At 43.2% G+C, this 144,179-nt stretch overlaps 2 protein-coding genes across 4 annotated transcripts; both read left to right on the top strand.

Annotated features, from left to right (window-relative positions):
* Positions 1–4,927: 4,927 nt before the first annotated feature.
* On the top strand, positions 4,928–81,189 carry LCK (LCK proto-oncogene, Src family tyrosine kinase). 3 transcript variants are annotated; one of them, XM_077482001.1, is made up of 13 exons: positions 4,928–5,015; positions 19,127–19,237; positions 29,382–29,457; positions 45,074–45,164; positions 57,209–57,307; positions 59,012–59,115; positions 61,436–61,585; positions 65,907–66,059; positions 70,502–70,681; positions 75,424–75,500; positions 75,682–75,835; positions 79,170–79,301; positions 79,780–81,189. In XM_077482001.1, the coding sequence occupies exons 1-13, from the start codon at positions 5,004–5,006 to the stop codon at positions 79,980–79,982; spliced, it is 1,542 nt and encodes a 513-aa protein (XP_077338127.1). In that variant the 5' UTR covers positions 4,928–5,003; the 3' UTR covers positions 79,983–81,189. The 3 variants fall into 3 exon arrangements, with proteins under 3 accessions (XP_077338127.1, XP_077338129.1, XP_077338128.1); XM_077482003.1 differs by lacking the exon at positions 4,928–5,015 and adding an exon at positions 5,495–5,793 and having other exon boundaries at positions 19,096–19,237; XM_077482002.1 differs by lacking the exon at positions 4,928–5,015 and adding an exon at positions 5,495–5,793.
* Positions 81,190–94,063: 12,874 nt separating this feature from the next.
* Positions 94,064–137,278, top strand: HDAC1 (histone deacetylase 1). The gene is made up of 14 exons (XM_077482004.1): positions 94,064–94,205; positions 103,483–103,595; positions 107,246–107,363; positions 110,836–110,910; positions 111,045–111,183; positions 111,269–111,410; positions 114,522–114,614; positions 114,745–114,853; positions 118,586–118,726; positions 125,061–125,169; positions 125,246–125,376; positions 129,969–130,115; positions 134,682–134,730; positions 136,460–137,278. The coding sequence occupies exons 1-14, from the start codon at positions 94,157–94,159 to the stop codon at positions 136,485–136,487; spliced, it is 1,443 nt and encodes a 480-aa protein (XP_077338130.1). The 5' UTR covers positions 94,064–94,156; the 3' UTR covers positions 136,488–137,278.
* Positions 137,279–144,179: the final 6,901 nt, after the last annotated feature.

The raw sequence follows: 144,179 nt of genomic DNA on the forward strand, positions 1-144,179 counted from the left end.
CTGCCACAGACTTGGTTGTAGAACTTTAGAATGAGAAAAGTCCTTGGAGGACTTAATTCAACTAGCCACAAAGCTAGATAGACAAATGCGCGAGCAGCATTCTGAGCGTCTCCAGGTCCCTCGACCCAGCTGGATTCTCGCTAAGGCCACTGCTCCCTATCCGCCAATCAGGTCCCAGAAGGGGAATCAATGCAGTGGGGGCTAGTTCATGCTCGTCTTACCCCTGAGGAGCGACAACGAAGACGCCAGGCCAACCTGTGCTTATACTGCGGTGGGCTCGGACATTATCTTCGCAACTTCCCAGTGAGACCCTGTAAGTTGCCCCCACGGTGTGTTATGAACTATCAAGCCACAGGTCTTGCCCAGTCTTAAGTGACCCTTTCTGTTTCCCTACAGCTGGCGGAAGAGACGATCCAACTACCGGCTGTGATTGATTCAGGACATGCAGCTGCTTCTTGGACATCTCTATTTCTCAAAGACTGCATATTACATGCCTGAATAAAAGACAACATCTTCTCGTTCACTTAGCTGATGGGTCTCTTCCATACTCTGGACCAGTGACACAAGAAACCCAACTAATCCTTACCACCACGGACTCTGGCCACCAAGAGTTTCTGCGCTTTGATCTGATATCCTCCCCTATGTTTCCTATTATCTTAGGGCTCTCCGTCCTCTTACTGTACCCAGCATTGCCTTGTTCCAGCTCCAGCTCCCTACATGGCAGTGGTTCCAGCATCGGATAACCTCCAGCACATCCCTCCAGTCTACCTAGAATTTAAAGATGTGTTTGATAAAAAGAAGGGCGATCGTTTACCACCTCCCCGGTCTTACGTCTGCCCTATTGAACTGCTACCTGGCTCTGTGATCCCTTTTGGGCGAATATTTTCATTATGCAAGACTGAACTAAAGGCTCTCAAAGCCTATATTGACGAGAACCTAGAAAAAGGCTTTATTCGCCCATCTTCATCTCCAGCAGGGGCGGGAATTTTCTTGTAGGGAAAAAAGATGGCTCTCTCAGACCTTGCATTGATTATAGAGAACCCAACAAGATAACCATCAAGAACCGTTACCCGCTTCCACTTACCCCCGAGTTATTCCAGCGCTTCCGGACTGCAAAAATATTTTCCAAATTAGACTATAACCTCATCCGAATCTTGATGATTTTGTAGTTGTTTACTTGGATGATATCCTTATTTTTTCTGCCACTATTGAACTTCATCGGGTCCATGTAAAAAAGGTTCTCACCATCCTTAGACAACAATGACTATACCTCAAGGCAGAAAAATGTGAATTTGAAAAAACTACGGTTCAATATCTAGGTTTTGCCATCTCTACTGAAGGAATTTCCATGGACCCTCAAAAGGTCAAAGCAATTCTAGAATGGCCTGTCCCAGGGGACAAAAAAGCTGTACAATGGTTAATAAGCTTCGCTAATTTTTATCGAAGATTTATTGTTGGGTTCTCATCCATCGTCATCCCCATCACTTAGCTAACCCGTCAACACGGCCGATTCCAATGGTCCCAAGAATCCAGGAAGCCTTTACTAAATTAAAGACTTTGTTTACTTCCGCACCCATTCTGCAGCATCCAGATCCACTGCTATCCTTTGTGTTGGAAGTTGATACCTCCAAAACTGCTACAGGAGCCATCCTCTCGCAACGACAAGGGCCTAAAGCCCTTCTGCATCTGGTGGCCTTTGCATCTCATAAATTAAGCCCTCTAGAGAGAAACTATGACATGGGCAACTGAGAGTTACTGGCCATTAAGTTCGCTCTGGAGGAGTATCTTTTAGCCCTTGTACACACTATCGGAGATTCCGACGGAATGTGTCCTATCGGACCGTTTTGTCGGATAATCCGACTGTGTGTGGTATGCATCGTACTGTTTCCGTCGGAATATCCGTCGGACCCAATTTTCCAACTTGTTGGAAATATTTTCCGACAAACTGGTCCGATCGGACATACTCCGATCATGTGTAGAGAATTTTGATCGGACCAAGTGCCACGCATGCTCAGATCAATTTCCTACATCAAAGCTATTGGCTACTAGCGTGAACGTAGTCCCGTTGTAACGAAATAACGTCATCATGTTCTGAACGATCGGATTTTCCGACAACTTGGTCCGACTGTGTGTATGCAACAGTTTCGGACACAATCCGTCGGACAAAATCCGTCGGACAAAATACAACGGATTTGGTTGGCAGAATGTCCGACCGTGTGTACAAGGGCTTAGAGGGCGCAACCCATCCTATCACAATTTTTACTGACAAAAACCTAGAATATCTCAGGACTGCCAGATGTTTAAGACCTCGCCAAGCCCGTTGGGCACTCTTCTTTTTGAGGTTCCACTTCCATATTTCATACCGGCCCGGGTCCAAGAATAGCAAGGCAGATGCGATTTCCCGAATGTTCCCTGAGTCTTCCCAAGTAACGTAACCCAGCACCATCCTATCCCCCCAGAACTTCCTCTTGCTCACGTAAACTGACTTAACAACCGCCATCAGAGCAGCCCCTGCCCGTTGTAATGACTCAGTACTGTCCACTTTGGAGAAACGTGATAATCTGTTTTGGGCCCAGAACAAGGTCTTTGTTCCTCATGAAACAAGGTCACTGATCTTAAGGATTTTCCATGATCACAAGTTGGCTGGCCATTTTGGAACGCAAAAAACATCAGAGCTAATCTCTTGTTCCTTCTGGTGGCCTGGTTGGAGACGGGACTGCCAAACCTATGTCTCCTCTTGTGTACCATGCCAAAGCAGCAAAGGCTTTAAAACGAAACCCTGGGGATTATTGAGGTCTTTACCCATTCCCGAGCGGCCAAGGGCAGAAGTCTCGATGGATCACCCTCAGAAGGCTTCACCACTATTCTGGTGGTGGTTGACCGCCTTTCAAAAATGGCTCACTTCCTGCCCATGGTTGGTACCGTCTCGGATAGAGGTTCCCAGTTTACCTCCAAATTCTGGAAGGAACTCTGTAAGGCACTAGAAATTAAGGTTTGTCTCTCATCCGCATACCATCCACAGAGTAATGGACAGACGGAGCGAACAAATCAAACCCTAGAACAGTATCTCCGTTGTTTTTGTTCAGGATCCCAGGATGATTGGTCTTCTCTTTTGCCATATGCAGAGTTCGCTTATAATAATTCTGTACACACAGCTACTAAGCAAACACCCTTTTGGTCAAACTTCGGGTTTCACCCTTCCTTCCTCCCCAACTCCATTCCAGAGTCTACAGTCCCTGCCATCCAAGATCGGATAACCACCATCCAATCCAACTTCCAGAAGATCCAGGAAACAATACAAAAGGCCCAGGATGACTACAGGAGGTACCACGATAGAGGAAAGAAAGAGAACCCTGCCTTCAGAATTGGAGAGAAGGTTTGGCTATCCACTACCTATCTTAGGCTTCCTTGCCCCTCGCGCAAGTTGGGCCCCCAAATTCATAGGCCCATTCAAGATTAAAAGAATGGTAAATCCTGTAGCTTTCAAGCTAGCCCTTCCCGGATCATACAAGATACATCCTGTATTTCATGCCTGCCTCCTGAAACTGCTGGTCCCTAGTCCATTTCCTAGGAGAGAGGAGCCTCCTCCTCCACCCGTCATAGTTGATGGAGAAGATGAATTTGAAGTGGAAGCCTTAGGCTCGGTTCACACAGGGGGCGATGCGAGGCGACACGACTTGCCGCGCCACGACCTGCCACGACCTCAGCGGCGACTTGCAAATGACTTCTGTATAGAAGTCAATGCAAGTCGCCCGAGGTCGCCCAAAAGTAGTACAGGAACATTTTTTCTAAGTCGGAGGGACTCGAGTCGCTCCTCTTAGAACGGTTCCGTAGTACAGAACGGGGGCGACTTGTCAGGTCGCGGCACGGCAAGTCGTGTCGCCTCGCATCGCCCCCTGTGTGAACCGAGCCTTACTTGGTTGCAGGAAAGTGGGCAGGCAATTACAGTACCTGGTAAAGTGGAAGGGGTATCCCTCAGAAGATAACTCTTGGGAACCCTCCAAAAACCTTCATGCCCCAAGATTAATCAGGACCTTCCATCAGGAACATCCGGAGCTGATGGCCAGCCTGGACGTCCGGAGGCCACCCCTCGCGGGGGCACTGTCCGGGAAACAGGCTGCGCCAGTCGCGCATTTCTACGCAACTGGCGCACACTTGTACGTAATAGAACTGGGCTACGGCGCCCGCATGTTCGCAGCCCTACTGAGCCGCGCGCATGTGCGCACAAGTGCATGCATGGTGTGACCCTTTGCTGACCTATAAAATCGCTGGTTCATCTTCATCTCACCTGTGATTCCTGCTCTTTGTTCCTTTTATCTGCTTACCTGTTGTGACCCGGATTGCCTCTAGACTACGCTGAATCTCTCCTGGACCCGACCCCTGGCTTGTTTCTTGGACTTCTGCTCTCTGTGGTGTTTGACCCTCGGCCTGTACCTGGACTTTGCCTTCTGTCTCCTGTGATGGACCCTCAGCCTGCTCTCGGATTGCCTTTTGTCTCAACGCTTCTGATTTCAAGCAAGTAAGCTGTCCTGCTGGTAGCTTGTGCCTCTTGGTGCCAACCACTCTCTGTGCCATCTTCAGGGGTGGTGTGCGCCGAGTCGCAACAGCGACCGCTGTCTGCATTTTGGCCTCGGTAAGTACTCCTTTTATGATACTAGATGACCATGATCATCACGAAAGGTAGTCAACACAGTTTTTCCATGTTTCTCTTGCAAGAACAGTTGCCACTTGTGTTCAGGGGCCCTTTCAGTAGAGCACCTTATTAGCCATAACCAATCCCATTCTTTATGGATCAAGCATGCTTCTTTTGGAGAGTCCACTAGCACCAGATCTGGACATCTACCTTACACTGATTTTAAGGTCAGACTGCAGAGAGGGCCATGCATCTGATCCTTCCTCAAGTCTTTCTTTGACAGCAAGGGCAGGCAAAAAATGACACCCATCACGACAGAAGAAACATGAATACAGTACGCAGAGGAGAATGATTCAACCTAGAACCATTGATGAGAATTTCGGTATGAATGTTCATACAAGCGTTTGTTGGAAAATCTACTGGTGTATGGCCAGCTTTAAAACAAATATGATTTTGTTTTTACACTGACTTTCCTGACCTGCATGTTTGGTCACAGTCAGTCAGCTAGCATTTTCAGGAGGTTAAAAAAGCAACCCTTTTCATTTCTATCAGCACAGATTTTATTTACCATTCTTACTGAAACACATTTATTTATTATTTCTTTATTTAAGGTACTTATATAGCACCGTCAATTTACACAGTTCTTTACATATACATTGTACATTCATATTAGTTGGTGGTTGCTTTGGCATGCAATATACAATATACTATTTGTCTGGATTATGGACAAATGTCAGTGTTTTTTCTTTAAATAATGGCATAAGTACATCTTTTAGCTCTGTGCTGCGGATATGACTTCTGAGGCACAACTATAAGCTAGTTTTTTTGTGGTTGCACTATGTTCAGAGTTCTACTTGGGCAGGAAGTCAGGTAACAATGAGAGAGAGAGAGATACAGATGCAATGTGAAGAAGAGAAAGCAATGTAGTGAAGAGAAGCCTAAAAAACAAGTGGCTGACTGACGACAGGGCTAAAAAGAATAGTGAGTAAGGTAAAATGGCTCAAGAGAAAAATTGACCCACGTTGGCTGGACCTTACAGAAAGATCAAGTATATCAAGAAAGAAAGCTGAAGAAAGGCAAAGCAAATATATGAAAGGTGCTGTAGGGGAAACAATGATCGCAACTTAACTGGAGTATTATTCACATCTTCCTACTTACAGGTAAACGCCCTGGTTCCAAAGAGGGGCCATTAGGGATGGCTATATATTTTTCATGCTTTGGACTAACAATGCAAAAGTTCTGTCTGCTAATTGAAATATATGGTAAATGTAAAAACTAATTTATAACTCAGAATTATTAAATCTATATTACTGGAATAATTTATAAAGAGTGTAAGTATCAGTGCAGTGCAATAGTACATATACATCAGATTCAGCATTCTGAAATTGACTAATTATAGCTGGTTTATAATTGGCCACTGTGTGTTATTGCACTGTTCTCTTCTTATTTTACCTTACTTAGCAAACCACCTTCTTACCGTCCATATGAAAAGCTTTCATTTCATGTTGACAGACTTAATTTTTCCTTTCTGCAAAATGCCATCTATTTTGTATGTATCCATTGGCTCCTGTGCTGACTCCTGAAAGCATGTTAATACAATATATTCTTTGTTCTGTATACAATTTTGTGCTTTATGTTATTGTGAGGTTTGTAGATGAGAAAATAAAAAATGTGGTTTAGAGTAATCTGTATTTGAGGGTAGTCATAGCAGTGTGTATTCATCATGTTAATACAACAAAGCACTTATTTTTATAATACATTTGTTTTCCCAATGCTCTCGTGAAATTTTGTGACAGTCTTGCTTGATACATGACCTATATACCATATAAAATGGCGTCTAGCTCTGTCACAGTTTCCTTTTGGTATTTTCATAAAATGGCTGAGCCACAAAAAAACTCACAGAACATATATGTCTGCAACTTCAGAACTCTCATTTATGTGCACTGATGTTTGTACAGTATATAATGTTCTAGCGTACAGTGCCAATGCATACTCTATGATATCTTTCCAGTTCATGAATTTCTGGTATTTTTGGAGTTTATCAGCTCAACTCTCAAATGTGTTTTGTATTGCTAACATGTCTGTGGAACAGTGATTCTCAACCAGGGTTCCTCCAGAGGTTGCTAAGGGTTCCTTCAGCATTGGGCAATTTCTGCCTCTCAAATAAGTTCCCACTGACGCCATTGATCTTTTTAGCTATCTGTAAGGAGATAATTCTTCCCAATGACCACAAGTGTAAGGACCATTTTCCCACTGACCATCACACTAATGTATCATGAGTTGTAGATTTCAAATTTTTCAGCAGGGATTCCCTGAGACCGGATAACTATGTCAAGGGTTCCTCTGTGTTGAAAAGGTTGAGAAAGGCTGCTGTAGAAGATATTTTTAAATTTCTTACACAAATAATGTTTCTGGTCTATAAACTTTTTGAGAATGAGTGACTTTACTTTTAGAAATTCTGTTTGCTTGGAGCCATAAGGACTTGGGTTACATTTACCTAAGCTGGACCCTGAAATGACTTTATACACAGCAGACAAAAATTTGGATAATTATTTGATCTGTTAGGTATAAGGAATACCAATCATTCAGTGTAATACTCAACCAGCAAAACAATATTTTGGATGGGTCCAAAATTGATGCTGACATAGCACTGCCATTGGGTTGTTTAGGTTTGTTAATCATGCTCCTTTCTGGGCTGAAGACAACTACATGAGTCTGCACACCTTTTAGTATTTACAGTAGCCTGTAAACCTTGGTTTCTGGGCTTCTGGGACACTCTGCAGAGAATCCCAAAACAAATGCAATCAGTGAAAGGGCCAGATTACTATACTGAAAGCACTTGAAAAGGAAGGAATATTTGGTCACTATATTACAGATAAAAAAAGAACACTGGCTATTGTAAGTGTACCATTGGTCAATATATTTTAAGGTCTCTTAGACCCCTTTCACATGAGATAGTTTTCAGGCATTTTAGTGTAAGAAATAGCCTCTAAATAGCATCTGAATACCGCTTCCCATTCATTTCATTGTGTCTTTTCACACTGGGGCAATGCGCTTGTGGGACATTAGGAAAAGTACTGCAAGCAGCATCTTTGGGGTGGTTTGAGAGCGCTGTATAGAGCGCTCACAAATGTCCTGCCCATTGAAATGAATAGGCAGCGCTTCCAAAGCATCTAAAAAGTTTTTTTTTATATATTTGTAAAGTAAATGTGGCCCTTGTATTGAAATTACACTATGCATATAACTTAAGACTATGGATATGAATGCAAGGTTTCCCATAAATAAAAAGGGAAAGCAGTTTTCTGCTGCTAGCTTTAGTAATAAACATTTACCAAACCTGAAGTTTCCGAAAGTATAATAATTAATGAAGCGCTTGTTAAGATAGTTTAAACAGAACTTGTACAGATATTCAGAGATCATGGGCAAGGAGCCTATTAAGCAGTATTAAATCTAAAAACAACATGGTAAATGTTCTATATTGCAACTCTGCAGTCCTTAACCACTTTTCGACCACGATATACCCGAATGACGGTTACAGTGTGACGGGCTAGTTCTGGGAGGCCTCCCGTTATCGTGTTAGTAGCATGCCCGCTGCAGGGCGCTGGTTGCACGATCTGTGATCACAGTGTCCAGAGGACACTGTGATCACAGATTGAGGTAAAGAGCCAATCAGCAGCTCTTTATAAGATGATCAGCTGTGTCCAATCACAGCTGACCATAGAATCACAGCTAATCATGGATAGAAGCCAGTTATCGACACTCCTTTTCTCATGCTGACAGCATGAGAAGAGGAGAAGGGAGGCGATAACCGGACATGTACACTGATAATCAGGGCACTGATTATTGGTGTCCTTATTATGAGTGCAGTCCCAACAGTGCCTACCAGTGCTGCCAATCTGTGCCCACCAGTGCTTCATCATCATTGTCACTTATCTGTGCCGCCTACCAGTGCCCATCAGTGCCACCTACCAGTGCCCATCAGTGCTGCCTATCAGTGCAGCCTCATTAGTACCCACCAGTGCCTCCTCATCAGTGCCGCCTCATCAGTGCCCAGCAGTGCAGCCCATCAATTCACAATCAGTGGTAGGCAGCCCAAACAGTGGATGAAACGGGATATCTAAAGTCACAACATTGGTAATTTTCCACAACGGGGGAAGGGGGGGACATACATATTCAGCAATAAATAGCAATTAAAAGGCTGCTACCAGGAGATGAAGGAATCTCTGCACAAACACAGAACGCCACTATAAGTGCACTATTAATATAAAAGCATAGGTTTATTCAGGCAATTGTCAACTTACAATGGTCATGAGGTAAAAACAATTGTGGGACTCACTGGTGGTCAGGAGGACCGCTGCATGAGGACCAGAGAGGAAACGCAGAGGCATCCGGGTTGTAAGGTGGAGGATGGCATGCAGAGTGCTGGGATGCTCAGAGTACCAGTGTCCGTAGAACGCTGAACACTGGGGCAAGGACTGATGTCAGCGCTGGGGGAGGGAAGGCCAGGTGTGGCTGACACATTTCAGAGCCACCCACGGCTCCTTTGTCAAAGCCCATCAATTCCCATCAGTGCAGCCTATAAGTGCCTATCAGTGCAGCCTCTTCTGCGCACATCAGTGAAGGAGGAAAATTACCTGTTTGCAAAATTTTATAACAAATTATGAAAACGTTTTTTTTTTTCAAAATTTTCGGTCTTTACTTGTTTATTTAGCAAAAAAACAACAACCCAGTAGTAATTAAATACAACCAAAAGAAAGCTCTTATTGTGTGCACAAAATGATAAAAATTTTGTTTGGGTACAGTGTTGCATGACTGCGCAATTGTCATTTAAAATGCGACAGCGCTGAAAGCTGAAAATTGGTCTGGGCAGGAAAGGAGTAAAGTGCCCAATAGGCAAGTTGTAAATGTGGTGTCTGTATTCCTTTCCTTTTTTTTAAAAAAAACCTTTTGTTACCTTTATTTTCACCTGGTGATCTATTCAGTAACATACTTCCTGTCTTAGGCCCAGTTCACACTGCTGCAACTTGGGATATGACTTGTAAATTAGCACTCCTGAAGTCGCTCCAACTTTAGAAAAGGTTCCTGCACTACTTCAAGGCGACTTCTATCCGACTTGTGCCCATAGACTTTAATAGAACTCGCCTACAAGTCGAATCCTGAATCTATATTGATGTGATTTGGATCTGACATTACATGAAAATTATGCAGGCATTCCCTGCAGTGTAGACCCTCCCTCACTTCAAAGTTGCATCAAGTTATATCAAAGTAGTACTCAAGCATGCAAACTGATGTGAACAGATGTAACATGAATCAGTAATCATCAGTTTTTCCTTAGCAAAAACATGACTGAACTGATGATGCCGTGTGAAAGGGCCCTAAGGTTTTACATAAGGCTGTGTTCACACATGATCGAGGATGGAATTGCCACACTTTCACCCCGCGATTTCATAAGGCTTTTACCCAAATTAAATTTATATAGTTTTTTTTCACACAAATAAGCTGTCTTTTGGTGGTAATTGATGACCACTGTTTTTTTTTTTTATTATATAAACTAAAAATTTTAAAAATGTAAAAAAATATTTTCTACTTTCTGTAATAAAACATATCCAATAAAAAAATATATAATTTCTTCATAAATTGAGGCCCAAATGTATTCTACTCTTTGGTAAAAAAAAATCCCAATAAGTGTATATTACCTTATTTATCAGTGTATAACATGCTCCTTCATTTTAAGGGGGAAGTTTCAGGAAAAAACTTACATTTTAAATAAAGAATTTTGAAGCAAAATAAGGGTCAGTACCCATCAATTCAGCACTATCAGTGCCCATCAATGCAGCCTTATCAGTGCCCATCTGTAACCTCGCCATTGCCCATCACTGAAGTGTGATCAGTGCCCTTCTGCAGCCTTGCCCATCATTGCAGCCTAATCAGGGCCCATCTGCAGCCTTGCCCATCATTACAGCCTAATCAGTGCCCATCTGCAGCCTTGTCCATCACTGCAACCTGATCAGTGCCCATCTGCAGCCTTGCCCATCATTACAGTTTAATCCGTGCCCATCTGCAGCCTTGTCCATAATTGCAGGCTAATCCATGTCCATCTGCAGATAGCCGGATTTCCCGCATACTCGGCTTGGCTCGCAGTCACGCCCAGTCCCGCCCCTTGGCTCGGCTCCTATGATGGACATAACACCAGTCCAATGTCGGGACACCAATGCCAAGAGCTGTCCAGGGGCATGACTCTGAGCCAAGTATACAGGAGATTCGGCTGTGTCTGTTTCGGCGGCGCTCGTTCCCTCCTTCCCTGTGAGTCAGCCCTATATCGGCGTATAACATGCGCACACATGTTGTACGCTGATAAAAACGCTAATTGTTTTGTGCAAATGTGATAGGGTCTACAAACTATGGTATATAGAGTATCTCACAAAAGTAAGTACACCCCTCACATTTTTGTAAATGTTTTATTATACAGTATCTTTTCATGTGACATCATTGAAGAAATTACACTTTACTACAATGTAAAGTAGTGAGTGTACAGCCTGTATAACAGTGTTGCTGCCCCCTCAAAATAACTCACACAGCCATTAATGTCTAAACCGCTGGCAACAAAAGTGAGTATACCCCTAAGTGAAAATGTCCAAATTGGGTTCAAATTTTGTGTGGCTACCATTATTTCCAGCACTGCCTTAACCCTCATGGGCATGGAGTTCACCAGAGCTTCACAGGTTGCCACTGGAGTCCTCTTTCACTTCTCCATGATGACATCACGGAGCTGGTGGATGTTAGAGATCTTGAGCTCCTATACCTTCTGTTTGAGGATGCCCCACAGATGCTCAATATGGTTTAGGTCTGGAGACATGCTTTACCCTCAGCTTCTTTAGCAAGGCAGTGGTCGTCTTGGAGGTGTGTTTGGAGTCGTATTGTTGGAGTACTGCCCTGAGGCCCAGTCTCCAATGGGAGGGGATCATGCTCTGCTTCAGTATGTCACAGTATAAGTTGCCATTCTTGGTTCCCTCAATGAACTGTAGCTCCCCAGTGTCGTCAGCACTCATGCAGACCCAGACCATGACACTCCCATCACCATGCTTGACTGTAGGCAAGACACACTTGTCTTTATACTCCTCACACACACTTGACACCATCTGAACCAAGTAATTATATCTTGGTCTCATCAGACCACAGGACCTGGTTCCAGTAATGTCCTTAGTCTGCTTGTCTTCAGCAAACTGCTCTCCTTTCATACCTGAGACCTTGTAACACTAACGAATCATATGACACCGGCGAGGGAAAATGGGTAATTGGGGCCAATTAGGACATTTTCACTTAGGTGTGTACTCACTTTTGTTGCCAGTGGTTTAGACATCAATGGCTGTGTGTTGATTTATTTTAAGAGGACAGAAAATTGACACTATTATACAAGCTGTACACTCTGTGACTGTGATGGGGTGGCCAGCAATCTGGTTCGAACAAACATTGTCTTACTTACTGACACTGATGTCACTAGTGACACTAATACAGTGATCAGTCATAACACTGTACACTGACACTGTACTAATGGTACTGGCTAAGAAGGGGTTAACATCAAGGGGCATCAAGGAGTTAACTGTGTGTCTAACAATGTGCAATGTGTATAGTGTGCTGCTTTTACTTTACTATGTGACTATTTTTTCACCCAGCTTTTCAGGGAGAAGAAGCAGCCAGATCGCTGTTTACAGTACTTTTTTGTGTTTTTGTAAACACAGAACTCTGTGTGTGTGATTGCACACAGCTGATCAGCCAATTTGAGCTGAAATCATTGGTTAAAATCAGCTGGCAAACTCGTGCTGTGTCCAATCACAGCATGGGTTGGCAGGGGACACGTGCAATCGCCCCCCAAACCTGGAATAAGGCCGACCACGTACATGTATGTGATTGTGCCTATACTGCTCGCAGTATATTTCCAGTGAGAATTCAGCAGGTGGTTAATACAGGCATACCACTTTGAATATTCTTTCTGTATTTAAATTATGTTTTGGACTAACAATAACAATACTTTTATATTTCTGTTGGTCTCAAAACCATATGTTGAGATGCGGGTATTTTGACACTGTGGAGGTAAATTTGGCAGTTTTGCTTTGGGATACATATACTCTATGAAAATAAAAATAATAATAATTTATCTGTAATCTATCTATAGAATAGATAAACTACAGAGAGGAATAGTCTAGTAGTGACTCAGTGGTCTCCAGACTGCAGCCCACCATATGGATGCTTGCCTTTATTTGGCCCTTGGGAAACTAAACTATTCCGTGCACTTATATGATTCCTCCTATGGACACCAATGATGAGGTACCATTCCTTCCATTGACACCAACAGTGGGGCACTCTTCCTCCTACTGATAAAAAAAAAGATTCCTTCTACTGATACCAACAGTGGGCCTTTATTCCTCCTACTGACACCAACAGTGGAGCACTATTACTCTTGCTCACACCAACAGTGAGTACTATTCCTCCAACTGGCATCAACCAGGGGGCACTATTCCTCCCACTAATACCAATGATGGAGGCATTATTCCTTCCATTGACACCAATGATGGGGCACTGTTCCTCAAACAAATACAATAATGGGGCAATATTCCTCCTCCTACTGACCACAGGAGCAAGATAATCTGTGTATTCCCTCTGACCACTGTGCCTCCTTTATGCTCCCTCTGGCCACAGTCTGACTCCCCAAAAGTCTAAAGGAGAGTAAACTGGCTCTTTGTTTAGAGACCTCTGATCTAATACATACAATACAAAACTTAGACATGGGGAGAGTTGCAATTTATTGTAGTATTATTGACAAAGGTAATGTAGGGTCCAACAGGATATTGTCAGGCTGCCAGTCAGGGTTTTCCCTTGTCTTTGGACACTGGTGATGAAGCAGGTATGTTTCACTGAGTCACCTTTACTTGCTGAGATGTGTGTCTCAGAAAAGAAGCTTCTCATCATACCCAAGTCATACTTTAAAAGGGTGAGGTAAGTTGTATTTTTGATGTCAGAGAGACCTTACAGGTTTTAATGATCTCTAAAACTGGGCATACATGGGCCTAATGTCGGGAGACATTTGCCAGTTTAAAAAAATGTTGATCTGTCCGACAGAAGCTGGCTGGCTTCTGTTCTGATGAGCATGCTTGAAAACCAGCAGCCGATTGACTCCCGATCAGAGTTCTCAGCCAATGGCAGAGAGCGCTGATCGGATTGTTCTGGCGGCGGGGGGGGGGGGGGGGTGGTTGTGCAACCTGCTGAACAGGCATTCAGTGGTTAGCCTTCGTTGTTTTATTTTTCTGGTCCGGCGGTGTGAACCGGGCGTTGTGATTGACGGCGGCTCTACATTGCGGGACATTGTTTTTTATTTTTTTAATAAAGGAATTTAGGGGTGTAGGTGTACAATGTACCCCATACTCATTCACATAGGGGCTTGCAGATTCCCATAAGCCCCCTGTCCACAGACCCCCACAACCACCACCCAGGGATGTCAGGAAAAGGCCCTTGTCCCCATCAACAAGGTGCTTTGGGGCGGGGGCAGAGCCCCCCTTCCCTAAAGCACCCCTTCATGTTGAGGTCATGTGGCCTGGTATGGTTCAGGGGGGGGGGGCGCTTGCTTGTTTCCCTCTTTCCTGTCCTGCCAGGCTGCATGCTCGGATAAGGATCTGGTATGGATTTTGGGTTGGGACGCCAGGGCGCCCTTTTTAAAAACAAAAAATTGGCGTGGGGTTCCCTTTAAAATTTATACCAGACCTGAAGGGCCTGGTATGGGTTGGAGGTAACCCCACACCGGTTTTTTTTTTTCTTCACTTTTTTCTATTGCCAGCAATGTTTACTTTTTTTCATTCAGCTGTCAGTGGGGAAGTCCGTTGACAGCCAATGACAGATACCATTTGGGGGAAGAATGGTGACCTGTGACCAGTTGCAATTAGGAACTGTAATAGGCATTATGTATAAAGTGGACATATTGCTCATAGGAAAAGCAGCATGTACAGTTTACATTGCATGGCTTCAGAACATAACAATTGATAAATCAGTAAGCAATAAAGTATAGCAGTTTCAGTGTCAGTGAAATGTATAACTACAATCCTAGTCTATGTGCTGATGAATAAAAGTACCACTTGGTACAACCACTGACTGCTAAATCACAATGCCTGATTCTGCAATCCTGTATGTTCCAAACATAAAAAAGAAAAAAATATATGAATCTATTTAACATTGTTTTTCCACAACGTTCACCCTAAATTCATACCATTGAATTTTAATTGGATTTGAATAAAAAATGTGTGAATCCTGGGTAAAAGCATGAATCTTGTGTGTAAACTTTTATAAATAGACCTAATGGTGTGACTTTGACCTCTTTATATCTTTCCTAATTACATTGGTTACCTACATTGTTGATTGTTTTGCATATGTATTATAGGGCTCATGTAAAGAAGAAACACATAATTATGGGTAAGCTTCACTGAAACTGACATGTCAAAACAGTTGATAAATCCAAAAATATAGTCAGCTGAAGTCATATGCAAATCTCAACTATCTGTAAAAATAATGCTTGGCCAAGCGCTGTCCCAGCTTCAAATAATTTTATTGGTCAATAAGGCCATCTATCACAGTACTAGACAAACAGGGTGGCTTCAAGTAGAGCTTAGGGAAAACTTTTTTTTTTCATTTTTGGATCGAGTAAGAGAGGGCTATAACCCCTGTCATATTTTTTTTTCCCTATCTATGTCCTATTGCAGAGATTTCCCTTCACTTCCTGTCCCATAGCCAAACAGGAAGTTAGAGGAAATCCCTGTAAAGCAAATGAATTCCTTGGGGATCCCCAGGTCACCAGAACTAGTGTCCCCAAAGGAATATTTCCCCTCTATTACATTTCTGGAGACAACCCAAAATGTGGGTAATTTCTTTTACTTTCACATTCAATGATAATAGTAAACGGGATAAATAGAGAGGATGAATCTCCTTAGTGGGGACACAGACTGCAATAAAAACTGACAAGAGTTCTAATCCCTCTCCACTCCATCCAAAACTTTAAAAAATGTTTTTTTCCTTTAGTTATACTCACAGTTTAGTTATGCACACCTACCAATTGTTTAGACAAATATAATTGACTAAATAAAATCTCTACATATGAACCTGTTCAGCTTGGGGGGATTTATCAAAACTGGTGCAGAAAGAATCTGGACCAGTTATACATGCCAACCAATTGGTTCTATCGTCAGCTTGTTCAGTCAAGCTTTGAAGAAGAAAGATAGACTCTGACTAGTTGCCATGCACAACCGCTCCAGATCTTGGATGCTCCAGTTTTGATAAATTCTCCTTCTTATGTTTAGTTTAACTTGTGCAGGTTTGTGACAGGTTTACTTTGGATGAGTCTTTCATGGTTTTGTCCCTGTCTATATCCCCAATGTGAATATTTCCTTACTTAAAAAAAGAACAGCTTTTGCTACCCAAAACAACATATGCATCGTTCATGTAAATAAATCACAACCCCACTGTCAGTTTGTGTGTAACTTACCTATTTTAGCTGTATACAGCAGGTTTCTGTGTCTGTGATGTCACCCCTCCTCCTGGCTGAATGTCAAGATTATCTGACTTCCTGTTTCTTTCCTTTTCCAGTCCTGATACTACTTGTCCCAAGATCCTTTGAGCCTCTGTAGCTTCATGGTAGTCACTTGTACCCATTCTGGGAGTTGATGTGGGTGGGTCCTAGGATTACTGTGGCTGTTTCTGGGCCATCGTGTGGGTGGTGAAAGGTGTAAATGTGTCATACCACCTCCTTTGTCATTCCTTTGACTACAGAGGAAGGGCTAAGGCAGGTTATGATGAAGGTGTTTCCTTCATACTGTATGTAAATTAATCACTTCACAGAGAGCAGCGCTCTGGGAAGGCGTGATCTGACTCCCCCTGTTCACATTGGTCAGCATCTTTACCTGGGCAGGATTGAATTCTAATTGTGATCTATTCCATCCTGCACAGCAGCACAGCTAGCTTTCAGAACACGCTGTGTATGAAGGGGTTTCCTTATTTAATAATGCTGTGATCTATGACCTGGGAGGTTTAGGCTCTTCCTGTAGGTGTGACTAGGTGGGATTAAATGCTAATTAGAATGTATTCAATCCCACCCACCATCAGAGCTGTGAAGGAAGTTACATCATTTGGAGAGTCTGAAAGACTACAAAGGGGAGTGTTACAGACTATAGCTGGTGTAGGAAGTGGCTGTGGAAGGGACAGCGTCTATCAGCAGGATATCCAGAATGTCACATGGTACAAATCCACAACCAAACCCAGAATATCAGGGGATCTGCATAGAACAGAGCAACATGGTACAGAGGCATGATCTACGCTGGGATTGATCATTAAATTCAGTTCTATTGAAAAGAAAGTTGGAATTCAGCTTTAAGGCGTAACTAAACCCTCCTATCCTTTGCAGCCAAGGAAGATGCCATATAAGCTTCTATTTGATCTGTAGTTGTCATGGTTCTGCATACATGATCAGTTATGATTCCAGCAGTGGGGTCTTTTGGTTTTCTGCTGCCCTGGGCAAGACTAAATTCAGATGCCCCCCCCCATCTAAATTTGTCCCACTCCTTCCTGTTTATGATTGATCCTTTTATCTGTAAACCCGATCCTCTTTAGGCTCCACCTCTTCCTATTAAGAGCTCCACCTATGTGTTGGCCACATGGGGTCTCCAGGAGCTACGTGGGGTCTCTGGGAGCTACATTGGGTCTCTGGGAGCTGTGTGGGGTCTCTGGAGGACTATGCGGAGTCTCTGGGAGCTATATGGGGTCTCTGCTGAGCTATGTTGGGCTCTGGGCGCTATGTGGGGGTCTCTGGGAGCTGTGTGGGGTCTTTGGTGGCTATGCGGCTAATTAAGCCAGTGACAGAAAAGAAAATGCCATGCAGAACAAGTTAATTACAGCACATACCAGGCAGACTCCCCCTTTAAGTGCACATATCAAGTTGTAGTGGTCTGAAGTGACCATTACAGCCCACCCTGTGAGCTTTAAGGAGAATTCCTCCCCCCTAGAAAAACAAATTACATGTGACTCTTTGCAAGCCCTCCATCTGCAGCCTCTGCCTTAGGTGAAACCAATAATCAACCACTTTTAAAAGAAAATAATAAAACAGAAAACAAAAAAGGAAATCATAAAATAGGTGCTCTTTCTTTGAAAAAATAATAATGATATGCCCTTCAAAGAGTACAGAGTCTGCCTACCTGCCAGTGAGTCCGAGCCTGCTGAGAGTGTTCATGGGGAGCCAGCTGCAGGCAGTAGTCCTCTTAACTGCCTCTCTTACAGGACATAAAATGGGGCTCCCAGGCTTTATCCTCCTCCCCTCTACAATGAGCAGCTGGTGGAGGAGGTACTGCTGGCGAGTACCTGTGCTTCACTTGCAGCAGGTAATGCAAAAAAACAGTGGTGGCTACAGAGGGGAGCATGGGGGACGGTGCACCTTGGCAAATGCACTGAGAAGTGCAGCAGTCCTGGTGGAGATATCCCTTCTCCACAGGACTGCAGTGTGCCTGCCTGGTCCCTTTCTCCTCCTGCTGGCAGCAACCACGGGGGGGGGGGGGGGGGGGGTTAGATGGTGCCAGCCAGGTGCACCAGCTCCTTGGCTGGGTGTGGAGTGTGGGCGCATGGCGGCAGCTCCAGTGGCTCTTCTAGTCTGGGTTCCGGGAGCTCGTGCCAGTCCAGATCCAGGTCAGCTGGTGGTGCATTTTGTCCTTGGGGATCTGCAAGGGGCGGCGCTGCCCCCCTAAAAAATGCCTCCCAAGGCAAACACCTTGTTTGCCTCAAGGCAGATATACGCCCCTGGATACCAGCCATTTGAGGGCTTGACAATGCAGTTGAGAGCACAAGCAATTATGTCACTTATCATTTTTGGCATGCCTTGAGTGTAACTCGATGGTTTAGTTCTGCTTTAAAGTGGAAGTAAACCCATCGATTTAAACAGTTAAAAAAAAAAGGCTCGCCGGGAATGCTAACTGCACATTGGCTGTGCTCTTAGCCAAACTATCAAACCATCCAATGGCTGGTGTCATAACGAATCACATGTGCAGCACCATAGCAGTTGAAGATTAAACAGAAGCAAAGATGGCAGCCTCCTTGGTTGAAAACGATAGGGGAGTTTACTTCCACTTTAAACACACTGAAACTCTTTATTAGAACATATGTTTGACAAGCAATTCATAGATACTTTAAGTTGCATGGTTCAGTAAAGAGGAATCACATTGTCAGGAACAAATTTTCCATATGAATGGATGGATCAGGTACTTTTGTGAATACAAAGTTATACGTTTTTTAATTGTTTTACTGGGGAACAATGTCTCAGAATAAATGTGCTATTTCTGTTACTTGCTTGAGTACTGGATGATAATAAAGTTTGTTTATTGAGATATTAAGTTTAGCCATCTTACTTGCTTGTAAACGTTAATATAAGTCTATGTACACAGACCTTCACTGAATGAAGACTCTTTACTTAAGGATCTTTATGCAGATACAATGGGGTGCGCCTGTAGCTCCGAATACGAAGATGACTGGATGGAAAATTTTGATATTTGTGAAAACTGCCATCTGCCACGGGAAAAGTCACACGTAAGTATAATGCTATTTAAAGTTTATGTAAAGATTGTCAGATAAAAAGTTTAAATGGGTTTTAACCGTTAATGTCAAGTTAAAGGGGAAATTTTAAAGAAATATGAATTGGCATATTCAGCTTACTAAAAGCAGTAATAAGGTCCCCCCTACAGATCGCAGGCTTTGAGTAACTGAACGCAGGGTGGTTTCAAATGCTTCTCTCTCTGCAAATAGTTCAGCCGTGGCACTTTGATCTCCAAGTCTGCTGTATGTAACTACCTTTGGAAAGCAATGCACATCAATTGGTCCAGTCTCCTGCAGACCTGCTGTATATTATCATTCTATCTTTGTTGGTTATTATATTGGAAGACTGAAGCCAGGAGGCACTGAGCAGCATTAATAATTCCCACAGGGGTGCCAGGGATTCCCTACCATAATTAAACCTAGCATTTCCATCATAAAATTTGTCCCACAATTAGGACTTCTACCAGTCTAGGGATATATAACAAACTTCAACATGCAAAAAACTTTTATAATAAATTGATAAGAGTGCGTATATACAGAATTATATTAACCTACTTACAGATTTTTCTGTATAGACAAATTATTCTAATGTCTTTTTAATTATTGCTGTTAATCAGCTACATGGAGCAGATCACTCAGCTATGATTTCTTCACCTTTTTAATTGTGCAACTAGACCCCATTCCAAGCTACTATGGCTATAGTTACACCTGCGGTAGCTGAGTATATTTTATGTTGTATACAGTATGTAGTCATAGACACTAGAGACCAGAACATTTTTAAAAATGAATGAACACCTTGGCCAACTGTTCAAGTCCAAAGCCTATAAATGCGTGTTGTGGGAAAGACTGTAGATTAGCAGCAAGAAGACAACAAAATCTTTACTGTTTGGGAGACTGTCAGTCAATGCCCACATGCAATATAAAAAACATATTAAGTCCTTTCTTTTAATCCAAGTCATTGTTAGCTCACACTACCGAATGTTACTGCTTAGTCCTCTTACAAAGGAGCATTTGTCACCTAGGGAAAATGTTAATGGCAAGTGATTATTCTGTGTTTACTGTGGGTTTTTAGGAAGTTACTTTAAAGGCAAATGTGAATATCTGCATAATGATGTTACAATATTTTTACAAACATTTCCAAATCTAGCTGGAAATGCATTTGTTTATAATAAATTTAAATATACATCATGCAGCGCTCCCTGTTTTCTAATGTGTAAAACTAAAATATATACAATATCGAATGCAAAAAAAAATTCTTTGCGAGAATCACATGCAGCACCTTCTACTTAGGTAGGTGCTAGAAGTTAGGATTTTTGTAGTACAGGCAAATTTAGGCAGGCCTAGCTGGAAAACTTGTTTGTTTTGTTCTGCGTGGGCTAGGAGTAGCTCAGAGTAGCAGCTGTGACTCACAGAGAGCATCACTCTACTGTCACTTCCATCTTGCTTCTAGATTATTCTAGAACAGGGTTTTGCAATTAGCGGACCTCCAGCTGTTGCAAAAAAAAGTCTCATGAGGGATATCAAGACTCTGACAGCCACAAGCATGACACCCAGACAGAGACGCATGGTGGCACTTGTAGTTTTGCAACAGCTGGAGGTCCGCTAATTGCATATCCCTGTTCTATAAGAATAGGAGTGGAAGGGAGGTGAAGCTGTCTGGGGTGTCTCAGGGAGCCCTGACCAATCCCCAACTAGGATTGGCAGGGGGCATGCCTCCTTGAAATACCTAGGGTCAGCCCAGCTGGGGAGGAGTTGTTGGGTGGAAGAACTGAGGATGAGTACTAGGCTGTCGGGGCCTAGAGTGAGCCCCCCCAGTCTGGGGGGTTACCTTGGGCTTTGGACTCGGGTGCAGGACGGAGTCCTTCAAGAACTCATGAAGGTTCCGAACAGGAGGAGTCAAAGAGGACAGCAGGCGATAGTACTGCTGGGAAAGTCATCAGGAGGGAACCACCGGTTGCAGCCAGGAGAGCTGCTGAGTGATATGTGCAGGCAAGAGGACTGGAGATGCATTGCCAGAGAGGACTGAGAGGAAACAAACAGTCAGGGCTGGGTGCGGAATCAGTGAGGACTGCAATGTCATGAACAGTGTAGTCGGGCATCTGCAGCCAGAAGGGCTTGCAGGACCTGAGGAGAACTGACTGGGAGCGGTAGTCCACCAGAAGAACAGCTAGCACTAATAAGACTCCATATTTTCTGCTTCACTATAGGGGCCCGTGGTCCCTGCCTGCAAAAGGAAAGTTACTTAGGCCTGGCTGAGCCAGTGTCAGGACTAACCACCATGTGCTAGCTGTTCTTGGAACCACTAAATAGGAAGCGACATCCAGGAGAAATGGAGCAAACCACTAGATAGGAAGCGAACAGTTGTGCTGGAGGAGTGAACAAAGAGTGTACATAGTTGTCCTTAGCAACTTTTCTATTATTCCCCTGGGCATCCCATCATTCCCATCCCCATCCAAGTTGAATTCCCCCAATAAAATAACAAAAACAAAGCCAACGGACGGTAATTTGTCTTGGAGTGTCTGGGAATTTAATGCCGGGCCAGGCAGGGTGACAGGTGGGCCACAACACTTATCAGCCCCTATGGGGGTACTGCTACATTTGGGGGCTCATTCTGGGACCACCTGTTCATGGATAACCTGCCGGTCATTGCCCCTAGCAACCGAAGTTAAATGAGCCAGGGAACTGTGCTTTGTTTCACCATTATTGAGGAATTAAATACAGGGGAAAAACTTATGTGCTCTGCCTGCTATTCAGAACTGTAATAATAAGTTCCATTGCCAATAGCAACCAGCGGAAGTCGTTACCAGTTGTTACTGCCTGCTCACCCAGCTGCCTCAACCAGCACTGGGGTGGACACTTATACTAATCCTGCAATTCAGTGACTTTGCACCATGTGCTGTCACCATGGCAACCATGGAGGGCGTTCTCGCCCATGGATTACAAATATGGTCAGCACTCTGCAAGTGTTGGACATCTCTCACTGGATTACAAATATGCCCAGCGCTCTGCAAATTCTGGGTATTCTAAACTTTTTCTCCAAACTCTTGCATTATTCAGTAAGGTGCCTGGAAGTGTCTCTTGTTGGCTGGGGTGATCAGGGTAAACCTGCAGGTGCCTGCAGGCAGAACTGTGATGAGATAGTGCCCTTCAGTGAGACATTGGCTACACACTTTATTGTTACTACCGGCAACCACTGGAAAAGTCAGAGGTCATCAGTTCACAGTTGATCAGGCACAGTCAGTGCCGAGCAACATGCCTGAACAAGTCCTGCTAGCGTCAGCATGCCTGATAACTTGAGTTCATCTAACAAGCGGTTACAGCAGCCTGCCCAGGGAGGGGTCTGCCTATCAGTTTGGCAGACACCAGCCTGTCTGGAAGTGAGGGGGAGCGGTGCCACACCCTGCAGGAGACCTAGCGTTCCCTGCTAGCAGCAGACACCACAAGGCAGCGTAGCAAGATGGTGGAGGGTGGTCGGCTGCTACCCACTCTAATGTGGTTGGCAGAAAAGCACTGCTGGACACTGATTGGAGCCTTGTGGGGGATTCGCCCTCAGGATGATCAATGGGATGGAGCAGTTGTGCCTGCTATGTCCAGAGTGCCAGGTCCCGACCGCTTGCCACTTACCCGACTGGGGTCCATCGAGCAGGAGCTGCCATACTATATTCTACTATACTATAATAATACTATATACTATACTATACTGTGGACCAGCTATCAGGACCCTGTTAATCACCCAGTTAAGGCAGAGTGGAGTCCAGGCCTGGTGACTCCCCTGCAAACAGAGCAGAAATTCGAGGAGAAGAGACTGCCATAACCTGTGGCCTGGCTAGGGATCTGGCAACTGTGAGTACTGCCCAGCAGGAACCAGATAAAGTCCCTGAGGTGCCGGCCAACTCTAAGCCCATTGCCATCTCAGTTCAGAGGGAGCGAGTGTCAGAGGAAGGTGCACCTTCAGGTGAGCTAGACAGAGAGAGCGAGGGCTGGGCCATTAATTTGGGTTCCTCAGACTACAGGCTGAGTTTGGATTCCTAGAGAGACTGGTGGAGTGGTCATCCCCGAGTGAAAGGAGTGGAAAACTGGAGGATCTCAAATCCACAAAGCCCAGTCTGAGAGTGGTGATGGGCCAGAGTCAGTAGTGGGGTCTGAAGAAGCCACTGGAACCCTGACCAGCAGCAGATTTTTTTTAACAGACCCTCCATCACCCAGACCAGAGCACCATCAGTGGGTTGTGTGATCCCAAGATGCATGTGTCCTGGCTGGGAAAGGAAGACCAAAGAATTGCCAAGGTTTTTCCAGTTCCAGCGGGAAGTGCAAAGGAGTGGGGTCTGGATTATCCATATGATCCTCTCCAAATCATGAATGTTGTGGAGAACTCCCAAGAAGAGTGTTAGAACGACAGGATTTGGGATTTCTTGCATATCCACAAGCCTTTGCGGGTGCCAGAGAGTGAGATCTAGGCCTGCTTCAAGAACATTTTGATTGAGTGGTGGCTGGGGAAAGTCATTTACAAGGAGCCGATGCTCATTGCCAAAGCAGGACGGCCTACAAAGAGCCACTCGGTCTCCATTCAGGAGGAAGGGGGAGTCTGGAAGAGGTTGCCTGACCCCCATTTCTATGCCTAGGAGACTGTGAGGAGGTACAGTTGGCATGGAGACCATATGCATAAACTGCTGGGGAGTAGCAGAATGTGTATCTTTTCCTCCTGACTTTCTGCAGGATCAGGCCAGCCTGCCTGCCTGGATGTGTCCAACTGAAGGATGGTTTCCCTTATTGCAAGGACATTTAAAGGGTGAGGCCTGATCTTATTTGAACTCTCTTACAGAGCCTGTTTGTCCAGGGGGGGGGGGGGGGGGGCCCTACCACCAGGAACTCCGGAGAAGAACTGTCCATCTTGCATATATGTTTTTTTTTTCTTCCCGTTGTTTCTGTCAGCTGGTTATAGCCCCCTCCTGACAGAACAAACAAAAAAAAAATGTGTGTTGGATTGAGTTTTCTTTTATTTCTGTCGGCAGGATGCTAACTCCTGCCCAATATAAATTGTGTACAGTGTATAGTTAAGTCTGAGCGTAGGGTGTGTTAAACTGTTACGTCTTCTCTTAGGGTCTTTTGGGATGGGACGGCTGTCCATCTCCTCTGACTGGAGACAAGAAAATATCCTGCTGGCAGAGCATCATTCTCCCGGGAGTGACGCTATGACCCAAATGTGTATTGTATAATAATGTTAGTTACAGGGACCTGTAGCTATGAGTGTGTTACCTTTTTCTGTACAGATGTAAATACCTATCAGAAATCTGGGTCTGACAATGGGTCCAAGGATTTCATCCCGATACCTAATGGCAGTCAGGGTGCTATTGCCTGGCCTGTAGAGGTCTGTGCGTCCCTCCATGGATATGCCTCCCCAGACCATCACTGACCCACTGTCAGGTCACCTTGAGGCGAGGTGACAGATGCACACCGTAGGAATCAGGAGTGCACCGCAAGGTTGTGGACCCTACGGCTGACTGCTGCGGACGGGAGACAGGTCCCACCGGGGTTAGAGCGTAAGATTCCCTGGGGCGCGGAGTCTAAGAGCCAGCAGGTGTTCACCAGAGCCTTGAGTGGTGAGGATGGACTTGGCTGCAACTGGCTCCAGGTCGCGACCCTCAGGTTCCCCCAGCTCACACCCACAGTAGGCAACAGGAGAATAGGGATGGTGAGGGACAAAGTCAAGGTCGGGGCCACAAGCAGACTGGAATAGTCGGAGACACGCCAAAAGGTCAGGATCACAGGCAAACAGGGATAGTCAAAGACACGCCAAAGTCGGTAACAGAACAACAGAAGTGCACACGGCAGGTAACAGGAAGCTAAACACACAAAGGAATACACAATGGTTGATCAGCACTCTTGGCTTGCAGTGCACAGGTTAATATAAGGTTCCCTGATAGGGCCTGGGGTGGAGCCATGCTTAGAGGAGAGGTTATAAAAACCACCAGGTGGAAGTGGCTGGCCTCTTAGTCTGAACACATGAGGGGAGGTAAGCAAACAGGAAGATCACTGCATAACCATGACACCCACCATCAAACCGGTCATGCTGAACGATATTACAGGCAGTATAACATTCTCCACAGCTTCTCCAGACCCTTTTACGTCTGTCACATGTGCTGAGGGTGAACCTGCTCTCATTTGTGAAAAGTACAGGACGCCAGTGGTGGACCTGACAATTCTGGTGTTCAATGGCAAATGCCAATCGAGCACCACAATGCTGGGCAGTGAGCACAGGGCCCACTATATGACATTGGGCCCTCTGGTCATCCTCATGAAGCCTGTTTCTGATTGTTTCGTCAGAGACATTCACACCAGTGGCCTGCTGGAAGCACTTTTGTAGGGCTCTGGCAGTGCTCATCCTGTTCCTCCTTGCACAAAGAAGCAGATACTGGTCCTACTGCTGGGTTAATGACCTTCTACTGCCCTGTCCAGCTCCCCTAGAGTAACTGACTATCTCCCGGAATCTCCTCCATGCTCTGGGAGACACAGCAAACCTTCTAGCATTGGCACGTATTGATGTGCCATCCTGGAGGATTTGGACAGCCTGTGCAAACTCTATAGGGTCTAGGTATTGCTTCTTGCTACCAGTTGTGACACTGACCCTAGCCAAATGTAAAACTACTGATAAACAGTCGGAAAAGATGAGTAGGGGAAAAAAATTCAGTGGCCTGAATTGATTTGATGGCAGAGGAGAAGTGTGTGTGTGTTGCAGAGGTGCATTATTGAGATGTAGATGGATGAATGGACTCTGTACCTAGTGTTCTCTTGAACCCTGTGCATAACATACTCCAGAACCCAACTTCCTGTACATAACGCACTGCAGAACCCAGTACACAATGCACTCCAGAACCCAGTACATAACGCACTCAAGAACCCACCTTCCTGTACATAACGCACTCCAGAACTCAGTACATGACGCATTTAGGAACCCACCTTCCGGTACATAACGCACTCCAAAACCCATCTTTCTGTACATAATGCACTCCAGAACCCACCTTCATGTACATAACGCACTCCAAAACCTACCTTCCTGTACATAACTCACTCCAGAACCCAGTACATAACGCACTCCAGAACCCACCTTCCTGTACATAATGAACTCCAGAACCCAGTACATAACGTAGTCCAAAACCCAGTACATAATGCACTCCAGAACCCAGTACATAACACACTCCAGAACCCACCTTCCTGTACATAATGCACTCCAGAATCCAGCACTCGCTATCTAGCACTCTCCTGAACCCCGTACACGGTGCACAATGCACTTCAGAACCCTGCGCTCTGTAACTAGCACTCTCCTGGACCCTGCACTTTGTACCTAGCACTCTCCTGAACCCTGCACCTCATGCATAATGCACTCCAGAACCCTGCACTCTGTAGCTTGCACTCTCCTGAACCTTGCTCTCTGTACCTCACACATTCCTGAACCCTGCACCCTGTGCATATTGCACTCCAGGACCCTATATAATGCTCTCAAGAACCCACCTTCCTGTACATAATGCACTCCAGAACCAAGTACATAACGCACTCCTGAACCAAGTAGATAACGCACTCCTGAACCAAGTACATAACGAGCTCCAGAACCCACCTTCCTGTACATAATGCACTCCAGAGTGCAGTACATAATGCATTCCAGAACACAGTACATAACGCACTCCAGAACCCACCTTGTGTACATAACGCACTCCAGAATCCAGCACTCTCTATCTAGCACTCTACTGAACCCTGAACCTTGCATAATGCACTTCAGAACCCTTCACTCTGTAACTAGCACTTTCCTGAACCCAGCACTCTGTACCTCACACTCTCCTGAGCCCTGCACCTTGTGCATAATGCACTCCCAAACCCTGCGCTCTGTAGCTAGCACTCTCCTGCACCCTGCACTCTGTACCTCACACGCTCCTGATCGCTGTATCAGTGGTCCCAAAAAAGTGTCCGATCTGTCCGCCACTATGTTGCAGTCCCACTAAAAATGGCAGTGCTCATCCTGTTCCTCCTTGCACAAAGAAGCAGATACTGGTCCTACTGCTGGGTTAAGGACCTTCTACTGCCCTGTCCAGCTCCCCTAGAGTAACTGACTATCTCCCGGAATCTCCTCCATGCTCTGGGAGATACAGCAAACCTTCTAGCATTGGCACGTATTGATGTGCCATCCTGGAGGATTTGGACAGCCTGTGCAAACTCTATAGGGTCTAGGTATTGCTTCTTGCTACCAGTAGTGACACTGACCCCAGCCAAATGTAAAACTACTGATAAACAGTCGGAAAAGATGAGTAGGGGAAAAAAATTCACTGGCCTCCACCTGTAAAATCATTCCTGTTTTGGAGGTTGTCTCATTGTTGCCCATCTAGTGCACCTGCTGGTAATTTCATTAACACCAAAGCAGCTGATTAAGAACCCCCTCTGCTACTTAACTGACAAGTTCATTATCCCAGGAGTTTAATTGATTTGATGCTATACTCTGATTAAAAAGTGTTTTTGATTTAATTTAATCTTAAAAAAAAATTTTGAGCAGTGTATTTTCGTTTTACATGTTAGAAAACATGAGCACTGCAAAATTATATATTTAATTTATTGTACTGGATGATTACACAAGGATGTTAGCAGCCCCATATTGGAATATTGGTTAAGTAGCGCAGGAATAGTCTTATCATTTATATTAGTTTATAAATCTTCTCTAAACCTTTTTTTTTTTTTAGCTGCCCTCATCTTCACTGTTTGCAGCTCAATATCAGATTTGGGAATTACTCACATCTAAACTTCCCCCTATAGACCATAATGACAACTAAAATACAGCAGCTGCTTACTGCAGTTTTAAAAGTTGGCATGTTTACCACATTTAACAAATCCAACATCTATGTTGATGAAGTTATTGGATATAAATGAGTCCAGTTGTATTAATCAACACCACATCCCAATATTGTATTGAAAAATCATTAAAGAAGAAAACATCCCTGTTTTCTTCTTTAATGTTTTTTTCTATGTGGATGAATACAATCTATATTTCCTTTCTCTTTGTGCACGTGTATAAATAAATATACATTATACCCATATACATCAAGATCCTTTAAAGGGGAAGACGCAGCTGACCTATTGCTTTTTGATAATAGATCCACATGTTTAGGTGAGAGTATATTATGAATGGTGGCGGGACTCACTTGTGGTATTATTGGTGTGAAGGAGCATCGAAGATACACTGATTACACAAGATTTGGAGAAAATATTTATTTTTGTGGACATTTGTGTGCTATTCATATGTTTTCTGAAATTTAAGGATGTTAAGGTTTTGGACTATGGTTCACATTTTCACAATGTATGCACACTAATACACAATTTTTATCATTTGATTATTATTCTTTTCTTTGTGTCATCTGATTTTGGTTATAGTCTCTGCAACAAAGATTCATGGGTAATATTGCTGTACACAAGGGATAGAGGCTATATAACGTATGTTAAAAATACAGACCTAGTGGTGTGCAGCGCTTTTTTTTTTTTTGTCTTCATTTTATGTTGATGTGGGAAGCACATAACAATGTGGTTAGCAACAACTGAACATAGGTCATTGCTTATTTTTTGTTTATTTAATAGGTTTGTGCAGAGAATCATTTTTACTTAAAGTGTAAGTAAACCCCCCTATCGTTTTCAGCCAAGGAAGCTGCCATTTTTGCCTCTGTTTAATATACAACTACCATGATGCTGCACATGTGATCAGTCATGACACCAGCCATTGGATGGTTTAACAGTTTGATTGAGAGCACAACCAATGGGAGTGTTACATTTCCGGCATGCCCCGGAAATGAAACTGTTTTGTGGATGGGTTTACTTCCGCTTTAACATGGGCAAAGTGCTGTAGCCCATAGCAATCAAGCAACAATTGTTTTTGTCTTGACTGTGCTATACTACAGAAAGGTGAAATCTGTTAAGGTAAAACTGATTACTGCACTTTATGCTCTTCATCATAACTGTTTGTGCCACCCTTTCTCAAAAAATCTACTAATATTTGTCAAGTTGCTCGTTAACATAACAGGTATGGCCAGTGTGGCACCTCCGTGTAAATATGAATGTTCCAAGGAATGAGAATAGACAGAGTGACATATTTCTGTTTTTCTTTCAGACGATCACGCGATATGATGTACAGGATCCATTGGTTTCATATGTGCCCCAGGCCCCTCCAGGTTCTCCACTTCACGGTAGGAATGAGGCCACAGATTTATGTACACACAGCTGTTGTGCTGAGCTTTAACGTAGATAACTGAGTCAGATCCTCTTTGGTAAATTGTTCTTATACACATTCCATAATGTTGATTTTTAGGTAATAATATGACCATCTGAACACATGTACATGAAAAAAACAACTTTAGTTTGTAAACACCAAAGCCAGCTTATATTTGCACTTACAATGGTGAATAACAGGATAAAGGACGAGTATTTCCAAACTATAAGATTAAAAGTGTTCTATGGCATACCTCCCAACAGTCCCGGCTGGGCGAGACTCTCCCACATTTACACGTCTGTCCTGATGTACAAGGGCTTTGCCCGGCATAATTCTGTTGATGGAATGTTAACTTCTAGCTCAATGGGACCTGCAGCAGTGTGAACATCCAGCACAGCCAGGGATTGGCGTGCAAGCTGGCTGGGTGTGCACTGTGCAGCCATATTAAGAGACTGCACCTGTCAAATCGAAGCTGTGGATGTCGGAGATGAACTGCTACCCATACCTGCCCCTTTTTTCAAGCAACCAGTGCATAGGGAAAGAGGCATTCGTGCATTGCTGGCGGGGAAAGGTGCCAAGGCAGGGTTGTTTCAGCCTTCTGCAGTAGTTGAAAGTAAAAGCAGAGCAGCTCTCCCACAGCTCCTTCAACAGCCTCCCTACTCTGCACCACAATCCTTATCTCCTATCTGGTTGGGATGTTCAGGAGCTGAAAATGAGTGCGTACATAGTGCACTGAAAAGGAAGCTGTGACAGAGCCAGTTACAGAAAAGTGCTTTTAGAAAGATAATCATGTGGAGGATGGTGGAGCTTTGGGGAAGGGGGGATGGGAAGAAGAGGGCAGAGGAGAAGTGTGTGTGTGTTGCAGAGGTGCATTATTGAGATGTAGATGGATGAATGGACTCTGTACCTAGTGTTCTCTTGAACCCTGTGCATAACATACTCCAGAACCCAACTTCCTGTACATAATGCACTGCAGAACCCAGTACACAATGCACTCCAGAACCCAGTACATAACGCACTCAAGAACCCACCTTCCTGTACATAACGCACTCCAGAACTCAGTACATGACGCATTTAGGAACCCACCTTCCAGTACATAACGCACTCCAAAGCCCATCTTTCTGTACATAATGCACTCCAGAACCCACCTTCATGTACATAACGCACTCCAAAACCCACCTTCCTGTACATAACTCACTCCAGAACCCAGTACATAACGCACTCCAGAACCCACCTTCCTGTACATAATGAACTCCAGAACCCAGTACATAATGCACTCCAGAACCCAGTACATAACACACTCCAGAACCCACCTTCCTGTACATAATGCACTCCAGAATCCAGCACTCGCTATCTAGCACTCTCCTGAACCCCGTACACGGTGCACAATGCACTTCAGAACCCTGCGCTCTGTAACTTGCACTCTCCTGAACCCTGCACTCTGTACCTAGCACTCTCCTGAACCCTGCACCTCATGCATAATGCACTCCAGAACCCTGCACTCTGTAGCTCGCACTCTCCTGAACCTTGCTCTCTGTACCTCACACATTCCTGAACCCTGCACCCTGTGCATATTGCACTCCAGGTCCCTATATAATGCTCTCAAGAACCCACCTTCCTGTACATAATGCACTCCTGAACCAAGTACATAACGCACTCCTGAACCAAGTAGATAACGCACTCCTGAACCAAGTACATAACGAGCTCCAGAACCCACCTTCCTGTACATAATGCACTCCAGAGTGCAGTACATAATGCATTCCAGAACACAGTACACAACGCACTCCAGAACCCACCTTAGTGTACATAACGCACTCCAGAATCCAGCACTCTCTATCTAGCACTCTCCTGAACCCTGCACCTTGCATAATGCACTTCAGAACCCTTCACTCTGTAACTAGCACTTTCCTGAACCCAGCACTCTGTACCTCGCACTCTCCTGAGCCCTGCACCTTGTGCATAATGCACTCCCAAACCCTGCGCTCTGTAGCTAGCACTCGCCTGAACCCTGCACTCTGTACCTCACACGCTCCTGATCGCTGTATAAATGTCAGTGGTCCCAAAAAAGTGTTTAATCTGTCCGCCACTATGTTGCAGTCCCACTAAAAATCGCTGATCACCGCCATTACTAGTAAAAAAACTAAAAAAATTTCATAAATCTATCCCCTATCTATCTATTTGTAGGCGCTATAACTTTTGCGCAAACCAATCAATATACGCTTATTGCAATTTTTGTTTTACCAAAAATATGTAGAAGAATACGTATTGCCCTAAACTGATGAAGACATTTTTTTTTTGTTTTTTGTTTTTTTGGATATTTATTATAGCAAAAAGTAAAAAAAATATATTTTTTTCAAAAATTTTCGGTCTTTTTTTGTTTATAGTGCAAAAAATAAAAAATGCAGAAGTGATCAAATACCACCAAAAGAAAGCTCTATTTGTGGGAAAAAAAGGACATAAATTTTGTTTGGGTACAACGTCGCACAACCGTGCAATTGTCAGTTAAAGCGACGCAGTTCTGTATCGCAAAAATGGTCTGGTCAGGGATAGGGATTTTTTAAAGTGATAGTAAACACACACTTTAATTTACATTATCCCTTCTCTTTATGTGTATGTATGATGGCACTGCATTTAATAAAAAAAAATCTAAGTAGCTTTTTCCATAATCAATTTACAACTGTCATGTGACCCAGGGATTTCCCAGTTCATCTACAGGAAAATATCAATGGGGGGGGCCTTCTAGTTCTCTGTGGCCGGTCACATGCCCCCCCCCCCCCCCAAACAAAAAAAGCCTTCAAATTACATAATTAATATTAAAAAAAGTTTTAAATTACACAAATATGTATTTTTGTGCAAAAACAAGGTGTGGGCTATCTAGGGCAGGGATCTTCAAACTATGGCCCTCCAGTTGTTCAGAAACTACAATTCCCATCATGCCTAGTCATGTCTGTGAATGTCAAAGTTTTACAATGCCTCATGGGATGCGTAGTTCCCTGATCTAGGGTAAGGTTCTGCCAATCACAGCCATGAGGATGAAACCCTATTCTTCCTACTCAGTTTGTAGTTTTTCAAACCTCCTTATTGCTATTGTGACCACACACAACATGGGGTACAAATCTTACCAATGGGTGCAAAAAACAGCCATAAAAACCTAACACAAAGTCTAGTCCTCCCACTTTTTCCAAAACCATAAAATAAGCTTCACCTAGAGATTAACTTTAAGACACCCCTATAACTACTGATATTAGCAAGGAAAGAATGCTGATTAGGCATGTTTTTTCATCTGTTTTATCCTTACATTTTGTCATTTGCAATAGAAGACCCAAGAATAGCTTGTTCTCATGACAACCACTGGCGTTCGAATACCAAACCAAATATTTCTCATCCTCTATTTTTTCTGTACTAGCGCTATTATCTAGCAAACTACAAATATGAAATGCATTTCTAATTTATAACAAAAGACAGGTCAACATTGCATCATTTAGAAATGTATATGGAAGTTAGACCCTGCATCAAGGTTGTCTGTGTTGTGTGGTTCAATATACAATATACTACAATATACTGTATTGTAATCTATAATTTAGCAGGCTTCTCCCATTCCTTTCTGTTGTATAACAGCACACAAGGAGCTGCTCACACAGCACCTGACAAAGCCAGGTATATACCAGCATTTAAAGCTAAACACCAGCCCCTTTGTTTGATAGACGGTGGAGGCTTTTTATTGCTGACTGACTATACCCCCCTTGTGTGGTATTTGTTCTCAGTTCCCATTCCCATCAGACAGAACAGAACATCTAGGGAAATCTCAGTTTTTCCATATCTAACTATCACACAAAACAGCAAATGAGGAAAATTCCATAAGAAAATGAATACGCAGTAATAAAGATACATTTTCTATATACTGAGGAAGATTTAGAACTCTGACAGGATTTCATGGCTGTAAGTGAATCGTTAACTACATGTCGACCGGCGCACGCCAATATACGTCGGCAGAATGGCATGGACAGGCAAATGAGCGTACAGGTACGTCCCTTTAAATTTGCCGCCGTGGTATCGCGTGCGTGCCGGAGGCGGTGTGCGCGCACGCCGGTCGGGACCTCCGTGGGTCCGATCGTGGATCCTGAGGACTCGATCGCCGTGGAGATACCCACGATCGTGTCATGGGAAGGAAGAACGGGGAGATGCTAATGTAAACAAGCATCTTCCTGTTCTGCCTAGTGACAGTGTCACTGATCTCTGCTCCCTGTGATCGGAGCAGAGATCAGTGACGTGTCATACACAGCCACACCCCACACAGTTAGAAACACTCCCCAGGGCTCACTTAACCCCTACACAGCTCCCTAGTGGTTAACCCCTTCACTGCCAGTGTCATTTACACAGGAATCAGTGCATCTGTATAGCACAGATTGCTGTATAAATGACAATGGTCCCAAAAATGTGTCAAAAATGTCTGAAGTGTTCGCCATAATGTCGCAGTCATGATAAAAATCACTGATCGCCGCCATTGCTAGTAAAAAAAATGAAAAATATTAATAAAAAATGCCATAAAACTATCCCCTATTTTGTAAATGCTCTAAATTTCGCAAACCAATCAATAATCGCTTATTGCAATTTTTATTTTTACCAAAAATATGTAGAAGAACACGTATCGGCCTAAACTGAGGAAAAATAATTTTTTTTTATATATTTTTGGGGGATATTTATTATAGTAAAATGTAAAAAAAATGCATTTTTTTCAAAATTGTCGCTCTTTTTTTTGTTTATAGCGCAAAAAATAAAAAACGAAGGGGTGATCAAATACAACTAAAAGAAAGCTCTATTTGTGTGAAAAAAAGGACGTCAATTTTGTTGTGGAGCCACGTCGCACGACCACGCAATTGTCAGTTAAAGCGGCGCAGTGCCGATTCGTAAAAAAGTGCTCTGGTCTTTGGCCTGCAAAATGGTCCGGGGCTTAAGTGGATAAGGAAACTTTCCTTAGGGCTAGCTTACAGTTTCTTGAAAACAAGGCTTCAGACAGGCTTTGTTAAAGCTCTCTGAATGTCAGTCAAAACTCCTGTCACTAAATAAAATGGTAAGCTTACAGTCCTGTTACACTTGCTTTTGCTTGGTGCTTCTATGAGGCTTCGGTGGGGCTTCAGTAGAGCTTTGATGGGGCTTTGGTGGGACTTCAATGAGGCTTTGATGAGGCTTCGGTGGGGATTCAAGCAAGTTTCGCCATAGACTTCTATGGAGGCTTTGAAGACTCTTTGAAGAATCACTAAGAGCTAGTTTACACTTGCTTCAAAACAAGGCTTTGGACAGGCTTTGTTAAAGCTCTCTGAAAGAGGTCTCAAAGATCCTGTCACTAAATAAAATGGTAAGCTCACAGTCCTGTTACACCTTGCTTTTGCATGGTGCTTCGATGAAGCTTTGGTGGGGCTTCGATGAGGCTTTGGTGGAGCTTTGGTGGGGCTTCGTTGAGGCTTTGTGGGACTTCGCTGAGACTTTGGTGGGGCTTCAGTGAGGCTTCAATCAGGCTTCACCATAGACTTCTATGGAGGCTTTGAAGACTCTTTGAAGCACCAGGAAGGGCTAGTTTACACTTGCTTCAAAACAAGGCTTTGGACAGGCTTTGTTAAAGCTCTCTGAACACCAGTCAAAGCTCTTGTCACTAAAAAAAAATGGTTAGCTTACAGTCCTGTTTACACCTGCTTTTGCTTGGTGCTTTGATGAGGCTTCGGTGGGGCTTTGGTGGAACTTCGATGGGGCTTTGGTGAGGCTTCAATGAGGCTTCGGTGGGGCTTCAAGCAAGCTTAGCCATAGACTTTTATGGAGGCTTTGAAGCACCACTGAAGCTACATGGGGTATCATTTTTGAAGGGAAGCTGCAGCAAAGCAAAGCAAAAGCAGGTGTAAACAGGACTGTAAGCTAACCATTTTATTTAGTGACAGGAGCTTTAACAAAGCCTGTCCGAAGCCTTGTTAAAGCTTCGTTGAAGCCGAACTACTTGTAAATGAGCCCTAAACCTACATGGGGTATAATTTTTGAAGCAAAGCCAAAGCAAAGCAAAAGCAAGGTTTAAACAGGACTGAAAGCTAAACATTTTATTGAGTGACAGGAGCTTTGACTAGCGTTCAGAGAGCTTTAACAAAGCCTGTCCGAAGCCTTGTTTTGAAGCAAGTGTAAACTAGCCCTTAACCACTTCCCGCCTGGCCTATAGCAGAATTACAGCCGGGAAGTGGTTCAGTTATCCTGACTGGTCGTCATATGACGTCCAGCAGGATAAGCCACGATCACGTGCTGGTGGGGGTGCGCTGGGGGGGGGGAGCGTCGGTTGGGGCGTGCAGCAATCGGTGGTGTGGTGTGTCAGTCTGGCACACCGCCTCACCAGTCTCGGTAAAGAGCCTCTGACGGAGGCTCTTTACCACGTGATCAGCTGTGTCCAATCACGGCTGATCACGATGTAAACAGGAAGAGCCGTTTAATGGCTTTTCCTCACTCGCGTCTGACAAATGCGAGTAGAGGAGAGCCCAATCCTGACAGGGGGGTCTGTGCTGATTGTTTATGTTTATCAGTGCAGCCCCCCCCATGGATGCCTGCCCAGGACCACCAGGGATGCCGCCAGGACCACCATGGATGCCCACAAAAAGAACCCCTACATGTATGCCACCCTAAACCACCAGGGATATGCCAATCAGTGCCCAGGCAGCAGCCAATCAGTGCCTATTAATAATGCCTGTCAGTGCTATCAGTGATGCCTATCAGTGCAATCTATCAGTGCCATCCATCAGTGCCCAGCAGTGCCGCCTATCAGTGCCACCAATAAGTGCCCATCAGTGCTGCCTATCAATGCCCATCAGTGCTGCATATCAGAGCCACCCACCAGTGCCATCTATGAGTACCCATCAGTGGCGCCTTTCAATGCCCATCAGTGCTGCATATCAGAGCCACCCATCAGTGCCGCCTATCAGTGCCGCCTATCAGTGCCGCCTATCAGAGCCCATCAGTGTCACCTCATCAGTGCCATCTCATCGATGCCGCCTTATCAGTGCCCATCACTGAAGGAGAAAACTCTATGGGCCAACTGATGTAAACAGACTTGTGTACGTTTACACCATCTGCTTCCAAGTCTGTCCAAGTCCAGAACCTAAACATGAAGGCTCCACTTACAGTCCACTTATATCTGGGCGCCCATAGAGCTATCACTAGCCCACCCATGTCCGTTGTGTAAATGTGGAGACAAACAGATGTAAAAAAACTGACATCCATCCGATTCAGCAGGGGATCTGTTCACGGATCCCATACTGAATGGAGCAGAGCAGCTTGGTGAGAAAGAGCTTGATAAGATTATCCTATAAGATCCTTTATGAAAACATAGAAAGTATTTAAAATCTCCTCAAAAGGTAAACAAACAGCATTTATAAGAAGTTCCAACTAAACCGCATACAGTATAACAAACAAAAAACTTTGGCTGGAGTTGAGCTTTACACATAGGAATTTTTAAGTGTTTATGAGAATTTTACCAGCATTTCACAAGCATTCCAGGATCATTTATGAGCGCATTGTGGTGTTTGGAACCTACAATGCTTGTCAAAGTTTCCAAAAGCTTAATAGCTTAATAATCTTTTGTGTGTTTCTTTATACTACAACAAGAGATAAATACAATATACTAGGAATATTTTACATGCAGGATATTTTTGAAATGACTTATAGCACAACCCCTGGTGTACATAGACTTAGCTAGAACAATCCAATTGCTGTCCAAGTATTTTACCCACTAGAGTGTTCTCATTCTCTTTGCAACAGATGTATATAGTTGTAGCGGTGGCTCCTGAAGAGCATGTGCTATGCGTTTTTCAAAGTTAAACTTTGCCTAAATTTCAGTTTGGTTTGGGTTTATTTGTCTAAATTGGAGCGCTGCATCAGTCTGCCGGGACTAATAATTTTCAGCCTGGCCACAGGGGGCACTGTCTCTTGTGACAGGTGTGGAGGGTATATAAGATGCGGACGTCAGGTGGTTCGGGGTTCCGGTCCAGTATGATGTGCTGACTTCATGGTTCTGGTCCTCCTGACCAGCCCCCAGGAAGGCTATAGCCTGGGGTGCGGATCCACCAGACTTTAATGTTTCGGGGCTGGCTAGCCCGAGGCAAGGAAATTAAAGGAGGATTCTGAGGTGGTTGGGTGCCGTCTCCGGTTCGGGAGAGACCCAGTGTATGACACCATGTACGGGTTGATTTTCCTAACAAGAGCCTGGAAGGGCTGAAGTAACCGTGAGAATCCCGTCTTGTGGATATCGCCAAGCAGGCTGAAAGATCCAGGTATTCTACAAGTGTTTCAAGTTTAGTTTCCCTACATGTTCTACAACAACATCTGTGGCAGAGACATTATTTTGTACATTCTACAACAACGTCTGTGGCAGAGACTTGTTCCTGAGTGAGCACCTTGTTGGCTGCTAGGCCTTGTGAGAGAGGGACTGTCCAACCTGAGTGTTCATCCCGCTGCGAATGGCTATTCTCTGGATGCAGTCAAAGTAAGCAAGTTCTTTAACGTTATTGACTTTGACACTAAGAGTACCTGAACTTCCTTTCCAACCCTCTGATCCCAAGTTGAAAGACTGTTTAATTGACCGAGTTTTGCAAATAAAATCCATTCAAGTGGATCTGTTTTCAGTCTTGAGTTACTTGGCTATTTACCACAGGACATCCCCTAGACGTGCCACAAGGAGAACAGAAGGTAACGGTAAGCCCAAAAATAACCAGCAGCTCCTTCGGGGGTTAGTGCTACATAGTTTTTGACACAATTTTGAAAAAAATGTCCATGCTTGCCAAAGTATTCATTATCACCCTCCTCCCTGCTCAATTCGAGATGCCAATGGTACTGATGTTGAACACAGAGGAAACACACACATAAATGTATAAGGTGGTATCAAAAAGTATTGAGAATAGTTTTGTAACATGCCAACAGTTGGCAGCACAAGGCTACACAGGGAACATCGATCTTCATAAGTCAATGTGCCAAAAGACATCGTCCTGTCTACATCGCAAGCTGTGAAACTGGGGCTATTCTGACCACATGCATTACTAGACATGAGCACTGCCGAAAAATTAGTTGTTTTTGTTTCATTCGTTTTTCTTTACGTTTTTCGTGTCATTCGTTAAGATTGAAAGTCGTTATTTCGAACAACATCGTAATTTCGATCCATGTATGGCCAGCTTAGGGTCTACATGATTTTAGTTAAAGTGATACTAAACCCAGAACATGCAATCACTATATCTGGTCTCCCACAGTACATAGAACATGGACATGCAATTATTTTAGTAAATATAAAAACAGATAAATATCTTTTCTCATCAGAAGTATATAGCAGCCTTGTAACTTCTATCAGTTCCTCGTAAAGCTTGTAGCTAGTAGGAGTTTTCATTCTCCCCTGATTCTCTGTCCAGACATGTCTGGACAGTGCTGATTGGCCCTGTGCTGTTCACATGCACCCTCCCAAAAAAAAAACTCTCTAGCAATACACACCAAACTGAGCATGTGCAGCCTGTCCACTGGCTCTGTAAATATCAGGTTATTTTTTGGAGACAGTGAAAGAGGAGAAGAATCAGAGAGACAGAATCACGCAGCCTTTATACAGAAAGCAAAGGATTAACCCCTTAGGCCGCGTACACACGTGGCGGACTGTCTGGCCAACTAAGTCCGTCAGACAATCCGATAGACAGTCCATCATACTTTCGAATGAACGGACTTGCCCACACACGGCACTTTTTGAGCGGACTAATACGGGAAGGAAAGTCCGCTCATTTCGAGCGCGTCTCCAGGTAGGCGGGGCCCGCGAAGCAGACGTCGCTGACCCCGCCGCCTGGAATGGACTTAAAGGGGAACCTGTCAGCCCCCCGCCCGCAGACCCCGACAACCAACGGCCAGGGTTGTCGGAAAGAGGCCCTTGTCCTCATCAACATGGGGACAAGGTGCTTTGGGGTGGGGGGGCCGCGCACCCCTTCCCCAAGGCACCCCCCATGTTGAGGGCACGCGGCCTGGTACGGCTCAGGAGGGGGGGGCGCTCGCTCGCCCCCCTTTCCTGGCCGGCCGGGTAGCGTGCTCGGACAAGGGTCTGTTGTGGACTTGGGGGGGACCCCCACGCCGATTTTTTTCGGCGTTGGGGTTCCCCTTTAAGTCCATACCAGGCGGCGGGGCCAGCGACGTCTCCGTCGCGGGCCCCGCCTACCTGGATACCCGCTCTAAATGAGCGGACTTTTCTCCGGGCGGGAAAAGTCCACTCATTTCAAAAGTAGGGCAGACTGGCACACACACGGGCGGACTGTCCGCTGAAATGCGAGTCCAACGGACAGTCTTTCCAACATTCCGAAAGACTTAGTCCGCCAGACTGTCCGCTGAAGCCCACACACGAGCGGACTGTCCGCTGAAATGTGTTTCGGCGGACTAAGTTGGGCAGACAGTCCGCCCGTGTGTACGCGGCCTTAGGTTCCACAGTGAGTATAACAAGCATGCTTTACTGTATATAAAGACTGATTTTACTGTTGTGGGTTTAGTATCACTAAGATAAGTGATATCTGTACTAACAAGGCAGGATTGGCAACTGTTATACCTAGGATTACTTCTGTCCAAATAAAGTGGTACTTTGCCAAAGCATGCTCATTGTGATGCCTAACAAGCATGTTAAAAAATTTTAGTGATAATATGGAAAATACATTAGAGACTTAAAGGTCTATTTATAAAAAAAAAAACTGTGTAAATGTATCAATATTTGTACCAAAGTCACATGTACCCTTGCAAATGTTTTTAAAATGTGCATAATTTTATTTTCTGATATTTACGTTGTCTTTTGCAACATTGCCTAATACCCTAAGATGTAATATTGCTTAAAGTGGTGTTACCACCAAAAAATACAAAATTGTTTAAAAATCTTAAAAAAACTAAAATAAAAATAATTGGAAAAAAAAAAATTTCACTCACCTCTAAATGCCTTCTTCCTTGCCTGGGCTGGTGACATCACTTCCCCTCGCGCCGCACAGTCACCTGGGACTTGTCACGTGTCCCAGTTGACTGTGCTGCGTATCACGGTGCCCTGCGCTGCTCGCGCATGCGCAGTGGGTGCCCAGCTGTGAAGCCACAGCCGGGTGCCCACAGTACGAATGACGGCGCCGCGAGAGGAGTGGGGAACAAGGGGGAGCTTCGTTCCCCCGCATCACTGGACCCTGGGACAGGTAAGTGTCCGATTATTAAAAGTCAGCAGCTGCAGTATTTGTAGCTGCTGACTTTAAATAATTTTTTTTATGGGGTACCCCACTTTAAGGCCCCTTTCACAAGGGGCAGTTCCGCTGGACCAACTCCGCTAGCTCAGTGGGGGGATCGCTCTGCTGATTCCTGCTGAGCAGGCAGATGACAGGGATGAATCTGTCAGAGCACCGCTATTCTCTATGGGGAAATCGGATGAAAACGTACCGCCTGTCCATTTTCCCATCCAATCTGCTGGACAAATGGTGAACGTATCGCCATTCGTCTGTTTCAAGCGGATCTTGTTGGATCGGATGGCAGGCAGGGGTCAGTGGACACATCCGCGCTGACATCCGCCTGCACATAGAAGTCAATGGGTGGCCCGCTCGAATCCGCCTGAAAAATGGACAGGCAGATCCGAGCGGGCTGATCATGTGAAAGGGGCCTAATACCCTAAGATCATTCAATCCTTAGTGTGTGCGTGGGTGTGCATATGTGTGTGTGCGTGGGTGTGTGTTCGTGGGTATGCATGTGTGTGTGAGTGTGTGCGCATGTATGTGTGTGTGTGCATGCGTGTGTGCGTGCATGTATGTGTGTGTGTGTTCATATATGTATGTGTATGTATGCATGTGTGTGTGCATGTATGTCAGAGTGCATGTATGCATATGTATGTATGTGAATGTGCATGTGTTTATCAGTGACGGTGCATCCAAAAGGGTGCACAGGTGCCTCCCCCTCTCTCCTACCACCCCCTCTATGACCAATGGATAGATTTATTCATAGCATAGCATGAATCTATCCATGGCCACCGCTGCCACCCCCATATTTAGGTGTCCGGTCCCTTTTGGGGCGCTGGGCGCCTTAATTACAGCAGCAGGGTGTGTTTTTGAAGCACCTGATTAGAGCCATAGGCTCTAATAGGCTTCAAAATAGGTGAACTGCGAGCGCCATGCTTGACGCTAACAGTCCACCCAGGTGTGTTAGAAAAGTGAATTAATATTCACTTTCTTAACACTGAACCACCCCTCCACCAATCAGGTGTGCGGGTCTATTACCCGTCACCTGATTGGCTGAAACGATAGGCGCAGCTATTGGATGACTATCAGGAGGAGAGAATGGGAGATGAGGATGGCAGAAGATGCATGGAGGACCCCGCTCATGGCCATCACCCGCTGCCCCACCAAGACAGGGTAAGTGGCAGGCAGACGACGAGCGGGCGGTGGGGGTTCACACTGCCAGCATTTAATGGGCACACTGCCAGCATTTAATGGGCACACTGCCAGCATTTAATGGGCACACCGCCGGCATTTAATGGGCACACTGGCAGCATTTGATGGGCACACCGGCAGCATTTGATGTGCACAGTGGCAGCATTTGATGGGCACAGTGGCGGCATTTGATGGCACAGTGGCAGAGCTTAATGGGCACAGTGACAGCATTTGATGGGCACAGTGGCAGCGTTTGATGGGTACACTGACAGCGTTTGGGTACACTGGCAGCATTTGTCAATTTTCAACAATGCATTACACATCATGTCGCATTACATCAGAATAGTTCCACAAGAAAGAAAATGAGCAAACTATGGGATCTTCCGCCCTTCGATCCACAGGGAGCCCTCTGGAACAGGCATAGACCTGGCCAAATAGACTCCCCCCCGATCAACCGGGCCAACACTGGATACAGGAGTATAGCGCCAACCGTCACATTAGCCAGCGAGAGATCCCAATATCTATATGCTTAGATCTACAAATATTTCAGATTGCTCCCTTGAGTTGCTGTGATCGAAGCATCTTCTTAAAGGAACCATGGAGCACAAGGAAACGAGAACAGAAGAGGTTAAAGAGTCAAGAAGGAAAGGAAAAGGAGATAGAAGTTATGTGAAGAAGAGGACATGGGAGAGATCAAGAGCGAAGGGGTAGACGATAGAAGGGATAAGAAAAAGGAGAAAGGACATTTAGGAAAAAGAAGGGGGACGAGAGATAGGGGGGAGGGTGGGTGAGGGAAGGGGGGGGGGGGTGGGCACCGTGTGCGGTCTCGGCAGCGAATCACAGCTGGTCCTCCCGAAGTTTCCATGGGCTCCAAACCACGTCATGAGCCTCTATCCGGTCCTGTATCCTGGCGGTCATCCTCTCCATCAATTCCACGTCTCTAATTCTAGTATGGAGCGCGTCTAGGGTGGGAGGCTGTACTTTTTTCCAATGCAGGGCAATGAGACACCTCGCCGCCGTCAGGATATGTCTCGACAGTTTCTTTCGGGACTTTGTCAATTTGGGAAAGGGGATGCCCAGCAGGAAAGTCTTAGGGTCTAATGTCACTTGCTGATCTAGTACAGTAGTCAAGAGGCGCTGGACCTCTTCCCAGAAGGGAACCACGAGGGGGCACCGCCAGTAAATGTGGAACAATGTTCCCCTGTGGGCCTGGCATCTCCAGCATCTGTCGGATGAGGCGGGATAGATGGCATGTAAAACGTCCGGGGTCATATACCAAAAAAATAAAATTGTATACGCATTCTCCCGGTACAGTGTGCACATCGAGCTTTTCGAGGCCTGGGACCATATCAACTGCCACTGCTCTACTGACAGCATTTGATGGGCACAGTGGTGACATTTGATGGGCACAGTGGTGACATTTGATGGTACAGTGGTAGCTTTGAAGGTACAGTGGCTGCAATTGATGGGCACAGTGGCAGCATTTGATGGACACAGTGGTGACATTTGATGGACACAGTGGTGACATTTGATGGCACAGTGGTGGCTTTGAAGGTACAGTGGCTGCAATTGATGGGCACAGTGGCTGTAATTTATGGGGTTTTTTTCTGAATTTTTCAGTTTGCTTGCGCCCCAATAAAAATTTTGAGCAACACCTGCCACTGGTTTATATGTGCGTGCATATGTGCATTTATATATATGTGTTTTTATATATGTGTGTGTGTATGCGTTCGTGTGTGTGTGTATATATATATATATATATATATATATATATATATTATGTGTGCGTATTATGTGTGTGTGTGTTTATATATGTGTGTTTACATGTATGTATGCACATTTTATGTAAAATGCTGTTCCTCCAAAAAGCGATCCATGCTCAGATGCAGAGGCATTTGACAGCCGGTAGAGAGGCAATATGTTGCCTACTGACCACCTGTTTTAACCCCTTAAATTCATCAACACTATGCTGCAACTGCAAGCAATGCACACAGTTGCAGGGGGTTGCAGTGCAGCCCCATTCACCTAGGCATATACTTCAAGGGTGCCCTGATTGGAAAAAGATTGCGAAACACCGACATAGAGGATCCGTTCTCTCCATTTTCCTCCTGCAGATGCTGAATGCCTGTGGGAGGGAGAGGAGGAGAAGGGGGGGGAAATTGAGAAATCGGGTCCTTTATATGCAGCCACCCATTTGGGACCGGGCCCTGGTGTTCCACCTTCGGGCTCGGAGAAAAGAGCCCTGTCCGGAGGTCAGGGGGAGGGGTTCTTGCATCAGGGCCCTAAGGGTTCTAGTTATGCCACTGTTAACAGCCAAATTATTGAGCGAATCCTGGTTAATTCTCAATTGATGACAATAGGAGTGCATAATTAAAGTTTTATTTGAAAAAAAACAGAAGGAAACCAAGAAAAACGGTATTAAATCTATGCAAATATGCAATGCTGTAAAAATTAGAGGTATACAATCAGAATCAGAATTTTGAGTAAGTGTTTGACTCATATTTTCACCGCTGCCATTAAGAAAAGCATTGCTAAAGTACGGAAATCACCCTGACAGACTTTAAATGAGGTAAAATCTCATATCATTTCATTTAAATTTCAAACAATTTGGTTTCCATCAGCACAATATTTTCTTTTACCCAACTATGACCACAGATTTCAGAAGATTTAAATATGGCTACTGGGAAGCCTATACCACAGCTGTTGTGCTAACCTACTTCACCAACCACCGCCCCCCCATTCTGTTTTTATATTTCTGTTGCTTTCTTCTTCACTGTGACCAAGTTGTCACAAACAGGGTACTTTTCAGATTATTATAGGGATCCCCATTCTTTTATTTTATTTTATCCAGAATGTTTTTTGTTACTTCATACTCAGTGTCTTACCTATCCATGTTGTACCCACCAATTGTATGCATTGATATTCTTGCATGATATTTATCACCTGTCATGACCTGTATGTAACCGTTTTTGTTAGCTCTTCTTTATGGCCCCTTCCATATTTAATCCTGGTGGTATGTTATGCTGTTTTTTTTTTTCTCTGTGTGAAATTCATTAAAGATCTTTTGTTTAAAAATATTTAAGAAAAAAGAATTGAAGCTGGTATTTTATTTTCACGGTACATCAAAAAATGCTGCAATAATTGTGACCTGTGTGTATTTGTGTTCTACAGATAACCAGGTGGTGGCTTTGTATGACTATGAACCTGTTCATAATGGCGACCTTGGCTTTAAGACTGGAGACAAGTTGCAGGTTCTGGAATCGTGAGTGTGACTCAACAGTACATATATCTTGTGTATAAGATCCTCATGTTTATGATAGTTAAGCTGTCAGCACAGGGTCATTGACACTAGTTATCAGTGCGCATATCCCCACCACACCGCTTTTTGTATTCCTAACACTAACCCTCACTTAAATAAATGTAGATGTAATTCTTTGATTTCATACTCCCTTGTTCAGTGCTAGGATCTACAGTGGAACCTTGGTTTATGAGTAACACAATTAACGTGCGTTTTGAAAGACTCGGCTTGCGAGTGTTGTCTCGCAAAATGAGCAGAATTCAAGCTAATGGGGTGTGCAGTACCGCATTTGGCCAGAGGTGCGGGGGCGTCGAACACACTCGGAACGGTTTGGAGCCGCTCGGAAATAATCAAAATCACTTGGAAATACTTCATTCCCGAGTTAAGCCGAGCCGTCTCCGAGTATTTCCGAGGCTCTCCGCTGCCCCCCCCCCCACATCAGGCCACATGCGGTATTGCATGTAATAGAAGTCGATGCGGAACAAATTATCTTTGTTTCCATTGACTTCTATGGGGAAACTCGCTTTGATATTCAAGTGCTTTGGATTACAAGCAGTCTCCTGGAATGGACTATGCTTGTAATCCAAGCTTCCACTGTACTTCAAAAATGAACCTTACTTTCAATAGTGTTTCCATAGTGTGGTATGCATGCTTGCATGATGTACTATTTCCTCTTCCTTTACATTAGCTGTATGTAAATTCACTACAGTAAAAGTTGGAAAAAGAATAAAATAATTATAATCATAAAATTTAGGACATTGGCTAATAAAATTGATTGCCAGCAGAAATCCAATGGTTTCTCACATTCACTTTACTGCACTGTTGAAGTTCCACATGACAGCAAAATACTGTTTATTGTACTGTATATGCTAAGATTTTAGTTTAGCAACAAACATGCTTAATATTTCACGACACTGATTTTCAGATTTAGCAGACGGAGATTTTTTTTCTTTTAATAAAAAATAAAAAAAGTATTCTCTCACATGCCCTGGCCCATAACCCTAACTGAATGTTATGCTGACCCTAACATTTAACCCTTCTTCTATACTAACCATTTTATCCATAAATTAAACCTTAACACTTAAAGCGGATGTAAACCCTCTCCTATACCCAGTGAAGTGGACAGCCTCAGATAATACACAGGGATGAAACAAATCTCCCTACATACATTTTACATGTATATCTGCTGTCTTCAGCTTTCTAGACCCTTTAGAATTCTAACATCGTATTTGAATTTTTACTTCTTCAATTGGCAGTAGAAGTTTAGCCTTGGCATACACTGTGTGAAAGCTGATTGGAGGAAATGCACACATCCCCCTTCCACACCGCCTTGAGACGATTCAGTTCGCATTGTGCGCTATACAAATTATTCATTCATTCATTCATTCACATAGGCAGAGGAAGGAATGTGCAGAGCTGTGCTGTGATAAGACAAGCTCTCTGCTGATCTATTTATAGCACCCACCCCAACACAAATTTCAGGCTGGTTGTCGGAGAACTTGTCAGAAGTTATCATGCTGATAACAGAGGAACAAAACAACAGAAAAACACTTGAATTAGGGCTTTGGAGACCTAATTAAACACTTCAGATATATTTGCCCAGGTTAAATTTCATGAATTGGGTTTACATCCACTTTAAGGCCCACTTGAACTTTCATTGTAAATCAACTATATGTATTACAAACGCATAAAAAAAAAAAAAAAGAAAGTGTGCAAAGTCTTACACTTCATTGTCTTAAAAAATCAGCCACATCCTGTTCCTTGCTAGTCTGCTGCAGAGACCCTTTGCTCTCTGTGTAAGCAGGAGTTTCTTTACCAATTTCAATATCATTCACTTTTTAGTCAGACCTATAGCTCTGCAATAAGCAAAACACATGATCAATGCTAATTGGAGAACTCTAGAGCTTTACAGATTGTGCCTGCTGATAAAGTCACAGGGAGTAGTAAAAGCAGGAATAAGGTAAAAAAAGATAATTCTAGGGCATGCTCTAGGAAGAGAGGGAGGTTGTAATTTTGGGCAATGCCTGGACTTACACTTTAATTTGACCTCCTCCAAACCACAATCCTATATCTAAGTTAAACCAATAACATTATCCCTTACACTAAAACTTAAACTGGAGGATCGCCCTCCGCTGCTAAAAATAAAAGCCAGCAGCTGCACATACTGCAGCTGCTGACTTATAGTAATCGGACACTTACCTGTCCTGGAGTCCAGCGATGTCGGCACCGCAGCTAATGTTTCCATCAGCTGTCGGGTGCATGCTGCCTGAATTGCAAGTAAGGTAACCCGGCAGTGTAACCTTACGGCTAGGCGCTGGGAACCCTACTGCGCATGCGTAAGGCCCCGCAGGAGGAGGGAGCCCCAGCCATGATACAAATACCCACGGCTGAGGCTCCCGGAAGTGGAGGCAGGATACCTGAGAAAGACAGACAGGTAACCTGTCCCCCCTCCCCTCCCGAAAAGGTGCCAAATGTGGGGGAAGGAGTACAACGAGCAGAAGTTCCACTTTTGGGTGGAACTCCGCCTTAAAGCATAGCTAAACCCAAAAACAAAAAATATATTGCAGCTTACCAATCTTTCAGTCTTTAGATGTGGTGGCTACATTCGTTTTTTTGTTTTTTGTTTTTTTTTGGAGGGGGGGGGGGCTATTTATATAAAATTTCACATTATCCTGTCAGTTACACACTTCCTATAATAAGATGACAATGAATGCTTGATCACAGTACTGTATCTATGGAGGAGCAGCATTGTCACTCAAGGCTGCTATCCTGATTTGAACTACAAATACCTCCCTCTCTCCTCATCTCTATTATGTATGGAGGAGTTGTTTTGTAGTTTACATAGGATACTTGGGAACAGTGATAACATTGTTTGAAATTTCAGTTCCATGTACAGGAGGTTACAAGATTACATGATATCTGGCAGGATCAACAAGTATTTTTCTATACCCTGAAAAACTAAAACTAATACAGCCATTACATCTAAGCAGTGTGAAAGGGTAACCCCACTTTTGTGGGGAAAAAAAATTGCAAATAAAAAAAAATAATATCGCTTATACAGTTGTGACACAAGTCATATTGTAATTGAATGTTATTAAAAATGACCTTTCATTTTCAATCTGCAACACTGTAATTCTCTGTAAAATGCAATGCAGTATTGCTACCTGGAGGTGTTCTGTACATAGATGGTGTACTGAACGCCCCAGAAAATGTAATTGCTTGCTTGTGTGATTGGCTCACTGATTTTCCCAGAAGTCTACACTAAGATACAAGTCAGAATGCGGGCACCCCTTTAAAGAAAAAATTTATTTTTGGTGAGATATTTCCAAATCACAATTTCCCACATTAAAGCCCTGCAGGTGCAGCAGCTGACTGATAATTATAAAAAAACACTCCCATTAGATTTACAGTGCCTTGCGAAAGTATTCGGCCCCCTTGAACTTTTCAACCTTTTGCCACATTTCAGGCTTCAAACATAAAGATATAAAATGTTTATTTTTTGTGAAGAATCACCAACAAGTGGGACACAATTGTGAAGTGGAACGAAATCTATTGGATTTTTTAAACTTTTTTAACTAATAAAAAAATGAAAAGTGGGGCATGCTAAATTATTCGGCCCCCTTGCGTTAATACTTTGTAGAGCCACCTTTTGCTGCGATTACAGCTGCAAGTCGCTTGGGGTATGTCTCTATCAGTTTTGCACATCGAGAGACTGAAATTCTTGCCCATTCTTCCTTGCAAAACCGCTCGAGCTCAGTGAGGTTGGATGGAGAGCGTTTGTGAACAGCAGTTTTCAGCTCTTTCCACAGATTCTCGATTGGATTCAGGTCTGGACTTTGACTTGGCCATTCTAACACCTGGATACGTTTATTTGCGAACCATTCCTTTGTAGATTTTGCTGTATGTTTGGGATCATTGTCTTGTTGGAAGATAAATCTCTGTCCCAGTTTCAGGTCTTTTGCAGACTCCAACAGGTTTTCATCCAGAATGGTCCTGTATTTGGCTGCATCCATCTTCCCCTCAATTTTAACCATCTTCCCTGTCCCTGCTGAAGAAAAGCAGGCCCAAACCATGATGCTGCCACCACCATGTTTGACAGTGGGGATGGTGTGTTGAGGGTGATGAGCTGTGTTGCTTTTACGCCAAACATATCGTTTTGCATTGTGGGCAAAAAGTTGGATTTTGGTTTCATCTGACCAGAGCACCTTCTTCCACATGTTTGGTGTGTCTCCCAGGTGGCTTGTGGCAAACTTTAGACGAGACTTTTTATGGATATCTTTGAGAAATGGCTTTCTTCTTGCCACTCTTCCATAAAGGCCAGATTTGTGCAGTGTACGACTGATTGTTGTCCTATGGACAGACTCTCCCACCTCAGCTGTAGTTCTCTGCAGTTCATCCAGAGTGATCATGGGCCTCTTGGCTGCATCTCTGATCAGTCTTCTCCTTGTCTGAGCTGAAAGTTTAGAGGGACGGCCAGGTCTTGGTAGATTTGCAGTGGTCTGATACTCCTTCCATTTCAAAATTATCGCTTGCACAGTGCTCCTTGGGATGTTTAAAGCTTGGGAAATCTTTTTGTATCCAAATCCGGCTTTAAACTTCTCCACAACAGTATTACGGACCTGCCTGGTGTGTTCCTTGGTCTTCATGATGCTCTATGTGCTTTCAACAGAACCCTGAGACTATCCCAGAGCAGGTGCATTTATACAGAGACTTGATTACACACAGGTGGATTCTATTTATCAGCATCAGTCATTTAGGACAACATTGGATCATTCAGAGATCCTGGCTGAACTTCTTGAGTGAGTTTGCTGCACTGAAAGTAAAGGGGCCGAATAATTTTGCACGCACCACTTTTCAGTTTTTTATTTGCTAAAAAAGTTTAAAATATCCAATAGATTTCGTTCCACTTCACAATTGTGTCCCACTTGTTGATGATTCTTCACAAAAAATTTAAATTTTATATCTTTATGTTTGAAGCCTGAAATGTGGCAAAAGGTTGAAAAGTGGGGCCGAATACTTTTGCAAGGCACTGTACTGAGCACATAGACACAGACAAACACACATCTATTTTTTCACATTAAAGCGGGAGTCTGCCCGGAGTTCCGCGTTTTTTTTTTTTTTTTTTTTAAAGCCAGCAGCTACAAATACTGCAGCTGCTGACTTTTAAAATTGGGACACTTACCCGCCCAGCGCGCCCGCAAAGTCGGCATCCGAAGCCGATCTCTCGATCGTCTCTCGGGTGCTGCCGCCACCATCTTAGGTATGGGAATCAGGAAGTAGAGCCTTTCGGCTTCATTTCCCGGTTCCCTACTGCGCATGCGCGAGTCGCGCTGCGCAATAAGGATGGACCCGCTGCCTCTGGGATCTGTGTGTTTCCCAGCAGGAAGCGGGGGACTTTCGGAAAGGGGCGTAGATTCACGCCCCTTTCCGCAGAGAGCTATCCCGGAAGTGGGTGCAGATACCTGTACTGTACAGGTACCTACACCCCCCTCCCCCCTGAAAGGTGCCAATTGTAGCGCCGGAGGGGGGGAGGATTCCAATGAGCGGAAGGTCCACTTTAGGGTGGACCTCCGCTTTAACAAAAGGGTAGGAATCTGCAACGAAAGTTTGTTAAATTCCTTGCAATGTACATAGATCACCTAGAGGTAATGTTTTCTTCTTAACAAAGTGCAGTTATTATTTACAGTTCAATGCATTATATTTTTGTTCTTGGGTTTAGATATATTTTAAATATTGAGACGAGGATAATGATTGTCTGCTCTTGAAAATACAATTTTTTTTTCAATAAACCAAACCAATAATATATTAAAGAATTTTTATTTTAACTGTCGCAAGGAACTGCCCCTACAAATGAACACAGGCTGGAAATATTAGAAATGGAGGTTTGTCAGTTTCACTGATCCAAAATATCCACACTTATATCATTAACATATTATTTGTTTAAGACTAGAAATGCATAAAACATATGTATAAATTATATATTATATATGTATAATGTATAAAACACAAACTAATCAACAAATGTAGGCATGGCCTATCCTATATAATGGTAAATTAATACAAATACTAGTGTATTTATAAAGGCACATGCAGCCATGTATAGAACTTCACTTTGTGTTTACAATATTACTACCATATGAGTTACATTAAAAAATACAAATACAAGGTATCAAAATTTCTAAATTCTCTAAGTATTTTCAAGACATTGCCACTATGGGGGGTTTTAATAATACATAATCTATAGAGTGACTTATGATGCAATTGCCATTAATGCTCTATTCAGTAATTAAATAATGGAGAAATCCATTGATGAGTGGGCAGCCTATAACAAGGGGCATGAATTAGTGCAGTCCTGGAATGGCTGGTAAACCCCACAAAATTCAATGTGAAAAAAAACATGAAGTGAATTAGTAAAAAAGAATCGATAACAGCTACGGAAATAGCCAAGCAGAACTCAGTGATCCCAGACAGGAGTAATCTGTAATAACAGCAAGTAGGTTATAAAAGTGTTAAGCCTATCAGTAATGGATGTTACTAGACATGGGATGTAGGTACCCTAAATACACACACACATACACACACACACACACACACACACAGATACATATACATATACATACTGAGCAAAAATGATAAACGCAACACTTTTGTGTTTGCCCCTATTTATCATGAGCTGAACTCAAAGATCTATGACTTTTTCTATGTACACAAAAGGCCTATTTTTCTCAAATATTGTTCACAAATCTGTCTAAGGCCGGGTTCACACCGCTGTGATGCGGGAACGCCGCGAATCCGCGGCGTTTTCCCGCATCGCACGACTCCCGCCGGCAGTTTACACTGCCCTATGCGAACGGCTGGGAGTGTCAATGATATGTTAATGACACCCCCAGATCCGATCGCATATCGCAGTGCGATCTGCCGACTCGCACAAGAATCGGATCGCATGGTGTGAACGCCCATGCGATCCGATTCTGTTGCGGACGAAAAAAAGGGTCCCGTGCGAGTTTGCTGCGGGACCGCTGCGAGTTCAGCCATACTATCTGTATGGCTGAACTCGCAGCGCTACGGAGATCGGATGTGATTTGCGGTGCGAATCACATCCGGATCTCCCCCCGCAGCAGTGTGAACCCAGCCTTAATCTGTGTTAGTGAGCACTTCTCCTTTGCCGAGATAATCCATCCACCTCACAGGTGTGGCATATCAAGATGCTAAATGGACAGCATGATTATTGCACAGATGTGCCTAAGCCCCTGTACACACGGTCGGAAATTTCCACAACCAAATCCGTCAGATTTTGCGCGTCGGATCTTGTCCGAAACTGTTGCATACACGCGGTCGGACAAAGTTGGTGAAAAATCCGATCTTTCAGAACGTGATGACGTAATTTCATTACGATGGGACTACATTCAGGCTAGTAGCCAATAGCTTTGATGTAGGAATTTGATCTGAGCATGCGTGGCACTTGGTCCGATCAAAATTCTCTACACATGATCAGAGTATGTCCGATCGGCCCAGTTGGTCGGGAAATATTTCCAACATGTTGGAAAATTGGGCCCAACGGATATTCCGACTGAATCAGTCCGATGCATACCACACACAGTCTGATTATCCGACGACACAGTCCGATAGGACACATTCCGACGGATTCTCCGACCGTGTGTACAAGGGCTTAGGCTGGCCAAAATAAAAGGCCACTGCAGTTTTATTGTATTGGGGGGGGGGGGTCCAAAAACCAGTCAGTATCTGGTGTGACCACCATTTGCCCAAAGCAGTGCAGCACATCTCCTTCACAGGTTGTTGATTGTGGCCTGTGGAATGTTGGCCTATTCCTCTTCAATGGCTGTGTGAAGTTGCTGGATATTGTCAGGAACTGGAACACGCTGTCATATATGCTGATCCAGAGCATCCCAAACATGCTCAATGGGGGATATGTCTGGTGAGAATGCAACAATTGGGATGTTTTCAGCTTCCAAGAATTGTGTACAGATCCTTGCAACATGGGGCCATGCATTATCATGCTGCAACATGAGGTGATGATCGTGGATTAATGGCACAACAATGGGCCTCAGGATCTCATCACGGTATCTCTGTGCATTCAAAAGGCCATCAATAAAATGCACCTGTGCTCATTGCAGTGGTGACTGCTGAAGTTTTAGGATGGGGAGGGGGTGCCAGACCCTGCCCTTCCTTTTTGACCCCTCCCAATTATCAAAAGCCCCACCCCTTCCAGAATCCACTCACTCTGTCCCCTATATTCCACAAGCTTCCATCCATAGTATCAAAAGTATACAGATCAACATCACAGGACAGAGTATACAGCCCCAGAATCACAGAACAGGAGTATACAGCCCCAGAATCACAGGACAGGAGTATACAGCCCCAGAATCGCAGAACAGGAGTATACAGCCCCAGAATTGCAGAACAGGTGTATACAGCCCCAGAATCGCAGGACAGGTGTATACAGCCCCGGAATCACAGGACAGGCGTATACAGCCCCAGAATCACAGGACAGGCGTATACAGCCCCAGAATTGCAGGACAGGAGTATACAGCCCCAAAATCGCAGGGCAGGAGTATACAGCCCCAGAATCGCAAAACATGAGTATACAGTGCCAGAATTGCAGATCACAGTATACAGCCGCAGAATCGCAGTTCACTGTATACAGCCCCAGAATCGGAGAACACGGTATACAGCCCTAGAATCGCAGATCACGGAATACAGCCCCAGAACGGCAGATCGCGGTATACATCCCTAGAACGACAGATCACGGTATACCTCCCTAGAATGGTAGATCTCGGTATACATCCCTAGAATGGCAGATCGTGGTATACAGCCCTAGAATGGCAGATCACAGTATACAGCCCTAGAATGGCAGATCACGGTATATAGCCCTAGAATGGCTGATCACGGTATACAGCCCTAGAATGGCAGATCACGGTATACAGCCCCAGAATTGAAGAACACAGCATACAGCCCTATAATCGCAGATCACGGAATACGGCCCCAGAATGGCAGATCACGGTATACCACTCTAGAATGGCAGATCACGGTATACTGCCCTAGAATGGCAGATCACGGTATACTGCCCTAGAATGGCAGATCATGGTATACCACCCTAGAATGGCAGATCACGGTATACCGCCCTAGAATGGCAGATCACGGTATACCGCCCTAGAATGGCAGATCACGGTATAGCGCCCTAGAATGGCAGATCACGGTATACAGCCCTAGAATGGCAGATGACAGTATACAGCTAGAATCACAGATAACGGTATACAGCCCTAGACTCAAAGATCATGGAATACAGCCCTAGAATCGCAGATCACAGTATACAGCCCTAGAATTGCAGATCATGGTATACAGCCCTAGAATTGCAGATCATGGTATACAGCCCTAGAATCAAAGATCATGGTATACAGCACTAGAATCAAAGCTCACGGTATACAGCCCTAGAAACACAGATAACGGTTATACAGCTGACATATAAGGGTAAGCTGGGCATACATTGAATGAAGCAGGGACTGCCTGACTTTCAGTCAGTTGCTCCTTACATGAGAGCAGGAGGAGCCCAAGATAAATCCACATTGCTTTCTCCGAGTCCTCCACTAATAACACTGAAGGGCTTCCAGCCTCATTCTCTGTCTAATATGTGGCTAGTACCATGACAAGCTGCTGCCACCTCCTGGGAATGGAAGAAGGGGAGCACGAAGTCGAGTGAGACACATCATAGAAGGGTTATGTACCATGGAAAATGTAGCTTGCTTTACAAGGTTGAAGAGGGAAGATAGAAAGAAAATGAGAGAGAGAGATCTGCAGTGAAAAGTGTTACTATACATTACTGTCACCCCCGATCCCTGCATTCACCTTCAGGCTCTGGCTACACTCAGGCTCGGCACTGCCAGCTCCATGCCCATCCGCCACATCAGTGATCCACTCACATCACAGGGTGCATCGTTTGCGCCCCGAACACGTCGTAAACATGGGCAAATCAGCTTCCCAGCTTGCAATCAGCTGATTGCAAGCTGGGAAGCTTGCCATAGACAGCCATGTGTCTGGCGCCCAGACACACTTAAAGTGACTTTTTTTGTGAAAAGCTTGGGGGGGGTGGCGCCCATGCACTCCGTATGGACGAGCTGCCACTGGTTCATGGTCTATAGCAGGGGTCTCAAACTGGCGTCCCTCCAGCTGTTGCGTAACTACAAGTCCCATCATGCCTGTGCTTGTGGGAGTCATGCTTGTAACTGTCAGCCTTGCAATGACTTATGGGACTTGTAGTTTTGCAACAGCTGGAGGGCCGCCAGTTTGAGATGCCTGGTCTATAGCATACGACTGCCCATACCATAATCCCACCGCCACCATGGGCCACTTGATCCACAATGTTGACATCAACTGCTCACCCACACGATGCCATATATGCTGTCTGCCATCTACCCTGTACAGTGAAACCCGGAATTCATCCGTGAAGAGAACACCTCTCCAAAGTGCCAGACGCCATCAAATGTGAGCATTTTCCCACTCAAGCCGGTTACGATGACGTACTGTAGTCAGGTCAATACCCCAATGAGGATGAGGAGCATGCAGATGAGCTTCCCTGAGACAGTTTCTGACAGTTTGTGCAGAAATTCTTTGGTTCCAGCAGCTGTCCGGGTGGCTGAGTCGATCTTGGAGGTGAAGATGCTGGATGTATAGGTCCTGGGTTGGATGTACTGCCAAATTCTCTGAAATGCCTTTGGAGATGGCTTATGGTAGAGAAATTAACATTCAATTCAAGGGCAACAGCTCTGGTGGACATACCTGCGGTCAGCATGCCAATTGCACTCGCCCTCAAAACTTGCGACATCTGTGGTATTGTGCTGTGTGATAAAACTGCTCATTTAGAGTGGCCTTTTATTGTGGCCAGCCTGAGGCACGCCTGCGCTGTCATGCTGTCTAATCAGTGTCTTGATATAAATTAAAACAAAAGAACCACGCTCTCCTCAGAAAGTCCAATGGATAGACACACACCTACCCCCTGAGCCTACAATCTCAACCAGGGAGCTATATGAGAGAGTGCAAAATACAGTAATTTTAAACATTTAAGAGAAGTGCAAATTTCAATACCCTCCTATATTAAACATGTTCAATCGTGAGAAAAATTTTAGACTGAAAAATATGAAAAACCTGTGAAGAAAAACATATAAAACAAATATTCAAATACTTCGTATATGACAGTCCTCAAAAAAGTCCATCTGTGAAGCAAAATTCAAAGATGCGATACACCACGTGTCACTTAAAGTGTTCAGAGGAAATGGTTCTTTACTTCATATTCCAATTCGTGAAACGTGCAAAAAATCACCACCACCATAGGCCAAAATGGCTCCTTACCAGATATTATAAGTTAATTCGCATAGCAAAAACGAAGAAAGCTGTACACACTCCCAATCCCCAATCCTCCAACCGCCACAATTCTTTCGAATCACGGTCCAATATCATAGACTGTAAGACATGGTACCCCTCTGTTCCCCCATTTCACACCAGCCTCAGGCGATGACACAAAGCACTGCAGATTCTTACGACAAACACAGGCCAGTGTTTGTCGTATATGTGAATTGATTTATTTTTTAGTCTTACTATATTACTGTAGCGCGATTTTTCTTTCTTTTTACAGTATCTTGATATGCCACACCTGTGAGTTGGATGGATTATCTTGGTAAAGGAGGAGTGCTCACTAAAACAGATTTAGACAGATTTATGAACAATATTTGAGAGAAACAGGCCTTTTGTGTACATAGAAAAAGTCGTAGATCTTTGAGTTCCGCTCATGATAAATTGGGGAAAACACAAAAGTGTTTCTTTTCTAATTTTGCTCAGTGTGTATATATATATATATATATATATATATATATATATATATATATATATATATATATATACTGTAATATAAAATATTACCCATAATCTACCAATTTGTATATTCTCGTTTACTGTAGTGTTGTATTTCACAAATGTCCTCTTATTTTGCCTTGTAGAAATGGTGAATGGTGGAGAGCCAGGTCAATATGCACAGGAGAGGAGGGACTGATACCATTCAACTTTGTGGCACCTGTAAGCGGAATCGCCTCAGAGCCGTAAGTGTTTAGGCGAGCGCCTGAAACATAAAGTAAAACTGCTCTGACATTTTTATCCTTCGCACTAATGAACAGTTTTCAAACTATAAAAAACATGCATTATCTTACAAGCAAGTACAGTATATAACAAATAGATAAAGACCACTTTATTTTGTCTAATTGTTTCAATACTTAAAAATATTAAATTGTATCTCAAGAAAAAACTCTAGTTGGAAAGGGTTAGAATTTTTATTGTTGTTTATGTCCCCTACTGAGAAGGTTTACCACTGTTTCTGTGCTGACCACTGTCACTGAGAAAAAGGTGAGGGGAAAGGCACAATTTAAAGCTGTCACCAGAAGGAAAGATAAAGGTAAATCTTCCACAGCTGACACCTATTCTGTGGAAAACTCTGATAGGGGAATTTTCCTCACTTTGGAAAATTTCCTCTAGCTTCCTGTTGTATCTCTGGGACAGTAAGTAAAGGAAAATTGAAAGCTCTGGTCTATTGAAAGCACAGCGTGTTGTGATGTACTACACTGCATTGCTATGGGCTGCAGTGCATAAAGATGAATGAAATGTAATTTTGTGACAAACTTTTTACACACTCCACTGAACACTCTAATCAACAGCTCTGTTCAGTGAGGGAGAGCAATGTTTGTTAGGCCCCTTTCACACTGGGACCTTTGCAGGAGTTACAGCTCTAAAAATAGCGCCTGCAAAGTGCCCTGAAACAGCCGCTACTGTGTCTCCAGTGTGAAAGCCCGAGGGCTTTCACACTGGAGAGCTGCACTGGCAGGATGTTAAAAAAAACTCCTGCAAGCAGCATCTTTGGAGCGGTGAAGGAGCAGTGTATACACTGCTCCTGCCCAATGAAATCAGTGGGGCAGCATGGCTATACCGCTGGCAAAGCGCCACTGCAGCGGTGATTTGCGGGTGGTTTTAACCCTTTTTTGCCCGCTAGTGGGGGTTAAAACGTTAGTGGCAGAATACTGCAGTAAAGTGGTACCACCGATGCCGCTCCCGCCCCAGTGTAAAAGGGGCCTTAGAGTAGTGTGCAGTAGAACATGTCAGACCAATGTTGATTAAAGCACTGTTCAGTGTGGTATAATGCAATGTTTCTCAACTCCAGTCCTCCAACCCCAACAGGTCATGTTTTCAGGCTTTCCATTATTTTGAACAGGTGATTTGATCCGTTTCACTGCCTTAGTTATCACAGCCGTTTCATTTGAGGGAGATCCTGAAAACATGACCTGTTGGGGGTACTTGAGGACTGGAGTTGAGAAACATTGGTGTAATGGACCACAGGATAGATCCTATGTGATAGCTATGTGGACAGGCTTTGCTATGTGCTGGCAGCACAGAATTTTTTTTTTTTTAACCTATGCTGTAGCACTTAACAGATAACAGAAAGTATATAAGAGACATATTCATTACTGTATATGCAGTATGACGGCTTTACAGTAACAAATTAGCAGGTTTCATTTGGGTTTAAATGTGTGTTGACTGGCACTGCATTATTAAAGAACGGGGAATATTATAAAAAAAAGTGAATGTGACATTCACCAAACATTCACTGCAGATGAATCAATCGCTGAAACACATGCATCAGGAAGATACACCTTCGGTCAATGTTGGGTGAATGTCACATTCATTGCTGATATCAACAATGTATTATACACAACCATGACTGTAAAGATGTGATTCAGCCTGTTAATTTTTTTCAGCTGGTTCTTCAAGAACCTTGGACGGAAAGATGCAGAGCGTCAGCTTTTAGCTCCAGGAAATCAGCAAGGATCATTTCTAATAAGAGAGAGTGAGACCAGCCAAGGTATTTTAGTCCACAAACTAATGAAGGAGCCCAGATATAGTTGTCCTCATAGAAAAGAGAACCATTGGCACCCATTAACACAGTGATTATCCCTTTCTGACAACCCAAGTTTCTTGTTATAGCTCCTTTGTGAAGCCCTGCACCACCAATTGCTTTTTTTAACTGGACCCATCACTTGCAAAGATAATTAAAAAATAGCAACTCTTACTTTCTCAGTCTTGAAAGGAGCTTATTTTCACTAGAATAATGACAAGCTCTGGGGTTATTTTGCTTCTTGTAATTATACTATACTGTAAACTATTACTATAACAGTTTACCAGATAATGAGCTGTATACAAAAATGGATATCAACAAGCATTTTTTGTTATTTAAAATATGTGTTGGTTAGAAGACACTCATTAAACACTATTAGGGTTTACAGTGAAACTCGTACATCAAAGCGAGTTTCCTCATAGAAGTCAATGAAAAGGAAGATAATTCATTCCGCATTGACTTCTATTACATGCAATACCACATGTGGCCAGATGTGGAGGGCACCAGAGAGCCTCAGAAATACGCTGGGACAGCTCGGTTGAACTTGGAAACCCTTGGAAATTCTCCATTGCCGAGTGTTTCCGAGTATTTCTGAGTGATTCCAAGTATTTCTGAACGGCGCCCTTGCACCTCTGGCCAAATGTGGTACTGCACACCCCATTAGCTTGAATTCTGCTCATGTTGCGAGACAACACTCGCAAACCGAGTCAGGATTTAAAAAAAAAGTTGCTAGTCTTTCAAAACGCTCGTTAACCGCGTTGCTCGTTAACCAAGGTTCCACTGTATTGGTAATAAATGTATCCATGTCAAGGCCTGTTTACCTGTTTAGATATCAACAGGTTAAGTGGTGTGCTTAAACCCAAAAACAACCATTCAATATATTGCAACTTACCAGTCCTTAGATGTGGTGGCTGCAAGCGTTTTTTTTTTCTCTTTATTTTCACCTGGTAATTTATCCGGTAACACACATCCTGTCTTAGAGTGGCTTCACTGTATCCATGGAGGAGCAGGTTAGCCACCCTTGGACAGCAGGCAATCACTTGAATGCAACCTCCTCCTCCCCATAGCAATGTGACCTGATGGTATTCACAGCATGTATGGGACACGGTACACTCAAAGAGAGGAAGGGCAAACCTCATTGCGCAATGATCATTAACAGTTTATTGTAAAAAAAAAGACTTATACTTACAGGAACAGTACGATTACAAGTATTCTGTAAAAACAATGTCTTGCGCCCCCGGCAGGTTTAATGACGTCACTGCTATCTCCTTCCTCCCGACATAGACAGCACAGCATTTTTAACCTACGGAGAGGGTACTGCTAGATGAACTAGTAGATTTAGATGGACTTTACATAACTGACTAACAAATTAAAGTCCAACTTCAGCTAACACTTTTTAAGCAGTCACAGAAAAAAAAATCTATTTGGCATAAAGGTTTTAACTGAATTATTAAAAGAAGATCATTGTACGTAGTGTTTAATAAGTTATCTCAACCTTCTAACTTTCACTTTTCCTGGACGGTTTGGTCTGGTAAAGGAAATTGTAAAACACTAGATTTATTGGCAGCATCAACATGTAATAAAATGAACTTATATGGGGGTGTGGGTCAAAAAAGCATAGGCTGCTGTGTTAAAGCGGAGGTCCACCCTAAAGTGGACCTTCCGCTCATCGGAACCCTCCCCCCCTCCGGTGCCACAATCGGCACCTTTCAGGGGGGAGGGGGGTGCAGTTACCTGGATAATCCAGGTAACTGCACCCACTTCCGGGATAGCTCTCTGCGGAAAGGGGCGTAACTTACGCCCCTTTCTGCAAGTGCCCGCCCCTTCCCGCAAGTGCCCCGCTGCCTGCTGGGAAACACACAGCTCCCAGAGGCAGCGGGGAGCGTCCTTATTGCGCAGCGCGATTCGCGCATGCGCAGTAGGGAACCGGGAAATGAAGCCGAAAGGCTCCATTTCCTGATTCCCATACCCAAGATGGCGGCGGCAGGACCCGACAGAGGACCTAGCGATCGGCTTCGGGTGCCGACATCGCGGGCGCGCTGGACAGGTAAGTGTCACTATTTTAAAAGTCAGCAGCTGCAGAATTTGTAGCTGCTGGCTTTTAAAAAAAAAAAAAAACGCGGAGTCCCGGTGGACTCCCGCTGCTATTGCTAGTTTCCGTCATTTTATATAATTTTGCCCATAGTTCCATTTTAATGGGTACATACTTTCATAAAATTAGTAAGGATGGTATTGGAGCACTGATTTCTTCCTGCTAATTTTAATACCATCACTGATGTCTCTTCAGGTTCCTATTCCTTATCTGTGCGGGATCTTGATCAAGTTCAAGGAGAAGTAGTGAAACATTACAAGATTCGGAACATGGATAATGGAGGTTTCTACATTTCTCCAAGAATAACTTTCAAAAATCTTCGGGAACTTGTGCAACATTATTCGGGTAAGCATTTCTGGTCCTGCTGTAAGGAAAAATACAACACTCTCAAAATAAATACAGAAATTAACTTTCTTTAAGGGGGATATTTTTTGTAGAATATTTCTGTAGATATCCTGCTTATATGTTCATGACTTAAGCCCCTTTCACACTGGTGTGCTTTTGAAACGCTCAAACGTATCTTTCCAACATGACAAAAGCGCATTAAGTTGATTCCCCTTTAAATCCTTTGTTCACACCAGTGGGCTGCATTTCTGCTGTGTTTTTAAGAGTCCTGTGTGCTGCATCTGTGGTGCACTCTGTAAAATGTGCACCAAAAATGCACCTTCCCCTTTCATAGAAGTCAATGAAAATGCACCAATAAGGCATCACATTGTGTTTTGGGTGCCCTTTTGGGATCACATGTCCAGATTTCACAGGTGCATGCTGGGAAACAATGTAATATATTGGCCAGTAAATGCATCAAAAATGCATTGAAAACACAATATGCGTTGTGTTGAAATTTAGAGTAATCCACTAAAAACACATTATACACAATATACCAGCGTAAAAAGTAACAAATGTGTTTTTAATGTTATTTAAGTATGAAAAACTTTATGTAAATATTTCATTTTGACCATAAGCAGCAGGTGAATAACTCTATTTGATATCAGTAGCTTTTAGAGGCTGATTAAAGATGGCCATAGATGGATACAAAGTCATCCAGTTCAGCAGGAACCGACTGAATTTTGATCCGTCAATGGCAGCTCCCATTCCAGAGATCAACTAATGATCAACGTTTCTTGAAATTTTCCCTTTGTTCATCACAGCAGCAAATTGACTGCAGCACTAAACAGTGTATTTTGACAGCTGTCGGGGAATGCCTGAAAGATTCGTTTAGTCAGCTAAATTGATCGTTTTACCACAGTGCCTCAAATTCAAAAATAATATATAAATAATAATATATAAAAACAATTAATCTGATTTATTAAATAACACAACAAGTCCAGTGTGAGTATAGACTGCAGATTATCAAAAATAATTGAATATTTATTAAATAAGTCACTTACAAACACTACTAACAGTTTGATTAATAGGTGAACACAGACACTACAATTTACAATGAAAGTTTTGTGTATCTGTTTGATTGAACTAAATGTTTCATTTCCCCAATTGTAGATATCTTAGTTTATTTTTATAAAATTTGGCAGATAATAATCTGCATTTGACTAACTTGACCCGTGAAACTGCTGCAGTCAGATTAGCAGGTGAAGTTAGTCTAAATTTATTCCAATTAAACAAATTAAAATTACCAAATTTTGGGGTGTTAGGAGATCTAATGAGATAGCAAATTAACTATTATAAAATACTTGCACACAGAAAATTAATGGCTGCCGACTAATAGGTAGAGTTGATCTACCTCAAATTGGCATCTATCTAGGATCGTGCTGGGTGCCCTGGCTTCAGTGAGGTGTCAGATCTAGAAGAGTGTTCTTTAGATGATGTGACGCTCCCCAACAAGTCATGTTTTCAGGCTTTCCATTATTTTGCACAGGTGATTTGATCAGTTTCATTGCCTTGGTAATTACCACAGCAGTTTCATCTGAGGGAAATTCTGAAAATATTACCTATTGGGGTGCCTTGAGGACTGGAGTTGAGAAAAACTTCTGTAGAGGATGGGCGTGTGTCTGCTGTTAAGTGTGTGTCTTTCTGATGAGTGTGCGTCTTTTTTATTTTCTCTCTTATAGAGTGGCCAGGCAATACTGTCATAAAACTTTGCTAAACCTGGCCCAGAAGATGTAACCTTCTTCTATGATTGGTAGGGCAAGCTAATTATCAACCATGTGTTTACTTATGTACTAGCTCACTTGACCACCAGATGGCACCCAAGGACAAGAATTGTCCATCCTTAATTTGCAGTGGAAATGGATCCTATAAAATAATCTGTCATAGGACAAATTAGTATTTTAATAGTTAGACTAGGCAATTCTATCTAAAACATATGCCTAGAGAGTCTGGTGATTTTCTATTTTAGGGTAGCAGCAATTAAATGGGAACTTTTAAACATTAAAAGATGGAATTTCATACATATCGATTAAAATAATAGTTGTACACATAAAGAGAAAAGATGAAAAAAAACTAAATCATTTGTATACTAGACATGTGCAGAGTAAAATATTTTGTTTCGGAATTTTGTTTTCGTCCGAAAAATTAATTAATTTAGTTACTCCCGAAATTTGTTTTTATTTATTTAGTTTTTCGTTCAAAAATTGCATTCGTCCAAAAATCCACATGAATTACGGCCGAATCTGTCTTTGAAGGCTTATGGTGTCTGTCGAATGTATAAAGAAGATTCGACGGAGCTAGTATATAGCATACTTCGTGTGAACTTTAGAACCCTATTAAAGTCTATGGGACTCCAAAGTTCAAAATCTAAAGTGCTAATTTTAAAGGCTAATATGCAAGTTACTGTCCTAAATAGTGTTTGGGGACCTGGGTCCGGCCCCAGGGGACATGTATCAATGCAAAAAAAAGTTTTAAAAATGGCTGTTTTTTCGGGAGCAGTGATTTTAATAATGATTAAAGTGAAACAATAAAAGTGTAATATTCCTTTCAATTTCAGAGCTGGGGGGTGTTTATAGTATGCCTGTGAAGGGGCACATGTTTCTGGTGCTTAGAACTGTCCCTGCACAAAGTGTAATTTATGCAGGAAAAAAAGTCCTTTAAAATCACTCGCAGCTATTATGAATTGTCGGCTCTGTAATACAGAGAACACTCATTGAAAGTCATTGATAAAAAATAAAAAAAAGCATGGGGGTCCCCCAAATTCAATTACCAGGCCCTTCAGGTCTGGTATGGATATTAAGGGGAACCCTGCGTCAGATTAAAAAAAAAATTGACGTGGGGTTCCCCCTAAAAATCCATACCAGACCCTTTATCCGAGCACGCAACCTGGCAGGCCGCAGGAAAAGAGGGGGGGCGAGAGAGCGCCCCCCTCCCTCCTGAACCGTACCAGGCCACATGCCCTCAACATTGGGAGGATGCTTTGGGGGTCTGTGACCCCTCAAAGCACCTTGTCCCCATGTTGATGTGGAGAAGGGCCTCATCCCCACAACCCTGGCCGGTGGTTTGGGGGTCTGCGGGCGGGGGGCTTATCAGAATCTGGAAGCCCCCTTTAACAAGGGGACCCCCAGATCCCGGCCCCCCCTGTTTGAAATGGTAAGGGGGTACAAAAGTACCCCTACCATTTCACAAAGAAAGTGTAAAAAATTGTTAAATAAGACAAACACACTTTTGAAAAATTCTTTTTTTTTTTTTTTTTTTTAATTTGACGCGGGGTTCCCCTTAATATCCATACCAGACCTGAAGGGTCTGGTAAGGATATTTAGGGGGAACCCCACGTCATTTTTTTTTTACATTTGACGCAGGGTTCCCCTTAATATCCATACCAGACCTGAAGGGCCTGGTAATTGAATTTGGGGGACCCCTGCGCTTTTTATTTATTTATTTATTTATTTTATCAATGACTTTCAATGAGTGTTCTCTGTATTACGGAGCCGACAATTCATAATAGCTGCGAGTGATTTTAAAGGACCTTTTTTCCTGCATAAATGACACTTCATGCAGGGACAGTTCTAAGCACCAGAAACATGCGCCCCTTCACAGGCATACTATAGACACCCCCCAGCTACGAAATTTAAAGGAATATTACACTTTTATTGTTTCACTTTAATCATTATTAAAATCACTGCTCCCGAAAAAACGGCCATTTTTAAAACTTTTTTTGCATTGATACATGTCCCCTGGGGCAGGACTTAGGTCTCCAAACACTTTTTAGAACAGTAACTTGCAGAATCTTTTCTCTCTGTCAAATCTTTTTTCTCTGTCGAATATTTTCTGAACTTCTCGCTCAGATCACCGCAGTACATTTGAGCAGAACTAGGAAGCGGGTACCTGTTAAAACCAGGTACCCTTTCCCCCTTCCCCCCAAAAAGTGGCAAATGTGCCAGTGGAGGGGGATGCAAACAAGTGGAACTTTCCCTTTTGGGTGAAGTAGAAAAGGATATTTACTAAGTAGAAAATAAGGTGAAGCTTCATGCACTTCAATCGCATGCAAGTAAAAATCCTAATTGGATTGTATAGTAAATAAGGTCACCGTTGTACCATTTTATATCAATTAAATTATATTATAGTAAAACAAATTATATAAATTCACTTAAAAATAAAACTGATCCAAAAACATTAACATTTTCCTCACAGCAGAACAACACACAGGCCCTTTTATCATGCTGTAAGCATTTATATGATTTGATTTGGCAGCAGATGTAAAATATTCTGTTTTATCTAGCATCCTTGGATGGACTGTGTACATTGCTAAAGGACCCTTGTGAAACTAAACGTCCACAAAAACCTTGGTGGGCTGATGAATGGGAAATCCCTCGCAACAGACTGCAGCTGGTAAAAAAACTAGGCGCAGGCCAGTTTGGAGAGGTGTGGATGGGTAAGTAGATTTATTTCAAATGTAGCTAATTTATGTTCATCTGAACGTAGAATTTTTTTTTTTTAATTTTCAGATAAATGTAGAGTTTGCACCAAAGCACTTCCTGTGAAGTATACATAAGTATTATTTTTTGTGGGACATACACTATGTGAAGTATGTGATAAAACATTTCTGCATACAGGCAAGGAGGCTTGGAACCTATATTGTCAATAATTATATGAAGACTATATTACATAACTGGCAACCAGAAAATTTTGTAGGAGTAGCTACCTTAGAAATTAGAACAGGTTTCGGTTAGTTCCATCTCCTTAAAGTAAAAGTTCAGCCTAAAACTAAAATCTCTAAAGCCACTTGCAGCCAAATTCTAGGACTAACCTATCAAACCCTGTAAAGCAAAAATTGCTATACATAGTGTTTCTGAAGCCCCTCCGCTCCAGGACAGGCAACCAACAATGGAAGCCCTATAGTAACTCTATGGGTGACGTCCCTTTCCAGGCATTTCCCAGCCATTGTCGGCTGTATCCTGCACACAACTTCCGCCGCTGGAGACCGGACTAGTTTGGCTTCAGAAAAGGTATGTATAGTGATTGTTGCTTTACAGAGTTAGATAGGTAAGTCTTAAAATGTGGCTGCAAGTAGACTTAGAGATTTTAGTATAAGGCTGATCTTTGACTGTAACTGCCAGAGCAGGGAACAGCCCTGTGAAATCCTAAAAAGAGTCGCTATAGATCCAGAAACAAAATGTTTTTATATATTTCTGCTTGCCAGTCCTTAGGTGTGGTGGCTGTAGTAGTTTTTTTTTCAGGCTTTCTTTCCTTCCTTCCCTGCAGGAAAGAAATTTGCTCAATTTCCCCATCAAAATGGACAGTGACAGTGCTGTATTGGGACTCATGCACACAGGCATACAATTTGCTGAATTCGTATCCATAATTTATACGGATGTGAATGCAGCTGTATTATATGCTTTTTGCCTACGCACACTGCTCTGTTTTGGCCCAAAGCATTAGCTTTGTAAACCAAAATTCGAAAAATCAGCATTTACAGTCTTCAGCTTTGACTGTATTTTATGCCATTGGCATGTAAACGTTTGTGCTAACAATTACATACATAGAGCATAAAGGACATATTTGTCAGACTTTGCAGGGCTGTTATTGCAGATGCACTTATAATTACAGTAAGTGCTGCTGGTTATAGTTCTATTTTTTATTTTTTTTAGATAATCCAAAAAACAATAAAGCAATAGACATGTTCAACAATCAGAAGATACAAAAGAAGTATTGTGGATGCATTAAAAATTAAATATTAATTATACCATCTTTAATATACAGATAACAATGACAGATAACCAGTATTATAGAGGTGCAACTTGCCTAGCTACACCATCATTTAGGCTCTAGGCGTGGGGATTGTAAGATTAATACAAATGCCAATAAAGGCAAATTAGGCGAGGCAAGGCCCCGCAATCTTAGCATAGTGTATATGGTATGACTCCGTATAACCATAGATAAAATTGGTAATCCAAAAGTATGAATGGTTAGCCACAAATCTTAAAGAATGAGTTTACAATTTGAAACATCTTACATGTTCCACTCGTATTTAGGGTGGAACATGTAATATGTTCTAGAAGCTTCAGCCTTTCCCCCTCCCCACAGTGACCGCAATCGGCACCTTCTCCGGGCACCCTTTGTCAATGTTTGAAAATAACGTGGCTGTGTGGGACTCTGCCCGCCTAGCCTCATCATTCATTCACAGTGCTATGTGAATGGGAAATTACAAATACCAACAAAGTTTGGCTTGTAGTTTCAATGAACTACCATGGCGCCATTGAGCCCTTTGGTAGTTCATCCTCTCTTCCTGTCAGTGTGTATCTGCCTGCCCATACGAGGTACCAGCAGACATATACACAGACAAGTCTGCAAGAGTCCTGCATGTAGATCGTGGGTGCCATAAGTTACAGGCTCCAAGTAAAAAAATAAAATAAATGCATATTTTTTTTTACCTGCAAAAAGATGTGCATTTATTTATTTTTTTTAAAAGGTGAACTTATTCTTTAAAGTGGTGGTGAAGATAAAAAGTTTTTTTAAAAAGCCTTCTGTATGCAGCATCCCTCCAGCCCCCCTAATACTTACCCAAGCCCCATCTCGATCCAGCAGTGTGCACGGGAGCAGCGGCTTTCCCAGGTTTCTCCATCATCATTGGCTGAAACACAGTAGTGGGAGTCATTGAATCCCTCTGCTGTTAATTACATGCAGTGAGGAGGGAGCAGGGGGTGGGGGCAAGCATGCACAAGTGCCCCCAGAGCATGAAGAGAAGGATCGGGGCTGCTTTGTGCAAAACCACTGCACAGAGCAGGTGAATATAACATGTTTGTTATATTTTAAAAATAAGAGCCTTTAATATCCCTTTAAGAGAACAAAGATAGGAAACAAAAAACAAAAAAAAAACAATGTATTGCATGAGAATTAATGATCTTGCAATAACCCTATCAGCTGTCTGATATCTAGTAGGAAATAAGCTAACCAAGGGCAGTGGGTAGTTACTTGCAAAGGAACAGCGCCCTTACAGAGACTCCACATGTAGATCTAATTAAAGGGGAGATATGAAGACAATGATATGGTCAGAAAAGTTTGTCAATCTCTAAGTAGTAGTATATCCAACTAGACCAGATATCTCAAAAATGCCCCTCTTTATTATTAGCAATATGGACCCATCTCTCTGCTTCCAAAATCATCTTTGCTTCCTTTTGCCAATCTGGTAAAGTCAGACATTAACTTTGTTTCCAAAATCAGGCATTCAACCCTTCGCTGCATTTAAAAGGTATGGGGTAACTGCATTTTTGCGATTTTAGGGAGGTAGGCGTAGTGTGGAATAAGCATGGCAAGGGAGGAAAGTCAATGGGTCTAAAGGTAGTTTTTTGTATCCAGGGAGAAATCTCCTAACAGAATTTCTGAATTCCTGGGGGAAGCCTCTTCAACAAGAAAAAATATAGCTAAACGCTGGGGTGTTTTATACCACCAGGAAAGAAATCTGTAACAGAATTCTTGGGTTCTAGTACTAATGGAGAGGGCATGGGTGAGTTTCAGGATTTTATGTATTTTAGTTGATGTGAAACGTATTGCTAAGTCTCCATTCTTGGATGAAATACAGGGAATGAAGGCCAACAAAAAATGTATACAAAAGAGGTATCCTCACAAGGCACATACCAGTGGAACCCCTCCAAAGGAGCTAAAGGGGAGGTCTGGGGGGGCAGTTCCCCCTTTTTATTTACCTGGTCCCATATTCTTAAGGTCACTAAGATAAAGGGGGAGGTCCAACTGGATAGACCTTGTGCTGTGGTCAGGATCCATATAGAACCTGCCAAGTTACGAACGCCAATAGTTTTTTCGAGAGAAAGACAAATTTTATCAGCAGTGGTATGGTGCTAATTTAGAATACAGACCAGGGCCATCAGGTTTATGGCACAACTTAATATCAGAGAGACTTAGTTCGCCACCTTCCTTCCTTCTACACAAGATAAAATATTCTAATCTTGGGCTTTTGCTATGCAAAATAAAGGTCGCCTATTTGCTTTATCTATAGTTTGTGCCCACTCACTGAAAAAAGCTGGAGGCAGAGAGATGAGTATAGTTTGAAAGAGATACAGGATCCTTAGCAGGATGTTCATTTTGAGTACGTTAACACATCCTGGCCAAGTAAGAGATACATTTTGCCAGGACTGTAAATCCCAATATATAGTCTGTAGAAGGTGCCCATAGTTACAGGAGTAGTAGTTGGGTATAAGAGGAGATGTGAACACCCAAATAGGGAACAGTATGTGCCTGCCAAGAAACAAAATGTTAATTTTAATTTGTGACCTCAGGTTTGGTGAGATTGTTGCTTGTAGAATTTAGAAATTTACCAAAACTCATTTTAAATTTAGACAGCTAACCATAACTCCTTAGTTCAGATATCAAAATTGGTAAGGTAGTAAGAGGTTGGGACACGTATCAGAGGATATTGTCAGCATATGCTGACAGTTTATTATCTTTCAAGCCCACACAGACACCCCAATGTCTGTATTCAGCCGAATCTCCCACAAAAAATTCCAACACCAGGGCAAATAAGAGTGGGGAGAGTGAACACCCCTGTAGGGTGCCATTACAAATTCAAAAAGTTTGGGACAGAACTCTGTTCATTTTCATCCTGGCCTCTGGGCTGTGGCAAAGACAGAGCTTTGCAGGGTCTTCTCCATGAACAACCAATCCACTCTGTTACTTTTAATTAAGTATAGAAGAAGTGACAGTACAAACCATGAGCCATTTTCAGTTGACATAATCCATTAGATAAAGGGACTTGCTGACTTTTTTTTATAAGCCATTGGTTATTTAAATGTATAGGCATGTGCAAATTGTATAATATGTTTTATTTTTCTGCATTACATTTTGTTTTGTCCTCTTGAACAGGGTTTTACAATGGCCATACAAAAGTTGCCATAAAGAACCTTAAACAAGGCACAATGTCAGCAGAAGCATTCCTGGCAGAGGCCAATCTAATGAAACAACTACAGCATCCGCGACTGGTCCGATTACATGCAGTGGTGACGCAGGAACCTATTTATATTGTGACAGAATATATGGAAAATGGTGCGTTATATCAAAATATATATATTGTACATGTCTCTAGTAATGAGGCATAATAAACAGTTAATGCAATATAAATGATAAACATTTTTTGCCAATAAGACTTCTGATTCGGCCAGCAGTTAAACCAACATTTCTGTGAACGTTGGAGACACTTTCAAAGCTGTTTTACTCTCAGAATATTTATTTATTTATTTTGTTTTAATAAGAGTTTTATTTGAAAGCCCTAAACAGGATTATTAACATTTGTTTACAACAGAACTGAGTAAGGGCCCTTTCACGTGAGCTTTCCAATCAGGTCTGCCTGTCAGTTTTTCAGGCAAAACTGATTGGAAGCTCCATGCAACTCTGTGGACAGGCGCACCATTTACAGTCACCTACCTCTGAGTCTGTCCAGGTATTGGGGAAAAAAAATGGAAAAGGACTGTGTCTTTCTTCCCTTTTCCAGACCTAAGTATGACAGAACAGAGGTAGCCTGATGTAAATAGACATCAGAGTCTGTTTATATCTGGCTACCCATAGAGTTATCACGGGTCCACCCATGTCTGCCAGACACAAACTAAATAGGTATGGATGTCAAAAAACTGACATCCATTCCATTTTGCTCTGATTCAACAGGGGATCTGCTCATGTATCCCCTGCTGAGGGGAGCAGACTCCGTTTCAATTGAAAGAGCCCTTAAAGTGGATGTAAACCCTCACATATACCCAGTGACGTGAACAGCCGCAGATGATACAGAGATGAAACAAATCTCCCTACATAAGTTTTAGGCCCCTTTCACACGGGACGGATCCGTAATGATCCACACTGTGCAGGAACCGCCCTGTCAGATCTCCGCTCTCCTCTATGGGCAAACGCTCTGCAGACGGATAGAAAAATAGGATTTTCCTCCGTCTGCAGAATCGGACCATAGCGGAGACAGACGATATCGGGTGTCTACAGTACAGTATCTCACAAAAGTGAATACACCCCTCACATTTTTGTAAATATTTAATTATATCTTTTCATGTGACAACACTGAAGGAATTACACTTTGCTACAATGTAAAGTAGTGAGTGTACAGCTTATACAAAGGTGTAAATTTGCTATTCCCTCAAAATAACTCAACACAGCCATTAATGTCTAAACCGCTGGAGTATACCCCTAAGCAAAAATGTCCAAATTGTGCCCAATTAGACATTTTCCCTCACCGGTGTCATGTGACTCTTTAGTGTTACAAGGTCTCAGGTGTGAATGGGGAGCAGGTGTGTTACATTTGGTATTATTGCTCTCACTCTCTCATACTGGTCACTGAAAGTTCAACGTGGCACTGAAAAAAAAACTCTGAGGATGTGAAAAAAAGGACTTGTTGCTCTACATAAAGATGGCCTAGGCTATAAGAAGATTGCCAAGACCCTGAAACTGAGCTGAAGCACTGTGGCCAAGACCATACATCAGTTTAACAGGACAGATTCCACTGAGAACAGGCCTCGCCATGGTCGACCAAAGAAGTTGAGTGCACGTGCTCCGCGTCCTACCCAGAGGTTGTCTTTGGGAAATAGATGTAAGAGTGCTGCCAGCATTGCTGCAGAGGCTGAAGGGGTGGGGGAACAGACTGTCGGTGCTCAGACCATACGCTGCACACTGCATCAAATTGGTCTGCATGGCTGTTGTCCGAGAAGGAAGCCTCTTCTAAAGATGATGCACAAGAAAGCCTGCAAACAGTTTGCTGAAGACAAGAAGACTAAGGACATGGATTACTTAAACCATGTCTGATGAGACCAAGATAAACTTATTTGGTTCAGATGGTGTCAAGCGTATGTGGCAGCAACCAGGTGAGGAGTACAAAGACAAGTGTGTCTTGTCTACAGTCAAGCATGGTGGTGGTAATGTTATGGTCTAGGGCTGCATGAGTGCTGCCAGCACTGGGGAGCTACAGTTCATTGAGGGAACCATGAATGCCAACATGTGCTGTGACATACTGAAGCAGAGCATGATCCCCTCCCTTTGGAGACTGGGCTGCAGGGCAGTATTCCAACATAACAACCTCAAACACACCTCCAAGGCGACCACTGCCTTGCTAAGGAGGGAAAAGGTGATGGGCAGGCCAAGCGTGCCTTTAGACCTAAACCCTATTGAGCATCTGTAGGGCATCCTCAAACAGAAGGTGGAGGAGCACAAGGCCTCTAACATCCACCAGCTCCATGATGTCATCATGGAGGAGTGGAAGAGGACTCCAGTGGCAACCTGTGGTGAACTCCATGCACAAGAGGGTTAAGGCAGTGCGGGAAAATAATGGTGGCCACACAAAATATTGACACTTTGGGCACAATTTTGACATTTTCACTTAGGGGTGTACTCGCTTTTGTTGCCAGTGGTTTAGACATTAATGTCTGTTTGACTTATTTTGAGGGGACACCAAATTTACACTGTTACACAAGCTGTACACTCACTACTTTACATTGTAGCAAAGTGTCATTTCTTCAGTGTTTTTCAGTGTTGTCACATGAAAAGATATAATAAAATATTTACAAAAATGGAAGGGGTGTACTCACTTTTGTGAGATACTTTATACCTGCTGTCTTCAGCTTTTTGCATTCTTTAGAAAGTGCCCATGGTGTTAGAGATTTTTCATCCTGTTTCAGCAGTGGGAGGGCAGTCTGAGCATACACTTGTCAGTGAGCTGACTGGAGGAAAGACACCCCCCCTCAACATAGGTAGAGGAACAAAGAAACTTGCAGAGCTGTGCTGCGAATAGGCACACTCTCTGCTTATCTGTCTCTAAGTTACCTGCCCAACACAAATTTCCAGCTGCTTTTATCTCCTGTGTCGGAGAGCTTGCCAGAAGTTATCATGCTGATAACAGAGGAACGGAGCAGTGGGAAGACACAAGACTTAGGGTTTGGAGAGAGATAAGTAAACACTACAGATTTACAGCTCAGGTCAGATTTCATGAATGGGGTGTACATCCACTTTAAGGTGATAGCTACTAAGTTTGATATATACTGTATCATTAAATTCAATTAGTGTTAGTGAAATAGTTATATTTAATAGTATGAGGAAATTCCATGTTTAGATATAAACTATAGGAAGAAAGGGATTTAAACCGATTAAATATTTAAGGGAAAAAAGGGAAATGTACTTTGGTGCACACAGGGAGTATGGTAATTTTTTAATTTAACTGCTACTAGATGATAGGAGAACACCAGCGCTATCACACTCATTTCTATAAGAAGTCAGTCCTAAAATATGTGAGAATCAGTAAATACTTCCATGCTTCTCCATTGATCATTTGATCAGTAAGAAATTGGGATTCCAAGGAGGGAAGTATCTACTGAGGCAGATAGGGTAACCAAAGTAATCAAAGACACTTCAGTGTCTCTGGAGGAACTTTGGTTATTGGACTGAAGGATCAACATATAAACATGTAAAGTCATCCTTTAATATATTCTCAAATATTTTATGGCTATGCTTTTGGAGCTTTGAGTGTGATAGCTTTACTTTGGATATGTAGTGAGTATTATTGGGTAGGAAACAGCGTATATATTAGATAGAAAAAAGGGACAGGTGTTCCTTTTGGGGTGGCAGATTATTCTCATATTTAAGGGCTGGAGAAAATCAGCTATATAGTGTACAGTCCATGCATACTGTACTTCCCTGCTCACTAGTAGAGGTCTTTCTGTTTTCATTCATGCCAAATTGCCAATCAGCCATTTAAATTCTACAAAGCTGCAGTTGCTCTTCTCCTTCCAACCTAACACAACAACCCAATACAACAAAGTTGTATTTCATATTATTTACAGCATTTTTTTTTTATGTTTGAATTGGTGTAACTATTAATGTATACCTTTTAGCCTTTGTTACTTTTGTGGAGAAGTGTTGTTTTGTATGGCAAAAATTAGTGGGTTTAACTGAGATTAGATGTAATTTAAATATTGAAATACATATATGGTGAATTGGATTTGGTTGGGTCATGATGGGTCTTGGTCTGAGATTTTATATTTTAAGAAGTTAGGATATGGATAATCTGTAACCAAAGGACTACATTGCTAAAGATTAATACTTACACGCTTGTGCACACACTCGCATATGCACTGCATATATTACAAGCTGAAATAATAGAAGCAATATTATTTATCCCATTCTTTAACCTCTCTGATAACAGTTATTAAAGACCCCAAAGAGAAGAGGTTTTACACTAGATGCTATGCAAAATGTACACAATCCTTTAACACATATGACAGCACATTGAAGGTATTAAAAAAGCATGGCCCCATATCAGTCCTGGATAAAGTTTTTTTTTCACGATATTCACTTGACATATTCACTATAGACTTATCTGCGTGGAGGCTTTGATGCCATTATTTTTTCTTAATGGGTACCTCTTCTTCACTAAAAAACTCTATATAAACAGACCTAGAGAGTTTAATTTGCTCATCATCACATATAGCATATAAAGAAACACTGAGTCAGTATCCATTAACTTATAAAAACAGAGCAGAAAAGGTAGAATTGCATTGAGACAGAATAGCTTTAGTGAAATAACAGTCATCAAAAAGCAGAATACACGAAAGGAAAGATTTATATGAAAACAGATCTCTAATCTCTGAAATCAATTGAGTCCCAAGAAATTTCCACCAACTTCGGCCTCTCTCTCAGTCAGTCAGAGGCACAATCCTGAAAGAGTAAAGGAGTTACCTGTATTCAATCAAACATTTTTCTTTTGATTTTGAAATTAAGCATGTATTCCTTTCTCTTTACACCAGGAAACTTGGTTGATTATTTGAAGACATCACAAGGCCTCAAACTAAATGTATATAAACTCATAGACATGTCAGCTCAGGTAAGAAAGCAAGCCTCAAAAGTATGAAACTTGTAATCCAAATTAAATTAACAAAATGAATGTGATGATATTCCTTCCATCCATGTTTAAAACTTTTCAGTTGACTCAGAATTGTACATTTAATACTAATTGGGTTTCTTAAATATTTTAATCTTCCTTTTACGATTTCCTTTATCAATAGGTGGCAGAAGGAATGTCCTTCCTGGAACGCAAAAATTACATCCACCGGGATCTGCGAGCAGCTAATATCCTGGTGTCAGACACTCTGTGCTGCAAAATAGCAGATTTTGGCTTGGCTCGTATAATAGAGGACAACGAGTATACAGCCAGAGAAGGTACATGCTTGCACTGCATTCTAAGAAACAGTAGACAATACAGTACAAATATGAATAGCTTTCTTATGGCTTTCTACATATTAGATGCAAAGTTACATCCAGTGTGCTTGAACTCTGCTGAAATGAGTCTGGTTGATCTATACCTTGTTGGTATGGAGCTTCCTTGGGAGAATAATAATTATGGTCTACAAGCTCAAACACTGCCAGTTGCACCATGTTCACCTGGATGGGATGAAACAGAGTGAAGCAAATGCTTTGCTAACTCCCCGTTTAACCCTTTTGGGGCCCAGTGTCTGGGTTGCTATGCAGGTTTGAGGAATATCTACTGGGTACTCCCTATGTGTATGAGACCATAATATATACAGCTTTGTATACAGCTACAAACTGGAATACTTTGAAAATAAAAAACACCTCAAGCTCCTGTGAATTGTTGGTTTCATGGAGTAGATCCCAATCACTAAAATCTCATTAATACTTTACAGGTTCTTGTTATTTCAAAAGTTGTTTTCAATCTTTTTAAATACATACCATGTATTAAAAGAACATTCTGCCATGCACCTCCTGTGATAGGGCATCAACTTTCTCCCAATTTTGATTTTGCTTTGTCACTCTGCCAAAGACATGCAGCTCTGATAGAGACTACAGGCAATTGTACTAATACACATTATGCAGGCATGGTTCTCCAGTGTCAGTAACCTGACGGACAGCTAGCAGGAGCCATCAGCCATGCCCACCTAGGAGACAGCAGCAGCCAACCATACCTGCCGGAATCCTGTGGAAGAAGTAAATATTGAGGTCAGTTAAGGTGCAGGTAAACTGCAGTGCATCAGTGTGAAAGCAGCCTTAGGCTCCTTTCATATGATCACCTCTATAGAGCAGCAGATTTAAACTGACCTGCATCCTTTTACACCCACCGATCTCCAATCTGATCTGTTTAAAAAAACAGAAGGGAATCTGTCCCCTTCTGTCTGGGTGGATGAGAGGGCCCACAGAGTAGAGCGGGCTGTGTCCCTGTCTGCTCTGCATTTGCAGAATGGACACAGACCTGTTATCTGCCCACTCCGCTCATTGTGGCCTGCGACCAGCTGCCAAGTTGCTAAAGTGGCCCTTGCTCTTCAAAAGGTTCGGCACCCCTGTAGTATGTGATGCATACTAACACATTAAGCCTTTAAGTTGCAGATCCTAAAAAAAAACAAAAAAACAGCAGTTTACAAAGGAGAATTCACAAAAAAAAAAAAAAAAAAAAGATTAGTTGAGAAGGACCCTTCAGTCTATTAAATCTTTTGGCCTTGTTGTTTAAACTATGGATAGTAAAACATTTTTTTTTCTGACAGTAAATGCCTTGTTTCAATCTGGAAAGGCTTATGACATCACGCACAGCTCTCTCTCTCACTCTCATGAGAGTTTGCCAGGAAGGGAGGGGGATGAGTCATAACAGGGCCAATGAGAGCTGCAGGGCTGCAGAACTAGAGGTGTGCCTCTGTGTGTCTGTGTGAATCCAAGAAGTGAACAGGTAGCAGCTTCAGCTGCCCTCAGTTAAAATGGTTGCAGCCAGAGTGGAGGGAGATTTCTGCAGCATATTTGGCAAGTACAGAATCCCAGTACATATAAAATAATATGTAAAATGGTTGGAGGGAAACTTCAGAATGGCAAAGATATTTTTTATTACAAATTATGTGAGCAGACTGCAGTGCCTCCCCACAAGTGCTTTTTCTACTACTATTCCTTTATACTGTATTTTGACATTTACAAATGCAGCAAATTAATAACACTAAAAGATAAATAGTGCATTTTATATACAACTTGATAGATCAGACCAAAATGAGGGACACATGAGGAAAGAAGAAGAGAGGGACTTTGTTTCAAATCAGGGACAGTCCCTTGAACTCAGGGACAGTTGGGAGCTATGAGTAAAGGTTAAAACAGTACTTTATAAAAGAAAAACAGATTCACACTTTTTTTTCTAACTGAATCTCATATGGGAAAATTTGTGTGAAAATAAAATTGATCGATATCAGACAGGGCCTACCAGCTGATGTTACTGGATATCTCAAATTAACTTGACCCAGTTGTTTACACTAACTACTATAAACAGGATGTCTACTCAGAACTGCAAAATTGTGGTTCCTCTTTAGTGGATTCTCATAAAACTCAAAGTAGAACTAAAGGCAAAACCTTTTTTTCATTTTGGATAAAGTAAGGAATATATACTATAGCAGTAATACCCTTCATTGAATTCCCCTGCAGAAATGATTCTATATGGGTCCTGAAACGCATCAGGCTCAATACTGAAGGAACTGCATTTAAATATTCTGTTCTGCTTTCTGTTTTTATGTATTCGAGTTTTGGCGATGTATGCACCACACTTTTTATACTAATAAATATATTTCTTTTTTCGCATACTTTGTTATTGGTTAGTTGCCCTTAAAGTCCCATAGTATTTTCTTTGGGGGATACTCTCTATACATGATAAAGTAAGGAAGGTTATAACCCCTGTCAGATTTTTTTTTCAACATCCCTGTCCCATTGTGGAGATTTCCCCTCACTTCCTGTCCCATAGCCAAACAGGAAGTGAGATAAAATCCCTGCAAATTAAGGGAATTTCTTGGGGACCCACAGGTCCCCAGAACTAGTGTCCCCGTTGGAAGATTTCCCCTCTATTACTTTTCTGGGGAGAACCTAAAATTTTGCATTTTCTTTTACTTTCACTTTAAATGATAATGGTAAACAGGACAAATAGAGAGGGTTAAATTTCCCTAACCGGGGCACAGACAGCAATGAAAACTGACAGGTGTTCCAATCCATCTCCCCTCTAATCCAAAACAAAAAAAAAAAGGTTTTGCACAAGCTCCTTTAAATCTATCTGGTGTTTCCTGCCTTGGGTGCTGGCTGGGCAGGAGTCTGTCTAACTCCTCACATACTGTGGCTGTGCACAGTGAAAGGTCCCAAACACCGCACACCTAGCAAAGTCATTAGTAAACAGGTGAAAGCAGCCTCATCCAAAGCCAAGACCCAACGCATTTCACCCTGCCCATGGGGCATAATCATGAACGACCCCATGTTGGGGCGTGGCTTTGGATGAAGCTGTTTACTAATGGCTTACCTAGGTGTGCAATATTTGGGACCCTTCTCTATGCATATTCTCTTTAGTGGTGTTTGGTCTCTGGAGGTCACAAGCCTATACCATTATTTATTTAAGTACTGTCATTCAGGACTGTAACGAAGATGTGTTTGTCCATGCAAAAAACTAAGGGCGCATATTTAGAGCACTAATTTGTTAAATAGACCAGGTGTCCTGCTTGCACTATTATTAATATTTTTTTTTGATCTGCAGGTGCTAAATTTCCCATAAAGTGGACAGCTCCAGAAGCAATAAATTATGGGACATTTACCATTAAATCAGATGTATGGTCATTTGGTGTCCTTCTGAGTGAAATCATCACGTATGGGCGTATTCCATATCCTGGTAAGCTGGAAGATAAAAGATTATTTGTGTAATTTTTTTCAGGGCAACTTTACAGTATACTAGTCTGCATGCTGCCTTTATGTTATTTAGATTGTCCACAAAAGACCTTGAAGGCAATGAAGACCCAAGTGCTTTCCTGCTCTTGACAGTGAAAGTTCTCAGCAGCTATTTATGGAAGGTGCTCCATTCACCGTTAATGTGAATATAAGTTATTACAGTAGGGCATAACATGTATAACGTGTATGTCAGAACAGGTCCAGAGTTTAGTGGACCAAAAACGCCAAAACTATTCTTTGCACCAGTGCTGACATACAGTATGCCTTGCGGTAAAATGGATTTCTGTCAGGACAGGAGATTAGAAACTAGGATCCCCCTCACCTATCTAAGGTGTTACTTTTATGTTTATTTCAGCATTACAGTAGTAAGTTAGGATGACAGTAAACTGGGTGTATTGAGTATCCATTGCTTTTTTTTATAGGTATGACTAATCCTGAAGTGATAGATTACCTTGAACGTGGATATCGCATGCCACAGCCTGAAAGTTGCCCAAAGGAACTTTATGATTTGATGCTTCGGTGCTGGAATGACCATCCAGAAGAAAGGCCCACCTTTGAATTTCTTCGTTCTTACCTTGAAGACTTCTTCACAGCTACAGAGGGCCAGTATCAAGTACAGCCTTAACAAAGCTTCCTTTAACAAGTAGAAACAAGCACCGAAGAATATCTATGATTCCAAAAAGACACACATGGCAAGAAAGCGTTGACGGATATGGCCACTGATAATTGAAAGTGAATCTGTGCATTTTAAATAATGTTTTAGGCTGGGTTCACACTATTGTGGGGCATTAGTACATGCCTTTTAACATGCATTGCATTAAGGCAGCTTGCTCATTTGAATGTGCTGCCTAATGCACTAAAAAAAGTTACTTACATTATTTTTTGTAGCACAGTGCACCACAACACACAACATTAGGGAGCTGTAGTGCAATGGCAAGGTGTATTGGGAGAGCACTAAGAATGATTGGTACCGCAGAGCAGCAGCATGCATGACATGCATTTTTGTGCATTGTGGTAACACATACATTATAGCGCATAGTACCGCAGCACAATGGTGTGAACCCATACTTGGAACATTTCTGTAAATTCCTGCTGGAGTCTCCCAACCAAGTTGGCTTCCAGGGTACAGGAAGAGAAAGCATCTCACTTTTTCTCCTTTCAACAAGGCAATACTTGGTGCATAGCTAAATATTGACTTTCAGAAAGTATGGATTTGCATAGGGATTTTTTGGACCTTCCGTGGCATTTAAGCGAAAATCTTATGAATATTTCCTTCATGGTACTCTTTATTCAGCCTTACATTTAAAACATTTTTAAAAAGCACATTTATTTTAAGGCACAGAAGAAAAGGCTCATTGTCAACAAATTATAAGACTTGAAATGTAAGAGCTTTTTATTACCAGCTGTTTCCTTAAGTGATTATTTACCTTACTGAACTGTTGTTAAATGAATCAAAAGAACATAGCAAGCTTATATAAGTATTATATATTACTTAGCTGTATATTACATTAAAAAAATCAATAGAACATTTTTTTCTCTCGTAATGCCAGTATAAACAAAGGGCATAATTTTTTTATTAAAAATGCACGAAATGCTGGGTGTGTGCCCTGCAGTGATTAAGTGAATATTTCAACTGAAGGAAACCTATATTAAGAGTATTGCAGAGGCTGCCTTATTTTTGAAAATGCTACTTAACTGGCTTTCTCTTGTTTCATTGCTTTCCGAGTCACTTACCTGGAATGAGCAAGTCAGACCTTCTTCTCTGCATACTTGTTCTACGTCAGTGACGCAAAGTATTGAACTCAAAGTAATAAAGCTATTTACTTTCCCAAGCTTTTCTTTTTTTGTGTTGGCAGTTTTTTGTCACATAAAAAATATTTTTTTTATAGATTACAGTGATAAATTATACTTTTTAACAGCACTCTGGACCAGTCAAAATCTTTTTCATAATGGGTCTAGTATGGGCACTCTGTACTTGTACTTTTTTTTTTTTTCCTGCAAATTCTATTTATTGAGTATTCAGATGTGTATTACAAAGTCTATTGAAACTACCCAGACTTAGGTAACAATATATAAAAACGTAAAAGACATAAAAACAAAACCAACCAATTACATGGCAACCAATGCCCTCCAGCACTCAATGCACCATTCATAGTAGATTTGTCATGGATGGAATGACAAAAAATCTTCCTACAGAAAAATACGAATGCCCCCAGTCCGTCCGTCCCCACCACCACATGTGAGAAAAGAGTAGCACCACAAAAACAAATGGGACATATCAATGGAAGCAATAGTATTAGTAGAATCCATACAAAAGATCCCAAACCTTACAACATTTTTAGGGCATCCTCTAGATTCATAAGTAAATTTATATAGCGGCACTGCTGCATTAACTAAGTGTTTTCATAGATCAATTGTGGGAGCCTGAGGGGACTTTTTGAAAAGAATAGCCTTACACGTGTAAAACAGCAAGCCTAGCAATGAGAGAGAGAGAAAGAGAGAGAGAGAGAGAGATTATGGAAGGTATGCACCTGGACAAAGCTTCCCAAAAAGACTGAATAACAGGGCATTCCCTGAAAATGTGTATAAATGTTGCCGTGTCTTCTGAACAATGCCAACAGTTAGAAGGATGTGCTGGAAAAATCTATCTATGTAATTTTTTTGAGGGGTAAAATATATTCTATGGAGAATTTTAAATTGTATTAACTGATCCTGGGTCCTAATCCTGGGTAGAGACCAGTTGCTGCATAGGGTAATCCCATATGTCCTCTCAGTCTTCAGTGCACAGGTACCCTCCTACGCCAGCAGGACAACAATTTGTCCATGCCATCATAGACAGAGGGTAAAAAGGCCCTATATATAGCTGAGAGAGGTTTCACAGGTGAATCATCATGCAGTAAAGACTCGATCCCCAGAACAACGGTTGATTGTGAAATTGTGTCTGGAAAGCATGGAGTAGTTGGAGGTATGGGAATAGGTAAGAGTTTGGGAGAGCATATCTGCATCTTCATGTCTGCAGTTGTACTTAAAGTGGTTTTAAAGGCAACACCTTTTTTACCTTAATGCATTCACTGCATTACAGTAAAAAATATGTCACTGTAATTGTATTGCCCCTTCTCCTCCCTAAATACTTACCTGTGTCCTATCCCGAGCCAGCACTGTGCTCGTCTGCAGAGGTGATGGTCTCTGTTTCTCTCCTCACAGGACACAGATGCAGCAGCCAGAGCTATTGGCTCCAGCTGCTGTCAATCAAATCCTGTAAGGAGGTTGTGGGGGTGTGGGCCGAGCCACACTGTGTGTCTATGGGTCTACTGTATAGACACACACAGCCTAGCTCCAGAGCAGGTGTGTCCTTTATTGCAAGTAGCTTGCTATGGTAGGCTGACCAGACGTCCCCATTTTCCAGGGACAGTCCCCGGATTGGGGACGCTCTCCCTGGACCAAATATGTCCCCGGTTTTGTCCCTGTAGTCGTGCTGTAGTGCCTGTTACCCATCCCATCAGCACTTCCTGGCTCCTCCCTCATTCCGCCGCCTGTCCAATCAGACAATCCGCCTCAAATTGGTTTCTGCCCAACCCTGCCCACGCTCCAGCCTCCTGCATGCAATGCATGCACTGTGCTCAGCCTACTTGTGAAAACCAGCCTGAGAAGAGGGCATAATTGGTGAGTGAGCCATCCTCTCCATGAACAGCTCTCCTCTCTCACCAGACCTCTTTGCTTCTTTCCCTTTTCATTTTGTTTTCCTCCCTGTGCAGACTTGGGGGGGGGGGGGGGTTGTGCAGACTGGGGGGGGTTGTGCAGAATGGGAGGTTGTGCAGAATGGGAGGTTGTGCAGACTGGGGGGGGGGGGGGGTTGTGCAGACTGGGGGGGGGGTTGTGCTGATTGGGGGGGATCGTGCAGACTGGGGGGGTGCAGACTGGGGTGCAGACTGGGGGTAATGTTGCAGACTGGGTGGGGGGGAATTTTTCAGACTGGGTGGGGGGATTGTGCAGACTGGGGAGGGGATTGTGCAGATTGGGGGGATTGTTCTAACGGGGGGTAGTGCTGACGGGGGGAGGGATTTTGCAGACTGGGCAGGGGGGATTGTGCAGACTGGGGGGCAAGTCAGTGCTCTGAGAGGAGGCCTGTAATGTACACAGTGCTCTGGAGGGTGGTATGAATGGAGGCCTGTAATGTACACAGTGCCCTAGATGGTGGTATGAAGTATTTCTTTTTTATATCTCATGGACGAAATGTGAGAAATAATGTATATATCATAAAATCATTCCATAAACACATACCACATACACTGCATATATCATTTGAGGAAAATAGGCTTATAAAATAGTTTACCATTTGCCAATAAAAAAAAAATATATATATATATATATATATATATATATATATATATATATATATATATATATATGTCCCTGGATTTCATTTTGAAAATCTGGTCACCTTATGCTATACACACAGAAGAGGAGAAGCTGAGAATACCAGCGGGGAACTCCACAAGAGGAGATTCAGGGCCACTCTGTGCAATGGTAATAAGCAGATAAGTATAAAATGCCTATTATTTTAGGTAAAAAATCTTTACAACTGCTCTATGCATTATCACGTAATTCACTTATTTTAGTAAAAATAAATTGCTAAATAACTTTTCTCATCAGCAGTATATAGCAGTCTTGTGACTTCTATCAGTCTCTGGCCGAGCAAGTGCACTGGTTAAAGCTTGTAGGAGTTTTTTCATTCTCATCTGACTGTCCTATGAGGCTGCATGACTTCTGACCCTCTGTCTGGAGAGTGCTGATTGGCCCTTTGCTGATCACATGCACGATCCCAAAAAGACAATCAAATAAAAAAAAAAACTCTCTAGCAATAAACACCAAACTAAGCATGTGCAGAGTGCCTCCAATGCTCTGTATTATCAGGATATGGATTGGAGATGGTGGAAGCAGGGGATGATCAGTGAAGACAGGATCAACAGCCTTTTTACACAATACGCAGGTTTAAGCCCTTAGATTCCACAACAAGTTTATCAAGCATTCTTTACTGCCTATACAGATTCATTTTACTGTTGTGTGTTTAGTAACACTTTAAGCAAGGAAGATTTATTGTTAATATCCAGGGAATAAAGGTAATGTCAAAAACAGTAATGTAATAGACAATTTTGTTCAAAGACCTTCATATTCAGGAAATAATATGGTGAAGCAAAATGCAATTGAAATGAGAAAACAAAAGCAAAAGCATGAATCGTATATTTTTATGTCAAAATCTGTAAAAAAAAAAAAAAAAAAATGTCAAAATAGTAAGTATCAAATGATAAGCACTTATTGCCTAGCCCTAGGGGGTCAATTTTAAAAAACAGCAGTATGACAATATCCTTATTAAATAAAACACTACCGCACATTGGAGAGAAACTTTACAGATGCGTATACAAATTAAAGGTCAGCAGTTACAAATACTGTAGCTGCTGACTTTTAGGAAACAGAGACCTTCCAGCCCATTGAAATCCACTGATTTATTCCAGGCAGCCAGTCCTCTCGGGGGCTGCAGATCTCTGGCACAGTCAACTTGGATTTGAGAACCGGCCGTGACTTCCTGTTGACTCAGAGACAGCTCCCCAATGCTCATGTGGAAGATCAAGCAGCTCAGAAGTCCTGTAGCCTCCTGGGATGTATGACATTAAGCCAGGAGGCTGTGGGAATGGGGCCAAGGTGAAGATTGAGGAAAGAGGAGAGGACACCATTTAAAAAAGGGTACACACTCTGTGAGGAAAAAGCGCTGCAATTTAGAAAAAGGCCAGGGGGAGAAAAACAACAGAGCAACTTTCATTTTCCGATGAAGTTCAACTTTAATAAAGCACATAGATATACTTTACAAATATGCATTGCTCTCTGCTGGTATTGGGAGTCTGAAGGTGACAGAGCATAATAAAAAATATGAGAAGTACGGAAAAAAAGCTGTATAGAGAGTCCAGTCACGTGACCTGTCAAAGTCACATGACTGATTCCTACCTTTGTATTTCTTTTCTTAAACAGAGAGAACTCTGAAGTACTACAGACCCCAGTATTCAAAAAATACTGTGAAATATAACACAGAGAGCATAGTTATATTTGTTCTTCTTCACAAATCAGCCGCTTTGTGTATCGAAATAACTTTAAGACACTTTTGACTTGACTTAACAATTGATTCAATGTGGGCAGTCTGTTTCAAAACCTACCTTCTGACCTAACTATGCTTACCATTCAGAATTCCTTTGCTACTCTTTTCTCTATTGTGGCTAGTGCCAAATACACTATATTGTCAAAAGTATTGGGACACATGCCTTTACATGCACATGAACTTTAAGAGTCCATTCACACAGGGGCAACACGACTTCCAGCGAGACTTTGGGAGGCAACTTGGACACAACTTGAGTATGAATCACAGCACGACTTGAGGCAACTTACAAGGCAACTTGAAGTTGCCTCCAGGACAGGGGACTTTGCCAGTGGCCAATCACATAATAATCAGCTCTGTGGGAGGGAGGGGTTTGCCTAGAAAACAATTTTTACTTCCTGGAAAGTTGCTTCAGTTAAGACAGGGGATCAGACTTGGAGGCAACTTCCATTGAAATCAATAGGTACAAGTTGCCTAGAAGTCAGATTGGGGTAGTACAGGAACCTTTTCTGAAGTCGGAGCGACTTCAGTAGTGTACATTAGGACAGCTCTCATTCACTTACTTTGATTTTATCATGTTGCGTGACTTGACGTAACTTGGGACGACTTCAAGTCGGATCCAAAGTTACCCCTGTGTGAATGGACTCTAATGGCATCCAGTCTTAGTCTGTAAAGTTCAATATTGATTTGGCCCACCCATTGCAGCTATAACAGCTTCAACTCTTCTGGGAAGGCTGTCCACAAGGTTTAGGAGTGTGTCCATGGGAATATTTGACCATTGTTCCAGAAGCGCATTTGTGAGGTCAGGAACCAATGTTAGAAAGAAGGTCTGGCTCGCAGTCTCTGCTCCAATTCATCCCAAAGGTGTTCTGTCAGGTTGAGGTCAGGACTTTGCGCAGGCCAGTCAAGTTCCTCCACCCCAAACTTGCTCATCAGTGTCTTTATGGACCTTTATGGCCCTCAGGATGATCGGTGTGGACAGTTAGACATCGATCTCTGTGTATACCTTGCAATTAAGCAGCTGGCAGCCATGGAAATGGGAGGATTAGAAGTGGAGAGGAGGAGCTTCTTCCCCTCTCCCTCCCACCACTGTCATCTGCTTAATTGAAAGAACACCCCACACCCATGGATGATACGCCACTGGATCAACTATCTAATGAGCATTCAGCCCAGATACCCACATTTCACACAAGAACATTAACAGTAACTGGCTGAGAACAATTCAGCGCTGTCGCACTTTGAATGACAATTGCGCGGTCATGCTACACTGTACCCAAATGAAATTTGTATCATTTTATTCCCACAAATATAGCTTTCTTTTGGTGGTATTTGATCACCTCTGCGGTTTTTATTTTTTGCTAAACAAATAAAAAAATACAGAAAATTTTGAAAAAAAAATGTTTTTATTTGTTTCAGTTTCAAAACTTTGTAAATAAGTAAATTTTCTCCTTCACTGATGGGCACTGATAAGGCGGCACTGATGGGCACCGATGAGGTGGCACCAATGAAGTGGCACTGATGAGGTGGCATTGATGGACACTGATATGTGGCACTGATGGGCACTGATAGGTGGCACTGATGGGCGACACGGATGGGCACTGATAGGTGGCACAAATTGGCACTGATAGCTGGCATGGATGGGCATGGATAGGCGGCACAGGTGGGCATGGGTAGGCATGGGTAGGCGGCACAGGTGGGCATGGATGGGCACTGATAGGTGGCATGGATGGGCACTGATAGGCGGCACGGATGGGAACTGATAGGCGGCATTGTATTATAATATACTGTACTAATGGATGCCAATCAGTGCCAAACAATAATGCATGCCAATCAGTGATGCCCGTTGTGGGCACTGATTGGCATCCATTATGGGCACTGATTGGCATCCATTGTGGCACTGACTGGAATCCCTGGTGGTCTAGGGTGGCATACCTTATCCTGGGCATCCCTGGTGGTCTGGTGGCGTCCCTGGTGGTCCAGTGTGGGCATCCTCGGGGGGCCTGTGCTGATAATCGATCAGCACAGGCCCCCCCCCTGTCAGAGGAGCAGCCGATCGTCTCTCCTCTACTCGCATCTGACAGACGTGAGTGAGGAAAAGCCGATCACCGGCTCTTCCTATTTACACTGTGATCAGCCGTGATTGGACACGGCTGATCACGTGGTAAAGAGTCTCCGTCGGAGACTCTTTATCGAGATCGTAGTTGCAGGGTGTCAGACTGACACCCCGCAACAACGATCGCCGCGATGCGCGCCCCCGCGGCTCATAATCCTGATCACGTCATATGACGTCCAATCAGGATTATGAAACCACTTTGCCACCGTCAATTTGTAATAGGGCGGGCGGCAGGTGGTTAAATACGGGGATACTTGGAACTTAGTAGTAACCTTAGACATAACATCACAAATGGACACTGTACATGGCACTGTATCCTGTGTACATGGGACTTAAGCACATAAGGGACACTGTTCACAATCATGTGAGCGCTAATGGATAAGTGGAAAATTCTGCTTGCAACATACCCCAAGCTTTCTAAAATTGTTTTTGGGAAATCTTTGTGGTCACTGATCATTTTTTTTTACAGAAGTGTCAAATTCATCTCCACTTTCCATTGTTGTAAGGCAGGCACCCCAGCTTGGGGCCACACCTTAGCTAGCACCTTTTTGGCAGGAAACAGTATCTCATGCAAAAAAATCTGTGCAGATAAATGTTTAATTCTAAAGATTAAGGGCCAGTTCACACCATAGAAACGCAGTCTGGATGCGTTCCAGGCAGGTGCTTTTCTGCATGCGTTCTGGTGTGTTTTTGATGCATTTTTGTTGAATTTTTGATTCAGTCCACTGCTCCCCCCCCTCTTTTTTCTTAACCTTAAATAAGGATAAGTGTGTTGCAGTGCATTTAGGTGCGTTTTTTGATGCGTTTTACAGCGTTCTAGTACAGGAAAAATGCAGCATGTACTACTTTTTTTTTCTGGAACTGGAACGTACTGGAACTGCAAGAACTGGTGTGAACTATGCCATTGAAAACCATATACCCTACTTTCCTTGCATGTGGTGTGAACTGGCCCTTAGGAGGACCCAGCATAGCCAAGGGTCTAGTTGTGCCAGAGATCACATGACATTAAGTTACTATTTTTTTTCTAGATAGCCTGTATCTGTGGGCAGGTCCAGATCAGGTGCAAAAAAGGAGCCAGAGGCCAGTTGGCACGTGGTGGAGATTTACTAAACCTGGAGAGTGCAAAATATGGTGCAGTTCTCCACAGAAACCAATCAGCTTCTACATTTTATTGTCAAAGTGGTCTGAACCTGCAACCTCTGTGTAATAGCAATAGCTCTTCTTGCTGTGCCACCAGGGATGCTGAACAGTGCCCTACCCGATTCTTTGGACAACCTTACTTTAAGTCTTGTTTTTCTTGAACTTTGAACCCCTTACACCTCCCATGAACTTCCCGATTTACTGTCTCTGCATTTCCTGTTTGCCATATTATTGTGTTCTCTCCAGCACAATAATTTCTCTTTGCATACCTGCTGCTGTCCTTATCTTCACTACCACTTGTTACCGACCTTGGCTTGTTCATTGACTGTGTTTCAGTCTGATCTTATCCAGCTACTACTTGATACTGACCTTTGGCTTGTTTACTGACTACACTTCTGCTTGATCCCCATTCCCTACCTGCTACAGTATATCTGCTACCAGACCACGGCTTGCTTACCTCCTGGTGGGGTGATCCTGAGGACCGTGACTTAGTACTAGCATGAAGTAAAACCCATCTCCACCATCAGGAGCAGCACACAGAAGGTTTTTTTTACCTTCATGCATAGAATGTACAAAGGTAAAAAACCTTGTGCCTTTACAACCACTTTAACAAATACGTTAAATATTTATGTTTTGTCATATAATAGCGCTTAACTTTGCTGTTATTTTTACATTGTTTTATTGTATTTTTTACAGGCTAACACTGCATTAGAGGAACATTATTCTATGAATAAAGTCACACAGAAATATTGTGAAACAATGAAAACATCCTTTGTATGCCTTTATTCACAGAACAATCTCCTTCTAGTGAAATGTTACAATTTATTTACATCCCTGAGCTAAGGGCATAACATTTCCACATTGATACATTGTATACTTTTAACTTACTGACCAGTGTTAGTTTGTACACTCCTAAAATATCAACTTCCTGTAACATGAGATAAATAATGAATATGATTTTTATTTTTTTTTGTGAATTGACTTTGTGATATTGTATCTTACTAGTCCTTAGCTATAGTGGCAGCAATAGGTTCCTTTTCATAGGCTTTTTACCCTCCATTTTCCCCTGGTGATCTGGCCAGTAACACACCTTCTGTATTAGAGTGCCCCCACTCTGGATGAATGAGAACAGGGGGCACCCTTGGCAAGCAGCATTGTCAATCTGGGGGAGAGAATGCTAGATGTACAATCAGATTTACATACACTAACAAATTGAAGCCAAACTCCAGCTCACACTGCAGTTACAGGCGCAATTACAGTAACAGTTCTGCTTCTTTTTGGATAAAGGTTTTACATTAAAAAATAAAAGCTGATCATTGTAAGCACATCTGTCTGTGGTAAATGGTTTGTCTCAATGCTCTAATTGCTACATTTGCAGGAGAACTTGTTCTGTCAGAAAAACAGCAGACTTACTGGCTGGATCACCAAATAAAACTATATTAAGGTAACAACCTTCCGTCCCCCCCATGGGCATCATCTTAGGGTCACACATGCGCTGCCACTTTTTGACAACTGTACGCAGTACAGTCCTCCTACCAGACCCAGCAAAACGCCAGCAGTGATCCCTCCGTCTGGGCGATCGCTCACTCTGGGTTCCCCGGGGTGACTCTGGTCAGTAGTGTAGCATGTCTGTACCCTGGCAGTGGCTCAGTCTTTCTCTCTCTGGTGTCTCTCTACATAACTGTTTTTCCACTACTTTCCACTACTTCAGCCATACAGTGCCTTGAAAAAGTATCCATACCCCTTGAAATTTTCCACATTTTGTATTTTATGTGATAGACTAACACAAAGTGGCGCATAATTGTAAAGCAGAAGGAAAATGATAAATGGTTTTCAATTTTTTTTACAAATAGATCTGTGAAAAGTGTGGCATGCATTTGTATTCAGCACCCCTGAGTCAATACTTTGTAGAACCACCTTTCGTTGCAATTACAGCTCCAAGTCTTTTTGGGGATGTCTCTACCAGCTTTGCACATCCAGAGAGTTCCATTTATGCCCATTCTTCTTTGAAAAATAACCTTAGCTCTGTTAGATTGCATGGAGAGCATCTGTGAACAGCAATTTTCATGTCTTGTCACAGATTCTCAATTGGATTTAGGTTTGGACTTTGACTGAGCCAGTCTAACACATGAATATGCTTTGATCTAAACCATTCCATCGTAGCTCTGGCTGTATATTTAGGGTCGTTGTCCTGCTGGAAGGTGATCCTCCGCTCCAATCTCATACTCTTTCCATTTTCGGATGATGGGTTGAACAGTGCTTTGTGAGATGTACCCTAACTCTGCTTTAAACTTCTCCACAACTTTATTCCTGACCTGTCTGGTGTGTTCCTTGGCCTTCATGATCCCGTTTGTTCACAAAGGATCTCTAACAAACCTCTGAGGCTTCACAGAACAGCTGTATTTATACTGAGATTAAAATACACACAGGTGGACTCTATTTACTAATTAAGTGACTTCTAAACGCAAGTGGTTCCACTAGAATACATTTTAGTTAGGGGTATCAAAGTAAAGGGGGCTGAATACAAATGCCCCCCACATTTTTCACATATTTATTAGCGAAAGATCTCCCGAGCAAAAATGGAAGCTAGTTCCTTAGAAGTGGGCAACTTCTTAAGTGGAATACAATGACACATCTTTGAGAACCGATCAACCACCATAAGGATAACTGTGTTGCCCTGGGAGTTGGGTAACTCCACAATGAAATCCATAGACAGGTGGGTCCAGGACCTCTCTCCATTGGGTATGGGTTATAGGAGGCCCACTAGAAGGTGTTGTGAGCACACACGGAATGGGCAGCTAAGAAGGCAGTTACATCAGCACTTAGACTAGGCCATCAAAATTGTCTGGAAATGGCCCAGTTAATTCTTCCCAGGGTGGCCAGCAGGCTTAGGAGAATGGTAAGTCTGGAACACGGCAGTAGAGAGACTCTCTGGGACAAAGAAGTGGTCACAAGGTTTCTCAGAAGGAGCATGGACCTGAGCAGCAAGAATTTTGGCACCCAAAGGAGAAGTGAGACTGGTGCTAACTGTAGCCAGAATACGATCAAGAGGAATCACAGGAACCGGAACCGACTCCATCCTGGAAGTGGATGAAAATTGTCGTGACAAAGCGTCAGCCCTTACATTCTTAGTACTGGGTAAGAATGAGACAATGTAATTAAAACTTGACGAGAAAAGAGCCCATCGTGCCCATCTGGCAGAGAGGCCTTTAGCCTCAGACATGAATGTGAGATTCTTATGGTCAGTAAGAATGAGAACCGGCACAGTGGTACCTTCGAGGAGATGTCTCCATTCTTTCAGGGCTAAAATGATCGCCAACAGCTCTCTGTCACCAATCTCGTAATTGCACTCAGCAGGTGACAATTTCTTGGAAAAGTAGCCACAAGGATGCATAGCGCTCTCAGAGGTAGGATGTTGAGACAGAAGGGAGCCAACACCAGTCTCAGAAGCATTAACCTCAAGGATAAAAGGTAACCTAGTATCAGGATGTGCCAACACAGGAGCAGAAACAAAGGCAGCCTTGATACTCTCAAATGCATTAATGGACTCCAGAGACCAACTCTGTGGGTTACCGTCCTTTCCGGTCATATCAGTCAGGGGCTTGACCAGAGACAAGCAGTTACGTATATACTTCCGATAATAGTTGGCAAAGCCCAAGAAAAGCTGCAGAGAACGTAAACCCATGGGTCAGAGCCATCGTAGAACTGCCGACAGTTTCTCTGGGTCCATCAAAAAAATAGCAGTGGAAAGGACATAACCCAGGAATTTAACCTGTTCATGATGGAACTCGCACTTCTCCAGTTTACAATAGAGATTGTTCTCTCTTGGTTTCTGAAGCACACGACAGACATCTGTGTGGTGGCTCTCCAGGGACTAGGAAAATATGAGGATATCATTGAGATAAACCACCACACATAACTGCAACAAATCTCGGAGGACATCGTTAATACATTCCTGGAAAACTGCCAGGGTGTTACAAAGGCCAAAAGGCATTTCGAGGTACTCATAATGGCCTATTCTGGTATTAAATTCAGTTTTCCACTCGTTGCCCTCCTTAAACCTCACGAGATTGTATGCCTCTCTCAAATCAAACTTTGTGAAAACCATTGCTCCTTTGAGGCGGTCAAATAATTATGTAATCGAATAGGCATTCTTAATTGTGAAACGATTGAGACCCCTATAATAATATAATATAATATAATATAAGGTCTCAGTTCACCACACTTCTTCTTCACAAAGAAACCAGCACCAGCAGGAGACAAGGATTTGCGGATGAAACCTTCAGAAAGTGTGTCTGCAACATACTCCTCCATGGCCTTATCCTCCGAGACCGACAAAGGGTAAAACCGACCAAGAGGGGGTATGGCACCAGATTGAAGCTCAATTGCACAATCATACGGCCGGTGTAGAGGCAAACTACCAACTTGACCTTTGTCAAAGATATTGCTAAAATCATGGTACTTCTCCAGCAGGGAGGAGAGTGAAGAGGTGCACAGGACCTTGGCTACCTTCTGGAAGCATGCCTCACTGCATTGTGGTGACCAGGAGAAAACCTCAGCACAGAGCCAATCAAAAGAAGGGTTATGTTTCTGTAACCAGTGGAAACTTAGGTGAGGAAATAACTTGGGATTGGATAATCTCATGGTGAAGAGCCCCTACGGCCATGGACAACGGAACTGTCTCATTGGTAGGCTGTAGAGGTCTCCCATCAAGAACCTCAATGGCAAGTGGAGTGTCACGCAGCTGCAGTGGAATTAAGTTCTTTGATACAAAGGCAGCATCAGTGAACATGCTTGCAGCCCCAGAGTCGATTAGAGCCTGTATGTCCATGGTGGACATGCTGGCTGGCAGGTCATTGCGTATTATCCAAAAAATGTAGGGCTTACTGCTTCTCCACCCAAGAACAACCATCACAGATCAGGTGTTTTGCCGTTCTCACTGTCTGGTTGCTCCATGTCTGTGACAAATAATTGAGCCCACAAACAGGCAGATGGTATTTTCAAAATGAGGCTAGCAATGGCTGTCTAGTATTTGCTCCCAACAATGGGCCTAACAAAGGACAAAGCTGGGCTTCCCTAGGACAAGCAAGGGTTTATTAATGGCCATAACGAGACAAAGGGCGGGAGCCTCCTCTCGTGATGACATCTCGCGATTCTACATGACAAATTGGAGGACGAGGGCGACCAGCACGAGCCAACCTAACCTCTCAACTAACCCTTTCCTGAGAGGGCCATGAATGAAGCTCCGCCTTAGCCGTTCTGACTGTCTATGTCATTGGACGCTTCCCTGTCCATCAAATCACCGACGGGCAACGCCGCTCTGGCATTGGATAAACGTGCCAGTGACTTAAATGAGCGCTGGCTAGTCGCGTTCTAGTGGATTCTGAGCCCAGGAAGGAACATGGCGTACACACAAGGAACAAAGAAGAAAGTGTGCTATTACTATGATGGTGAGCGTGGTCTGTGTGAGAGGCGGGGTGGGGGATAGAGTCTGAGGTCGGAGGAACATGTGGGTGCAGCAGCGGGGGAGGTGAATGGGTTCCGGGGTGACCATTGGAGGCGGCTCTGTGTGTACCGAGACCCATTTCACTTCCTTCTTCTTATGGGGTTGTCCAAGCTTTCCTGGCTGCACGGGGACGTGATTGGAAATGGGGGTCGTGCCTTTCAGGGGCAGTGTGGGGGCCATGGTACACATGGGGGTGCTCGCTACACCAGCCCAATCCTCTACAATTCCCCCTGGGCAATATATATATATATATCTCCCATGACATCAATAAAGTACAGGACCCATAATAACCAATTATTGCACTGCTCTATCTTTACTGTGGATTCTGATTGGCTGTTGTGGGTTAGAGCTCTTTGCAGATTGAGCTTTATAGTGAACAACACTTGCCCTGTGTTTACAGTGTATGCCCCAAATTATTAACAGATAAATGTCACCTGGTAATAAGTCACAATCTTTTTGTTCAGTGAATGGGATCTGGTAATGTAATTGGGGATATGAAGTTTAGTATGTCTGAAATAGACACAGACCCCCCCCCCCCCCCACTCTTGTGTGTATCCCATCTATTGCTTAAAAAAAGATCGCTGCCCCCCCCCCCCCCCCCCCCAGCTGCCAGATATCGTCCTGAGAAGGATGAGTTCAGACTTGTTCGCATGGTCCACATGCAGAGCCCACCAGGAAGTCGACGCTGCGCTAATCGCAGGCAGTGAGACATTCCCCCGATGCACGGCCGCAGAGATCGGGCAATGTCTCACTGCCTGTGATTATCGCAGCACTGCGCTGACTTCCTGGCGGGCTCTGCACGTGGACCATATGCGTCACTCCTAGTCTTCCCAGCACTGTGAGAGCTGTCTTCGACCGCTGCTCCTGAGAAAATTCTTTGTAGAATCCAGAGAATGCTTTGTATCTGTAAGACTAGATGTCCAGTGCACCCCTGCTCCCTCTAATGTAAATTAGATGTCAAGAGTCCCCCACCCTCGTTTACAGCAGTGCAGGGTCTGAAGGAGGGCTGGAGTCTGATGAATGACGAGCCAGAGATGAGGTGGTGCTGCACAGACACGCAGGATCTGTAGGAGGAGTTTTGTCCTCCATCTGCTGCTCACTGCTGGGGAGTTAGAGGCGAGGGGGTGCTGCAGGTGCATGGGGACGCACCAGATCTGGCAGAGGCGTTCTGTTCTGAAGTCTGCTGCGACAAGGTAGGGGCATAGATGAGGGGGTGCTTCAGGTCAGGTGCAAAGTCCACATTAAATGGCCTGTTCTGCCGGATTCAGACCGTGGGCCTTGCGTTTGACACATGTACCTTAATGCATTCCCTGCATTAGGGTAAAAAAAACTCCTGCCCCCCAAACACTTAGCTGGGTCCTATCAGCGATCTTGCACTGTTCCGGCTGCAGGTCTTTTTCCCTTCATTTACTGATCTCACAGGCAGCAGTGGGCTCCAGATGCTTCTGCTGCTGTCAGTTAAATCATGAATGCCCCCTATAGCACAGGGGCTTGGTATGGGGGCACTGGCAGGATAATCTACGAATGGAGGTAAGGGATCATGCTGTGCAATACCATTGCACAGAGTAGGTACCTATAACATCTCTTTTTAATGTGGAGGGGGAGGCTTTACAATCACTTTAACTCACGGTTCTGGAAAAACGATACTCTGTATAATATCCAGTGGCTCTGAGGAGCCACTGCAAGGATGATTTATTTTAGCAGAAACAGACACCTGCAGGTAATGTGATACACGCAGTTCTACATAACTGATGTGTTTGGTACTGTATCCCAAAAATTATATATATTAAACCTCGGCTTTAAAGTAAAGCTTCAGCCAGGTTTTTTGGTCTTGAACAGTGTGGGTAGGGCTATAACCTGTGTTGGGTTTTTATTGCTGCCTTGGAGTTTTCAGCTCACTACTTGTCACTTTGATAGCAAGACAAGAAATTTAAAGCGAAGCTCTGCTTATCTGCAAGGTAAATGAAGACTCATTTAAAACAATTCAATACATGAGGGTTGAAGGGGCCCTGATTGCGAGAGCTTGCAATCTAAAGGGGAGAGGCAAGAGATCTTTAAAAGTTGTAAAGGAGGAAGGTTTTTTTATCTTAATGCATTGTATGCATTAAAATAAAAATAAAAACTGTGTAGCTCCCCAGCACCCCCTAATACTTACCTGAGACCCATCTGTCCATCGTATCTTAGCCATCTGGGGCTCTCCTCCTGATTGGCTGAGACACAGCAGCGGCGCCATTGGCTCCTGTGGTTGTCGGTCAGTTAGCCAATCAGAAAAAAGACAGGGCCGGGGCTCTGTGTCTGAATGGACACACAGAGCTGTGACTCGTGTGCCCCCATAGGAAGCTGCTTGAGGAGGATGATCCTGGCTGCTCTGTGCAAAACCAACTGCACAGAGGAGGCAAGTATAACATGCTTTTTTTTTTTTTTTTTTTTTTTTTTAAACAAGACTTTACAGTCACTTTTAAGGTAATATCTGTGGGGAATAACCTGATGGAGGAGGTAGAAGTACAGATTTTGGGTGGAAGTGAGCTAGGCTTCCCTGATGAGATGAGTGTTCAAGGATCTCCTAAAGGCAGACAGAGTAATAGAAAGCCAGACAGATTGGGGTAGTGAGTTCCAGAGGATGGATGAGACATGGAGAAGTCCTGAAGGTGAGCTTAGGAGGTAATGCGAGATGGTCTCGGGAGGAGCAGAATGCGCAGTTTTGGTGATACTTTGAGGTGTAGCCAAGGACAACATCAGAATTGGTTGACCTTTCCTTACACCAACCCAGGTGAAAATGAAATGACATGTTTGACCACTGCTTTCACACACAGGGCAGCAGTCTTCTGTAAAGCCTGCTGCATTTGCTTCAGATTTGGGTTGGTGCTCAGGAGCTAATAAAACCATTCAGTAGATTTTTTATATATCATTTTTGGTCTCTGAGGAGAAATCAAACCAACAGGGCCGTAGATTGCAATAAAAGTATTATTGTAATTCAAACAGTTCTTCACCCTATGCTAAAGTGAAAAACAAAAAAGGCTTGAGTTGGACTTTAAAGTGAACCAATGTCTAAGCTATGGACAGTAAAGTATTTAGATCTAGTAGCTCCTCCCCTGCATCGGGAAACCACCTAGAGGAAGCACTCTCCTTGGGTTGGTATCCGTGCAGGCGTGCTCCTGAATCCAGCTTTCTCTTATCTTCTTCCAGGACAGCCTCTGAGATATAGGGCTCCTCCCTTCAGGACAGGAAACGCATTCACCCAAAAGGTTAAAAGGCGGTCCTCCAGGCCTTTCCCTTCAGTTTTTGTGTTTCCTGCTGGGTGGGAAGGAAGCATGTGAGGAACCTGGGGAGCTCCAGGTTCTGGGATTGTCCCAGGAAGGAGCCTCTGAAGTACTTTCTCCTCTGCCCAAAGCGCCCCTCTATCGAAGTGTATTGAAGAAAGGGCTGCTTATATCCTGCTGCCTATGAGAGGTCCAACTGGAGAGAGTTGGACCTCTGAAAAGCGGCGGATTCCGGTGGTATCGGAAAGGAAGTACTGCGCCCAAGAATGAACGGCGTCCATGGGGCATGAGGGACATCCGTTCCGGGTATGGTTACGAACGTGCATGTGTCCAAGGAGGGGCTTCCGCGTTCCAACGAACGGAAGTGATGCTGCTTCCGGTGGAACCGCTTCTTCAGAGGGCGCCAGGAAATGAAGGTTCCAGTTTCCAGGCGCAGCGTGTGTGGTTTGGTGGGCGTCCGGAGACTATGTAGATCCAGCAGAGGCTGTGACAGACACTGAGGAGCCATGGAGGGCACTGCAGCAGTTCAGGCGGTCGACTCCGGTTCTTCCGGCACTTCTCAGGTAAGCATGGTGAGGGCAGACCATGGCTTACTCTAGGAGGGAATAAGGTCCTTGTGGCCAAGGCCTTTCACTGGGTGGGGAACCACAGGTGAAGGGCTGGGCACTTCCCCCCCCCCCCCCCCCCCCCCACAGCACAGTGGTGGCAACGGTTGGGATCAGGCTTTCATGGTTGTTTTCTGTCTTTTCTCTTGCTTTCAGGGTAAAGCACAGGACAGAGCTCAGATACAGCCTCCAAGGAGAAAGTGTGCTATCAGTGGGACAAAACTTGGGCCCAATTGGGAGAAGCCAGTTTGCCAGAATGTGTCAGTAATCTATCTAAGGATGACTCCATGACTGAGTGTCAGAAGATCCTTCCCTCAGTTAAGAGGGCTTGGGATGCCACCTCCTTTGCACTCAAGCCTGCCCTTGCAGCCACCTGTGTTGCTAGAAATTTGGAGTGCTGGTTAACCCAGTTACTGACACATTTCTGCAGGCACGTCCCCACAGCAGTTGTTAAAGACCGTTCCCTTATTATTTAAGGCTGTTGGTTTCCTAGCCGATGCTTGTGCGGAGTCTGTTAAGCTTGCGGCTTTGGTTAACGCGGCAAGAAGGGCCGTATGGCTAAAGGCCTGGTCGGGAGATGCAGCATCTAAGCTTAAGCTTTGTGGGTTGCCCTTTTCAGACGACCACCTTTTTGGTCCTGGTCTCTAGGAGGCCCTGGAAACGTACCCAGGACAAAAAGAAGGCTTTTCCTGAGAAAAAGAAGCCTGAGAGCAGGCGTCTTTTTCGAGGCCTTAGGCAACAGTCCCAGCAGGAGAGGGGGAGAGAGAGTCGGCCTAAGAAGCACTGGTCGGGTCGCAAGGGATGTGGCAGAGGAGGAATATTATTCAATCCACCTCAAAATCCCAGTGACTCCTGTGTTCCAGTGGGAGGAAGGTTGGGGGATTTCCTCCCACAATGGATAAACGCAACTTCAAGTACGTCTATATTAGAAATAATAAAAAACGGTTACAAGTTGGAGTTCAGTGCCATTGCCCCACCTACCTTCCTAGTAGCCAAGTTGCCCAGAGACCGGGAGAAGGCAGAGGCCCTGAGTCTGATGTTGGGAGAGCTGTTGGATCAACAGGTCATAAGCCAGGTACCAGAGGCAGAACACGAACAGTGGGTATATTCCCACGTGTTCGTGGTTCGAAAGCCATCAGGCAAATTCAGGTTGAACCTGAGGCCCCTGAACAGGTTTATCAGGTACAAACGGTTCAGGGTGGAATCGATTTTTTTTTTTTTTTTACAATTACGAACCTCCTGTTTCCCTGAATGCTTTATGGTAACAGTCGACCTCAGGGACGCATACTTGCATGTACCGATATACACCAGGAATTCCAGAAATTCCTCAGGTTGGCTGTAAGGGTGAAGTTGGAAATCCTCCCCTTCCAGTTCAGGACTCTTCCGTTTGGCCTGGCATCTTCTCCTAGGATCTTTACAAAGGTCCTGGCAGAAGTTCTAGCTCTGCTATGTGTCAGGGCCATTACAGTGATCCCCTATTTGGATGATCTGTTTGTCGCCTGGTCCTATCGGCAGCTAGAAGATCTACAGGAGGTGCAACTCTTCCTGCGTTCTCTTGGTTGGCTGATCAATCAGGACAAGTCCCAGTTGATCCCAACCCAGGAAGTACTGTATCTGGGTTACAGAATTTCCTCTGTAGAGGGGAAGGTGTTTCTCCCATCAGAGAAGGTAGGTCTGGCAGTAGCATGGCTTCAGACCAATCAGGAAGCCCAGGTCAGAAATGTCATGAGAGTGATAGGCTTAATGACATCCTGTTTCCCAGCAGTCCCTTGGGGAAGGATCCACCAGCGCCCGCTGCAGGCTCTTTTTTTGCATTACTGGGATTGCAGTCAGCAGAGTTTGGATCATCCCATACCAATACCCACAAGGGTCAAGATTACTTTGTGGTGGTGGCGAACCAGTCACAACCTGGTGCTGACAACAGACGCCAGCTCTTTCGGCTGGGGTGCACACCTGGAAAAAGATCTGCCTCAAAGATTCTGGTCTCGGGCGGAAGCCAGATGGTCCTCGAATCAAGGGGATTGCAGGCGGTTCAGAGGGCGATGGCGGCCTTCCAGCAAAAAATAAGGGGACAACACCTCCAAGTAAGATCAGACAATGCAGCTGTTGTCGCTTATATAAACAAGCAGGGGGGGGACCAGGAGCCCCGCTTTGCGGAAGATAGCGGGAGAGATTTTCTCTTGGGCCGAGATCAATCTAGCATCGCTATCGGCGGTTCATCTAAAGGGGACTCAGAACTCACTGGCGGACTTTCTCAGTCGCCAGTGTTTAAAACAGGACGAACGGTCTCTCAACCAAGATGTGTTCGAGCAGGTGGTGAGGACTTGGGGCATACCAGAGGTGGATTTGTTTTGCTTCAGAAAACAGCAAGAAGGTTGCTCAGTTCTCTTCCCTGCACTCTCAGGATCAAGCCAAAGGGATAGATGCCTTTGTCAGTGTGTGGCTCTTCGGCCTGTGCTATGCCTTTCCCCCAGTAAGACTGGTGGTGGCAGTTCTTCAGAAATTTCAGACCCAGGCAACGGATCTCATCCTAATAGCTCTGTTTTGGCCAAGAAGGGCTTGGTTTGCAGTCCTACAGAAATTGGCAATATATCCTCCGATTCATCTTCCGAGGAGGGAGGATCTAGTTACACAGGGTCCTATCCGGCATCCTCAAATAGAGACCCTCAGGCTTGCAGCGTGGTATCTGAGGAACAGCTGCTGAGGGCCCAAGGTTTTTCAGAAATGGTCATTAAGGCTCTTTTTTTTTTTTTTTTTTTTTTTTTTTTTTAATGCCGTAAGCCAGTGATCAGGACCATTTGCACCAAGGTGTGGAAGAGGGTTCAATTCCTGGCTGATGGAACAGGGCCAGAAAGATCCAGGTATTGCAGCAGTGCTGGACCTCTTCCAGGCAGGGGTGGAATTGGGGCTTTCTGTCAGCACCCTGAAGGTCTAGGCTGCCGCTTTAAGCGTCTTTCTTCAGGTCCCCCTGCCGCAAGATCATTTCGTAAAGAATTTTCTTTAAAGCCCTCTCCAGGTCCAGGCCTGTAAAGGTCAGAGCCTGTCCCTCCTGGGACCTAACCTTGGTGCTCTCACAAGAAGTCCCTTCAAGCCTCTGGAGAAATCTGATGTTAAATGGGTCTCCCTAAAAACAGCTTTCCTCCTCTGTGCAAGGGTTTTGTACAGAGCGGCCCTGATCCTTCTTTTCTGGGATCCCCCCCCCCCCCCCCCCCAGCGACGTGCCTCCTCTTCTCGAGCGCACCTTTCCATGGGTGCACGCTCCCAAGTCCTACTGCTGCGTCTATTGACACAGACAGCAGGACTTGGTCCTGGCTCGCTGAAGTTAGAAGCTGGCTGGCTACCATGCAAAGCTGCACCAGGTTCTGCACACTCCAGTAAATCAACCCCACATTGTCTAAATAAAAAGGTCATGCGTTGTTGAATCTTGGTGTCTTTTGTTCCAGATTTGTGTAGTAATCCAGCATGGAACAACTACATTTTACCTCTGTGCATGAGTTTCATGTATTAAGCCGCGTACACACGGGCGGACTGTCTGTCCAACTTAGTCCGCTGAAACACATTTCAGCGGACAGTCCGCTCGTGTGTGGGCTTCAGCTGACTTTTTCAGCGGACAGTCTGGCGGACTAAGTCTTTCGGAATTTCCGTAATATTGTCCGTCCAACTTTGGTTTCAGCGGACAGTCCGCTCGTGAGTAGGCAAGTTGGACGGACTAAGTATGGCGCATGCTCAGAAAGGATTTACACGGCCGAAGGTTGCATTGCTGTGTATTGGACGTCCTATTTCTAGTCCCGTCGTACGTGCTGTACACGTCATCGCACAAGCTTTCAACGGACTGTCTGTTCATCGTGTGGTCAAGTCCGTTCATTCAAAAGTAGGACGGACTGTCCGTCGGATTGTCTGACGGACTTAGTTGGCCAGACAGTCCGCCCGTGTATACGCGGCTTAAAGGACCATTTCTTAACCCTTTCATGACTAAGCCTATTTTTGGCATATGGGGTTTACAAGTTAAATCCACATTTTTTTGCTAGAAAATTACTTGGAACCCCCAAACTTTATATATATATTTTTTTTTTTAGCAGACTCTAGAGAATAAAACGGCGATTGTTGCAATATTTTATGTCACACGGTATTTGCGCAGCGGTGTTTTAAATGCAACTTTTGGGGAAAAGGGACACTTTCATGAATTAAAAAAAAAAGAAACCGTAAAATTAGCCCAATTTTTTTGCATAATGTGAAAGATGTTACGCCGAGTAAATAGATACCAAACATGTCACACTTTATAATTGCGCACACACACGTGGATTGACGACAAAGTACGGTACCTAAAAATCTCAATAGGCAACGCTTTAATTTTTTTTTTTTACCAGGTTAGCGTTGCAGAGGAGGTCTAGTGCTAGAATTATTGCTCTAGCTCTGGCGATCGTGGCGTTGCCTCACATGTATTTGAACACCGTTTACATATGCGGGCGCGACTTCCATATGCGTTTTCTTTGCTTCGCGAGCTCACGGGGACGGCGGGGGCTTTAAAATGAATAAAAATTTTTTTGAAAAAAAAAATTTGATCACTTTTATTGCTGTCACAAGGAATGTAAACATCCCTTGTGACAGTAATAGGTGGTGACAGGTACTGTTTATGGAGGGATCGGGGGTCTAAAAGACCCCCCGATTCCCTCCTTTACACTTCAAAGTATTCAGATCGCCAAAAACGGCGATACTGTATATATTTTGTTTTTTTTTTAAACGGCGCCATTGGCAGCCGAGTAAACGGGAAGTGACGTCATGGCATCGCTTCTGTGTTTACTATTGGGATACTGGAACGAAGCTGATTACGGCTTCGTTCCAGTTCCTCCCCAGCAGCCGGAGGCATCGCATCGTGAATCGGTGCTCCCGATTGAGCGGGAGCACCGGTAACAGCGGTGGGAGGGGGGGGGGCGTCCCCTCCCACTCCTCCGGCATAACAGCCGAGCGGCTTTTAGCCGCTCCGGTTGTTATGGCTGGAAAGCCAATCGCCCGCTGGAAAAAACGGTACCGGGATGATGCCCGCAGGTGCGGGCATCATCCCGGTATAACCCCTGGAAGCCGAGTGCGCACATCTGCGTACGCTCGGCGGGAAGGGGTTAATAGTGCCTTTTCTCCTTGTGCAGGGTGACTGGTATTCTGTCTGCCCCTACCTGTAAGTTCTTCTGCAGCCTGTATAGGTGGGCCTACTGGGTCTCTGCACGGACTATGTACAGCACAGTGATTATATCATTGCCTCTTTACAGTAATATGAATATGAGTTCAGCTTCAAGTATTTCTATAATGGCATTATGACAAGTCCAGTGACCTATTTTGTTGTGTGTTTTTTGTTTTATAGGTGATGTTGGCAATTATTATTATGGGCAGGGGCATCCAATGAAACCTCACAGGATCAGAATGACCCACAATCTGCTTCTTAATTATGGATTGTACAGGAAGATGGAAATCTATGTAAGTGCTAATTGAACTGGTGATAAGTTTATGGTATACCAGACAGTGAAAAAATCCTGTTGTTTTTATTTTAATTTATCTATGGTTACATAGACATTTTCTAACTTTACATGTCAGAAGTCCTTCTTTTTAACCACTTCCCACCCGGCCAATGCACATATACGGCCGGGTGGGAGCTGTCTACTTCTAATAGGACGTTCAGGAACGTCCATCAGAAGGAGCGGGATCGCCCGCGCAGTGGTGCGATCCCGATGCGCCCGTGTCACCCGGACACGGCGCATCTCAGATCGGCAGGAGGGCTCTCTGATTGGCCCTCCTGATCACATGACGGCAGTGTCCAATCACGGCCGTCATGTGATGTAAACAGACAGCCGGTTGCTAGGCAATCGGCTCCTCCTCTCCTCACACAGAAGTCATCGCTGAGGAGAGCAGATCGCTGCAGCCGGCTGATGATCAGTGAGTATGAGCTGTTTTTTTACAGCTTTTTACTCACTGATCACCAGTCTAGTGTAATACACAACACACCACACAGTCCCCACACATGTTCCCAAAACATACATGTCCCTAATAATAAAAACATGTCCCCCACATATGTCCCACTAAAATCACATGTTCCAATGATTATCTGCACACATATATACGTGATCACCTGCACACATATGTACATGATCATTTGTGTACATATGTCTGTGATCACACAACCCAATTATTATACACTTAACGGAATTTTTTTTACCAAAAATATGTAGCAGAATACATTTTGGCTTAAATTTATGACAATTTGATTTTATTGGATTTCTTTTAAAATAGAAAAAAGAAAATATAGTTTTTTTTTTTCAAAATTTCCGCTTTTTTGCGCTTATATCGCAAAAAATAAAAAACGGAGTCGTGAATAAATACCACCAAAATAAAGCTCTATTTGTGCGAACAAAATGATAAAAATGTAATTTGGGTACAGTGTAGCATGACTGCGCAATTGTCACTGAAAGCGCTAGAGCGATGAAAATTGGGCTGGGAAGGAAGGGGGCGAAAGTGCCCTGTATTGTAGTGGTTAAATATACTTGTATGTGAAAAAAAAGAGAAAATATTTTGACAATAGAATTGGCCAGGATTTTTTTTTTTTTATTTTTTTTTTTTTCCTTTGTAGGATTTAGTGCTAACTAGTCAGAGTTGTTATGCCATCTAGTGGCAACGAGATTAAGTACAAGATAAGTATAAATGTTCTCCTAGAAAGAAATTTTGAGTTCTGACAATATGGTAAAGACTAAGTTCACCTCTTTAGAAAAAAACAATAAATGCACATTTTTGCTAATTTTAAATGTACAGCAGGGGAGAGGAACCCCTGCCCACTGTCACAGGAGAAGGGACTCAGAGGGTGAGGGGGAAGGAAGCTACAACAAGTTGAACTTTTAAATACAAGTGTAACATGTTCCGTAAGGCGAATATATCCTTAACTTCCAGCCCAAGGATGTCATATGATGTCCTGGACTTTGAGTAGGGATATCTGAATGATGGCTGCAGGCATCATTCAGATATCCTCTTTTTCGGCTGTAAGAACAATCATAGTGGCAGTTTAGCCGCTTGATCATTCTTGCAGGCGGTGGAAGGGGACATCTCCTCCCGCCGCCCTCTGGTGCTTCTCCAAGCTTGCCCGTGCGATTGAGCCAGAGAATGAACCGGTTGCCGCCGGAAGTTGATCATAAAGATTTCTGGTTACCAAATGGCCCTCGGTCATCTCTATGCCCCTTGGAGACCCAGGCACAAGGTTTTGATGTAAACCATGCTGGAACCAACCTTGCCGGCTGGAAAGGCTGAGACAGTTCCATTTTTATTTATCTCGGTCTTTCCAGCCTGGAAGGAGAGATGGGCCTGTCGTGCACTGTAAGGGATGTTTACATTCCTTGTAATAGTAAGAAAAGTTATTTAACCACTACAATACAGGGTACCTTTGCCCCCTTCCTTCCCAGACCATTTTTCAGCGCTCTCACACTTTCAATGACAATTGCGCGGTCATTCTATGCTATACCCAAATTATTAATTCACGACTACGGTTTTTTTATATATTTTTTTTTTTTTTTTTATCTTTTGCGTAAAAGCGAAAATTTTGAAAAAAACATTTTCTTCTTTCTATTTTAAAAGAAATCCAATAAAATCGAATTTTGTCATATATTTAAGCCAAAATGTATTCTGCTACATGTTTTTGGTTAAAAAAAATAAAAATAAAAAAATCCGTTAAGTGTATAATTGGTTTGTGTGATCATGGACATATGTACGTAAATGATTATGTGCAGGTGATCAGGGACATATGTGTGCAGATAATCATTGGGACGTATTCCTAAACATCCACTCAGGAGAGGGCACCCACTCAATCGTATATGTACATTGGCCGGGTGGGAAGAGGGGGTATGTGTATATATATCTATGTATATCTTTCTATCACACATTTTTGTTTGGGGGTTCTAAGTAATTTTCTAGCCAAAAAAATGTTTTAACTTGAAACCAACAAATGTCAGAAGAGGGTTTAAGTGGTTAAAGTGGTGTTGCCACCAAAAAATGAAAAGCTGCTTAAAATTCATAAAATAAATAAATAAATAAAAAATAATTGGCAAAAAAAAATTTTTTTACTCACCTCTAAATACCGGTTGCTAGGGGGTCCCTCGTAGTCTGCCGCCTTCATTGCCCGGGCTGGTGACATCACTTCCCCTTGGGCTGCACATTCACCTGGGACCTGTCACGTGTCCCAGGTGACTGTACGGCGTATCACGGCGCCCTGCGCCGCTCGCGCATGCGCAGTGGGTGCCCGGCTGTGAAGCCACAGCCGGGTGCCCACAGTATGCATGACGGCGCCGCGAGCAGAGCGGGGAACGAGGGGGGGGCTTCGTTCCCCCGCATCGCTGGACCCTGGGGCAGGTAAGTGTCCGATTATTAAAAGCCAGCAGCTGCAGTATTTGTAGCTGCTGACTTTTAAATTTTTTTTTTTTTTTTTTTTTTTTTTTTTTTTTTAGGGGTACCCCACTTTAAATTTTCTTCATTTACAGGTTTCTAGTCCATTGACAAATTGTTACGTTTATACTTAAGTTAAACTGCTAAAGAATGTTGTGAATCTTGGCAGACTGTCTGGTGTTTTCTTTATTTTTTTTACAGCTGTGGCTTCAGAAGAGCATAGAGAATTCTTTGCATAGCAAAGTGGAACGCTTTTTTTTTTTTTTTTTTTTTTTTTTATTATTTATTTTTTTAATCACTATCACAAGGGGGGGAAAAAAATTGCGATAATTCTTGACAATTAATCCTGCAGCTCTTGCACACAGTTCTAAATGTCTATGTACAAGCAACCAAGGAAGTGTTGTTGTCTAAATGGTAGCCCATATCCACTGTAAATTGTAACTTGGCTTTACTTACAGGCTTCAGTGTTTCCATGTTCTTCCCTGCCAGAGGAGTCTTTGGGAAAATCCATATGGTGGCTTTTAGTCCAAAAGCGGCTATAATGCCTGCGTTTGGATATGGGATGAGTTTGTGTAAAGGGGGGGGGGGTGTTTCCTGGGGGTCACGAGAGAAATATTTAACTAACTCCCACTGTGACTGACTGCATCAAGTGCTTAATGAAATATGTTGCTAATATTATTATTAAAGGATATTTCTCATCCTACCAGAGACCTCACAAAGCCAGTGCTGAAGAAATGACAAAATATCACAGTGACGATTACATAAAATTTCTGCGTTCCATCCGGCCAGACAACATGTCTGAATACAGCAAACAGATGCAAAGATGTACGTTCTCACTCAAAACCTTTTTGGTACAGTATGTCCACATGGATAGTTCAGGATCAAGTGTTTATGCACTGACATGTGACATCTGCTTCCTATCCCCTTTGAATGGTGTTTGAAAACTATGCCTCCACTATTTTAATCCATAAAATTTATCAGCAGTAACTGGACTTAGTGTTCCATATAGTGGCTTCACCAGTTATACACTTTAATGTATATTTGTTGAAATCCATGATCCTTTGTATGTACAGATGAAGGGGCACTTTTTGAAGACTTGACCAGAGTTTGCTATTAATGTTGGTGTGTATGTATCTCTACTGAACAGTTTTGCCAAATAGTGTATTTGAATTGGGCACACATCTTTTCATAGTAAACCTTTCTGCAAAAGAAATGCTTTTTGGTATTTTTGGGAATAAGTTTGTCCTCATTTGAGTACACAAGCCACCAGATTTAAAATAAATTCACTATAACAATGTTTAAAAATGGTGCATTAAGGTATCGACAACATGATGGGTGGGTGTATGCTCACCGAATCTGCCAGACGTTCACATTGTGAGAAGGAAGAACAAGTTTTGTAGATCTGAAAAGCAGAAGGGAGAGTCAGGATAAGCCATAAGCAAATCTACTTGATCTTGTAGACATTTTATTAATACAAACTATACATAGAACCTAGGCTTCTTTCTTGACCATTGAGGGACTCAAGATTTTAAATAGTCAGGTTATACTCCGCCCTACAGGTGCCACACACTGACACATCATTTTGTATGCCAGCCTAAGCATAACCCCTCTGCTACCCAGCATGCCTCCCAGGTTTGGGTGGTGTGTTTGTGTGTGTGTGTGTGTGTGTGTGTGTGTGTGTGTGTGGGGGGGGGGGGGGGGGAAATTTGTCCTAGTTACTTGGTTAGATGTTTTCTACAATTCATTGGATTTCTTACTACACCGCTGCTTGAACTTGTCTGTAGATAGACTGATCTAGATCATGAAGCAAACCCAAGTACATGAGGTGAGGTTAGTGGCAGCCTGAGCCTGGCCATGCACCCAATGAGTTTTGCTCAGCTCCTTGGAGCTTAATCATGTGGCGCATGATTAAGCTTGCAAGGGGCAGAGCAAAACATGTTGGGTGTGGCCGGATTCCAGGCTGAGGCTGCCATTCATATCACTTCATGCACATTAGTCTGCTGCATTATATGCGGCTTATGGATCCTTTCCTTTGACATTGCTGCAGCTTGGACGAGCTCCCTGTCCCAGCCGGCACTCGCAGCAGTCTAGTTGGACTTTACCTCTACCTGAGCTCACCTAATTTTTGTATTTTTTTTGGGTCACACTCATATTTGATTACCATAAAAGGGGCTAGCCTGGAATGTGACCTTTTGGACAGAGTATTCCACATTGTGGTGTTTTCTAGACCTTCGTATACCGGTAAGATTTAGCCATAGTGTTCCAGGCCCAGAGCCATTGCATTATCTCTGGGCTTGATCCCATCTTAGACTCGAAGCACCGAACAATATTCTATTTGCATCACTTTTTATTTTTTCTTTCAGCCGCAGTTGCAATTCTCTACCCCCCCCCCCCCCCCCCCCCCCGTTTTATCTGCCAGGTTCTGCCGTGGGCATGCTGTCCAAAGTGATTCGCAGAGCACTCCAGTTAAGATGCTGAGTTGCTGCTGCCACATACTAAGGGCGTTTGCCTTCCTTGGCCCCTATGCTTAATATTGTGATAAGGGTGCCATGAAAGTCCATAGAGCTCAAAGTCAGAAGCCCTTCATAAAGCCTTTTGCATGAAGTCACACACACTCTTCTATAAGTTATTGGCTGATTGTGAACCCTGCTGGTTCTTTAGATGGTTGCCTCGATGTCATTCAAGTGCATAGAACACCACTTATGGTCTTACAGGCTCAGCCATCCCTCTGGTACCCCTTTTAATTCCTTGTCTCCTGTGCTAGTGCACATTTCCCGGTCTCCTTGGACACCACCCACCCTAGACCAAGCCCACGTGCCAACTGCCTCTGGGGACCCAACCTCTACTACCCTGAAGAAATCGCTTAATAATTCTATCCAGAGAATAAAGCAAACACCGCCACTTTGCTGACTCTCAAATTATAGAGATCAAACGCGCTCATCAAGGGATCACTCAGATCAGGGATATTCATCCATGGGTTAATCCAATGCAGGGAACCTAGTAATACAACAGACTCTCCCGTGGTATGGTTATCCTGTAGTTGCAATGGTATCTTTATACAGGAAATGTCCAGCAGTGGGATAAATCGTATGATGGAAAAGAGGCTTTGTGGAAGTACTCTAATTTTAAATAAATAAACAAAAAAAAAAGTATTAAAGTTTTTTTTTTCTTGGGCACTGACATCCAAAAATGCCGGTGAATGGTAAATTCAAACAGCTCAAGCACAGATATTACACCATACACTAAAAAAAAAAATAATAATGATATAAAACAATTTGAAGTAAACCTGTAGTTAAGAAATATGGAGGCTGAAAATGCTGACCCTCTCCTTTTCTAAAGAATTCCTTGGCTTTCTTGCTGATCCAGTGGACAGAAATTATGCAGATTAGGTAGTTTTAATGTACAAGTTGTTGCAAATAAGGCGTTTTGTCTTCTACATGCTCCAGGACAGTGGCAGTATTGAAAGTGGATAGCTAGCATTTTCAGGAGGTTGTGAACCCTTTAAAGAGGAACTGCACCTTTAAAAAAAATAAAATAAAAATTTAAAGCAAGCAGCTACAAATATTGCAGCTGCTGACTTTTAATTGACACCTCTCCCAGGGTCCAGCGATGTCGGCGGCAGATGACGAGCAATCGTTCTTCTCTCTGCTGCCCCCGCCGCCATCCTCTGTCAGGGAATCGGGAAGTGAAGCATTGCGGCTTCACTGCCCAGTTCCCTACTGCGCATGCGCGAGTCACGCTGCGTGTCTCTACTGGTCCCCGCTGTGTCCTGGGAACTGTGTTTCCCAGAACACAACAGGGGCGGGGTATCTGCACCCCCCCCTCCCCCCCTGAAAGGTGCCGATTGTGGCACCGGAGGGGGGGAGGGATCAGATGAGCGGAACTTCCACTTCAGGGTGGAGGTCCGCTTAAAATGAAATCCTATTGCAACATCAGTGATTTTAATCTGGCAACATGAATAAAATGGAAGCACCTAGGGGTGTATACTTGGTTTTAAACATCCTTATAAGCACTGGAGGATCTTTAAACTCAGGATTGTTTATGGGATTTCTGACTTCTTCTGGTAAATCGGCTACTGGTCTGCTACCTTCTCTATCTTGTTAGTGGTCCCTGCAGTGGTTCAGTCATAAGTGAGAGAGGTTAAGACAGCATTACCAAGGTGGGGCTCCGGGGGTACTTGTGATAATGTTATGAAACTTTATACGGGGGCCTCTAGGTGTATCGTATGACTTTGGGATTACTTAAACAATAGAAAATGTGTTAATTTATGTTTGTAACCAATGTTTTATTCCCACAGTTAATGTCGGAGAAGACTGTCCTGTGTTTGATGGTCTCTTTGAGTTTTGCCAGTTGTCAACAGGAGGATCTGTTGGTGAGTATTTTGCTTCCAAAGGTGCCTGAAAAATATTTTTATTTTGGCTTTGTCACATCCCCATATTCAGAGACTGCTAAGCCTATACTGGTGTTTTTTTTTTTTTTTTTTTTTTTTTATTTTATTTTTTACAGCAAGCTCTGTTAAACTAAACAAGCAGCAAACGGACATTGCCGTAAACTGGGCAGGTGGACTTCATCATGCCAAGAAATCTGAGGCATCTGGTTTTTGCTACGTCAATGACATAGTGCTTGCCATTCTGGAACTTCTTAAGTATGTATTCATTGCTACGCGGGCATAGCGCTTTTTTATTTTTTATTTATTTTTTCTACTTATGCCTGTTTTTTTTTTGTTTTAGGTATCATCAGAGAGTACTGTACATTGATATTGATATTCATCATGGTGATGGTGTGGAAGAAGCTTTTTACACCACAGACAGGGTCATGACTGTTTCTTTTCATAAATATGGAGAATATTTTCCAGGGACTGGGGATCTGAGGGTAAGTGTTTAAAAATATCGTAAATGTGGTTGCTGTTAGGATTTAAAGTGTCTGACCAAATGACAACCTCGCATTGCCCTGTGGAGAAAAAATAAAAAATAAAAAAAAAACTTTATACATGCCTGTCAATCGGTCCATTTGCTAAAGCTTCAAGCTTCAGCAGAGCTCCCAGGACTGATCTGATTCAACACGTTGGGTGACTCGAATAGCACGTCCTCCTAACCACTGTGGCTTCTCATGACAGCCCCTGCGTCACTATTGTCCTTCAATGACTGAAGGGCAGCAGGAGGAACCACAGCAGCCAGTGGGTGAATACGCTATTTGAGAAAACCTGAGAGGTCAATTTGAATAAGGGCTGAGAACTGTGATACAGAGTCAAGTTTTAACAAACTAGCTGATGGACAGGTTTGTATAAAGCGGTTTTCTTCAAACAAGGGAGTCTCACTTGAAAGGGTAACCTTTCCCATCCAGAACATGTATGCAGTTGCTGATTTGTGGCTTCACTCCGACTTCCTAGTCTGATTCGCTGATTTTGTGGTCTGCATAGTTGAACCAGGTGAATGATTCATAATGTATACAAGCCAGAGGGATAGTGTAATATGCAGGTACCTAGCATTTGCAGAAGGAGATCAGCAAAGGCAGCTCCCATTTTCTCCCCGGAAATGTTTACTTGAAGCCTTTTACCACCATAGTCATATGTGGGGGAACTTTACACACACTAAAATGTAATGTCCTGGTCTCGCTTTCTCCCAGCCACTAGAAAGAATGAACTGGGAAAGCAGCTAATTAAGTATAATCTGCGCCCTATTAGCTTTACTGGAGATTTTTATTTATTTATTTTTTAACCCTGATGTCTCATTAAAGAAAACGTGCTGCCAAAAAAAAATCTAAGGACTTTGACTCCTGATAACAGGAAAAAAGTGTTAAATTTGTATTTATTTTTTTAAGTTACCCCCCCCCCCCCCCCGTGTAACTTAAGTTTAATGCACACAACTAGTACACTCGCTACCTGCTGGGTTGAACGGAAACCTACCATTGCCCTTGGCCAGCTCTGGTCAAAGCTGCTGTACTAAAAATTTGATCTTAATACAGCAATCTCCCCTGCTGTTCTATTGTGTTCTGCTAGGGGGAAGGCCCCCCTGCCACCAGAACACTCTGGCCAGAGCTCTCATCCATTGGCCGAGTGCTGATCAGGAGATGGTTGGCTGTTGGGTTTTCCAGCAAGCTTATCCGACAGAAGCCCGTCGACCATCCAGCTTCCGACGAACCGAATGCCGGACGGTTTTCATTAAACCTTTCAATGTCGCCCCACAATTGTCCTGTGTGTGAGCTAGGCTTTAAAGTGGTTGTAAATCCTCCCCCACAACTTTGTCCCATGTAAATCAGCATAAAAAACCCCAATGAGCACTGCTTGTAGATATCTCCTTACTTGCTTAGTATTGTAATCCTTTATGTTCTTTAGAATGACGTCGCTGAGCATGCCCAGATCTCCCCTGATTTACGGCACACTCTGTGCTTATCTATATGTTATCAGGACTTCCTACGGCACACCACTGATATCCCAGGAGACTTCATATTCACTCAGAGCTTCCTCCTACACCCCATGTCACCATGTGACCTCACATGCAGTGTAAAGCAGGGCATGGGACAGCATTACTGCAGACTTATCAGCTGAAGCTGATAGGACTCACACAGGCAAACGCTAGATAAATCAGCACAAGTAAATACTATGAAATAAAACAAGTCAGCTATGAACAGGGAAGCAGGGTTGCCATAGAAACATTGGATTGAGAAGGAGGCTTGGTTAACAGTACAGGAAGTGCTCAATGTAAGGGCAGACATGCACACTCCACTGTGGACTCAGAAAACAATACTTAAGAAGGCACTGCCTAACCCCTGGAAACAAGTGTGATTGTGTGTGTGTGTGTGTGTGTGTGTGTGTGTGTGTGTATATATATATTTTTTTTTTTTAAACTGTAAGTAATATGCAATTTGGGCTGGATTACAGTGGCTATAGTTTGATAATTACTTATTATAATGGACTAAATGAGAAGAGTGGCAGAGTTTACTTCCTCTTTAAGCCCTTTACGTTCTTCGGGCCTTAAAACGTGGCAAAAAAGTAAGAACACTTCTAACAATGAAAGGGTTAAATATAGCTTGCAGGTGTGTTGTAATGAGTTTAGCTGACATCAGGATCTGAATTTGCGATATATATTTTTATTTTTTATTTTTTTTGGCATAGGGTTGTTTGCATGCAAATACTTCCTGCATGTGGGGGTATCTTTAAAGGAAATTAAAACATTTAGTTCCTGATGAGACAAAATACATGTAGGGATAGAGCCTTAATACTGATGACCTAAGCTACCTGTGGAAACGTTTTAAAAATTCAATTTGCAGTACAATATTTGCGAAGTTAAGAGCTTTAATGGTGGGGTTTGCATGTTTTATGTAACCATATGTCCTGGAATTGCACCAAGGTAGTACAGGAAACATTTCCAAATTCGCACCATAATAGGTTGCATTGATGTGAATGAGCACCATTGAAAGTAGTGTTATTTCCATTGTCTTTTGGTTCTGTGAGACTTAAATTGCATCTGAACTCACACTGGTGTGAACTGAGCCTAAAGCTCCTGACAATTCTTGGTTTTTGAATGCCTGGGTCTGCACACCTGCTGTGGGCACTATGGTATGAATTGTAACTCCTGGCAGGTGATGCAACTCACCTGAGACACGGAGTCCAAGTGAAGACTTGGCCCTCGCAATAAGGCTGGGTTCACACATGTGCGAATTGCAGCTCTGTTTTTACAGCAAATTGACAAATTAGTTAAGCGTTTCAGGTCAGTATTTGGTCAGGATTTTATCGTGTTCACAACTGAATGCCATGTGGTATTCAGAAGCATCCCTATAGAAGTCAATGGGCCTGAACTGGCACCTTAGCCAGACTGCACTGCTTAGAAAACTGACAGTTTTTTTTTTTTTTTTTTCGCGCAGAAGCTGGCTCATTCTACCAGGATGCTCTTATACCCTTTAACTCCTGCTTTTCATTCTGAAAGGGATTTGTCAAATTAAAAACGGCATTCCTTAAATCACTTGTTTTTATTTTCTAAATAGGATATCGGGGCTGGAAAAGGTAAATACTATGCAGTGAACTACCCATTGCGAGATGGCATTGATGATGAATCCTATGAAGCCATATTTAAACCGGTAAGTGTACATGTTGGTGATCAGAAGATAATTTGTAATAACGGTAAAATCAAGTTTTGTTCAAGCTGGCTCATGTCCTATTCTACCATTTTTTATTTTTTTTTATTTTTTTTCTTATTTTGCCTATTAGGTCATGACTAAGGTTATGGAAATGTACCAGCCTAGTGCTGTTGTTCTCCAGTGTGGTGCAGATTCACTTTCTGGGGACAGACTTGGGTGCTTTAATCTAACTATCAAAGGTGAGTCTCTGATTAGGTTTTTTGACTAGTACATGATTTAGTATCTCGCGTACTGCAAACTTTTTTTATTAAATGGTATTGTTTTGAAATGTGTATGTGAATAATACACTATCTAAGCTTTGTGTGTGGTGTGTGTTTTTTTTTTTTTTTTTTTTGTCTGTGGCGCAAACTGTCTTCTAACTTCTTTCTTTCTTTTTTCTTTCTTTTCTTTTTTTCTTTCTTTTTTTCTTTCTTTTTTCTTTCTTTTTTTCTTTTTTCTTTTTCTTTCTTTTTCTTTCTTCTTTCTTTTTCTTTCTTTTTCTTTCTTTTTCTTTCTTTTTCTTTCTTTTTCTTTCTTTTTCTTTTTCTTTCTTTTTCTTTCTTTCTTTTTCTTTCTTTCTTTTTCTTTCTTTCTTTTTCTTTCTTTCTTTTTCTTTCTTTCTTTTTCTTTCTTTCTTTTTCTTTCTTTCTTTTTCTTTCTTTCTTTTTCTTTCTTTCTTTTTCTTTCTTTTTCTTTCTTTTTCTTTTTCTTTCTTTTGCTTTCTTCTTTCTTTTTCTTTCTTTTTCTTTTTCTTTCTTTTTCTTTTTCTTTCTTTTGCTTTCTTCTTTCTTTTTCTTTCTTTTTCTTTTTCTTTCTTTTTCTTTTTCTTTCTTTTTCTTTTTCTTTCTTTTTCTTTTTCTTTCTTTTTCTTTTTCTTTCTTTTTCTTTTTCTTTCTTTTTCTTTTTCTTTCTTTTTCTTTTTCTTTCTTTTTCTTTTTCTTTCTTTTTCTTTTTCTTTCTTTTTCTTTTTCTTTCTTTCTTTTTCTTTCTTTCTTTTTCTTTCTTTCTTTCTTTTTCTTTCTTTTTCTTTCTTCCTTTCTTTCTTCCTTTCTTTTTCTCTGGAGCTTGTGTGACATCGCATGCGCCCCATATATATATATATATAATTTTTATTTTATTTTTTTTAATATTCTCCACGTGTTGCAGCCATCTTAGCATGCAGTTAATGTGTGCAAATGTGTTTTTTCTCTTATATTCACCGACCGACACAGCTCCTCTCTGTAACTACATGGGTTGTATAGCCTGCCATTAGGAGAAACTAGGCAAAATTGTTACACAATACACAGAAATGAATCCTGCCCCGGGGAGGCGGGCCCCTGGCTATCAACCCTCCTCCTGCTGCTAGCAGCTTCAGTTTTTATTTTGCCTAGCAAAGAGAATGACCTAGGAAACCCTGCGGGCCTCTCGGTCCATAATTTTTACCGCAGGTTTGCTGCTTTTTGCGCAAGATGAGAGATCCTGAGATCTTCTATCAACTGCCGGCTGGGTGACAGGCTGCTTAATGATATCCTTGTAGTCTCCCCAGTCCGGCCATCGAGCGTGAGCAGGCCACGGCATACCTCATGCTCCAGAGGTGGTCGTGAGCTTCAATGCTCCAGGGTATACATATGACCGGGCTACTGATGTCTGGATCACAGTATACCGAGGCCAACAGCTACCCTGTAACTGCATAGGTCTGTGATGGAATGTCTCCCAGCTCTTCAGGACTATTAAGTACGGCTCTCCCTGCTTCGGTGGGGGGAGTAGCTGGGCATTCCCTGGGGGGGTTGATTCGGGAGCCACCTCACCTCTTTATCTTCTCTCCCAAGTCCCTGTCACCCCTCCCTTCCCCCTCTGAGGGGTGTGTGGTCGCTGTTTCTCACCTGTGGGGGCTCTGTGCGGTTTCTGGTCAGTCCTGGTCCAGGTCTAGGGCTCCCAAAAAACAGTTTTTGTGAAGGTTGTCTGTCAGCAGGCAGCTTGTTTTATTTTTTCTCTCTTCACCGCGTGGTGCCGTTCCGGCGGCCATCTTGGATTTGAGAAAGCTATAGATTCCCCTGGGGAGCTTCAACAGCCATTTTCCTTAGGATTCCTATTGATTACATACATTGGTGGCCATTTTGTGAAATCCTGAATGCTTATTTCACAGCTGGCCTCTTGTGACAGCATGACATGTGCTTTCTCTTGTTACTTCCTGTATCCCCTGTGTGTGTGGGACACTGGATGGCTCTGTGCTGAACGCTGAAGCTGTTCTGCAGATCGTTGCACCGCTGTTGGAGCTCCTGCTGCTGACAGTTTTTTGTCCTCTCTGCATCTGGGAACCTCCTAGGGACTACAGGCACTATTGTTGGCATTCACAGAACGCCCCAGGGTGGTGAGTCTAGCGCCAAGTACCCCCCTCCCCCACGTGGCGGCAGCAGGAGGGTGGGACCTTCACTGTCCTAAGTCCCCTTGCCGGTCTAGGAAGATATACCATCGTACTTGGAAGGCCTATATCTCCATGTGTGAGGAGAAAAAGGAGCACGTGTGCCAGCCTTTTTCCAGGATCCTGCTGTCTGTTCAGCAAGGTGTAGTCCAGCAGTTGGCGTTGAGCATCATCAAGGGGCAAATTTCAGCTTTGGCATTTCATATCAATGAGGACATTGTATTACCATCGTTGTGTCCTAAGCACCCCAAAGAGGTGGCCCTTCACGCTCTCGATGTGGTTAGAGCTCTGAAGGTGTACTTGTCTGTCACGACTTCCTTTCGGAAGTCAGACTCGCTGTTTGTTTCAGTGGCTGGTCCTAAGAAGGGTATGCCAGTCTCGTAGGCCACCATTTCCAGGTGGATCAGGCAGATTGTAGTCCAAGCTTACGCCTTGAAGGGGCAGTTGCCTTCTTTTCCAGTCACGGCCCACTCTACCAGAGCAATCGGAACGTCTTGGGCCTTCTGACACCAAGCGTTTGTCGCTCCGATGTGTAAGGCAGCGACCTGGTCGTCTGTCCATACGTAAGTTTTACAAGTTAGATGTCAGTGCATTGGCTGATGCTGGTTTTGGCTGCAAAGTTTTGCAGGCGGCCGTGTAGTTGCATGAGGTTTTTCGATAAAAACACGGTACTGTTTCATTATGGCACTGTTGCATTACTTCCGCAAGGTTGCGGTCTGGGGGATCACTCCTGTTGAGGATGCCTGGTTTTGTGGTGGAGTTTCCACACACTGCTGGTGTGTGTGGGGGTTTATTTTATTTTTTTTTTTTTTGGTTTAGTTTTACTAGTTCCCACTTGCCATGGTGGTGAATGCTGTTTTTCCCACCCCTCGTCTGGCACTGCTTGGGGATGTCCCATGTGGTTGCAGAGGAGCTGTGTTGGTCGAATATAAGAGAAAATAGGATTTTTGTACTCACCGTAAAATCCTTTTCTCTGTAATTCACCAACTGACACAGCACCCACCCCTCCTTTTTCTACGTTATACTGCTTGACGTACTGAAGCTGCTAGCAGCAGGAGGGTTGATGGCATGGGGCCCGGCCCCCCCCCCCCCCCAGGGCGGGATCAAAGTTCAGTGTATTGTGTAACAAATCGGCCTAGTTTGTCCGAATGGCAGGTTGTCCGAATGGCAGGTTATAGAACCCATGTGACAGAGAGGAGCTGTGTCGGTCAGTGAATTACAGAGAAAAGGATTTTACAGTGAGTACAAAAATCCAATTTTTATCTCAAACAAAAAAGACTAAAACAAATGATAATGGAGGTAATAAAAATAAATAATCAAAGTGACAGTGTCGTTGTGAGCCTTTTCAACTGCATAGCTTTCATTGAAGCCTACTAACAATGCTGCTTCTGTGTACAGTGGTACCAATGAGTGCACAGATCCTCTGAACTTAAGTTTGAGCATGTGCTGCATTGCCTTTATTTTACTTTTTTTTTTTTTTTTTTTTTTTTTTTATTATTATTATTATTAAATAGTGTTTTTGTTTTTCCAGGACATGCTAAGTGTGTGGAGTTTATGAAGACTTTCAATCTACCATTGCTGATGCTGGGTGGTGGTGGCTACACCATTAGAAATGTTGCCCGCTGTTGGACATTCGAGACAGCTGTGGCTCTGGACACAGAAATACCCAATGGTTAGTACAGTGTCTGCATTTTACAGCATGCTATTGTGTTTGTATCTAAGGTATGACACTGGTTCCATGCTAACAAATCGGTTCAGTCAAAGAGGGGCATGGTATAGGACAGATGCCTGTATGGGTCTTATTGTAACAACAAAACTTGCTAGTGGTATCTAATTAGTCTCCCCCTCCTTCTTTTATTGTATTTTTTTATTGTGGTATTTAATGGCCACTGGGTTTTTCATTTTTTTGCTAGATAAACCAAAAATTACAAATTCTGAATAAATGTGTTTCTTAATTTCTGTTAAATATTTTTTGGGGAAAATGACCCAGAGCGGTGTTTAGCCTGGGGAAAAAAAATTATACAATTTTTTTTTTACATACGGTCACCAGTGCAGTACAGCGTTATCATATAGAGTGTGGTGGTGATCAGGGACACTGATGACTGTATTATAATTTTTTTTTTTTTTTTTTTTTTTTTTTTTTTTAACCTCCCTGTATAGGCAAATGACAGTGGGCGGGATCCCTTCTCTTGTTCCGGGCTGACATATGATATCTCAATGGGTCACAGCAAAACCCCAGTCTTGGTAAAGAGCTGATACGCAGCTCTTTACCCAAGTTGGCCACTGTGTCCAATTTTATAGCTGATCACATGTAAACGTGGACATGCCGGCAATCTCCTCCCCTCACACTGACAGTGTGAGAAGAGAGCCGATCTGAGTGCCACCTATCATTGCCCATAAGTGCTGCATATCGGTGCAGCCCCATCCGCACAAATCAGTGAAAGGAAAAATGTACTTATTTAAGAAACTTCAGGTGTTTATTTATTTTAAACACACTGACCAATACAGTGTTTCCATAGTGACGTAGTATGGGGACGCGATCGTGTGTATGTAGATAGATAACTAACTTGAGAGGCCATACGTTATTTACAATTGTCATGTGATCTGCTGTAATTGGTCACAACGATCAAATGGTACTGGCAGCGGACTAGTACACTGATCAGTCATTGGCCGTGTCTGGCGGAAACAGCTAGTGACAGATCGCAGTGTCTTTGCAAATTAACATGAGATTGCTCTTTTTGGCTGCTGCTTTAACCACATGCTGACTGGGCCATAGCCGAAAGACTGCTACAGCGCGGTCAGCTTATTCTGGGAGGGTGTCCATGGAAGTCCTCCCCTAATCTGGCACCCGGAACATCCGTGGCCGTTTACCACGTGATCGCTCCTTCAAATGACGGAGTGATCACTTGTAAACAAACCGGCGTCATGTCGTGACGCCGGTTCCTCCCTCCCCTCTCTGTACCGATTGGTATGGGGAGAGATAGATTGCAGCAGCGCTGTGGGCTGGATGTGAAGTGTCCACAGCGCTGCTCCGTGACAATCCTCTGCCACACTGTGCAATACTCTGCCATAAATTTTAAGAAACAAAGATATATAATATTATTATTAATTTATATTTATTTTTTACAGAATTTTCAGGCTTTTTTGATAGCGCAAAAATTAAAAAACCCAGCGGTGATTAAATACCACCAAAAGAAAGCTCTGTGTGGGGGGGAAAAAGACAAAAATGTTATTTGGGTACAGTGCTGCATGACTAATTGTCATTCAAAGTGGGAGAGCATCGAAAGCTGAAAATTGGTCTGGTTAGGAAGGGTGTTTTAAGTGCCCAGTGGTTAATTGGTGGTTCTACAGATTGTTTCACTAATTATGTGTTGAGACCAGACCCTTGTCCAAAATTAATTTGTGCCCTTATAGGGTATCACTGTGGTGTGTACTGTTTGTTTCTTTGGAGGGAAAAACTATTATGCAGAACAAGAGGATGGCTGCACACCACAGCGGTAGGGATGATGCTTAAATATTCTTTATTGTAGCCATAATTCTGGGGGTATCACAAGAGCATGACTAGTTTGATGCGTTTCACACGATTATTGCGTGCTTGTTCACAACACATGTATGGCCTCAACACAAGTCCTTTAAAACTGCTCAAATGAGAGGCACCTGAAAGGGCTTGAGTTGATTGGCTGACTAATGAAACTCTTAAAACGCACATAATAAAAGCATTAAACAGACTCGATAATTGCATGTTTTTAGACCAAAGAAAGGAAAAGATAAAACTAGAATAACATTATCAGGAATGTCGCATCACATCTAAGATCATGCCAAAAAATAATTTGAAAGGAAAGAAAATCCTCAAATATAATCCAACAAAAACGGATCAATAAAAGGAAAATATAGAGACAGGAAGCACAATAGCCCCCCCATCATTTAAAAATTGAGACTGAATATGATACAACCTTGGAATGTTATCACTATATAACAAGAGAACAAAAAAAAAAAATCCAATAAATGTAAAATATCCAAGCTGCATCACATAGAAGAAATAGCTTCTCATGTCGTGTCTTTGCATGATGGTGACAGGCAAAATGTGCAACCACCTAGACATAGGTGTAACTAACATCAGGGGACAATATAACCACATAAATACTGCATTAACAGATGCCCAGGACCTCATTCATAAGTGGGTTTTTTTTTATATCCCCTTCAAAATTTAGACCGTATGGCATACGTGTTTTTAAAATAAAAAAAATCCAATAGACTTCCTTTTTTGCATATAAGTCTAAAAACCTCACCCCCCCTCTCTTCAGGACACTAACCTTTAAGAGCAGCACTCCCACCACTGAAGAGTCTCCCGTTATGGTACTGGTTAAAGTGATGGGTGACGTTCATGGATTGTTTTTTTTTTTTTTTCTCTATGCTGAATAGATGTTCATAAAATCGGTCCCTAAGATGTCTAGTGGTGCATCCTATATGCTGTATGTTGAACAGCTTGCATGTGATAATATAAACCACATATTTAGTATTGTAATGACTGCATAATGTGTTCCTCAACAGTAGAAAGACCGTACAATGTCACCCTTGATATGCCTGCAACAGACAACTAGTGCCACCGCATCTATAGTTGCCCCTCAAATGCAGCCAGGTGACACTGTTCTCTAACAGGATAAAATATGCTCAGATAGTCCCCTTTCTTGTGAAGAAAAAAAAGAAAGTCCACAGTGTAGGGACCCTTCTGGACACCATGTTTACACTCCATCTCTCAGGAGATTGGCACAAGTCCGGTCCTCAAAGACTGGGAAGATATCTGCACAAGCCGCTTAATGTCCTCAAACTCAAGACTAAATGCGGGTCGCTCTTTATTAAAAGTTCTTGGTACTCTTGCGATCACCACGCCCAGTGCCCTTGAGTAGATCACCCCTATTTTTGGAGTCCACAATGGACAATGCCCTATCTGAGATGCCCATTTTGCAAAAAAATGTAAATATAGGGCCTGAACCTCCATGTCTTAAATTTCTTGGTGACTGCATATGTGGTAAATTCTTAAATTGGCCTACTTGTATTGGAATACTTTTTTAGTATGATGTGGCTGTCCTGATTTGATTATCAACAAGGTATTGCTTGACATGGATTTTCTATCCTATTTGTCAACAAATACTGCAGAACATCTAAAAATAACATACGGACGTCAAATGTCAACACAGTGTGATGTTCCAAATAGAAGTTGACAGCTGTAATGGCTAATGTGTGCAGAATGCTGGAATAGACTGGAAACATCACAGGTGATCCACATGGAATGTTCATCCCATAGTGTGACACCTGCGATGCTCAGGAAGTGGTTGGTATCTTTTTAAGGTAGCTGGGAATTTGACTCGCTAGGGGTTGTAAACACCATCCAACCATTTGCCCAATCTCTCATTGAGAGAGCTAATGGGCCACCCATGGACATCACTGGATAATCCTGGAATTAAACGGTTGGCAACCTTTTTGTCAAAATCACCCAAATTGACCCCTTCATTAACCAAATTCATTAACACTTTGTATTTCTTAGTGGGATCACTTTAATTTTAAGTATGGGTATCTGACAGTCGTCTATCAGCTTCTTGTCCTATAAACATCCATCTCCATAACTACCACTACCTACTATCATGTCCCATAGGTGTCATGTCCATAAATGGTCAGCTTACAGTCCTGTTTACACCTGATTTTGCTTTGCTTCAGCTTTGTTTCAAAAATTGTACCCTGTGTAGCTTTAGTGGTGCTTCAAAGCCTCTATAGAAATGGCAAAGCTCGCTTGAAGCACCAAGCAAAAGCAAGGTGTAAATAGGACTGTAAGCTAACCATTTTAATTAGTGACAGGAGCTTTGACTGACGTTCAGAGAGCTTTAACAAAGCATGTTTGAAGCAAGTGTAAACTAGCTCTAAGGCTACTTTTACACTGAGGCAGTTTTCAGGCACTTTAGCACTAGAAATGGCCTCTGAAAGCGCCTCTCATTCATTGCAGTGTGTTTTTTGTTTTGTGTGTGTGGTTTTTTTTTTTTTTTTTGTTTTTTTTTGTTTTACACTGGGACGGTGCGCTTGCGAGACCTTACGAAAAGTCCTGCAAACAGCATCTTAGGGGAAGATTGGAAGCGCTGTATTTAGTGCTGCCAAAAACCCTACCCATTGCAATGAACGGGTATTAATAATAATAATAATAATATTATTATTATTATTTATATATTTTTTATCGTGAAAAGGGCGCTTTAGCACTAACAGCTGGGCGTCCCAGTGTGAAAGAGCCTTATCCAAGTTGGCAAAGTCAGCCATGCCTTGTAAGGGCTTGATGTCCTGCAAAATGGAATATTCATCCTGTAATTTATCAATCTCCTTATTCTTGGAGGAAATAATGATATTCATAAGGGCGATGGAACAGGTGGCGAGGGTATCGGTTCAACTCATCAATGTTCAAACGTAGGGAACTTTTTTTTTATTTATTTTTTTATGCAAAGTCCTCTAGGAATATGTCCCAAAGCCATGTATTCAGACAGGGTACTGGAATCCCAATCCTTGCTCATGGATTTTTCCATTTTTCAAAACGGGAGCCTAATCGAGCCTACGTTGCCATCGGAGTTGCTATTTAAAGTGTCCCAGGCATTGGCCTATATGGCTTTTCTGTTGGTTGCCTGAACGTACGGCTGACCTCCAGGATTTCATGGCGATCTTGTATGTCTTTAAAGTATGAAGAAAAATCATAAGGCAAGTATCCAATATTCTGTCAAGCTGAGTGAAAACCGCTCAGGCGATAATCGGACCACAACCCGCAGCAGGTGCTCACCACCGTCAACCACCAGTATACAGAACAAGAGGATGCCTGCACACCACAGTGAGATTGATAATGCTCAAATATTCTACTGTAGCAACAATGCCAGAGAGATCACAAGAGCATGACTAGTTTGGCACGTTGCAAGCGATTACTATGCGCTTGTTCACAACACAAGTATGGCCTCAACACAAGTCCGTTAAATGCACAGCTTAAAGAAGGGGCACCTGAAAGGGCTTGAGTTGATTGGCTGACTAAGGAAACACTTAAAACACAAATGATAAAAACATTAAACCAAATCAATAATTGCATGGTTTTTAGACCAAAGAAAGGAAAAATGATACCATTAGGGAAAAACTATCATATTTTTCATATTGTGTAAATGAAAACTTCAGTTGTATTTAGACAATAGTACGTCCTAAAATAAGTTCTTAGTTGGCTGCATGTACCTAATTGCTTGTAGATATTCAGCACTTTGGCAAGTATTAACACAAAAAGCTTGCTGTAATAAACCTAAGGCTGGTGGTCTGGATGGCTAAAACTTTGTTGAGCTCTGCGTGGACCTCACAAATCTGAATTGCAACTATTTTGAGCGGCTAAGTGTAAGTAGCTTCCCTTGTAAAATGTAACTTTTCACTACACCTACCCAACAAAACCAGATTCTTTTGGCAAGAACAGATGCATTGCCAGTGTGTCTTGGCAGTTCCTAAAACCAAAGTCCTATCCTTATGCAGGTTCTCAGTCATTTGCTTTAGAATTTTCATAATGGAGGCCTTTACTCCATTGAATGGCACAGCACAATAAAGGGGACCTCTCAATAAAATGCTGAAGCCCTGTGTTGTGTGATGAGTTGGGGGGCAGTTCTTGGCATCATAACTTGTCATTGCATACTGTAGGTGCCTAGCTTTCATAAGATTCTGGGGTGCATTGCTGGAGTAGTTTGTTAAAATAATGGACTGTCTAAATTTTGCTGTGGGTGGTGGACCTTTTTGCCCTGGGACCTAAGCACTTCCAAACCATCAGACCCCATTTGATGAAAGACTTGTTCTAAAAGGGCACTATCGTTGGATAGAATGATTAGCTATTGGGTAAATGATGCAGATTACACCATACTTAAAGCAACATTGTTGTGTATTTTTAAATAGGAAAACTGTTCGGTAAAAGTTGTTTTGTTGGTTAAGGATAACCTGTGGCCTTTTTTTCTTTTTAGAGCTTCCATACAATGACTACTTTGAATATTTTGGCCCTGACTTCAAACTTCACATTAGCCCTTCTAATATGACAAACCAGAATACAAATGAGTACCTGGAAAAGATCAAGTGAGTGGTTAATTGACAGTATTTTGACTAAAGGTTGACAGAGGTAGCCTGCTTTGACAGCATGACTTTGTTTCAGGCAGCGACTGTTTGAGAATCTACGGATGCTTCCCCATGCGCCTGGTGTACAGATGCAGGCAATCCCCGAGGATGCTGTGCAGGATGATAGTGGTGATGAAGATGATGATGATCCTGACAAACGTATTTCCAGTAAGTTTTCTTAGTGACCTCCTTTTTAAGATTAACTTAGTGAGCATTGTACATAATATCTAATTTATAAACTGGAATTTGTGCTTTTGCATATGCTTTCAGGATTTAGCTTTAAGGATTAAGGCAACCTATAGACATTGGTGTTCATAGAGGTGTGCGAGAGCTTGGTTGGCTGAACTTTTATAACAATTGAGCAGTCCTCTAACATTCCTGACTAAGCAAGCTCATGGATCAAAAGATGGTGAAAAGAGGATCTTCTGAAAAGTGATAACAACCTTCGTTCTATAGAATAGACACTGACTTGCATACATCTCTACCTAGAGTATTTAGAAATAGAAGTGAAAAATACAGGCTTTCCAAATATCTTAACTTCTGCCCTCTCACCTATACGAGTACACATTTGTGTTTACTTTTAAAATATAGGCATGATAAAATGTTTACATTTTTAAAAAGCGAGTGAAATTCCAGATGAACTGATTGCTTTATCTCCAGCAATCAGTCAGATGAAAAAGTAATTCGGTCTATCGGTCCAAAGGTGAACACAATATTTATTTCTTGTAGATGAAGGACTCAAAATTGCATTTTGTTTTGTCTTTCTGCTTAATTTTTTAAACTGTGCTTTTATGCTGCTGATCATCTGCTCCAGTGTTGTACTGACCAGGTTGGCCTATCGAGACTTTGCAGAGAAGGCAGTAACATGACTGGTTAGCTTAAGCCGATCTGCTATTTATACCTGAGTTCAGGTAAAGTGCACTAAAATGCAGCCAGCTTATTTCATAAGTGGATTTTATTTTATTTTTTTCTGCTTATTCTTGGCGCAAAATCTGTTAACCCCAAACCACTCCCCTCTTTGATGCCTGTTCAAGTGTCTATTTAGACACTGGAACATCTAAAGACTTCCTCCTTTTCCAGCCCCATGGCTTATACAGGTGCTAAGCATGTTTTAATCAAGAGGTGAAGTTGGTGTTCTACTGCATGCATACCTCCCTGCCTTGGAGTATAGTCTAAGTTTTCCTGCAAGTCTACATAGGACTGGGTTGTCCCATTTATATATGGCTGGATACTGTGCATGCATGTGCAGTACAGCAGTGAGGTTGACTGGTAATCTTGACAAGTGCTTCCTCTTAGATGTATTATAGGCTGCTGAGAGAGTAATACGTTTATCTGGGGTTTGCTATTTATGGGGCTGTTTAGATAGGAGGGGGGATGGAGGCCTTTAGGAGCTTTATGCTCATACCATGCACTTCTCTGAAGTTCTTTAGCCATTTCTTTAATCGTACATCATGGGACACAGCCATAGTAATTACTATGTGGGTTATAGTCCACCTTCAGGTGCTGGACACTGGGACACCCTAAACAGGAAGTTTCCTCCCTTTATAACCCCTCCCACTACTGGAAGTATCTCCCCCTTTTTTTTTTTTTTTTTTTTTTTTTCTGCCAGTGTCAAAGGTGTTGGTCACGAGTGAAGATGTGCTGTGCTGAGCTCCAATGGAGCAATCCTTGCTGGGGCTAGCCGGATCCATTCAAAGTGTCTTTTAGGCTGAATTGAATAGTACCCGGGCCTTGTGTCCAAAGAAACGAGGTTTTGCCTGCAACCTCTTATCTTTTTAGAGAGCTGCACCCTGAGATCCAGTACTTTTGGTATTAAGGCCATAAAGTTTTACTGGCAGAGGTGCTATTACAGGTCCAGGATTATGGGTTTCCTCAGATCCCCATCTCCTGAAGGCTTAACGGAACCCACTGTGAAGGGTGATGATTGGGTCTCTTGGTTTTTACCACAGAAATCTCTGTGGCGGGAAAGGTAACTGGAGTTTTCTAAGGAATTTTTTGAATTCTCTTATGAAATGTCTCTTTACATTAGTTAATGTTGTCATGCCTAAGTCGCCACTGGTGGCTCTATGGAGCACATACCTTCTGATGCCTCCTCAAGAGATCACACTGTCCAGAGCAGCATGCTTCTTTTTTTTTTTCCCTCTCTTCAGCCAGCAGCAGATCTCCGGTAATTCGGAGGGGGGGGGGGGGGGGTTCTCTTCACCAGACACCCCTCACCTGTGCTTCTTTCTCCCCCTCTTCACGAGGAAGAGCGTCAGGAGAAAAACAGAAAAAAATCGGCACGCCGCTCTACACGGCGGCTTCTAGGCTCTCTCCTCTCCATTTTTATTTTATCCCCCCCCCCACATGACGATCCTGTAGGATCAGAGGCCTGCCATTGTTCCAAGCACCATTATTACTGCTGCAGGCTGACGGAGGGACACAAGAGCATAGAGGGACATGAAAGGTTTGGTGACGCAAGCATTCCTTTTGACACATTTACTATTGCATCAGGCTGAGCATTAATAGCAGCGGCAGGGCTGGACTATTGCTCAAGCAGTGGATGCGATTTCTTCTGATGGTACCTCTGCTTTATGCATTGGACTATGGTCAGAAAGGGGGGTTCAAACACCCCCAAAAAAAGAGCTACAGAGTCTCCCTCAAGCTCTGGAAAGCCTACTCTACAAATGGTATCCTCCCCTGAGGGGGGAGGGGGGGTGTCGGAGTGAGATCGGGGCCATGAAATGTTTGCAACAGTTTTCAACACTGCAGCCCCTGTTCATTTTACTAAATATTATTTTACCTCAGCCATGGTAGGTTAAAAAAAAAAAAAAAGTTTAGCGACACTAATCACATCCCAGTGTGGTCAAGATGTGACAGGTTCTCTTCCCTCAGGGCACTGTGTTGCGGCCGATGACTCTTCTGAAGTGTCAAATGTGAGAGTCGGCTTTCACAATCTGTAAGGTTATTAGTACAATTTTCTTGCTCAATGATCCCCTCCACATTTATGTACCCTTAACTGAGTTTGGGCTTGCTAAAGCCTCCTCAAGCTGTGCATGCCTTTTCCTGTCCATTCTTTGTTGGAAAAGGTGTTTGCTTTTATATTCACCGACCGGCACAGCTCCTTTCTGTAACTAAATGGGTTGGTTAGCCCTATCACTGGAGATACCAGGCAAGTTGTAATACAACACTTCAGAAATTTTATTTCCGCCCATGGGGCGGTCCCTAGGCTACACCCCACAGCCTGCTCAGGCAGAACTGTTTTTTTTCTTGTCTAGCGAAGGAGATAGACCTAGGAACCCTGCGGGCCCATAGGTCCGTGGCTTTTGATGCAGAAGCTTGGCTTTTTGCGCTAGATGAATGATCCTGTGATCTTCTATCAACAGCTGGTTCACTTATCCTTGTAGACTCCCTAGTCCGGCCAGCGAGCGTGTGCAGGTCGCAGCTAAGGCTCTGCAGGCCACAACATACCTCAGCTCCAGAGGTGGTCGGTGAGCTTTATGCTCCGGGGCATACATGTGACCATGCTACTGATGTCTGCGTCACAGTATGCCGAGGCCAGTAGTCTTCCCTGTACTGATCAGGAGCTGACTACCTTGGAATGCTGAAGGCTTTTTGTGTCCCTCAAACTAGAAAGAAAATGGATTTTTGTATTCTCCAAAAAATGCTTTTCTCGGAATACATTGTGGGACCTAATGTGTTATAATCATGCTCTTGGTAATACTTGCCACACAACTGAATCCTACCTGCTGTACTTCTAGTTGTGTGGGGGGGGGGGGGGGATTTCCTTTTAGTCTTCTGAGTTTGGCCAGCATCATTCAACCCACTTCCTCTTGTCCCAGGCTGTCATGGTTCTGCCCCCAGCCAGTGACTAGACGGTGAAGCAGAACTAGCACATTCATGACCACCTCGCCCTAGTGGACAAGGTATAGTGGAGGGATAGTGACGTCACAATCGGATTTGCCATGTATTCATAAAAATAAAAAATAAAAAATACAAGGCACTCAATGAATAGTGGCAGTGCAGAATGAGTAATCTTCTGTGGTTAATGTGCAGAGAAGGTGGTGCACACAGGACCTGGAAGATTGCAGTTTTTTGTTTTTTGTTTTTTTTAGTACCACTGACTACTATAGTGATTGTCGGCTTCCCCAGCAGTCCCTCAGGTATGAAATGTGAACTTACATTGGTCCAAGCTGGACCCAATGTAAGTATTTAATAAAGATCATAACTGAGATTGGCTTTATTGTTCTGTCTGGTTTTTCCAGTGGGAACACTTCAGTGGACATTTTAAAAGTATAGTTATTTGGCAGACTTTAGGCTGGCATACACATGTTGTGATGTTTTTATGATCAAGGGTGAGGGATAAACGGGCCGATCGAACAAAACTGAGCAAATCCCACCATTCATACAGTCAAGTTATATGGTGGAATCCTCACCAAATGGCTGCACTGGTGATCAAAGCAAAATTTTCCAACAAGCCCATTTGACAGCAGCCAGTCCTTAGATCGACTGTTCTTGAACAGAAACCACCATAGATGGAGCAAAACTGTCAAATTTTGATTAATCTATGACCAGCTGCAGTCAAAGCCTGTAGTAACAAAGTGTAATTTATTAAAAAAAAGTGCACAAATGAAGATTATCCTTATTTCCCCTCCACACCTCCTTTTTTTTTTTTTTTTTTTTTTTTTTTTATGTTTTAAGATGGTTGAAGATTTCAGTTTAAGTCTGTGCACTCTTCACAATTTTTATTTTTATTTTTTTTATTTTTCTCATTATTTCAGTTCGATCTTCAGATAAGAGAATTGCATGTGATGAGGAATTTTCAGATTCAGAGGATGAGGGTGAGGGAGGACGTAGGAATCTTGCCAATTTCAAGAAGGTAAAGCGTGCCAAAACAGAGGATGAAAAAGATGGCGAAGAGAAGAAAGGTAAGGAACCTCACCAAATGTGTTTTTTCCCATTCGCTAGTAGAACAAAATCAAAAAACAAATTCAAATATCAGAGGGTTGCTTTTTTTTTATTTTATTTTTTTATAACGCCTGCATTTCTGTGGTCAAGATATTTCAATTGGGCTCCACGAAGACAGCATTTCTAGTGCCACACATTCTTTAAGAGCCAGTGTAGTGATTACATTTAGCTTCAGTGCCTTTTGAAATAGGGAACCATTACAGGATACACTGAGAGCCTAAAGTACAAACAAACATTTTAAAACTGTTTACACAAGGGGTCCCCAACCCGTGGACCATTGACAGTTCGCAGCCCGTTGATGACTGGGCTGCACAGTAGGAGGTGAGCAGCGATCAGTCCACAGAGAGCTATTACAGACCGCGGTCGCTGCTCACCACCTACTGTGCAGCGATGCCTGGGTGTCCTCGCCTGGCTCCTCTGCTGCCCGGCAGACTGTGTCGTCCTATCAGCAGGGCAAGGGGCGGGAGGAGCTGCAGATCAAAATGGAGATCTCCTTCCACCCCCTGTCCTGATGGGGTGACATCGTCGGCCAGGGTCAAAACTAGGTATCCGCTCCATTCTACCCCCCCCCCCCCCCCCCCCAAAAAAAAGTACCATTAGTGGAAGAGGATGGGGGGAGGAGGAGCCTCCTGGGCAGACTAGATTGGGGTCAACCTCTACTTTCAGAGCTGTACTTCCTCAGGGAAGCCCAAATGGCAATGCTTTTCCACTCTTATTATTAAGGTAGTCTAGCCTGTTAAAATTTTACAACCTCCACATTCTTAAGTGAGATTACAGTCCTTTATTTAAAAATGACAGTGTCATACCTTCTCTGTGCAGTGCTTTTTTACAAAGCATCCCCGATCCTCCCCTTGTCTGCACTCAACAAGCAGTTTGCTATGGGGGCAGCCAAGCCACTGCTCCTGTGTGTCCATTCAGACAAAAAGCTGTGGCTCAGCCCTGCCCCCTCTATCTTATTGGTTTACCGACTTTGACAGCAGTTGGAGCCAGTGATGCCCACTGTGTGGCTCGGCCATCTGGGACTCTCCCTCCTGATTGGCTAAGTCTCTCTTGCAACATTGTTAGATTGAGATGGGGCTCAGGTAAGTATTGGGGGGGGGGGGGGTTGCACACAGAAGGAACCACTTTAAGCTTTCTAATTATTATAGAAAGCTTTAAGAAATGCTTATAACCCGGATTAGAATCTGCAATTTGTATAGTTGTTTTTATAGTGCCCTTTTGTGGGGGAGCTGATTTACTTGTTTTGTAAACTTTCAGTTGTTTGCCTTACCCTGTAATGGTGAATTCAGATGTGGTAGCTGCAGTTTGCAGTGTCATGGCTAAATGATCTCCCTATGTCCATAAATGGACCCACCTACCCTGTCCTTGTTTCACAAGAGGGACAAGCAACCTCTTTTGGGTCATGCATGCCTTGCCATTTCTGTGCATCACAAATGTTTTATGAAACAAACTAACCTTATGCGTACTCCATGATTGGGTAGCACACCTTGCTTCCCCCCCTTCTTACATTCCCTCCCCCCTTTGTACCCCATACTCGTTTTACCCCCTTGTCCTCTCTTCGCCCCTCTGTCCTTCCCTCCCCAACGCTTCACCTATCCCCCCCCCCCCCCCTACACTGGCAGTGGTATCGATAGGGATACCTAGTTAGTTAAAAAGAACCTGGGAAGTGAGACCACAGGACGAAGTGAAATCCCGAATCCACATACTGCTGTTTATCTTCTTGGCGATGATGCCAACGGATTTTTGATGTTGTACTTCAGATATTGTTTCGCTATCTGTAAACTATGTGGAAAGTTTGTAATCTGTTGGTTTGTGTGGACCCATTTCCTGATATAAAAAAAAAAAAGAAACAAACTAACTTATCTCTTCCAGCATGGTAAACTGTTGCTTTCTCCTGCACCTAATCTAGATTGGAAGTCCTAGGGATTGTGGGATTTGTAGTTTCTTCACAGGAGGTGTCAGCTTTTAGCCTACAAACGGAGGTCATGCATTATCTGTGCAGTGCCATGTGGCTTGCTTTGTTTCAAAGAAACAAACATCTGGCACTGATGTATTCTACTGTAGACTGTCTGTACAAACCTACAAATTATACCATTAATATACATTACCAATGTACATCTTAGACTGATGAATAGCTGGTAGGTAAATATTTTATGCCTTTTAAGAGGTTCAGGATGGACTATGATTTCCTTCAGTATCTTTGCTACCTCTAGTGATCAGGAAGATCATCAGGACCAAGATGAACTCCGTTTCATAGCCCCATGTGTCCAAAACAAGAGCTGGGTCTCCACTCTGAAGTCTCTGGCTTAATTTTCAGTTGCTTCTACAGTTGTCTGGATTTATTATCACAGGGACCTGGTGTTCCATCTAGATTCTTGGCTCTTCTGCCTGATGGCCTGGAAGCTGAGAGGAGGATTCTAGGGAAAAGAGAATGTTTAGAAAGGGGGCTTACTACCCCTTTCCTTGGCTGTAAAGTATGGAAGAGATTTTTATCTTTGGCAAAAAAAAAAAAACATGCAGTCATATTCAATGCCTACAGTGCTAGATTAATTCTAGGAAGAAGTTTTTAAAAGTGGTTTATTGCCCAGTACCATTAAAGCAGGAGTCCATCGGGACTCCGCGTTTTTTTTTTTTTTTTTTTTTTTTTTTTAAAGCCAGCAGCTACAAATACTGCAGCTGCTGACTTTTAAAATAGTGACACTTACCTGTCCAGCGCGCCCGCGATGTCGGCACTCGAAGCCTATCTCTAGGTCGTCTGTCGGGTCCTGCCGCCGCCATCTTGGGTATGGGAATCAGGAAATTGAGCCTTTCGGCTTCATTTCCCGGTTCCCTACTGCGCATGCGCGAATCACGCTGCGCAATAAGGACGCTCCCCGCTGCCTCTGGGATCTGTGTGTTTCCCAGCAGGCAGCGGGGCACTTGCGGGAAGGGGCGGGCACTTGCGGAAAGGGGCGTAAGTTACGCCCCTTTCCGCAGAGAGCTTTCCCGGAAGTGGGTGCAGTTACCTGGATTATCCAGGTAACTGCACCCCCCTCCCCCCTGAAAGGTGCCGATTGTGGCACCGGAGGGGGGAGGGTTGCGATGAGTGGAAGGTCCACTTTAGGGTGGACCTCCGCTTTAATGTACAGGTGATGGCCCTTTTTGTGTTTTCTGGAAATTAGATTGACAAAGATGGTTGTATTTAGTGGTCCTATCTAGGGCTCAGTGCCTCCTAGAGTACCATAGCCTGATGGATTGGAGATATTATTTCAGCATTCATCACTTTTGAACAGTTGCTACCCGCTAGAATTGGAGCTCCTTAAGGTCAGTGGCCTCATCAGGAGAAGAGGGCAGGTGCTTTGGTGTAATAAACCTCTAATACCGAAGTATGGGCCTCAAGCCATGCTTTCGGAAAATCTATTTGGAATTGTCCAGCCAGGACTTGTCCTTTTGGAAGGAAGGTGTTGCAGGCATTCATTCTTCCCCCCCCCCCCCCCACACAAAAAAAAGGGTTTCTCCTCTCGTAGCTGTCCTGGAAGAGGAAAACCAAAGGTTACACTTACTGGTAATGGTATTTCTGAGAATCTTCAAGGTCGGCGTCCATATTCCTACCCAGATGTGTTGGTAATTATTGTATTTTTATCTAGAAATGCTCTTCCTGTAAATCAGGGATTTAGGGGGGGGCTTTTTAATTTCTTTCTGGTTTGCGTTTCCTGTTGAAGGCCAAGCCAATCGTCTCTCATGTAGCTGTCTGAAAGATTCTCAGAAATAACATTACATGTAATAATGGTTTTCTGCCATGCCTCATGGGACTTGTAGTTCTGCAGTAGCTGGAGGTCCGCTAATTGCATATCCCTGCTTTACAGGCTCCTGATATATATATATATATATATATATCTCTATATCTATATCTCTATCTATGTATATATCTCTATGTATACATACATACATACATACATACATACATACATACATACATACATTTTATAACTTTTGATATGCAGCCTTGCAGTTTAAAAATTGTACCGCCGAGATAGGATCTTGGGTCCTCTCTGCTCAGTTGCGCCCTGTCCCTTATGTTCAACACAGGGCGGGACTGGGCGTGACTGAGCAGAGCAGATTACACTCGGCTATGTATCTCGGCGGCTCACAATAAACAGGGGATCAGCATATAACACGCACACCCACGATTTTACCCTGATTTTAGGGCGGGGGGTGTTAGTGCGTGTTATACGCGATAAATACTGTGATATATACATGTTCATAGCAAAACGAGTGTGTATGTATATATGTGTGTGTGTATATATGTGTATATATATATATATATATATATATATATATATATATATATATATATATATATATATATATATATATATATATATATATATAATATATTACATTACAAATTTTTGTATTTATTTTCTCTTTCTGTATCTCAATCTGCATATAGATGTTTGTGAGAACAAATAGAAAAATGTGTTGCATTTGACATTTTTGGGTCTCTTAAAGGAGAATTGATTTCTGGTATATTTAAAACTTTGCAGATCTCAAGGAGGATGACAAACTAAAAGAAGATAAACCAGAAGTTAAACGGTAAGGACCACACTTTAACCACTTAAGCCCCGGACCAATTTGCAGCCAAAGGACCAAGCCCCTTTTTGCGATTTGGCACTGCGTCGCTTTAACTGACAATTGCGTGGTCGTGCAACTTGCCATCCCCCCCCACAAATAGAGCTTTCTTTTAGTGCCATTTGATCACCTCTGCATTTTTTGTTTTGTTTTTTTTTGTTTTTTGCGCTATACAAAAGTAGAGCGACAATTTTGAAAAAAATTCACTATTTTTAACTTTTTGCTAGAATATCCCCCAAAAATATATTAAAAAAAATATTTTTTTTTCTCAGTTTAGGCCGATACGTAAAAAAAAATCGCAATTAGTGATTATTGGTTTGCGCAAAAGTTATAGCGTTTACAAAATGGGGGATAGTCTTATAGTGTGTGTGTGTGTGTGTGTGTATATATCATTTTATTGTGATTGCGACATTATGGCGGACACACCGGAAATTTTTTTTGCTATTTTATTGCAATTTAAATGCACTGATTACTGTGTAAATGGCAGTGAAGGAGTTAACCACTAGGGGGCAGTGTAGGTGTTATGTATAACGTTGTGTGTGTGTTTTTTTTTTTTTTTTTTTTTTTTGTCGGGGGGGCATGGCCTGGCATGTGACGTCACTGATCGTCCTTCCCTATAAAAGGGAGGCGACGATCGGTGACAGCCACACGGAAGCAAGGGAAGAGTTTTGTTTACATAGACCTCTCCTTGTTCTTCAGCTCTGTGACCCGATCGTGGGACACCATCGGCGACCGGGTCCGCTGATGTCACGGAGCTCAGGACCGGGTTGGGAGCGTGGCGGCGTGCTTGTGTCCAGCCCTGCCAACGTACATCGGCGTGAGGCTGTCCTTAAGTGGTTAAAGCAGAACTCCGGGCTATGGATCTGAGAGCCAAGTTTTTGTGAGAATGGCAGCCCATTCATTTGAATTGGTTGCTGTACCTACATTTTATGCAGGAAAAATGTTTCTGCACCTTTTTTAAAACTCGGCTGCAGGGAGATTGCATGTTGCTTTTTAAAGTGGTAATAAAGTCCTCCTTTATTAATTTGTACCTACAGGTATGCCTATAATAAAGCTTACCTGTAGGTACAATGAATATCTCCTAAACGTGTACCGTTTAGGAGATGTCCATGTACGTAGAGTTCAGTGACGCCATCGGTGCACTGCGCTTTAAATAGCCAGCATGCTGGAGTATGCCATCCATTGAGAGTGCTGCGCTGCTACTGTGACGTGTGCGAGTAAGGTTATCGCAGCCCAGCAAACTGCTACAAACACAAGTGTATGTGTGTTGGAGTGTGTATGAGCTTATTTTTCCTGTTAAAGGATATGTAATTTTGTACAGCCAGTCCTGAGATACAGTCCTTCCAGAAACCTACACTCAGTTACTTTTCGACCCCAGCGTACTGATTGGGCAATACTGTTTTGGCTCATGCCTCTTATCGGCATGTTCTTCACATGCTAGCCCTTGCTGTTCCCCTTCATCAAATGACATTTAGGTGCTTACACTAGCTGCATTTTAAAAGGTGTTTTATTTATGAATATACAAGTACGTGATTTGGCAGCATCATTATATCTGCTTAGATTTCAGCTTCGATTCCATGTTAAATGTGTGTTCGATAGATTCCATACCTTCTATTCTGTTGTGGTACATGCCATTGACTGCATTAATGATGGTTTTTTTTTTTTTTTTTTTTTTCCATTCTACCTCCTGCAGGGTAAAAGAAGAGACCAAAACTGCCTGACATTTTTGAGTTTCGGATGACATCTCTAGACCAATCGATCATTATGGTCATATATTTTATATATGCCTTTGTACAGTGATACTTATATAAAATAGAATGACCTACCCAGGCTAAATTATTATTATATTGAATGGAGAGAGAGAGAAAGATTAGACGAGGAGCCTTCTTTCTTCCTCTTTGTATGTTTAGGTATTAACTCCTGTGCCCCACTTGTGTGTGTTGGGCAGTGGTTTATTCTTAAACTCAGCTTTCCTCTTAATGCAAGAAGCCTACATGAACCCTTTTCCTGTTGTACACCATTTTGTCAGTGAAGGAGCACTGGTACAGTAGATTCTTTGTATGATCTTTGGATGATGTTCAGTCTGCTCCTTTTTAATTTTAATTTTATTTTTTATGCCTTGAAGGCTACTACATCCTTGTTCCCAGGATCAGTTTGGTGAAAGAGGGGAGCCCAGGTGTCTTCCAGCTAAGGTAGTCATAGCTTCCTGGGAATGGGACATGCAGGCTCCCAACTTCCCAACACTCTTCAGGGATTCCCTGTTTGGATAATGCTGCTAAATCTACCCAATATGTTTTATGAAGCAAAAATTTTAGAAGTGGGGAAGCCGTTGCAGCTGTTACCTCAAAGGGGTTGCTATTTGGGTTTATACTTTTAACCTAACTGTGGGAGTTGAGGGGGGGGGGATATGAAGAGAGATGCTTTTGGGTTTATATGTCCCTTTTTTGTCATTGGGATTTTTTTTTTAATGGTTCTATTGTGGAGAAACTTTGTAATAAAACATTATACCAGACATTGTGGTGTGTCCATTCTTTGAATCAGTCCATTGATTGGTGGTGGGTGCCATTTCATTTAATAATTAGCTTTTGTGGGCTGGGTTTGTTACGGTCACATTCTGTATGACAGTTAGTGGCTATAAAGGTGTGGTGGGGTGTGCTAGTATACATCACATATTGGCACATTATGCATTGTGAAACTTACCTGAAAACAGTTTTCCAGCTGCATACTGTCACCACTGAAGGCGCTTCCATCTTCATTCAGATTTCCTTCAGGGTTTGTGGACATCAATGGCTGCATGTACAGTAAATGTAAGAAATTTACAGTACCTATAGGGAAGCCTATAGTAAGGCTTCCTTATAGGTAAAATTCATGCATGGGAGTTTACTCACTTTAATGCATTCTCTGCATTAAGGTAAAATACCTTCCAATACCTGTTTCCCCCACTCCGATCCCTAAACACTTTGCCCGAGTCCTCTGTCGAGAGCTGTCCCTGTCTGCAGTGCTGTTGGCTCCTAAAGAGCCATATGTCAGCTTTACCAATTTTTAGGGATGTCCAAATCCGTTTGAGAGTGTGTGATGTATTTGTGTATGGCAAGGCCAACAGGTTGTGGGTAAGTACACTCACTGTACTTGTATGCATTTGTTACTTAAATCTGCAGTTTACTGATGTTGTTTTTTTGTTTTCTTTAAAAAAAAAAAAAAAAAAAAGCTTGTTCAGCAAATAGTGTTGATGCAGTCACATTAAATAAAACGTCAGTTCTGATCTTTGAAAATGTATTGCTCTTTAGCCTTGTTACTACTTTTTTTAATATATTTTTAAGTTAATTTTATCTGTTTGATGAATAAGAGTGATTTATACCAACTGCACTGGGCAAAGTATTGTCCTCATGGTAACCAGATTCGGTATTGCCATAGTGCTGTGTACAAAATGGCTAGTTTCTAGTAGTTACTGTGGGTAACTTTTTTTTTTTTTTTTATTCTTCTGCAATTAATGGTTCCCATAGACACTATTGCCAAACATGAGCACACCTACTGTAGTTTACATGGGCAAAAGTTTTGGTTACCCCTCCAAATTGAGTTCCAGTATTTCCAGTTAAAATTACTGTTAATTGCTACAGCAGCAAACACATTTGCGTGCTTTCAACTTTGCAGCACTAGATTGGTGTAGGACCTTTTTCTGTTTCAACCTGACTGTACCCTTGTACACGGCCAGATCCTCAAAGACATGGTTTTTAAAGCTTGGTGTGTAGGTATTTGAGTAGCTTGTACAACAGCGCTGACCTTCATGCTAATGAGCAGCTTTTTTTGGGATGAATTCCAATTGCATGACAGGTCTTGCAGCCTAACATCAGTACCTGACCTCACAAATGCTGTTATAGCTGCACAATGCAGGATGGGGTGGCTTTATTCATGCCCATAAATTTGGAATGGGATGTTTTTAATAATGCTTGTAAAAGGATGGGATGATAAAGTGTCTACAGTCTTTTAGCCTAAGGCCTTGTGCACACGGGACTTTAACCAGTTGCCGACCGCCGCACGCCGATGTACGTCGGTACAATGGCACGGGCAGGCATAAGGACATACATGTACGTCCCTTGCCTCCCGCGGGTCGGGGGCCCGATCGGGCCCCCGCCCGGTGCCTGCGGCGGTCGGTATTCGTGCGGGAGCGATCCCGGACGAGGGGACGGCCATTCATTCATGGCCACCCCCTCGCGATCGCTCCCGACGAATAGAAATCCCCGGTGACATCACTTCCTCTCCTGTAATGTAAACACAGGAGAGGAAGTGATGTATTCTCTCCTCCGTGTCGGTATTTTTCGTTCCGACACGGTGGAGAGCGGATCAGTAAGTTGCACCAACACTCACACACACAGTAGAACATGCCAGGCACACTCACACCCCCCCTTTACCCCCCGATCACCCCCCCAATTACCCCTGCCCCCCAGTCACAGTGACACCAATGTCATTTTTTTTTTTTTTTTTTTTTTTTTTTGCATTGGTGTCATTTGTGACTGTAATAACTGTTAGGGCAGTTAGAGTTAGCCCCCTTTAGTTCTAATGTACCCCCCTAACCCCCCCAATAAAGGTTTAACCCCGTGATCACCCCCCGTCGCCAGTGTCACTAAGGCTGGGTTCACATTGCAGCGGTTTATGAGAACGAATGTGATTCGCACCGCACTGCAGTGCAAATCACATCCGATCTCTGTGCAATTCGAGTTCAGCCATTCGCCGCACCCGCCATACCCGCCGCACCCGCCGCAAATTCGCACGGGACCCTTTTTTTGGCCCGCAGCAGAATCGTATCGCATGGGTGTTCACACCATGCGATCCGAGTTTGCAGATCGCACTGCGATATGCGAACTGATCTGGGGGTGTCAGTAACATTTCACTGACACTCCCAGCAGTTCGCATAGGGCAGTGTGAACTGCCGCCGGGAGGCATGCGATGCGGGAACCCGCCGCGGATTCGCGGCGTTTCCGCATCGCTCCAGTGTGAACCCAGCCTAATAAGCGATCATTTTTCTGATCGCCGTATTAGTGTCACAGGTGACGCTAGTTAGGCAGGTAGGTATTTAGGTTCGCCGCAGCTTTTTATAGCGCCAGGGACCCCCATATACTACCGCATAAAGCCCCCTGATTGCCCCCTAGTTAACCCTTTCACCAGTGATCACCATATAACTGTTACAGGTGACGCTGGTTGGTTAGTTATTTTTTTATAGTTTCAGGGCACCCGCCATTTATTACCTAATAAAGGTTTAACCCCCTGATCACCCGGCGGGTGTCATTTGTGACTAATAACTGTTAGGGCAGTTAGGGTTAGCCCCCTTTAGTTCTAAGGTACCCCCCTAACCCCCCCAATAAAGGTTTAACCCCGTGATCACCCCCCGTCGCCAGTGTCACTAAGGCTGGGTTCACATTGCAGCGGTTTATGAGAACGGATGTGATTCGCACCGCACTGCAGTGCAAATCACATCCGATCTCTGTGCGATTCGAGTTCAGCCATTCACCGCACCCGCCGCACCCGCCGCAAATTCGCACGGGACCCTTTTTTTGGCCCGCAGCAGAATCGGATCGCATGGGTGTTCACACCATGCGATCCGAGTTTGCAGATCGCACTGCGATATGCGAACTGATCTGGGGGTGTCAGTAACATTTCACTGACACTCCCAGCAGTTCGCATAGGGCAGTGTGAACTGCCGCCGGGAGGCATGCGATGCGGGAACCCGCCGCGCATTCGTGGCGTTCCCGCATCGCTCCAGTGTGAACCCAGCCTAATAAGCGATCGTTTTTCTGATCGCTGTATTAGTGTCACAGGTGACGCTAGTTAGGCAGGTAGGTATTTAGGTTCGCTGCAGCTTTTTATAGCGCCAGGGACCCCCATATACTACCGCATAAAGCCCCCTAATTGCCCCCTAGTTAACCCTTTCACCAGTGATCACCATATAACTGTTACAGGTGACGCTGGTTGGTTAGTTATTTTTTTATAGTTTCAGGGCACCCGCCATTTATTACCTAGTCTCACTAGTGTACCCCTAAATTTAGGGGTGTCTACTTTCCAAAATGGGGTCATTTGGGGGGGGTTTGTGCCATCTTGGCATTTTATGGCCTTCAAAACTGTAACGCCCTTAGAAAGCCTGAAGGCGGTGCTTGGTTTTCGGGGCCCCGTACGCGGCTAGGCTCCCAAAAAGTCCCACATATGTGGTATCCCCATACTCAGGAGAAGCAGCAGAATTTATTTTGGGGTGTCATTTCACATATGCCCATGGCATGCGTGAGCAATATATCATTTAGTGACAACTTTGTGAAAAAAAAAAAAAAAAAAAAAAAAGTTTGTAATTTTCCCGCAACTTGTGGCAAAATATAAAATATTCCATGGACTCAACATGCCTCTCAGCAAATAGCTTGGGGTGTCTACTTTCTAAAATGGGGTCATTTGTGGGGGTTTTGTGCCATCTTGGCATTTTATGGCCTTCAAAACTGTAATAGGTAGTGAGGAGTGAAATCAAAAAATTACGCCCTTAGAAAGCCTGAAGGCGGTGCTTGGTTTTCGGGGCCCCGTACGCGGCTAGGCTCCCAAAAAGTCCCACATATGTGGTATCCCCGTACTCAGGAGAAGCAGCAGAATTTATTTTGGGGTGTCATTTCACATATGCCCATGGCATGCGTGAGCAATATATCATTTAGTGACAACTTTGTTAAAAAAAAAAAAAAAAGTTTGTAATTTTCCCGCAACTTGTGGCAAAATATAAAATATTCCATGAACTCAACATGCCTCTCAGCAAATAGCTTGGGGTGTCTACTTTCTAAAATGGGGTCATTTGTGGGGGTTTTGTGCCATCTTGGCATTTTATGGCCTTCAAAACTGTAATAGGTAGTGAGAAGTGAACTCAAAAATTTACGCCCTTAGAAAGCCTGAAGGCGGTGCTTGGTTTTCGGGGCCCCGTACGCGGCTAGGCTCCCAAAAAGTCCCACATATGTGGTATCCCCATACTCAGGAGAAGCAGCAGAATTTATTTTGGGGTGTCATTTCACATACGCCCATAGCATGTGTGAGCAATATATCATTTAGTGACAACTTAGTGTAAAAAAAAAAAAAAAAAATTTTTTTTTTGTCATTATTCAATCGCTTGAGGCAAAAAAATAAAATATTCAATGGGCTCAACATGCCTCTTATCAATTTCCTTAGGGGGTCTACTTTCCAAAATGGGGTCATTTTGGGGGGTTTTGTACTGCCCTGCCATTTTAGCACCTCAAGAAATGAGATAGGCAGTCGTAAACTAAAAGCTGCGTAAATTCCAGAAAACGTACCTTAGTTTGTAGATGTGACAACTTTTGCGCAAACCAATAAATATACAATTATTGACTTTTTTTTTACCAAAGACATGTGGCTGAATACATTTTGGCCTAAATGTATGACTAAAATTGAGTTTATTGGATTTTTCTAATAACAAAAAGTAGAAAATATCATTTTTTTTCAAAATTTGCGGTCTTTTTACGTTTATATCGCAAAAAATAAAAATCGCAGAGGCAATCAAATACCATCAAAAGAAAGCTCTATTTGTGGGAAGAAAAGGACGCAAATTTTGTTTGGGTACAACATTGCATGACCGCGCAATTACCAGTTAAAGCAGCGCAGTGCCAAAGTGTAAAAAGACCTCTGGTCATTTACCAGCAAAATGGTCCGGTCTGAAAGTGGTTAAAAAAAAAAAAAAAAAAAAAACACTGCTAGAATCCAGCAGGGTTTTTGCAGAAAAAATGCCTAACACTTATTACGCGTCTTCCTACCTCAAAGCTTCTGCCACTAAATGCTGCATGCATGGACACATAAGCCAACAAGGAGGTGCATTTAGTAGCAGGAAAAATGTCAGATACCCCTAGAAGTAGCTGTAAAAACGTTCAGTGTCGGTGCATGATGGTTCTCACTGGTCATTGCACAAGACGTTTTCACAGATACATACCGTAAGTGGCGTGGACATGAACACAGTCCTCTATGGTCTGTCGGATGGAAACGGACCACCTGTTCATTTCCATCTGACTGTCGTCCGATCCGCCAGACAGATGCTATCTGTTTTTAGTGGACAGAAATGTATGTTGGCAGTTTTCAACGGACACATGTTAGTTGACATCCAGTCTGCCTGTGTGAAAAGGGCCTTAGTCACTGGGTGCTAAGGTGAAAAAATAAATAGTTTTGCAGCCAGATTTTTTTTCATAGATTAGGCTTAAACCAGATTTTGTGAAATTTTGAGCTGGGCACATATATCTGCAGTGTTGTCTTATTGCTCTTCAAAGCCCTAAATTCTGTGGCTTTCTCCTGCTCCTTTCTTCTATTATCAGCATGGTAACTTCTGACTAGTTCTCAGACAGAGATAAAACCAACCTGAATTTTGTGTCATGGTGGGTGCTATAAGTAGATTAGCAGAGTTTGTCTAGTCACAGCACATCTCTGCCTATGTGAAGGTGGGGTTGTGTACCTTTCCTTCAATCGGATGTTTCGGTGTATGGCAAGAATCCACACCCACAGGTGAATCTGAAAGAATTTCAACAGGACGTGCGCTCTCTAAACAGTATATAAAGCTGAAGATGGCAGATACATGTGTAGCACTGACCACCGAAGGAGCTGCTGGTTTTATTTGGGCTTACCGTTGCCTCACCTGCTCCCTTCTGTCACAGGGGTCCTGTTGGAAAGTAGCCCAAATGATGTTGAATCTGACACTTAGTCCTTTTTTTTTAACATTTATTCAGGATAACGACAAAAAGTCCTTCAATAGAGGGTCAGAGGATAAAGGGGGAGTTCAGGCACCTAGTAATTGCGGGTTAGAGGTATTGGTCAGATCCAGAGGACAAACGGCTCCACAGACTGAATCCAGCAACCATCAGATAGGCCCTTCTCATTTGACCTAGCAGCTGATGAGATGCTCAACAAAGTCTCTGCCACAGACTTGTCAATTAAACTTAAGAAATCTTGAGAGTTGAGAACTACCATACAGTACCAGTTTCTTTCAGCCGACCCGACGATACGGTATGGTTGTTGAGCCGGGTTGTGTCCTCTAACTGAGGTTCCAGGCTCCTCCAGAGACGCCAGCCTTGCGCTCGGTCCTCGACTAGAAAAGTCCTCCCCTGGATCCTCTGGTTTTGTTGGTTTCTCCCCGCAGGCGAGAATGCACAGGACCACCTGTGGATCAGCAGGCCCCAAGGCTTTTCTGGGCCTATACTCCGTTGCATAGCCTTGGGCCAGTCAGACCCCAGGCCAGGAGTGCCATGAAATTATGATAGCGGACCGCGGAAAAGAACCACCAAAAAATTGTGTTGGTACCTTTTTTTTTTTTTTTTTTTTTTTTTATAAATACACTCTCCCAGAATGCACGGTAGGTAGACACTCCCACTGAGCTATTTTTGAGCAAGCGGTAGTATTCA

Source organism: Lithobates pipiens, unplaced genomic scaffold (assembly GCF_037356315.1).
Source record: "Lithobates pipiens isolate NorthernLeopardFrog02 unplaced genomic scaffold, aLitPip1_a1.2 Scaffold_16, whole genome shotgun sequence".
Taxonomy (NCBI): domain Eukaryota; kingdom Metazoa; phylum Chordata; class Amphibia; order Anura; family Ranidae; genus Lithobates; species Lithobates pipiens.

What these genes read in the sequence shown, in the direction of transcription:
- LCK (XM_077482001.1), top strand. An exon ending in TCCAGGTTCTCCACTTCACG is followed by an intron (nt 29,458 to 45,073) that starts GTAGGAATGAGG and finishes TGTGTTCTACAG; the next exon opens with ATAACCAGGTGGTGGCTTTG. An exon ending in CGAGTATACAGCCAGAGAAG is followed by an intron (nt 75,836 to 79,169) that starts GTACATGCTTGC and finishes TTTGATCTGCAG; the next exon opens with GTGCTAAATTTCCCATAAAG.
- HDAC1 (XM_077482004.1), top strand. Translation starts at nt 94,157, where the DNA reads ATGGCGTACACACAAGGAACAAAGAAGAAAGTGTGCTATTACTATGAT. An exon ending in GGACACAGAAATACCCAATG is followed by an intron (nt 118,727 to 125,060) that starts GTTAGTACAGTG and finishes TTTTCTTTTTAG; the next exon opens with AGCTTCCATACAATGACTAC. An exon ending in AGATGGCGAAGAGAAGAAAG is followed by an intron (nt 130,116 to 134,681) that starts GTAAGGAACCTC and finishes AAAACTTTGCAG; the next exon opens with ATCTCAAGGAGGATGACAAA.